The sequence below is a fragment of the Podarcis gaigeae genome (assembly GCF_964106915.1).
Source record: "Podarcis gaigeae genome assembly, chromosome: 3".
In the NCBI taxonomy this organism is placed as follows: Eukaryota; Metazoa; Chordata; class Lepidosauria; order Squamata; family Lacertidae; genus Podarcis; species Podarcis gaigeae.
Genome location: NC_139680.1, coordinates 105,177,758 through 105,321,936, shown reverse-complemented (window position 1 = coordinate 105,321,936; position 144,179 = coordinate 105,177,758). Strand labels below are relative to the sequence as shown.

The window sequence follows — 144,179 nt, the reverse complement described above, 5'->3', positions numbered from 1 at the left end:
TATTGCAGGAATCTAGATGACCCTTGTGGTCCCTTCCAGCTCTATAATGCTATGATTATGTATATACGTATGCCCAAATGAATGTATCACCAAGCCTAGGGCCTAGGGGATGCTGCTGGGCATTTCAACTATGTTGTAGTCAGTGAATTGAGCAGAACAGAAGGCAAGAGGCTGGGGGCGCTGACACAGGTGCCGCTGAAACTCAACAGACCAAAGTCCACCTCTGGTAGCAACTTCATGCAGCTTTAAAAAAAATGCAAACAGCACAGGCTACTTCAGAAATGGAATTGAATGCACATGCAAAACGTACACAGGCTGGGAAGGTAAAAAGGTAAAGGACCCCTGGACGGTTAAGTCCAGTCAAAGGTGACTATGGGGTTGCTGCGCTCATCTCGCTTTCAGGCCAAGGGAGCCACCGTTTGTCCACAGACAGATTTCCAGGTCATGTGGCCAGCAGGACTAAACCGCTTCTGGCACAACGGAACACCATGACAGAAACTAGTGTGCATGGAAAATGCCTTTTACCTTCCCACTGCAGTGGTACCTATTTATCTACTTGCACTGGTGTGCTTTCAAACTGCTAGGTTGGCAGGAGCTAGGTCAGAGCAACAGGAGCTCACCCTGTCATGGGGATTCGAACCACCGACCTTCCAATCTGCAAGCCCAAGAGGCTCAGTGGTTTAGACCACAGCGCCACCATACTAATAAGTCCATCTCTAATTCAGATGGACCATGCACAACTCTCATTCATGGCAACCTTGTAACTTGTTGTAGGCCAGCCTTGCATTACTAACCAGCTAGGATTTGAGTGGAACTAATGCATCTGAGTGGAGCCAATGATATGGCTTTTAGTCAATTTTTTTTTTTTTTTTTTGGTGCTGCTCATCCTTCTGTGGGTGTGGAGGTTGTTTTATGCTGCGGGGTGGGGTTTTTTTAATGGATGGACACTTCTAGTGCAGCTGCTTTGTTTTCCTGGGGCTTTATTGCATATTTTGAGACACCCCTTGTTAAGCACCGCAGGTCTCCTTTTGTGTGAAGCAACTCGTAAACTGAATAAATCTAATCTAATCTCAGAAACAAGCAGGACATTGCTAAAGGAACCATCATCAACAACAACAACAAAGGTAGCATTGTCGTGTAGCATTATCACTACCTTCAACATCATATTTAAATCCCATTTTTCCTGAAGGTGGCATACATGATTCTCCCCCACCTTTTTAAAAATGCAATGCAATGATCCGGTGAGGTAGGTTAGGCTGAGAGGCTGGCCCCAGAGATTATCCAATGAGCTTCATGGCTGGGGATATGAGCCCTGGTGCTCATAGTCATTCTCCCTCCCTTATAAGGATTAAAGTAGAATTGGGCCCAGAATATATAGCTTATTGTTAAAGGAACGAGTTAATGGAATGAAGCCGGTTATAAGGGAGCCGAAGCTTGAAGTTAAATTGGGACCCAGCACTATGGTGGCAGAGATAAGATAAGCAACCACGAGTCGTTCTTCAAAGGAAACTCCCGTCTTTGCTATCTGCCAGCATTCTCCAACCAGGTGCTAAACGGATAAAGGACAACTTGGCTGACAGAAGTTATTCCAGAGTCTTTGATAAATACCTTCAAAATAGAGTCCTGTGGCTGGCAGAAGAGACACCTCTTCTAAATGTAGTGTGACATGTTGTCACTGATGAGCCCTGAGTGAAATGCGAGCCAGGGCAGGGGAAAACGAGCTAACCTTTTCATCACGGTAATAGTCAAGGGGTTTTTTCCTCAGCCAGAACTCTCTGGAACCACGGCCATCTTAAGTATATCCAGCGCTGTGGTGCAACCCCCCCCCCCCATTTCCCAGAGTTACCAACCTTTTTATGGCACTACCAGCAGCTTTGCGGGGCTGGAGGAGGCGGGCAGTGGCTGGAGGGCGGCCCCTCCAGCGGGGAAGAGGCAGAGGCTCTGGCTGCGCCGCTGTTTCAGTGAGGCAGGTGAGGGCAGTCCCGGCGGGGAAGGGCTTCCAGGGGCCGAGGCTGGTGAGAGGAGGCTGGAGGGGGGCAGGCCTGGCAGCCAAGCAACACAGTTGGAGCCTCCCTCCTCCCTGGTCAGCATGGAGGGAGGGAGAGGAGCTGGTTCCTTTGAAACCTGGGAAATTTAAGGGACATCATCAATAAGGGACATCAGCGGGACACGGCGCTGGGATAAGGGAGTTTCCCACCAAATAAGGGACGGTTGACAGCTACGGTTCATGGTGAGTTCTGGTACCTCTTTTTCTAGAAAAATAGCACTGGTAAGAGCCATGCCCTATGCATTTCTTTCCTTCATCCCACCTGCACTATGCATATCATAGCTTACCACCCAAAGAGTCCCGGGAACTGCAGTTTGCCCAGGGTGCTGGAGAACAGGGGTCTCCTAACAACTCTCAGCACCCTTAACAATCTGCAGTTCTCCAGGTTCTTTGGGACGAGACGTGGCTGTTGGAAGTGGTATGATGCTGCTTTGAAATGCATAGCACAGACAGGGCCTTATTAAAGCTAAACCAGAGTTATTTTGCACAGCTCCCCACATGGAACTAATCGGGACAAAACCACATAGTCCATTAAACAAACCCCCAAAGGCAATTAGCAATAATCGCTACTGAGGCTTCCTTGGCTATCAAAGTGATGCTGCTGCGATTTCTTGTTTACTTGACCTTGTTATTACCATTCCCCCATCCGAGCAGAAGGCTTGTAAATTTACCTGACCAGCCTTTTCATTATAGGAGACTTTTCCTCCTTGGGGAAATATTTTCAGCTGCCTATAGCTGCCTGCTAACTAGTGGTCTTGTCGCATGGCATAAAAAGGCATCGGGGGAAGGTGATGATAAGAGGAGGGATAAGGTAATAAGAAGAGCCCAGCTGGATCAGAAAACTTATCTAGTCCAGCGTCCTGTTTGTCACAGGGCCAACCAGATGCCCCAGAGATGCCCACAAGTAGGGCATGAGGGCAATAGCCCCCTCTTCCTACCTGCAATTCCCAGCAGCCAGTATAGGTAATGCCACAGAAGACAGAATTGGGATTCAATATGACCTTAACAGATCAAAACTAACCTTAACTAGGTTAAAATGAATTTTGACAGGGACAAATGTAAGCTTCAGCACTTAGACAGGAAGAACCAGCTGCTCAAATATAAGATGGGGGGACATCTGGCTTGCCAGTAGTACATGCAAAAAGGTTCTAGGGGTCTTGGTGGACCACAACCTTAGCATGATTCAACAGTGTGATGGAACAGGGGGAGGAAAGCTAATGCTATTCTAGGCTGCACCAACAGAAGTATAGTGTTCAGATCATGGGAAGTCATAGTCCCACTCTGTTCTGCCTTGGTCAAACCACACCTGGAATACTGTGTCCAATTCTGGGCACCACAATTTAAGAAGGATGTTGACAAGCTGGAATGTGTGCAGAGGAGGGCAACCAAGATGATCAAGGGTCTGGAATCCAAGCCTTATGAGGAACAGTTGAGGGAGCTGGGTATGTTTAGCCTGGAAAAGAGGAGACTGAGAGGGAGGGAGGATAGCCATCTTCAAAGATCTCAAGGGCTCTCAAATGGAAGGGGGGAACAGGCTTGTTTTCTCCTGCTCTGGAGGGTTGGACCCGAACCAATGGCTTCAAGTTACACTCCAGTGATAGAAGATATACACAATCCCAGTGGTGGCCATGAGGTTTGGGGGGCCCTGGGCAAGAGAGTTGTTTTGGGCTGCTTGAAAGCATCAAAGAAAACCAAGTAGAAAATTTCACTGGCTTTTAAACATGAAGCTGCCGTGGAAGTGTGGACAAATGCATCATGATACATTCGTTGTGGTCAATTTTTATTGCAACTAGAGTGGAGAATATTACTTAATGATTACTACATTGTAAATACATGATGAATACAAGTCATAAAGGAAAAGGAACAATCTGCTACCTCCATATGTGATGCTCTTATGTAAACAGAAACAGCAAAAAAAGCCAAAATAGCACAACTCCCCTGCCCATCTAAAAAACAACAACCAAGAACCGTATTGTATACTGTCAGGGTAGGAGGGACATATGGTGAACTGGTGAGAGCTAGTTTGCTGATACATAATGGTATAGTGATTAATCATTTAAGAGTCAATTCTCAATTAGCCTATTTAATGACACCAACTTTTTCAAGTCTCCTCGGAAGCAAAGCCCTCTGTTGACTCATGGTAATGTGAACACTCCCAACCTTACATTCAACTGAAATCAGTGCTGATCCGACTGTGTGTTCTTGCGACACAGAAGAGCGCAGATCATTTTTGATCAGTTTGGACTTTGAAAATGACCTTTCATCAGATACAAACCTTTCAATTACAGGTTAAATAATATAAAGTGCTACACCTAAATTGGGTTAAACATATCAAATATTAAAGGTAAGGTAAAGGGGCCCCTGACCATTAGGTCCAGTTGTGACCGACTCTGGGGTTCCGGCGCTCATCTCGCTTTATTGACTGAGGGAGCCAGTATACAGCTTCCGGGTCATGTGGCCAGCATGACTAAGCCGCTGCTGACGGACCAGAGCAGCGCACGGAAACACCGTTTAACTTCCCACCGGAGCGGTACCTATTTATCTACTTACACTTTGACGTGCTTTTGAATTGCTAGGTTGGCATGAGCAGGGACCGAGCAACAGGAGCTCACCCCATCGCGGGGATTCGAACCGCTGACCTTCTGATCGGCAAACCCAAGAGGCTCAGCGCCACCCGCGCCCCTATCAAATATTGCACATGGATAAATTGGGGGGGGGGGGGGGAGTGCCAAAGCCATGTGTTTTTCTTGAGGCTGATTATATTACCTAAAACAAAACACACAAAAAACAAAACCCTTTTGATCTCTGCTGAATCATTGGCTGGGTACACATTACCAGCTAAAAACATAGCTGGGTCATTCTTTTATCTATGTGGATTGAAACTGGTTTGGGGGGTGCATCAAAATGCAGTGTTTCATATGAAATGATGGGATGGAGACAGGAAAGGTATGGATTGTGGCTAACCCTGCAGATACCCACTTCCGAAAACAGCATGCTTTGTATAAAGAGTAAATGGGAGTGTGTACACAGCCAACATCTGCATACAAACCTGCCCAGGTGTTAAGATCCTTGAGTGAGCACCTCTTCTCAGTCTCATCAACATGGATGCTTGAGTTGAGATTTCTCCACTGCTGGGGGTTGGACTAGAGAGCCCTCAGGGTCCCTTCCAAGTCTACCATTCTATGCTTCTATGATCAGAGGCACCATTGGCAATGACACAAGAGCAAGCCCTTTCTGTGGCTGTTCCCACATTGTGGAATTCCCTCCTAAGAGAGGTTAGATTGACTCCCTCTTAGGTATCCTTTCGCCAGCAGGCTAAGACCTTCCTATTCAGACAGGCTAAGGTGTAGATGCTGATCAGCAGGTGGCACTGTGGTCTAAACCACTGAGCCTCTTGGGCTTGCCGATCAGAAGGTTGGCAGTTCAAATCCCCACAATGGAGTGAGCTCCCATTGCTCTGTCCGAGCTCCTGCCAACCTAACAGTTCGAAAGCATGCCAGTGCAAGTAGATAAATAGGTACCACTTTGGTGGGAAGGTAAATGGTGTTTCCATGCGCTCTGGTTTCTGTCATGGTGTCCTCTTACACCAGAAGAGATTTAGTCATGCTGGCCACATGACCCAGAAAGCTGTCTGTGGACAAATGCAGGCTCCATTGTCCTGAAAGCGACATGAGCACCAAAACTCCATAGTCGCCTTTGACTGGACTTAACCATCCAGGGGTCCTTTACCTTTTAACCTTTTATTCAGACAAGCTAAGGCGCTGACCACTGGGCTGCTGCCAGAGCAAACTATACATTAATGCTGGTTTAAAATGTTTTGAATGTATTTTAGCTATTGTTTTAAACGCACTTCATTTTTATTGCTTTGCATTTTGTAACAGCACATTTTAATGTTGTTAAGCTGCCTTGAGTGCCAATATCAATACGTTAAATAAATAATAATTTAAAAAATGGCTCCCTCTAAATCTCCTTGCTCTTTGCCTAACTCCGATTCTCATGCTGCCTTAGTTTTTCTACTGTGATGCTCCAGAATGGTAATGATGTGATGCCATTTTGATTAGCTGGAAAAATAATGGGGTTAATGGTATGCAGGCATTCCTTTCACTACCTGAGTTTGCAACAACAGCAAATAACCAAGGCAGGATAGAAATCCTACCATATGCCCTTTCCCTAAAACCCACTGCTTTTGAAAAAAAATAATATTATTATTTGTTTTCAAAAAAATGAAATCAAAAACACCCCCACCTTTCTTGGCAATGCAACCATAAAGGCCACGAAGAACAAACAGAATGAAATGAAAGTCCATCACAAGAAGAAAAGAAATATTGCAATATAATAAAAGAGCAGATAATTAAAACAATGCAGAGAAGCAATAAAAATATCAAAGCCTGAATAGGTCTTTGTAACTTATAAAAAGGACATTACCTACTTTGAAATGAAGACAGTTCTGAGACAATGTTCCCTAGTTGCTGGGGAAACACCAGCGTGATTTTGATTTGTTTTGCTTTTCCAGCAACAAATTTTGTGCTCAAAGCGGCTCCCTGTACTCACAGGAGCATTAGGAAAGGCAGCATCGTAAGCACTATATAGTCATACCTTAGTTCTCGAACATAATCCATTCCAAAAGTCCGTTCGACTTCTGAAAATGTTCAAAAACCAAGGCGTGACTTCCGATTGGCTGCAGGAGCTTCCTGCACTCAGTCAGAAACTGCAGAAGCCACGTCAGATGTTTGGGTTCCAAAGAATGTTTGAAAACCAGAACCCATACTTCCAGGTTTTCAGCATTCAGGAGCCAATACGTACAAGTACCAAGGCATTCAAGAACCAAAGTACGACTGTAATACAAAGTACGACTGTAATACCAAATGCAGTAAACATATAACTTAAGCAAACAACAAACAATAAATTCATTAATACAATTCAGAAAGTACTGTGTCATTAAATCTCAAAAGGAAGGTTTGGATAATAGTCTGGATTGGAAGGATTAACGACTCAGGAGTTGCTGTGTCATTAAACTTCAGACAACAGACTTGGACAACAGCCCGGACTGGAATGGAGTCAGGGGAAGCAGCACTGGCAAAGAGACAGTTGGAAATATATATACACGCACGCACGCACACACACACACACAAATAAAGCTGTATTTGACCGACGAAAGGATAAATGATTTCTTACATGATTGAGAATCGTAGAGCCAGGGACGGAGAACTTTAAAGCGTTAAAATCAGTATGTGGAAAATATGAAAACAATGAGGAAAGGCAGGACTGAGATTTGGAGATATGCTTCAGGGGTCCAGACTATGGGGAGCCCTGAAAAATCAATAATTACAATTTGGATTATAAATTGGTCTTTTTTATTTTTGTTTTTTGTTTTAATTGGATTATGATTGGATATGTTGATTGGATGTTTCTTATTGGAAAATTAATAAAAATGATTTTTAAAAAATACAATTCAGAAAAACCATAGCAATTCAAAATATTGGAAAGAGCTGCTGAGCACATCCTCTCTCAAGGAAGGGGCTTCTTCTTGGCTCAGTGCAGGACTGAGATTTGGAGATATGCTTCAGGGGTCCAGACTATGGGGAGCCCTGAAAAATCAATAATTACAATTTGGATTATAAATTGGTCTTTTTTATTTTTGTTTTTTGTTTTAATTGGATTATGATTGGATATGTTGATTGGATGTTTCTTATTGGAAAATTAATAAAAATGATTTTTAAAAAATACAATTCAGAAAAACCATAGCAATTCAAAATATTGGAAAGAGCTGCTGAGCACATCCTCTCTCAAGGAAGGGGCTTCTTCTTGGCTCAGTGCAGCAGCCCGCCCACTCCCAGGCAATATTATATATTTAAGCTTGAATTCTTTCCACCCTGCTCCCCCCTCACCTCATGATCTGGGCCCAGCCAGTCTCTAGCTTCAGGCTCTCCATGAAAGGCAGCCCAGCAGAGGCCAAGAATACCAAGATGCAGCTCTGGGTCATAAGCTGAGTCATAAGCTGACCCTCCAAGTGTCCCGATTTTCCAGGCAATATTATATTGGTGATTGTGAGCAATATTATATTGGTGATTGTGAGCAGCGTCCCTTGCACAGCGGAAGGATGAGGAGTACGTGCCACATACTCTATATTGCTTTATTTACACTTCAAAGCTGGTATGTTACAGAAAAACATCTTGCCTCTGCCGGAGCAGAGAAAAGCATCCTCTCTCCTCTAAAGCATGGAGAGAACAACACACTGAACTGCAAAGAACAGTGAAAAACAGGAAACCAGTGTACGTCACATCCAGTCTCCTTTCCCGTGAGAAAACCCAACAGCATTTGACTGTGGAATGTAAACATTGTCTTGTGACAAGCACTTCGCTGCTCAGTGAAGGAAGCAGAAACCAACATCCTCCCCCTTTCTGTGAACATCACTGGGCAGCGTGTTCGTACAATATCAGTACAAACCCAACTTCTGCACATAGGTACAGTGTTGATCCCTTGATACAATCTTGGACAATACATCAGCAGGAATTTCATTACCTGGCATATAGGACACCGTTACGAGTCCCTTTTGAATACGTTCCCTAGCATGTTGCAACTTTAATTGCAAGTGCTTCGTGCTTTGCTTACAACCTTCAGAATTCAGCAAAGCCAAACATGCTTTGTTGTCCTGGTAAACCTGGATTGGACATTTGACAGGAATTTTCATGTCTTTGCACAATTGTAACAACCATTCACAATCCTTAAGTGAATAAGACAGTGCATTCAGTTCTGCTTCACAAGTACTTAAGCTAACTGTTGTTTGTTTCTTGCATGACCAATCAAATAGACCCTGATTGTACTTATAGCAAACTCCAGACGTACTTTTCCTGTCTGTAGTGTCACTTCCAAAACTTGCATCTGCAAATATCTCAAGACCACCAGACTTCTGATTGTTAAATCTCAGTCTGTAATGCATAGTGCCTTTCAAATACCGTGCTATGCGTTTCAGAGCTTTCCAATCCTTAACAGTAGGATTGTTGACTTGTCTGCTTAGCAAATTACAGCTAACAGCAATGTCAGGTCTTGAACATCTGGCAATGAAGTTTAGCTTGCCTAGCACACTTCTGTACAGTGTAGTATCAGAAAATGCTTCTTCAGTGTCATCTACCTGATAACCTGTTATCATCGGTGTGTCCACAGGGTTAGCATCCATCAGGTTTAGTTTGCTTAACACATCAGCAATTTTCCGTGACTGGTGTACTAGAATGTTACCATCTTGATCTCTCTCTATTTCCAGAGATAGGTAGTTGTTTACCTCACCAAGATCTTTCATGTCAAAGTGCTCTTTCAGTTGAGCTAGGGCGTTATTGTACATTGTGACATCCTTCCAAAAGAATAAAAGATCATCAACATAAAACAAACAATACAGTTTCTTTTGCCCCTCCTCTTTGACAAATACACATGGATCAGCTTTCCCTTGCTTAAAACCTAGAGAAAACAATACTTCAGTGAGTTTTGTGTGCCAACACCGTGCACTTTGTTTGAGACCATAAAGGGACTTCTTCAGAGCACAAACAAATCCCTGTTTTACCTGTACGCCATCAGGTGGAAGCATATAAAGTGATTCATCTAGAGATCCGTACAGAAAAGCTGTATTCACATCATGGTGACTAATGTGTAGATTCTCTTCTGCAGCTAGCTTGAGCATAAGCCTAATGCTCTCATACCTCACTGTGGGTGAGTAGGTCTCGTGATAGTCTTCACCTGGTACCTGTGCAAAACCTCTGGCTACCAATCTGGCTTTGTGTCTGACTATCTTGCCATTTTGATCAGTCTTCGCTTTGAAGACCCATTTGCTTCCAAGCAGTTTCATTCCTGGAACTACTGGAACAAGGTCCCATGTTTTGTTCCTTTCCAAGGAATCAAGCTCAGCCTTCATGGCATTTAACCATGGCTCAGCTTCCTTTGAATCCAAATCCTGGATTTCTTGGAAACTTGAAGGTTCAAACACCTTCTTGGAGCTTTTAACAGCTGTTACTGCTATCTTAGCAAACTCATCAGCAAATCTCTTTGGAGGTCTGCCTTTTGTGGCTCTCTGTGACCTACGAATTAGCCTTAAGTCTTCAATACTCTCCTCTTCCTTCTTAGGAGAAAAGTGACCTATTGTGAACAATGGTTCCTCTAATTCTTGATCAGAGCTTTCAGAGGGTCGCATAGAGGCTTTCGCACTCTTGAAATCCTCTGAATCACCCGATTCAGTTTCAGACTCAGAATCAGAACCTTCATCAGTGGGTGTGGGTTGTTGCGGTTGCTTTTGACTATCCTCAGTCTCATCACTGTCATCAGGATAACATTGGAAAATTCCCACATTCTCCCCCCACTTGGCATTGTACTCAACACTTCTTGTGAGCTTAATTGTCTTAGAGGCAGTCATCATTATTCTGTAAGACCCTTTCTGATAACCTAGAAAGATACCATGCAATCCACGCTTGTCTAACTTGGAGCTTTGTGGTGAGTGAACCCACATGTCAGAACCAAAAATTTTCATGTGTTTGATGTATGGCTTCTTGCCAAACATCTTCTCATAGGGGGTACAACCAATCGCTGAAGATAACCTGCGATTATAACTGTAAACAAAACACGAGAGAGATTCGGCCCAATAACTCTCTGGAAGATTGGCATCATGCAGCAAGGTTTTTAACCCTTGAAGCAATGTCTGATTTGCTCGTTCCGCAAGTCCATTCTGCCATGGCAAACGAGGACTAGACAAATCGTGTTGAATTCCTTTCTCAGTCAGAAAAGCTTCAAACTGCTGAGAAGTGAATTCTCCCCCGCGATCAGTGAAAAGAATTTTTATCTTCTTACCATGCACATTTTCCAACCAAGCACAGAATTCCTTGAACCTAGGAAAAGCCTCTGATTTCTGCTTGAGATTGTACACATAAATATACCTGGAAAATGCATCAATGAGAACCATGAAGTACCTGTTTCCACCCAAAGAGGGCGCTAGTGGTCCAACCAAATCAGCATGAACAACCTGGTATGGTTCTGTAGCTTGCCTACTAGACACCTTACCTTTCGCAGCCATTTTCACTTTGTTTGCTGCGCATGCCTTGCACTTCATGTGGTACCTGCAGGGTTTAATAGTCATACCTTCAACCAAGGCAGGCATTTTAGATACTGCCTCAAAATGCAAATGACCAAATTTTCGATGAAAATCGTGAATACATTCTGCATGCAAACTTTTGTTAGAACCTGCAATGCAACAAGTGTCATCCTGCACAACATCATCAAAATACAAAACATACAAACGATCAACATATTCAGCATGCAATACATAATCATTTTTCTTTGTGATGATGCACCTTTTGTTCTTAAAGGAAACGTCAATTTTCCGCTCATTCAGCTGTCCAACGCTGAGCAGATTATGCTTGGCATCTGGCACATAAAGCACATCCTGTATCGATAAGTCCAAACTGTGAAGAACAACAGTTCCGTAGCCTTTACTGGGGATTGTGTGGTCATCCGCCTGGTGAATCGCACCTTCCTGCGGTGTAAAAGACACGAACAGTCGCTTATCGTTGCACATGTGATGCGTTGCAGCCGAATCAACAACGAAGAAAGATCTAGACGTCTTCTGGACCTCTGCAACCTTTGGAGTGAAGCGTGAGACCATTGCCTTGTGCTGCGTTGTCCTGGACACCGGACCTTTGCCTTTGCCTCGGCCTTTTCCACGCGATGAGCTTTCGCTGCGCTGCTCTGTCTTGGCCCTGGGATATCTGCATTCCCTCTTCATATGGCCTAGACGTCCACACGAGTAGCATTTCACTGCCTTCAAAGCTTTGGCGCCATCTGGTGGTTCCACTGCACTATGGGATGACGACTGTGAAGTCTCCCCCTTGCCCATGCAGCTAGCACCCCGGCGATCTGCTTCATTCAGAATCATGGCAGTATCACTGGCTACTGTGAGTTGAGCATTTGGCTGATTGGCATCAAATTCCCCACTTGCCTCATCCAGCCTTCTGCAGCTAGCCATCATGACTTTGGCATTAGCCTTCTGCGTCATCTCTGCTGCTTTAAATCAGGCTGCTTTATACTAGCTGTGTCTGTGTACAGCTGCTTCATTCCAAAAGCAAGTCCAAAACAGCCTCTGCCTGTGAGCCTGTGCCACTCTGCTTAATTGCAGCTGCTTCAAACCTCATTCCAAAGGCAAGTTCAAAAGTGCTTTCTCTCTGCTGCCTTAAATTCATGCTGCGTCACTGCGGCAGCTGCTTTATACCAAAAGCACTTTTAAAAGTTACTTTCGATTTCCCCAGCATAGGAGCTTGTTCCTTTGAGCCCGGCAAAACGGCCTTAAAAGTTCAAAGTCCAGCCATAAAGCCATTAATTAGAAGCTGGCAGGCTGCCCGGAGCAGTAGCACATACCTCATCAATCATCTTGACGCGCAGAGCAGATTCCGTTCCGATCTGTCCCTCTGCATTCCGATCCTTTGCCGGCACCCCGATTCGACTTCTGGGCCCATAACCAAGTATTGGTGATTGTGAGCAGCGTCCCTTGCACAGCGGAAGGATGAGGAGTACGTGCCACATACTCTATATTGCTTTATTTACACTTCAAAGCTGGTATGTTACAGAAAAACATCTTGCCTCTGCCGGAGCAGAGAAAAGCATCCTCTCTCCTCTAAAGCATGGAGAGAACAACACACTGAACTGCAAAGAACAGTGAAAAACAGGAAACCAGTGTACGTCACATCCAGTCTCCTTTCCCGTGAGAAAACCCAACAGCATTTGACTGTGGAATGTAAACATTGTCTTGTGACAAGCACTTCGCTGCTCAGTGAAGGAAGCAGAAACCAACAGATTGGATGTTTCTTATTGGAAAATTAATAAAAATGATTTTTAAAAAATACAATTCAGAAAAACCATAGCAATTCAAAATATTGGAAAGAGCTGCTGAGCACATCCTCTCTCAAGGAAGGGGCTTCTTCTTGGCTCAGTGCAGCAGCCCGCCCACTCCCAGGCAATATTATATATTTAAGCTTGAATTCTTTCCACCCTGCTCCCCCCTCACCTCATGATCTGGGCCCAGCCAGTCTCTAGCTTCAGGCTCTCCATGAAAGACAGCCCAGCAGAGGCCAAGAATACCAAGATGCAGCTCTGGGTCATAAGCTGAGTCATAAGCTGACCCTCCAAGTGTCCCGATTTTCCAGGGACGGTCCCAGAATTACGAAAGCCATCCTGGCTTCTGATTTGATCCGGGAATGTTCCTATTTCCCTCACTGGCACCACTGCCGTGCTCAGGAAGGAGGATGTACACAGGTTGTACATTGACAATAAAGGTAGTAGTAGTAGTAGTAGTAGTAGTAGTAGTAGTAGTAGCTGGCGCTTGTTGTGAGTGATGACGACGGCAGCTGTGGTGACAGCAAGGGAGCACCCTGTTGCCTCTCCATGGCTGCCATTGCTGGCCTCCTCCCTTGGGAAGCTCATAGCAGCTGCCAGAGAGCAGGCAAGAAGGAGGGAAGGCTGCTGCCACTGTGGCCCAGCCTCGTGTGACGCACCAGCTCTGAGGTGCAGGCGGAGGGCAGGGTGCCAGGCGTCAGAGGATCCAACCCCCCACAATAGGTTGCCAGGAATGGATAAGACAAGGAAAGTTCTTACCAATGCTTTTTATTCCATATTCACAGAGAGATGCTTAGAAATGCAGCCTCTTGGAGTAATGGTGTTGGTCTGAGTTAAACCCCACCCCCTCCGTCTCTCCCACTTCCTCATGAGAGAGCCAGTGTGGTGTAGTGGTTAAGAGCGGGAGTCTCGTAATCTGGTGAACCGGGTTCGCGTCTCCGCTCCTCCACATGCAGCTGCTGGGTGACCTTGGGCCAGTCACACTTCTTTGAAGTCTCTCAGCCTCACTCACCTCACAGAGTGTTTATTGTGGGGGAGGAAGGGAAAGGAGAAAGGAGAATGTTAGCTGCTTTGAGACTCCTTCTGGTAGTGATAAAGCGGGGTATCAAATCCAAACTCCTCTTCTTCTTCTCATGAGTCATCGCAACGGGTGCTGGAAAGTGCTTTCTGCCTCTGAGCTCTCTGCTCTCCTACTTTCAACGCCTGCCGGGTTCTGGGAGAGGGGGGTCTGCATTGCTTTCTAAAGACACTGAGTCTGTCAGCTGTCTCTCCTCTGGTGCTTCTTCCTCCTCCTTTCCCATTATTTCCCAGCTTTCCCCCTCTTCTCCCTTTGAGCTGCGACCTCCCTTAAACCCCTGTTGTAATTCTGAACTGCATCCTTCCTTCTCTGGAAGGGTCAGGCTGGGGAGGTGATCTCCACCATTCCTCCTCTGCCCAGAGAGGAATGAAAGGAGTACTGATTTTTTTTTAATTAAAAAAAAAGATGCTTTGTGCATCTTCGTCTGATCTTGCCCCTTCCTAAAATTTATTTATTGATCTGTGTTTTTCTTTTTGTAAATCTACCCAAAAATAAAATGAAATCGGGATTTTCTGAAGGCGGCAGAAGACATGTGTGCCGTGTCCCATTGGTGCAATGGCACTTGCCTTTCTTCTGATAGGAAATGCTTTTCAGGGTGGGGACAACGGAGGGTTGAGGAGCATCAATTTGGGGGAGTGAGAAATGTCCCTGTTTTTATCTGAGGAATGTTGGAGGGTACGGAAGTTGGGTCACTGAGTTCGATTCTCCTCCCCCTTCCCTTCTTGCCTGTAGCGGCTGCTTGTCTTATTAGATCAGCCTGTCAGATCCCACTGTCTTCCAGAACTCATCCAGGTGCTGCTTGCTCCTTCCCTCTCCCTCAGGGAAAGCCCAGCCGCCACAGCAGAGAAGCTGGTTCAGCATGAGGTGTGTGTGTGGGGTGTGTGGTTGGATGCTCCTCCACTCTCTCTGGGGAACTCGGTGTTAGAATTCCTGCTCCATGATTGCAGTCATGGGATTGTTGTCTTTCACATGACGGTATATGTTTTGATTCCACAGAGTGGGAAGTGATGAAGACAAGATGTTTGTGTTACTGTGTTCCGTGAAGTGGGACTGTTGTCCTTTGTTCTTTCTCTCTTTTTGCTGTCTGAGGGGGAGAGGGGGAGAGCCATGTTGCAGTGCTCTGTGTGTGTTTATATGTAAATAAAGTAGATTAGCCAAAATGCTGAGTTCTGTCACACGAGATGTGCAAACTCTGCAGATCCCTAAGTGTGCTGGTGTCGGTTGGCATCAGTCGCTGTGATGTTCAGGCTGAAGAAAGCTTTTGAAGCTCCTGAACGAAAGACCAGGAGGGAGAGAACATGCCAATTGGGCATGTGTCTCTGCCAGGGTCCTACTCGAGTGTAGGCTGAACCCATGACACTCTGTGGGGGGGATTAGCACTTAAAGGCATCTCTCCAATCTCTCCTAAAACAGGTGAAAATATTTACTAGGGAGAAGTACCAGAAAAGAGGAACTATCTCAAGCCATGATGCTGTCCCAGTGCTGCAACTCAGGAAAGTGCAGCTGCTGTAGTGCTGTTGCACTGGGCAAAGTCTTACACAAGCCCAATTAGTTTTAAATAAGGCCAAAGAGGACAATAAAAGAGGCCCTGTTAGATATGTGGGAGCTTCATCTGAGTACACAAGGCCAGGATTAAGCTTGGTCTCTTTTTTTCTTTCCTGCACTCTTCAGCTTGTAATCAGGATCAAAGTTCCAACTCTTGTTTTGTGTCAACGTGCCTCTTCCCAGTGTAATTGCTTTTTAACCTGCTGTTTCCATAACTGGCTGGCTCGTTACAATTTCCTTTTTAATCCTTCTATATGCAGATCCCAGAGAGAGGGGTGGTTGCTTTTTTAAAAAAGTGTGAGATAGATTAATTAAGAAGCAAAATGAGAGCTCCTGGGTAGCGGATGCGTCAACCCACTCACGTTCTCTCATTCTCAGAGTTTTGTGGTTTGAAGTAGCAGCTGAATTCTCAGCGTCCCAGTTTGGATTAGACCCCAGACCTTTGGGAGCCTGAATCTAGTTCAAAACACTCCCACTCTGAGTTGCCTTCCCATTTATGTTTCTAACCAGAAATGGAGAAGAGAGACTTGAGCACTGCACAGATAACCTCTTGAATGTCTCCGGCATATTGGTGTGGGCAGAGAGACTGCAGGGACCATTTCAATGAATTTCTCTATGTGAGGGATGGATTCTCCAACAATTTCGCAGGGATGGGTCTTGCCATTAGCAGTGGCAAAGCTTCTTCCTCCCCTCCCCAAATGGTCCTCACCATTCCTCACCAAGTCTGCAGCATGCAACCTCATGTTGGATGCCATGATAAACAAGCCGCTTCCAGAATCCGCCTTCAGGGAAGATCATCACACACCTGTTATGTATTCAGTGGTCCATGTTTGCCTGAGCTTGAGTCCGGACTAAGGATTCTGAGCCCGTTTTCTGATTCGATACATGATATCCAATCACAGAGCATTTCAGGATTTGGGCCTCTGCCATTGGCCCTTAAACTCTGAGTCATGATTCACAGCTTGGAAGTTTAGATAGCCAATCACGTTGGGAGTGGGAGTGGCCCAGGCCTTCAGAAATGTATATAACCACTTGCTTTGTCACTACTGTTCAGTTCTGTAATTCAATACAGGTTCTTGCTGTTATCACTGTGTCTTGCCTTGTGGGTACCCACCTACACTTCAACATCAATTTTGCATCTACTGCAATGCAGACCTTGGAAGACAGCCAATGATGCCAAGACCTGCTACCAGTCCTGAGTTCGCATTTCTTTTTATTTTAAAAACTTCATCTACTGTTTGGAGTGTGTGGGGTTTTAGGGAATGGGCAATATCTCTGGTGGGATGCCGGTGGCACTGTGGGTTAAACCACAGAGCCTAGGACTTGCCGATCAGAAGGTCGGCAGTTCGAATCCCCGCAAAGGGGTGAGCTCCCGTTGCTCGGTCCCTGCTCCTGCCAAGCTAGCAGTTCAAAAGCACATCAAAGTGCAAGTAGATAAATAGGTATTGCTCTGGCAGGAAGGTAAACGGCGTTTCCGTGCGCTGCTCTGGTTCGCCAGAAGCGGCTTAATCATGCTGGCCACATGACCTGGAAGCTGTACGCCGGCTCCCTCGGCCAATAAAGTGAGATGAGCACCACAACCCCAAAGTCGGCCACGACTGGACCTAATGGTCAGGGGTCCCTTTACCTTTATCTCCAGGTAGGGCTGGGAGAGATTCCTTGACTGAAATCCCAGAGACCTGCTGCCAGTAAGTGAACTAGATGGACCAAGGCCCTACCTGGAGATAGGTAAAGGTAAAAAAAAGGAAAGGACCCCTGGATGTTTAAGTCCAGTTAAAGGTGACTATGGCGTTGCGGCGCTCATCTCGCTTTCAGGACGAGGGAGCTGGCGTTTGTCCACTGACAGCTTTCCGGCTCATGTGGACAGCATGACTAAACCACTTCTGACACAACAGATCACCGTGACAGAAGCCAGAGTGCATGGAAATGCCATTTACCTTCCCGTCACAGTGGTACCTATTTATCTACTTGCACTGGTGTGCTTTCAAACTGCTAGGTTGGCAGGAGCTGGAACAGAGCAATGGGAGCTCACCCCATCGTGGAGATTCGAACCACTGACCTTCTGATTGGCAAGCCCATGAGGCTCAGTGGTTTAGACCACAGCGCCACCCACACCTGGATAGAACCTGGGACCTTCCGCATGCAAAACAGATGTTCTACTACTGAGGTAGAACTCTATGACTTTATGATTCCAGCAGGTAGCATTCAGGTGCCTCTGAAGGTTAAAGATCTGGCAGGATCACACCAGAACTCTACAAGTTAGTAGGTGGGTTAAACAAACAGATCCAATTTCCATATTGGGTTTCCATACTCAGCTGGAGGCTGGGTCACACAGCCTACCAAGACAATGAAAAGTAACCTCTTGTGAATGAATATTTAATAGCAATGAAAGGAGGGTGGGAAGAGAAATAGAAATGATAATTATGGAATAAAAATACTGTGCTGGCATGAATGTGCCCATGCAGAGGAAATTCATTTGAATAATAAAGAGCATCTCCTGCCCACGTTCCTAGGTTGCAAACCAGCTTAGCAAACTAGGTTGCAAACCGGCTTAGCCGTTTGCCCATTCAAAATGCAAACACAGTTATCTTTCACAACACCTTCAAAGGCGGAAGTGGGAAGATGATCTCTAACCCGTAAATTAAACTGTTCATTAATGTGCTTGTTTATTGGCCAATTATATTTGAAATTATGAGCTGCTTTCAAGGAGGAGCTGGATATGCTTTCTATGAATCAGGAACTCGTTTGCTGCAAAGAAGAAACTGCAGATACGAAGAGAGCAGTCCTCTGTCAGCACATTCCTGCTCAACCCCATATTTAATTAGACATCAGCTCCGGCAACCAAAGAACTAGATATGCCTGATGTACATGGTGCATGTTCATAGTTACTTCTTTTGAAATCCGCTGGGTTGCATAAAATGGTGTGCAATGAGACTGGACTGGGGTCCATTACCTTTACCTTTTACCTTTAATCATTTGCAACATGGACTTGAGCTAGGGACCCACCCTTTTGATTGTTTTTAATATTGAATTTTAAATCGTTATAATTCATCTTGGTGAACGTCAAGTAAAATAATAATAATAATAATAATAATAATAATAATAATAATAATAATTACACCTTAATCAAACAACACTTTCCATAATTACAGCCAAACTGGGAAACTCTGGTTTAATGGCTGTGTGCTAACCAGGATGAAACTAGGAGTTTCCCTGTTTGGATGTAACAGTGAACTGTGGTTTAAGCAAGCCATGCTGCCCCATGTGGCAATCCATCAGACTGCAGCCTGGAATATCCTCCTGACAGTGAAGTCTTCTCAGGCACTGGGCTGGCCCCACACAGGATGACTTTAGTGGGCAACTTGGGTTTGAAGAGACCTGGGTTCACATTCCCTCTCAGCCTTGAAGCTCACTGGGTGGCCACGGGCCAGCCATGCTCTCAGCCTGACCTACCTCACAGGGTTGATGTGAGGATAAAGGGAGAGGGAAATGTCCTGAACCCTTTGGAGGAAAGGCAGATTGTAAATGTAGTAAATGATTAGTGAGCAAATTACTCAGGTGGCATATTTCAGAAATCCTACTTTGCAGGAGAGGCAGGAGCGAGACTGTCCATTATAGTCCGGGGGTCCCCAATGTGAGCTGGGGAGAATTGCATTTTTCACTAAAGGGTATATAACGTTTTCATGTTTCTGGCAAGTTATTATGTTAATGTTATGCAATATGAGCTCTTGTCAAGGAGCTGGAAAGACAAACACTGACAAGCCTAAATCAATTGCATAACACCCTTTCTGATGCTTATGAGGGTTTTTTCTGCTCCTGGACATTCTCTTAATGTTGAATGAGCATTTGCAATGTCAGTGGGCCCAGAGTGGCTGCTTTTATGGTGACAGCAGAGAGAGCTGCCTAATTATAAAGGAGAGGATTTGGAGATTAGCATTTTCAATAAGGGATTCAGCACAAGAATAAATAAATAAAAAGATAAAAAAGATGGACAGAAATGCTGCCTTTGCAGAATTTCATCCTTGTCTCTGCACATGCAATTAAAAATGTCCACTGCAGAACTGCAAGGATGGCTGGGGAGAGAAATCCATCTTTCTTTGATGGCATAAGCAAAACAACTTGCTTTAGTTGTTATCAGCATATATTTCAGACAAAAGGAAGCTAAGAACCGAAACGTGGAATGGCAGCAACAGCTTTGCAACTGGTATTATGATGCAGCACAGCCAGAGTCTGGAAAAATCCTGGCCTGTATGGGTAGATATGGAAGTGCTGAAGCATCAGTGTTCTGACAAAAAGAAGGTGGCATCTGAGCCCCGCAGGATCAGACCAAGACTCCACCTAATCCTGTATCCTGTTTCTACCAAGGCCCAGACAGATGTTGTTGTTGTTTAGTCGTTTAGTTGTGTCCGACTCTTCATGACCCCATGGACCAGAGCACACCAGGCACTCCTGTCTTCCACTGCCTCCCACAGTTTGGTCAAACTCATGCTGATAGCTTCGAGAACACTGTCCAACCATCTCGTCCTCTGTCATCCCCTTCTCCTAGTGCCCTCCATCTTTCCCAACATCAGGGTCTTTTCCAGGGAGTCTTCTCTTCTCATGAGGTGGCCAAAGTATTGGAGCCTCAGGTTCAGGATATCTCCTTCCAGTGAGCACTCAGGGCTGATTTCCTTAAGAATGGAGAGGTTTGATCTTCTTGCAGTCCATGGGACTCTCAAGAATCTCCTCCAGCACCATAATTCAAAAGCATCAATTCTTCAGCGATCAGCCTTCTTTATGGTCCAGCTCTCACTTCCATACATCACTACTGGGAAAACCATAGCTTTAACTATACGGACCTTTGCCGGCAAGGTGATGTCTCTGCTTTTTAAGATGCTGTCTAGGTTTGTCATTGCTTTTCTCCCAAGGAGCAGGCGTCTTTTAATTTCGTGGCTGCTGTCACCATCTGCAGTGATCATGGAGCCCAAGAAAGTAGACCAGACAGATACTTCCTGGAAACCTACCAGCAGCAGATGAAGGCCTGCTACATGCTGCCCCTACCCACCCACCCAGCTAGCATTCACAGCTCCATTAACTCTCAGTGAGCTAAATACCTGGGATGGGAGACCTCTGGCCTATGGGGCAAATGCAACCCAATGTCTTGAGCCCCACAGCCTTGGGTTTGGGTTGGCAGGCTCTGAGGCAGGTGGAAGGGAGAGAGGAGAGCTCTGAATTGTGGGAACTTGGGTTGGAGGAGCAGAGGCGGATTTAGAACAGTGTGACCGGCTTCATCACACAGGCCACCAAGCCGAGGGGGTCCACAGGGCGTTGCAATTATGATGTGATGAACTGAGCAGAACAGAAGGCGAGAGGCAGGGGCGCCAAACTTTGGCCTCACACAGGGGACCGCTGAAATTTGAAAGACCAAAGTCTGCCCTTTGATTTTAGCAAGTTATTTGCAACCTAAGTTGCTTTGCCTTAGGCTGGGAGCAATATTAAAAAAAATTATACAGCTAACTGAATCCGTATTTTTTTATTGTTTTAAGTTGTTTGGAAGTTAAGTTCTTTTTGAACCGTATTTTTGGACTGGAGATTTTTTATTTTGATACAAGAGTCGGTTTTTGTTCATCCTGCGGCTTCCACATGTGCAATACAGTATTAACAATCTCAGTAAGAAGAACCCAAAGTGGAAGGGCCATCGCTCAGTGGCAGAGTACCTGCAGAAGGTCCCAAATCTCCAGATAGGGCTGGGAGTAGCTCCTACCTGGAATCCCGGAGAGCCACAGCCACTCAGTGTAGAGTAGACAATGCTGAGCTAGGAGGACCAATGGTGTGACTCAGCCCAAGGCAGCTTTCTAGGTTCCCATCTAGTCCAGCATCCTGTTCTCACAGTGGCCAACCAGATGCTTATGAGAAGTCCACTAGCAGGACCTGAGTAAAAGGTAAAGGTAAAGGACCCCTGGATGGTTAAGTCCAGTTCAAGGCGACTATGAGGTTGCAGCACTCATCTTGCTTTCAGGGAGCTGGCATTTGTCCACAGACATCTTTCTGGGGTCATGTGGCCAGCAGGACTAAACCGCTTCTGGCATAACGGGACACCGTGACAGACGTCAGAGCACATGGAAATGCTTTTACCTTCCCGCCGCAGTGCTACCTGTTTATCTACTTGTACTGGTGTGCTTTCAAACTGCTAGGTTAGCAGGAACAACGGGAGCTCACCCCGTCATGGGGATTCGAACCACCGACTTTCCGATCGGCAAGCCCGAGAGGCTCAGTGGTTTAGACCACAGCACCACCTGCTTCCCCAACAGAACCTGAGTGCAACAGCCCTCTCCCTACTTGTGATCCCCAGCAACTGGTATTCAGAGGCATCCTGCCTCCTACAGTGAAGGTAGAACATAGCCCTTGGGTTCCTTGCTGTATGCCCAAGAGTCCTTAGGAAAGTTGATAAGTGAAAACCAGGCAGAGGGCCTTCTTGGTAGTGGCACCCACCCTGAGGAATGCCTTCCCATCAGATGTCAAGTAAATAAACAACTATCCGACTTTTAGAAGACATCTGAAGGCAGTTTTGGGAAGTTTTTGATGTTTGAAGTTTTATTCTGTTTCAAATGTTCTGTTGAAAGCCGCCCAGAGTGGCTGGGGGAAACCCAGCCAGATGGGCGGGGTAGAAAATAATGATGATGATGATGATGATGATGATGATGATGATGACATTAGCCAAACCAAAATGTGCAGCTTCTCACTGAAGCTGGACTGCTTAATGGAGGACTGAAACATAGCCAGTCTAAGATAGATAGAGGATAGATAGAGATAGATGATAGATGATAGATTAGATAGATGATAGATGATAGATGATAGATAGATAGATAGATAGATAGATAGATAGATATAGATAGATAGATAGAGATAGATAGATAGATAGATAGATAGATAGATAGATAGATAGATATAGATAGATGATAGATATAGATGATAGATATAGATAGATGATAGATATAGATAGATAGATGATAGATAGATGATAGATAGATAGATGATAGATGATAGATGATAGATAGATAGATAGATAGATAGATGATAGATAGATAGATGATACTGTAGATAGATATAGATAGATAGATGATAGATAGATAGATAGATAGATAGATAGATAGATAGATAGATAGATAGATGATAGATAGATAGATATAGATAGATGATAGATGATAGATAGATAGATAGATAGATAGATAGATAGATAGATGATAGATAGATAGATAGATAGATAGATATAGATAGATATAGATAGATAGATAGATAGATAGATAGATAGATGATAGATAGATAGATAGATAGATAGATAGATAGATAGATGATAGATAGATAGATAGATAGATAGATAGATAATGATGATGATGATAGATAGATAGATAGATAGATAGATGATAGATAGATTAGATGATAGATAGATAGATAGATAGATAGATAGATAGATAGAGATAGATATAGATGATAGAGAGATAGATAGATAGATAGATAGATAGATAGATAGATAGATGATAGATAAGATCCAGAGAGATCCATAAAACTATTGACTCAAACAGTCTCTTCCTGGTGACTTGGTCATTTGCCACTTGTTGCTTCTAGAACTGCATCCCTTGTTACTTCTTATACTCTGGGAAAAGTGATTCAGACAAAGGTATCTGACCAACAGGGAAGACCAGTGCAAAATGTTCATTTAGTGTCTCAGTAAGTACCGGTACCTCCACGAATCCTCCTTCAGCCATTCTCTGTCATCTAAAGGTCCAGCCGTATCCCTAGCTACTAGTCTACTAATGCTTTGCGAGTATTTAAAGAAATTTGTTTGTTTTAACGTTCTTAGCAATATGCTAAAATTAAATGTTTTTAGCACTTTGCTTCTTGTTTGCCTTAGCCTCCCCTTGTATTTGTTTTGCGAGAGTTTATTCCTGCTCCCTGTCCCCCTGCTGAGATGCCATCACTGCTTCTTCCCCCGTTAAATATCTGTGTGCCAGGCTGGTGGTAGGAAACAGAAGTCCGGGCAATAACCTCAGGTGGCAAAGGCAGAGGAAAGCATATTCTCTCCAGATGGACTCTTTCTGCCTCTGAATCGATTTTATGTCTTTGTTAAAGGGCAGCAGGACACATTTGGGGAACTTGTATTGAACATGTGGCTCAGAATCCATTAAGGCCAGGAGGTAATGGGGTTATGCTCTGTCTGTTGCTGCTATTCCCTTACTTTCCTCTGGTTACAGATAGGTAGCCGTGTTGGTCTGCCATAGTCAAAACAAAACAAAAAGCTGCTGAATTACAACTTATCACCAAACTTAAAACCATGGAGAAACCTGGCCTGAACAAAGACCTTGGATTCTTATCTCATTATACATGACAAAGCCATTTTTCACCTTTTCACCCCTTGCTTCTTCCTGTAAGACCTATTGCAGTCGTTAAGAGTCGTCAACAGGCTCATCACAGCTATCTGCCAATCACCCATTCCCACCACCCTTCTGAGTAATACCCCTCCCCACCTTCTCACTATATAGAAGGGTCTGGAAACTTCTGTTTCAGTGTATCTGAAGAAGTGTGCATACCAAGAACTGACTTAGTTGGTCTTTAAGGTGCTACTGGAAGGAATTTTTTTTGTTTTTTCCTCTGGTTATTATTATTATTATTGGTTTGCATCAATATTTGCCTTATCAGGTTGGACAGTAGCCCCAGCCCACAGAAATATTTCTGGAAATGCTGGCTCTTGCAATCTTAGGAGCAATTCCCGTTTGCTGCTAGTAACCAAACAAGCCAGTCTACCACAAGGAAGGATCAAACATGACCAGAGCTGAGAATGAACTGCTTCCCTTTCAACCTAGGAAGACAGGAAGCTGTCTTATACTGAATCAAGCCATTGCTCCATCTAGCTTGGCTGTGGCTTCAGACAAGGCTCTTTCTAGGCCCAGTATACCTGAAGGAATGTCTCCACCCCCATCGTTCTGCCCTGACGCTGAAGTCCAGCACCGAGGGCCTTCTGGCGGTTCCCTCACTGCGAGAAGCAAAGCTACAGGGAACCAGGCAGAGGGCCTGCTCGGTAGTGGCACCCGCCCTGTGGAATGCCTCCCAGCAGATGTCAAAGAGATAAACAACTACCTGATATTTAGAAGACATCTGAAGGCAGCCCTGTTCAGGGAAGTTTTTAATGTGTGACATTTGAATGTATTTTTAATCTTTGTTGGAAGCTGCCCAGAGTGGCTGGGGAAACCCAGTCAGATGTGCGGGGTACAAATAATAAATCATTATTTCTCCCAGTCTGACCTGGATATTGAACCAAGGACTTTCTGCGTGCAAAGCAGATGCTCTAACCACTGAGCTACAGCCCTTCCCTCAACGCTTCCCCTGCTGTAGAGACTTCCAGAAGTTCCACATGGTAGGGAATACTTGACACAATCCCCATTAAATGGCCGCCCGAGGAGAACTTGAACCGCATAAAAAAATAGTATTCCAGAAACGTACCTGTTAAGTGAGGGTGCAGAAGGCAAAAAGAGCCCAAAATGGAATGGACCAGAATGGCTATTTTATAAATAAAATTGTTGCAATAACAACAAAAACCAGTGGGATGTGTTAAGAGATTGCACTAAAATGTTATTTTAGAAACGAGACTCCTGCAAAATTGAATTTTCATTAACCCCTTCCAAGCCAAAACCCATTCGCAAAAGTGTGGGAAGGTAGGAAGTGACCTCATGTGGAGTCAGACCGCTGGTCCAGTGAGTGCAGTATTGTCAACACCAGGTGTGGGGAACATTTGGCCCTCTGGGCAGCTTCCAACAGAATACTAAAATACAAAATCTATTTTGTATTTGTATTTCTATCCAGCAAGTGGCATGGTGTCTTCGACTGCCTTCCAACATCTTCAGCTGGTGTGTCAGCTACAGCCACGCCTAGACAGGAATAGCCTGCCTGGCGACAATGAGCCTCACGCTCATAAACTCAAGGTTAGATTACTGTAATGTACTGTATGTGGATCTGCCCTTAATAATAATAATAAATTTGTTTATATCCCACCCTCCCCAGCCAAAGCCCGGCTCAGAGCGACTAACAACAATAAACTGATACAACATTCTAAAATCAGTTCATCATAAAATCAGTTCAAATCAGATTACAGTGGTACCTCGGGTTACATACACTTCAGGTTACATACGCTTCAGGTTACAGACTCCGCTAGCCCAGAAATAGTGCTTCAGGTTAAGAACTTTGCTTCAGGATGAGAACAGAAATCGTGCTCCAGCGGCACGGCAGCAGCAGGAGGCCCCATTAGCTAAAGTAGTGCTTCAGGTTAAGAGCAGTTTCAGGTTAAGTACAGATCTCCGGAATGGATTAAGTACTTAACCCAAGGTACCACTGTAATGGCAACTATTAGGCTAGAGTTCTGTGAGGATTGCCAAAGGAGGGGGTCAGGCTGTGCCTTGGCCAAAGGCCTGGTGGAACAGCTCTGTCTTGCAGGTCCTGTGGAAAGATGTCAAGTCCCGCAGGGCCCTTGTCTCTTGTGACAGAGCGTTCCACCAGATCGGGGCCGTAGCCGAAAAAGCCCTGGCTCTGGTTGAGGCCAGCCTAACTTCTCTGTGGCCTGGGACCTTCAAGATGTTTTTATTTGAAGACCATAAGTTTCTCCGTGGGACATACCAGGAGAGGTGGTCCCGTAGGTACGAGGGTCCTAGGCTGTATAGGGCTTTAAAGGTTAAAACTAGCAGCTTAAACCTGATCCTGTATTCTACCTGGTGGTCCGGGAGCTACAACTGGTGCGGAATGCAAACATTATGCTGTTGAGTGGAGCCATCTGCCATGAGCTTGTGACACCACTTCTGAAAGATCTGTGTCAGCTGTCAGCTTGCTGCCTGGTCAACTTTTAAAGTTTTTATGTGACCCATGTGCTGCAGAGGGAAGTGAGGGGCAGATGAGGCTCATCTACTTGGGAAGGTAGCCCATCTGGGAGAAGGAAAACTCTGTTCATAATCCTCCACTGCCTTGAGGAATATCTTTGGGAGAAGAAAAGCCCAAGGACTAAACCCTACACAAATCTGGAGTAGAGTCCCTTAGATGGTTGACTGGCACCTTGTACGCCTCCTTCCAGCAGCTCCTGCAACCAAGCTGGTGCCAAGTGTATTGCTTTCCTTTCCCCTGGACCACATCAGTGAGTGAGTCTTGTCATCTGGGCAGCCCAGGACCTACATCCACACTACCCAAGCCTTGCTTCCCAGAGAGTTCACTTCAGTGGTTTGACTTCATCCCCTGGAATTGCACTCCAGTTTCTCTCAAGACAGACACATGCCAGCAAAAATAACACCCTAAACAACTTGCTCTCCAATTATCTGAATGAATACTTTCCCCAAGAGAGATCTGCCCATTTATCGAGTAATTTGGATGATGCCCTTCAGGGCCTTCTTTGCGGTGGAGCCCAGTTTATGGAACCTTTTCCCCTTTTGAATGATAGCAAGCACCAACTCAGACGTGTTTTTGATGCCTGTGCAATGCTTCCTTTTTCCACTCGGGCGTTTGCTGTGCCACCTATGCCAACCTTTTGGTGGTGTTGTGACTTCGAAAGTGTGTGTGTGTGTAATTGGAAATGAGAGTTTCCATCTTGCTTTGAGCCACCCTGGATATGTCAATGTGTTTATTGTTGTTGTCGTTTTTCCTTCTTTCTTTTTTCCTTTCCCTCCCCTTTTTCTTCTTCCTTTTCTCTTTTCTTTCTTTTTTTTTGTGTGCCTTCCTTTCTTGGTCTTTCTCTTTTTGATTTGTTAAGAAGGAGATAAAGAGATAAAAGTGTAATATGAAAACTTCAGTAAGTCAAAAGTGATGCTGCGTAATTTTTCCATTACTATTTATATATTGTTAGAATCGGTGAGTTGTAATGAATTGATGTAACAATTACTGTGGTTTTTTCCTTTGCTATTGTTGAATTCTAAATAAAGTATTATTCTTTTCTTTAAAAAAAAGGATATGTCAATAAAGGGTGAATAGAAATGTTGTAAATAAAGGAAAGCAGACAGGAAGAAAGAAAGATAGAAGAGTCTTGGGCAGAGACATTTCTAAGTGCTTGCAGGGCTCCCTTACCTGGGCTGGAGTTATTATTCACTTTAATAGAAGAAGCCAATTCCCCAAGTCTCCATGGCAATTCAAGGAATGCTTGCTCAGGAAAAGGCTTCCCCTGTCCCTTTCTGCCTTTTATTCTGGGGCAGGTGCTGCGAAGACAGGCAGCCTGGGAGGGAAATGCTGATGCTGGGAAACGTTTCTGTTCCTCCAAGCTGTTTTCTATGCAGAGCAGGCAGTTTTGCAAGTCTCCGGAAAGTGGACTCGCCCCTAATAATGCCCTCTAATTTCCCCCCTAATCAGCCAATAAGTAGGCAGGCTAATGAATCAACCCTTCATTTGAAGGCAGCATAGCAGCTGGAGGGGAAAACACGAATGGCTGGACCTGCCCTAAAGCAAAGTGGAGCAGAGTTTGATAGCAGCTTTGACCTAGGGGGATGCAATCCGGGGAAGGGCAATAGTTCGGTGGTTGTAGCATCTGCAGAACGTCCTAGGTTCAATCCCCAGCATCTCCAGATAAAGTTGGGAGAGATGCTTTCCCGAAACCCTGGACAGCTGCAGGAGGTCAGTGCAGACAATACTGAGCTAAGCAGAGACATCACCTTGCCAACAAAGGTCCGTATAGTTAGAGCTATGGTTTTGCCAGTAGTGATGTATGGAAGTGAGAGCTGGACCATAAAGAAGGCTGATCGCCGAAGAATTTATGCTGTTGAATTATGGTGCTGGAGGAGACTCTTGAGAGTCCCATGGACTGCAAGAAGATCAAACATATCCATTCTTAAGGAAATCGGCCCTGAGTGCTCACTGGAAGGACAGATCCTGAAGCTGAGGCTCCAGTACTTTGGCCACCTCATGAGAAGAGAAGACTCCCTGGAAAAGAGCCCGATGTTGGGAAAGATGGAGGGCACAAGGAGAAGGGGACGACAAAGGGCGAGATGGTTGGATAGTGTTCTCGAAGCTACCTGCATGAGTTTGACCAAACTGCGGGAGGCAGTGGAAGACAGGAGTGCCTGGCGTGCTCTGGTCCATGGGGTCACGAAGAGTCGGACACGACTGAATGACTAAACAATAACAAGATACAACTCAGTGTGAGGCAGTTTCCCATGTTCTAAAAAGTTAGGAAATTCTTGCCCTATTAAAATGGAGGCCTTGCATGATTCCCCTTTGTTGCAATGAGGTATTGCACTTCCTGGTGGGCCATGTTAGTTAGTGGGTCAGGAGCGGTGCCATTTGGCTCTTCTGCCGCAGGCAAACTAGCATCTCGAGACAGCCCTGCCAAGCTGCATGTACGTCTCGCAGAGAACAGTTGCATAATCAGGTCTGCAGCCTCCCTTGACGTTTGACAACCATGACTTGCTGCATAATTTGCAAGGGGGAGAGGCTAAAGCAAAGGCTTTCGTTTGCTGAGCAGCTTCCAAACCCAGGCATTTTTCAGTAGTTTTCTGGAGCAGCATTCTTTGCCCAGTTTGTGATGCTTTAAGTTGCTTAAGTTGCCAGTCTTGTCATCAGGATCTTTTCCCATAATTTTTCTGGCAGTTGATGGACAACTACAACAGTGTGTGTGTGTGTGTGTGTGTGTGTGTGTGTGTGTGTGTGTCTATAGCAAAAAAACAAAACAAACCCCAATAGCCTGGAGAAGCTGGGATGGGTAGCCCTTCTTATCTCAGCAGTTGCTGCCTTTGAAATATATCTATGCATGCGGACAAATCCAAGCCTGCAATGAAAAGGCTAATTGTCAGACACACACACACACACACACGGCTTGTGGGAACTTGTTATGTACTGAGTTGAATAAGGATTCAGAATTCAGCAGTCTGATTGGTCCACAGGAGCCACCCAATCCAGCTCCAGGTGGAAGTGAATCCGCAACCTGATTGGCCTACAGGTGAATCCCAGAATTAGCCAATCACGTGGGGCACATTATGTAAATAATGTATATAAAGCAGACATTCTGGGGGAACTTCCATTCCTCCTCACCACTGTGAGCTGAATAAAGAGCATGAAATCCACTCTCAACTCCGAGTATATTTCAGAACTTATGAAAAGAAATGGAAGCAGAAGCTGCTAGCTTCCGTTCCTGGCTGCGGCCGGCGCTAGGTGCTTTTGATTCACAAGGCATCCAACAGATAAAGCCAGGGATGAGAAACAGGGGTGGGGGAGGGTTGAGTGGTACAATTCAATCTGCTACCTACACCTGCAGCGTCCGCTCTGCTGAGAATTGAGTTTCCCTCTTGTCTGATTCAATCTCGCCAGCAGAAATCTGTATACAGGGCTCTCTTTGTGCACATTTCAACAAAAAGGCAGCAGCTTTTCAAACGTCTCTTATGCAAGCCGAGACGTGCTGGTGTTTGGTCATAGTACGCTTCCCACTAAGAAACTTCTGGGAAACCGGGACACACAGGTTTGCTTTCTTTCGTACAAGAGAGTTCTGTAGATGTAAGAACGTAAGAGCCTGACTGCTTGATCAGGTCAAAGGCCTATCTAGTTCAGTGTCCTGTTTTCACAGTGGCCAACAAGTTGCTGATGGGAAGCCCCGTAAGCCGGACCCGAGCGCAACAATATTCTCCCCACTTGCGATTCTCAACAACTGGTTTCCAGAGGCATGCTTCCTCCATTGTAGAGCAGAACCATTGTGGCAAGTAGCCACTGATAGCTTTGTCCTCCATGAATTTTCCTAATCCACCTTTAAAGCTGTTGAAACTGTTAGGATATAGTTCCATTCCGCCTTTAGAACAGGCATGTGGAGTTGCTGTATGTCACATGTCTGTTTACTTCCAGCACAGTCAGCTGGGAACTTCCGTTGTGTATAGCTTTTGCCTATGCTGTTTGCTTGGACACGAAGGGAATCAGACATGTTTTTCTTTTGTCCTGATGCTGAATAAACGCTTGTAAATATGCCTACATATGACTCTGCCCGCTACGTCCGTTGCAAAGAGTTCTTATCTCTGCTGGCTTGTGTGCTCAGTCTCTAAAGATTTCTGAGGCCTGAGTAGCAGTTTTTGATGCTGTTCCGAGAACCAGGATGCATCCCAACAGAAACTGATAGCCATCCCTATATGTTGTGGCAACAAATTCTATAGGTTAACTGTGCACTGTGTAAACAGCTGGAGCCTGATTTTGTAATATTTGTTCTGCTCACCTTCTCTGCGTCTCATTGGATTTTGCATTCACAACCAGACAAAGTGATTTCCCCATGTATTAGGAAAGCATTTCCGAACATTTAGCTCCCATCAGCTGACGACCCCAGGCAATTAGCCTAATGAAGGGTTCCAGGCACAAACTCACACAAGCATGTGCTCAAGTAGCCTAGATAGGCCATGTTAGTGAGCCCAGCGAGAAGCGGTGGTGGCAGTTATGCAAAGGTATAGACCACTTCACAGCATAAAGTAATCAAAGTGGTGTTCACACACAAAAACAGAAAAAAGCATGCAGACACAATAAAACCAATTCAACAAATTCTGAACTCATTAAAGCCACCCATACAAACTCCATACAACAATTTCATCAGGTATAAAATCCATCTTCCATTTATGACTTGGGACTCATCCACACTTCTGTGATTGCTAGGCATGGGTCTGAGAATCATAGAATCATAGAACTGGAGAGTTGGAAGGGATCTAAGGGATCTAGTCCAACCCCCTGAAATGTAGGAAAATCAGCTAAAGCATCCATGACAGGTGGACACCCAACCTCTGCTTAAAAACCTCCAAGGAAGGAGAGGCTTTTCCTTTGTCCTGCTGCTTTCCCTGGGAAAGCCAGCTGTTTACTGATGAATCGGAACAAACAGCCGGGTTTTCTGTGGATTGATGCTTGTTCCAATTCATCGGTAAGCAGCAGGTTTTCCTGGGATAAGACGGTGGCACAAAAGAAAAACCTCTCAAAAACATGCCTTAAAATGCCAGGACAAAGTGTGGATGGAGCCCTTGGCTACACCTCAGGGAAAGCCTTCTCAAACAAAACTGTATTATTAAACCTAATCACGCTGGGCACCTGTCTGGCGATTGATTCTCAAGAGCTGGAGCTGCCACACTAAAAGCCTGGTTTCTAGTGCAGGCTTAAGTGCACCTCTGGGGCATATAGAGATTTCCATTCCCCAGCAAAAGGATGGTGCCCCAGAGACGCTCAAGAACTATGTAAGGGCTTGACCCAATAGGTCTTTGACTAAGTTGTCTCTTTCCTTAGATCTGTCCAAGGTGCTGAAGGACCTGTCTCTAACCTTCTGCTGTTCGTTCTTGACTTTTCAGTCTTCTCCCTGCTATGTGCTCCGAGTCCAGACCACCGTTTTCTCCTAACTCATCCTGGCCATGCATGAGACTCTTTGTTGCTGGATAGTATAGGAGAAGTGAGTGGACTCAGGACCAAGGGAAGAGCCTTCTTTCAGTTAAGGGGACGAAACCCTCGCAGCTTCCTTAATGTTGGCTTAGTGTTGTGGTCGTAAAATGAAGAGGAAGTGAAGAGGAAGTGTTCAGGTAGTGCCACCAGCAAGAGCGTCACTTTACAGAGTAACATAAGCAAGAGGGGGGGCAGGTCTTTGGATTCCCAGCAACCAGTATTGTATTCAGAAGCAAAGTGCCTTCAATAGTGGAGGTACAGTACAGCCATCATGTCTTGCAGGCTTCATGTCATCCTCCAGGAACTTATCTAATCCTCTTTCAAACATATCCAAGTTGGTGGCCATCACTAGATCTTGTGAGAGCAAATTCCACAGCATGGGGACAAATTCCACTTGTGCTGTGCGATGAAATGCTTTCATTTGTCCGTCCTGAAGCTTCTGTGCTGGGCCCGGGAGTTAACCTGAGCAACACGGTCCAGGTCTGGTCCCGAATCCAAGGATTCCACGAGGAGTCAGTCCAACAGGGCCAAGGCAGGAGACAAGGCTAGGTCAGGCACAGGATAACAGGCAGGTTCCAGCAAGCAGCAATGTTGCTCCGGCAGCCTTTTATCGCTGATGGGGTAATGGCCGGTCCTGATCCCCCAGCGACTCACCTCCCTGTTTCACCCAAAGGTGAGCACTCCTCCTGCGAGCACTCAGGTCTCTCCTTCTCTCAGACCTGAGTCTCTGCAACTCAGGAGACGTCAGTGGGTTACTAGACGCAGAGGCCGCCTCAGCCTCCCCTGACCAAACTGGTAGTGGAGCAACTGTAAGTGATGGCCCAGCTGAAGGCAACGAGGTAATCCCCGCATTTGGAGCCAGGGCAGGCTCAGGCCCCTGACTCGGCTCAGCTGGTGCTTGTTGCAGGGGAACCTGTGCAGACTGGATTTCTTCAGAATCAGGCCCCAGACTTGGTTCAGATACCGCCTGAGGCAGAGGATCCGGTGCGGACCGAGACTCCTCCGGTTCTGAGTCCGAGCCCAAGTTCCAGGCCATCACAGCTTCCATTGTTCACTTTCATTGAATTTCACTCCCACGCTCCAGTATTCTGAGAGAGGGAGGGCAACTTTTCTCATCCATTTTCTCTACCTCATTGCATGGTTATATACGCCTCTACCATGTCTCCCCTCGCTTGCTTTCCCTACGAACTTCTTTTTGTGATTAAGATTACAGAACTATATAACATATATGCAAATGGATGAACTCATTGTTTCCCTCAAATATCCATTGATTCATGGGTCACTGTGGTTTGGATGAATACGTTCCAAATAACTTTAAATTTGCCCGTGCATAATCTTCATCTGAGAGTGATCCGTTTGTAGGTTGCAAGGGTCGTCGTGCCATCTATCCATTGACCTTCTTTGTGAACGTTAAAATGCTCCAAATGTTTTAACCTTTCCCCATAGGAGAAAGGACACAGCTCAGCGGTAGAGCAGCTGTTTGGTATGTAAAAGGTATCGGGTTCAAGCCAGGATAGACTCCTTTCTGAAAGCCTGGAGAGCTGCCAGTCAGTGTAGACAAACTGGAGCTAGTTGAACTGGTGGTCTGATTCAGTATAAGGTAGCTTCGTGGGAGTTGGGTTGGCAAAGGTTGTATTATGATGATATTTTTCAGGGTCTGAGAGACAGCTCACTGACAAATGTGCCCCACCATCATCACTGCAGGGGGGTGCATTTCATTCCCGCCCTGTGGAACGCCCTCCCTTCAGATGTGAGGGAAATAAGCAGCTATCTTCTCTTTAAAAGACATCTGAAGGCAGCCCTGTTTAGGGAAGTTTTTAATATGTAACGCTGTACTGTTTTTAACACTTGATTGGGAGCCGCCCAGAGTGGCTGGGGAAACTCAGCCAGATGGGCGGGGTATAAATAAATTATTATTATTATTATTATTATTATTATTATTATTATTATTATTATTATTCCCAGCGGTGGAAGCAGCGGCTTCCTTTGACTGCTGCTAATTCTGAAGCGAGCCATCATTCAGCCACGACACATGGAATCAGCTCCGTTCTGTGTTAATCTAACCATCCGTTTTTAAAAAAATAAAAAATGCAGGCTCCCTATAGGAGCCAATAATGTTGCAGCAGCTACTTATGCCTTTTTAGTAGATATATTTTTGTGACATTGATGGCTCCAAGGCCAGGCTGGGTGGGCGGCAAGTCAGAAGGGAGGAGGAGTGGCTTGGAAATAACAAATTTCAGAACTGAAACAAATGGGAATGGCAGAAATGAATCTTTCAGACCACTGACTTGGCTAATTCAAATCAATCTGCAGTGAACTGGCCTTTTCGATTCCTTCTGTGTCTCTGCCCTTCCGTGGGAGCAAACTCCAGACAGACAGCATGAAAAAACAAGCGGGGTTATGCAGCAAAGATTCCGCATTGGTGATCTGATACATCCTACCATGTCGTGCAAACAAGGGTGGTTTTCTTCCCCCTGAGGGGTACCGCAAAGCTATTTATTTGAGGGAGTCTGCAATAATTTTGCAGTAGCTGAAAGACAGGCAGGAAGCGCAGAGCAGGATCCCTTCATTTCTTTTAGCCGTTGCTGCTTTCTGGCCACGTCAGAATCTGAAGTGATTGTGAAGGCATTAAGTACTTCAGTAGAGCCCTGCTTTCTTCTCCTCTTCTTCTCACCATAATCTTGGCTGTGTGTCCTGGAAGACCTACTCCCTGTCTGGCTGGCTTTTATTATTATTATTATTATTATTATTATTATTATTATTATTATTATTATTAGAATTTATATAACACCCTATACGCCTAGGCCTCAGGGTGGTTCTAGATGACCCTCAGGGTCCCTTCCAGCTCTGCAATTCCGCTCCACTTCCTCGTGGGGAGGAGTTGCGGTGGACCACGTGGCCACCCACTCTCCTCCAGGGGCGGGGGACAAAGTCCCGTGTTGCCCTGGAGATCCCGGCCTCATCAACACTCAGCCAGCCAATCAGCTGGCTGGTGGGGGCATGGCTGGGACCATTTAAGTGGAGGCATGAGCCAGAGGGCTTCCTCTTGGCTCGCTTCCTCAATCTCCTGCCCTCCCTCCTTTTCTGCAGGTTTTCATTGGCCTTACTATGGACCTCAGTTGGTCGCCGTTGAGGGGCCTGGTAGGAATTTTTCCACTTGGCAAAACCAGCAAGGGCCATTTGGTTTTTGCCTACCTCATAGCAATCATCACAACTTTGTAAGGTTATGAGTTAGGCATTGATTGACCTTTTGATGGCAGAGGGGAAGTGTGGCCATCACCTGCCCCTCCAAGCTTAAGGGTATTCCGTTAAAGGAATCCGGGGGTGTGGATCTTGTCCGAAGCCCGGGGTGGGGCTAGGGCCATGACACAATTCAGTCAGGAACACCTGGGGGAGCTCAAGTTGGTCTGCATCAATGGAGCTCCCCCTTCTGGTGGTTTACCCTTACCGGACTCCCTGCGCAATGGGCAGGAGTCAGATATAGCCGGGTCCATTCAATGCCTAAGCCAATTACCGCTCACATTCTGTAATCAATAAAGCTGTGGCCAAAATTTGCCCAATAACATTAACCTAATATCTGTGTCCTGGTGTCTTATTTCTCAACATGGGGATGGTTGCGGGGTCAAGACACACAATTCTATTATTCTATGTATAAATGCAAGGAAGCTACCACCTCTGAGCAGCAGCTAAGGAAGGAGAAGATGATCACTGTGCATACCACTGGGGGAATGGAAGAGGGTGATCTGGGGCTGTATGGTGTATAGGAGTGCCAATCAACGCACAGCACAAGCCAATGACTGCCTTACTCCCCAACCCTCATGAGAAATATACAACGACTGGGCTGAAATGAAGGGCAATTTTCACACAAATTGCTTTTCTTTCCCTGATGGAGTGTCATTAGAAGGAATGAAAGTGTTTGCCTATTCAGGGCCCAGCATCCGGAGTATGCTTCATTTGCCCTCAGTGATGTGATCAGGTTTACTGATCGACTAGGATTCACCAGTATGACTAAAAATTAGGTTCTTAATTTCCCTGATGGGTCAGTAGATGGTGACCAAATTTTTGATCTGACTCTGGTGCCTAGCTCACTGGAGCAAGCTCAATGGTGTGGAATTTCAAACCTATTTTCAATTCGCAGCCCAGGAATTGGGCAGTTTTTGTTTTTTTCTATGCTATGCATTTTATAAGTGAGTTTTTGTCTTTTTTTTTTTTAAAAAAAGGGACATGATCTTCTTCCTCCTCCTCCTCTTCTTCTTCTTTGGCGATCACTCGTAGCCAAGTAAGATTGTCTTCCATGAACACTGTCTTAACAGTGAGTCCGTAAGTGACTGTGGAGGCCAATTCTGGATCCACACGTTCTTCCACAGAGCGGACATAGGTTTCCAGGTGGGAGTTGATCATGGTGAGGGTTTGCCAAATGTACTTTCCTTTTAGCACCTTTCTCCTTTTCGCCCTGAGTTCCTGAGTCCATGACACCTTTGTCAGCCAGCGTGGTGTAGTGGTTAAGAGCAGTAATCTCATAATCTGGTGAACCGGGTTCACGTCCCCGCTCCTCCACATGCAGCTGCTGGGTGACCTTGGGCCAGTCACACTTCTCTGAAGTCTCTCAGCCTCACTCACCTCACAGAGTGTTTGTTGTGGGGGAGGAAGGGAAAGGAGAATGTTAGCCGCTTTGAGACTCCTTAGGGTAGTGATAAAGCGGGATATCAAATCCAAACTACTTCTTCTTCTTCTTCTTCTTCTTCTTCTTCTTCTTCTTCTTCTTCTTCTTCTTCTTCAGTAAAGGCTGTTCTCCAGTTGGAGTCCTTTGGGATAGATCTATCATGGGCTATGTGCAAAACTGACACAGAGGAGAAATAGTTGTCTCTATCTACCTCTCATCGGACCCCAGCCTTTGGGGGAATTGCCTATTCACAAAATATTCGCAACCATTAAGAGATGTGATGAACTTTTCTTTGTCAGCTAACCAGGACCTCAATCAGGTATCAAACAGTGATATTAATGTAAGGCAGAGCAATGTTGTTGTTGTTTTTGTTGTTATTGTTGTTTTCCTCCAACTCAGGATTTGTTCCTTGGAATTTCTCTTTCCTTCCAGGGAGTTTTCTGGCTTCCTAGAAAGACTGGTGATTAATGTTTGCCTTCTGTTGCCTCAGCCCAAGTCAACAAACATGTCACTGAGTTATCTGATTGAGGCCAAATGGAAGGCTGAATCCAGCAGACAGGAGGGAAGAACGGCAATCGAGAATGACAAATGAAACCTTTCCGTAACTGGTTGGCCTAGCCTGCCATAGCAGAAAAGGCTAGGCATGGGAAAAGGCTATGCCTGGCATAGGGGAAAAGAAAACAGGGGAAAGAGGGATGCATCTAATAACTGGTTCCTGTTAATTCCAACCTACTAGTTGCTGCTATATAAATATAAGCGAAGAGAAGGCGAAAATTCAGTAGCATTTTATTGTAGGTTTCTCCTAATATACAAACCCTTTAAGGTAATTTTGCCTAGTATACACATTTTTTGCAAAGGAGTTTTCTCTTAGACATGCTATTTTTATTTTTTGCACACTTTGCCTTCATTTATGCATTTTTTTTGTAGACATTGCTTGGCTGGACAACTGCACTACAAAATTCAGAGACTTTCAAAAGTTCCAAAAGCTGAAGTTTGAAATTCAAAGCTGGCCTGTGTCTCAGTTCACATATTGTTCTGGAATGTATGAACAAGGTGGGCTGGCCTAGAAATATGAACCAAGTCAAGTTGCTCCCCCATCCTTAACCACGGCTGATGAAATTGAGCTCGCCAAATCCTCAGTTTGGTAGCAATCTAACATAATTCTGTCTTTAAAATGGAGAGAACACACAATCTTGGGCTGTCTTCTGTGATGGATAGAGCTGCTCCCAGTTTTGACAGGCACTCTTAGCATAAACTTTAACAGAATAGCATAAAGGAAAAATAATTCTAAAACAGAAAGGAAGCATCCATCAGATGGTGTCTTCTAACTTCATTAGTCAGACAGTATCTCATTACCTTCATCCAGATGCGTTCTGCTTTCTGATATATGCATTCATGTCGGGCTGCTCTGGGCACCGCACCCAGGCACTTGGGGCGAAAGGTGAGATTTATTTCATTCCAGTTGTGACAGACAAAGACAGAAAAAAAAAATATCCTGCAGAACAATTAAGGGTTGATTTAAAGATTTCATTTTTTTCAAGCCGTCCATCTTGCTGCATGTTACGTGTGATACATTAGAAAGATTGGACAGATTGTGAAATTTCTCACAACAAGCAAAAATGGGAAAATGAGGTATTTGGCATATGGAGGCTTGGAAGGAACAGATTGTTATTGATAAATGTCAGTTCACTGCATACACATTGGCTGGTGGTTTTTTTAAAAAGAATTCTAGGAAAGCTCACTTAAATTTGCAGAGAGTGAAACGGGGGGAGAGAATTCTGAAACAGAGCTTTGGGTTTCAGTTGTTTATGATGTTAAACTAGCATTATTTTAAAATAACAATAAGGGTGGCACTCTATGTCAGGGGCAGGAAAGCTGTTGGACTAGAAATTCCATTACCCCTCATTGTTGTCCATGCTGTCTGGAACAGATGAGCATTGGAGTCCAGTAAAGGCCACAGATAGCTCTATCTGCATGGCATTTTACAAGGTACAAGAGGACAGCCCCTTACTGTCATGGACTGGTTGGAGGCAGCAGAAGGGTGGGAGGAACCAGCTGGGGGAGATAGTGGGACTCTGAAGGAGGGTGTAGCAATGAATTATTTTTGTATTCTAAAGGTTACTGTCAGAGTATAAACTTCCTCTGATGCAACCATCTTTAGTGCTGGGGAAACCCAACGATGGGAGAAAAGTATTTTATTCATCACCACTTACATCAATGGACACCTTTTGTTTTTAAAAAAGCTTACATTATAATACAGCCATACCTCGGGTGACAGACAGACGCTTCAGGCTTCGTTTTTTTTTGGGTTATGGATGCGCCAAAACCCGGAAGTACCGGAATGGGTTACTTCCGGGTTTCGGCAGTCGCGCATGTGCAGAAGCACTAAATCCTGCTTTCTACATGCGCAGAAGTGCCGAATTGCAACCCGCACGTGAGCAGACGCGCCGTTGCGGGTTGCGAACATGCATCCCGCACAGATCACATTCGCAACCCGAGCGTCCACGGTAATGGAATTGCATATATCCAGATAAATAAATATGCTCTCATATTTTCCTGTGGATTTTAAAAAAAGGTAAAACTAAAATAAACTCAATACAGTGGTACCTTGGGTTACAGATGCTTCAGGTTACGGACTCCGCTAACCCAGAAATAGTGCTTCAGGTTAAGAACTTTGCTTCAGGATGAGAACAGAAATAGTGCTCTGGTGGCACGGCGGCAGCGGGAGGCCCCATTAGCTAAAATGGTACCTAGGTTAAGAACAGTTTCAGGTTAAAAATGGACCTCCAGAACGAATTAAGTTCTTAACCCGAGGTACCACTGTAAAATGACCTGTGTGGCAGGTTGTGTGGAATCAAGTGTACTATCCATCACCAGAAATGGCAGAGATACTATCCCACAGGTGTCTTCACACAACTGTTCTATAGTTGTTTGGCGAATAATTTGGGCTTTCTCCAGGTATTGTTTGAAGTGCGGAATCTGAAAAAACAACAACCAGCTTTACAGTGATGGGATGGAAAAGGTGACCAAGTGGGATCATGACTGCCTCTTCAAATCTCAGGAACGTTTTTGTCTTGTAAATAGCATTCCTTTGACGGCACTCGGCTCTTTTACGTTTGTATGCAGACAGGCTATTTATATTTCCAAGGAGAGTGATAATCCCAGCATATGGTTATGAACTAACCTACATTGTTTTGGTCCTTACCTCCTGCCAGGATTTCAGACATCCTAAATTATGTTCTCAATTTGCAACAGAAGCACATAAGCCAATTAAAACTGCTCGTGCAAGAAGAAGAAGAAGAAGAAGAAGAAACAACAACAACAGAAAGTGAATGGAACAGATGCATATGAGCTCTCTGGCACAAATGAATTAAGGACATCAAGCTGCCATTGCTCTCTTACTCATCATTGCTATGCCTTGCGCTCATTTGATTTCCACCTCTGGTTCTTCAGAAGTCTACTCCAGTATAATGCAGACAACAACCAGGGATTTTTTTTAAGGCAAACCTCTGTTGCTGTTTTTTATCCCCTTTGTCTTGTAGCAGAGGCCTTTCCTTTCAGAAGGTGGTTGATATCACAGCCGTCTATTTTTTAAAAAATAATTTATTTATTTACGGATTTCCCATTTTATGTTTTACATACATTAATCATCTTATATAGACTTCCCAGGGACACGGGTGGCACTGTGGGTTAAACCACAGAATTAAGGACTTGCCGATCAGGACTTGCCAATCAGAAGGTCGGCGGTTCGAATCCTCGCAACGGGGTGAGATCCCATTGCTCAGTCCCTGTTCCTGCCAACCTAGCAGTTCAAAAGCATGTCAAAGTGCAAGTAGATAAATAGGCACAGCTCCGGCGGGAAGGTAAACGGCGTTTCCGTGTGCTGCTCTGATGTCGCCAGAAGCGGCTTAGTCATGCTGGCCACATGACCCAGAAGCTGTACGCCGGCTCCCTCGGCCAATAAAGTGAGATGAGCCAACCCCAGAGTCGGGCACGACTGGACCTAATGGTCAGGGGTCCCTTTACCTTTTTATAGACTTCCCAACCTATCTTCCCTTGACATCCTGTATTGCTTCCTTTAATCATGACCTGGAAAAGCTGTCTGTGGACAAACGCTGGCTCCCTTGGCCTGAAAGCGGAGATGAGTGCCACAGCCCACAGTTGAATTTGACTGGACTTAACCATCCAGTGGTCCTTTTCCTTTACATTACCATCATGGCCAACTGGATGTTGTGTCATTTCATTATTCCTTGAGAACCAGCTTTGTAGCTTCTGGGATGTGTTCACTCTACCTATGTCAAGTTTTGTTGTTGTTGTTGTGAAACAACACTAGTAAAATAGATGCATAGTGTTATGAGTTTGGGGCTGGGTAGGCTGTATGCCTGAGCCTCCCTTCTGCTTCCTGGATCCAGCCGTGGATTCAATTGCTGGAATAGCCAGGCAAATCTGGTAATGGCCTGCTAAGTATGGGTCAGTATGTTAAGGTAACAAAGAGAGTGGCTCTGTATCGAAGGATAGATGCGCGGGCCTCCCGCAACTGCCTGTTAGTTAGAAAGACAAAGAGCCAGAGCGGAGAGTTGAGTTATAGGAGCTAGAACAGGGGTCAGCAAACTTTTTCAGCAGGGGGCCGGTCCACTGTCCCTCAGACCTTGTGGGGGGCCGGACTATATTTTGGGGGGGAAACATGAATGAATTCCTATGCCCCACAAATAACCCAGAGATGCATTTTAAATAAAAGCACACATTCTACTCATGTAAAAACACCGGGCAGGCCCCGCAAATAACCCGGAGATGCATCTGAAATAAAAGGATACATTCTACTCATGTAAAAACAAGCTGATTCCTGGACCATCCATGGGCCGGATTTAGAAGACGATTGGGCCGGATCCGGCCCCCAGGCCTTAGTTTGCCTACGCATGAGCTAGAAGCTGGAGGAAAAAGCTGCAGGCTGGAAAGGCAGAGAGGGAGAGAGGGAGAGAGGGAGAGAGAGAGAGAGAGAGAGAGAGAGAGAGAGAAGGCTGTGGCTATGGGGAAAGCAAAACTCTTTTGGGGTGTTAAGACTGTCCACCCGTCCATTGCAGGCTCAGGTTGCCTCCAACATAAATAGGAATATCTTGTTCTTGTTCTTATTCTTGTTCTTGTTCTTGTTCTTGTTCTTATTCCCCGCTCATTTGACTGGGTTGTCTCAGCCACTCTGAGTGGCTTTCAATGTACAGTGGTACCTCGGGTTACATACGCTTCAGGTTACATACACTTCAGGTTACAGACTCCGCTAACCCAGAAATAGTGCTTCAGGTTAAGAACTTTGTTTCAGGATGAGAATAGAAATCATGCTCCGGCGGCATGGTGGCAGCAGGAGGCCCCATTAGCTAAAGTGGTGCTTCAGGTTAAGAACAGTTTCAGGTTAAGAACGAACCTCCGGAACGCATTAAGTACTTAACCCGAGGTACCACTGTATATAAAAGCATAATAAAACATTAAAAGCTTCCCTATACAGGGCTGCCTTCAGATGTCTTCTAAAGGCATGATTACTGATCTCCTTGGTTCAGGGGTTACATTCCCTCCCTCACCCGCTTTTCATCTTCTGTTGATATCCCCGAGGAATCTGATAAAAACAAAAACAATTTTGTTCATCTCTCTGTAGATTTCTAGTTACAGACATGGGATTTGAGCTCTCCCCCCCCCCCATATTAAAACTCTTCTGTTTTGTTCTTCTCCATCCTTTTATTCTATTTTATGTCTATTCCTTTGACTCTTGTGTTTTCCCTCTAGCCTTCAGATCTAAGTTCAGATCTCATTTGCAAGCCTGATTGATCCTTAAATATTTGAGCTGTTTAAAATTTACTTCTCTGGTTAAAGCTCCTTGGGATGTATTTAATGAAAGTCACTGTCGACATCAAGCGTGTGGTGGTGACAGATTAATTGAGTGATTAATTATGTACATTTGCTGCTTTGTGCAACAATGGTGTGTGTTTAATTAGATCTCTGCCATAGAAGCAGGCAAGAGCCCACACTCACAAGGAGGAAAGGGTTTGACCATCCATCCTTCCACTTAACAAAAACTTTAAAAACGTTATTCATCTGATGTCATGGTTGCTGTGGGCTTCCATCCCCCTTGTGTTATCTCTTTTGCCTAGGGGAATGGGAAGTAATGATGGCTTATATATTTATGCAAAGAATGTATACACAGCCTATAGCTGGCTCTTGACCAGCTCTGACCGGTGCTGCTTTTTCCTGAATCCCAAGAACATAATGCAGCCTACTGTGCAATGGTAAGTGTTATCTTCCTTTGGGGAGAGGCTTATTACACCGCTTCGTGTTTCTTTTATTTATTTATATTTATTGATTTTTACATAAAATTTCCACAAATCATATAACATATTTTCTTGTCTTATACAATGTTTTGGACGTCCATCAACCACATCTGAAGATTTTTCAGTCGTTATCACTTAATCTGCATTTCATTAATTTCACCATTACTTTAAATAGTTCTTCACTAATAATTCTCTTCATACTTTCCTCTGCAATATTTCCCATAGTCCTCCTTACAAAACTTCTTGCAATCCTACTAGCGTAATCTGTTGATTACAATAGGAAGAACTTCCTGACAGTAAGAGCTGTTCAACAGTGGAATTTGCTGCCAAGGAGTGTGGTGGAGTCTTCTTCTTTTGAGGTCTTTAAGCAGAGGCTTGACAGCCATATGTCAGGAGTGCTCTGATGGTGATTCCTGCTTGGCAGGGGGTTGGACTCGATGGCCCTTGTGGTCTCTTCCAACTCTATGATTCTATTCTATGAATTGCTTTTCAAATAATTCACATATTTACTCCAGCCCTCTTAGAATCTCTGATCCCGCAGGTTTCGAATCCTTCCTGTCATCTTATCTAATTCTGCATAGTCCATTAATTTTGTCTGCCATTCTTCTTTCGTTGGTAGTTCTTCTTGTTTCCATTTCTGTGCCAATAGTACTCTTGCTGCCATTGTTGCATATAAAAACAGTTTATTATCCTGTCTATTAATATCCTCCCCACAATGCAAAGTAAAAATGCTTCTGGTTTTTTTATACATATATATTTCAACATTTTTTTCATCTCATTATATATCATTTCCCAGAAGCTTTTCACTTTCTAACATTCCCACCACATGTGATAAAAAGATCCTTCTTTTTCTTTACATTTCCAACATTTATTACTTGTTTTATACATTCTAGCTAATTTCACTGGTGTAATATACCATCTGTACATCATTTTCATCACATTTTCTTTTAAAGCATTGCATTCTGTAAATTTTATTCCTTCTTTCCACAGTTTTCTCCAATCATTTAACTATTTTCTCCAATCATTTAAGTCCAATCATTTTAACTGTACCCAAAATCCTTGGCCCAGTGTATCATAACTGACTTTACTTCTTCATCTTTCAAATGCCATTCCAACAGCAATTTATACATTTTAGACAATATTTTTACAATTATCATTCAACACCTTAATTTCAAATTTTGATTTATTATGACCAAATCCATTTTCCTTTAAATCTTTAAATATTTCATTGATTTTGCAATAATGCAGCCAATCGTTTACATATTCTTTTACCTCTTCATAAGGTTTAATTTTCCATTTATTTCCTTCCTCTTGTACTAATTTTTCATGTGTAACCCAATTTTTACTTATATTTATCTTTTTCACACACATTGCTTCTAAAGGCGACAGCCACCGGGATGTTTTACGTAAGTGTTCTCTTCCTTGCTCCACCCAGTTTTGCCTCTGACCCCACCCAATACTGACATCTGGCCCCTACATGTTCACGGAGACTGGAATGTGGACCTTGGGCTGAGAAAGGTCCCTCGCAACAACAGCAACAGCAACGTGGTTTTTTTGTAGAATTTGCGACTCATGAATTGTGTCCAAAGCAAAATGGCCCTGGGAAGTAGCCGATAAGGTGTGCTTTGCCCTCTTGCAGCTATCAGGATCATGCCCACAAATTCACAAGCTCACAGGGAACCTCACACAAAACAGCTGGACTCCAGAGACCTTGGAAGCTATGAGATGCCATTGCTTTGTTTGTTGGTTAAATAATGCATTTGGTGGACTCTACATCATTGGAGGGTTTGGTCAGGGATTCCTGCATTGCAGTGGGGTTGGAGTAGATGATCCTTGTGCTCCCTTCCAACTTCGCTAGTTTTCTTGAGGTAAAATTTAACAGAATGTTGACTGATGACCATCATCCTGCTCTGGCAACCTGAAATGCCAGAAGTAATATAACTGAAGCTACAAACATGAGCCTGACCAAACTGCGGGAGGCAGTGGAAGACAGGAGGGCCTGGCATGCTCTGGTCCAGGGGGTCAAGAAGAGTCGGACACGACTAAACGACTAAACAACAATATAACCGTATACGACCCTAATGTATACCTTCGTTGCATGCTTTTGCCTGGCTGGAATGTGTCCTTGATCTTTGAGAATACTCTGGGTGGAAAAGAAGGAAATTAAGAAAAGAATTATATGAATTCTGCCTCTGGATCTGAACAAAAAAAATTCCTTCCAGTAGCACCTTAAAGACCAACTAAGTTAGTTCTTGGTATGAGCTTTCGTGTGCATGCACACGTCTTCAGATACACTGAAACAGAAGTTACCAGACCCTTCTATATAGTGAGAAGGTGGGGAGGGGTATTACTCAGAAGGGTGGTGGGAATGGGTGATTGGCAGATAGCTGTGATGAGCCTGTTGACGACTCTTAACAACTGCAATAGGTCTTACAGGAAAAAGCAAGGGGTGAGAAGGTGAAAAATGGCTTTGTCATGTATAATGATAAGAATCCAATGTCTTTGTTCAGACCAGGTCTCTCCATGGTTTTAAGTTTGGTGATAAGTTGCAATTCAGCAGCTTCTCTTTCCAGTCTATTTCTGAAATTCCTTTGTAGTAAAACAGCTACTTTGAGATCTTGTATAGAATGTCCTGGGAGATTGAAGTGTTCTCCTACTGGTTTCTCTGTCTTGTGATTCCTGATGTCAGATTTAGGAATCACAGGACAGGAATCAGCATACTGTGGGTTTGTTCTGCCAATGCGTTACCACTGCACCAACCTCCATCCTCTTTCTCCCGTCAGTCACTCACAAGCAAACATAGTCATGCACAAACACCCAATTGCTATTAGCCCATCATTCATGCACAGCTCTGTTCCAGTTCAGAACCCCCAATATTATTTTAAATAAAAATATCAGGAGATCTGGCTAAACATACCCCACATTACATATAGCTTGCCATCACTGCAAACCAAGTGTTGTGTGATGGCAAGGAAACATCCTGCTTAAGCTTATGGACTGGGCTGCTTTGCTTTTAAATAGAAATGTTAATTTAGTGATGCAATGCTAGTATTTTTAGTTACTGTTTTGTCATGGTTTTACTGTGCAAAAGGTAGGTGTAGCTATTGAAATGCCCTTTAAAATGTGTTGAGAGAGGGAGGATTCTGGGTTTGTTGTTGTTCTTATTTTTACTATGTATTTTGTGTTTTTTACATTGTAATTTTATGCTGCTAACCACCCTGAGTTCTGCGTATGAAGGATGGTACACAGATAATAATAAATAATAATAATAGGACCCCTGGACAGTTAAGTCTAGTCAAAATTGACTGTGGAGCGTGGTGCTTATCTCCACTTTCAGGCCGAGTGAGCCAGCATTTGTCCACAGACAGCTTTTCCAAGTCATGTGGCTAGCATGACCAAACCACTTCTGGCACAACGGGACACTGTGATTAATGCCAGAGTGCACAGAAACACCGCTTACCTTCCTGCCACAGCAATATCTATTTATTTACTTGTGCTGGTATGCTTTCAAATTGCTAGGTTGGCAGGAGCTGAGACAAAGCAACAGGAGCTCACTCCATGGTGCAGATTCGAACTGCTGATCTTATGATTGGCAAGCCCAAGAGGCTTGGTGGCTTAGACCACAGCGCCACCTGCGTCCCATTGGCCACAATGACCAAGATAGCAGCCAACCCGAGCCTCATCACTGTCTTCCTTCATCTTTTTCATGCAAGTATTTAAAGTAAAATCAAGTTGGCACTTTACATTGGTACAAATGTGGGATTAATTCGTATCTCAGGGACAACAAAGTGTGCTCGATAACATGTGCTAGCTTTTTAAAACGTCAGGCTGTGCCATCTGTTCCATCCCTGCTACATTTTTCCACCAGAAGGTCTTTCTTTCCTCCAAAGGAAGGAAAATAATATACATAAATCGCTGCATTCCTTCGAGCAGGAAGTGACATCTGCAATGGGAGGGAGAGAGCAGTAAGCCCCATTGGGAGCGGGGGCTACGGAATATTTACTTTCCTAAGGAACAAAGAAGGGGGATAGATTGACATGCTACACACACACACACACACACAGAGAGAGAGAGAGAGAGAGAGAGCGCGCTAGCTGTTTCTGCAGCTGCAAACCCTCTTATATCACATGGATAATGCTGAAATATGTCCTATTTGGAAAACCATTTGCTCGCCTGACAAAGTGAACGAAATTTGCTCAACTCCTGTTGTTGTTGTTGTTTAGTTGTTTAGTCGTGTCTGACTCTTCGTGACCCCATGGACCAGAGCATGCCAGGCCCTCCTGTCTTCCACTGCCTCCCGCAGTTTGGTCAAACTCATGCTGGGAGCTTCGAGAACACTGTCCAACCATCTTGTCTTCTGTCGTCCCCTTCTCCTTGTGCCCTCACTCTTTCCCAACATCAGGGTCTTTTCCAAGGAGTCTTCTCTTCTCATGAGGTGGCCAAAGTATTGGAGCCTCGGCTTCAGGGCTGATTTCCTTCAGAATGGAGAGGTTTGAGCTTCTTGCAGTCCATGGGACTCTCAAGAGTCTCCTCCAGCACCATAATTCAAAAGCATCAATTCTTTGGCGATCAGCCTTCTTTATGGTCCAGCTCTCATTTCCATACATCACAACTGGGAAAACCATGGCTTTAACTATAAGGACCTTTGTTGACAAGGTCTCTGCTTTGCAGGAACTGACAAGCGACTCCAGTATCCCTGCCAAGAAAACTCCATGGACAAAGACAACTCCTGTTACCAAGTCATATTTGCATAAACACAACTTCCTTTCTTTCTTTTTTAAAGAGAGGGCATCAACTCCTACCACTCCTCTGACTAGGGCATCAGCCTTCCGCTAGGCCACACCAGTCCCTGTAGGGTGGAGAGATGCTGCACAGGCCAGTCAACCTCATGCCAGGTGTGCCAGTCCCCAAGATGTCTCCCAACACTGTGCAGGCTGGTGTAAACTTCCACGATGTCACACTGGGCCGCTGCAACACTGGGTGGCTGGGCCCTCTTCCAACAAGTATTGAGGGAGCTGGAGACACCTCCACCATCTAGAGCTGGCATCCCTGTCCAACACTCTAAGCAGTACACCAGAGTGACTCTCGCCAGTGAGCCCCCTCAGACAAATTCAGAGCAGAACCACACTGCTCTGCCCATCTTTACTGCAGACTCTGGTCTCCTCCTTGCATGAGGCAAGGCTGGGACCTGAAACTGCCCTCCCCCCAAGCACGTTCAGTGTTGGCAAATAGGTTTCACAGCAGCCAGCTGAAGCGAGTTCATTGGCATGCTGCAAACCACTGATAAGTATAAATACTGTTCAACATTTCACATTAATGAAACTAAGTGTTGTGCAGGTCTGGATGATAATAGACATCAAGTTTTCATTCAGAATATTTTAGGAAAGAACCCCACTGGCAATTGCTGCCAATCCAGAAGTGGGGGCAGGGAGAGATTTGCCCAGAGAATATTTTAGCAGCTCATTAAGCGCAGCTGCATTTTTCTTTTGCCACATTAAAGGAATTCACTCAGCAATTAACCAAATTCACGACAAGGCATTTAAATCTAATATATGTGTTTTCTCTTAGCAGCGCTTTCCAGTGGCGTCGTGATAACGGTGAATACATAGGTGGTAATTCAGGTGTAATGCCGAAACACGATTCAGTGTTATATGTGAAACTGCACCGGCTGTCAAACCACAGTTTCTGGGGTACTGCAATTCACAAAGCAGTTACGGGTTCGCCTCAAGAGGGTGCTACACCATGAAAATGAGAGTAAACTTAGGAATGCTTGAAGAGATGGGAGAGAAAATGAGAGAAGCAGCTTGCCTGCTCTACATTTGGAAGCTCAATTCATGGTGTGTGCTCTTCACCATGGTTACTACAAACTATGGTTTGGCGTGATGTCTGCTGTGAACCATGGGTTGCAATGTGTGGGAAGTGTTGGCATGCAATTCAGCTTGTACTGGAGGCTGATACATCTGCATGAGAAAGCGGAGGTAGAGATAGGAACTCATAAGCTTCCTAGACTGTCTTCCTTCAGAGTTAAAACTCTTAGGGCTGCTGATTTCTCCTTCCTTCCTTCCTGCCTGCCTGCCTGCCTGCCTGCCTGCCTTCTTTCCTCCTTCCTTCCTTCCTTCCTTCCTTCCTTGCCATGCCTCCCACTTGAGAGCCGACATATTTGGAGCTCTCTCACATTACATGCAAGAGCAAACTTTCTTCTTCTTCTTCTTCTTCTTCTTCTTCTTCTTCTTCTTCTTCATTTCATTTCTATACCGCTTAACATTTTTAAGAGAGGGATTTCAAAGTGGTTAACAACACATTAAAACATCAAATAAAACAATCCAGAATAAAACATTGCTGAAGAAAATAAAAAATAAAGCATACATTCAAAGCAACATAATTAGCATGATTAAAATGCTGGTGGATTTTCAGGAGAACTTGGGGCGGGGGGCAGGGAATGAATTGCAAATTGGCACCAAAATGTGGAGAACTGAAGATGGGAGAAACTGAAATTAGCAGGAGCCAATGTGGTGCCCTCCAAAGGACTCCAACTCCCACCAGCATGCCCAATGGTCAGGGAAGTTGGGAGTTGTAGCACAACAACAGATGTCCCTCTTGGTCCCTTCCAACTCTACAATTCTTTGATCTGTGAAGAATCTGGAGGGCTGCAGGTTCCCACCTCTGCCGTATCATACGGAATTGATTTCGTATGGGATCTGCTGTAAATGTTTGGAATTGATTTTAATTTAACCGGCTTTAGTCTGATGATTTTACTGTTTCACTACTACTGCACACCGCTTTGGGACCTCTGGTGAAAAGCAGCTTGTGAATTCTATTAAATAAAATGACTATCTCCCTAATGTGGCATTATTGCCACAGTGATAAATTTACTATGATGTGAGTGAAGCCTTTTCTTTTCTTTTCTTTTCCGAAAAAGAAAATATTTTGCTCCCCCATTACCATGGTGACAGATGCACTGCCTTCTGGGAACACAATTCTTGTTAAATGTCACTTTACTCCTTGCCAACATCCAAGTTGCAAGCAAATGGGGAAGTGAGTGACAGATATAGTTAAAATGTCACTCGCAAGGTGTTTGGCCAGCACACTCATGACTGCGGTTACTTTATATATCTGGTGAATCTGTAATGCAGATATGATGACGCATTTACAAACACGCCACAATAAATTACAGAATTATAGACTCAGAAGGGACCCCAAGGGTCATCTAGTCCAACCCCCTGCAATGTAGGAATATCAACTAAAGCATCCATGACAGATGGCCATCCAACCTTTGCTTAAAAACCTCCAAGGAAGGAGAGTCCACCACCTCCCAAGAGACTCTTTTCCACCATCGAACAGCTCTTACCGCCAGAAAATTCTTCCTAATGTTTAGTTGAAATCTCCTTCCTTGTAACTTGAAGCCGTTGGTGCAGGTTCTATTCTCCGAAGCAGGAATAAACCAAGTTTGCTCCATCCTCCATGTGACAGTCCTTTAGATATTTAAGAATATCGTATATCCTCTCAATCTCCTCTTTTCTGGACTAAACATGTCCAACCGGTCCTCAGAAGGCTTGGTTTCCAGACCCTTGGTCATCTTGGTTGCCCTCCTCTGCACACGTTCCAGCTTGTTCACATCCTTCTTAAATTGTGGTGCCCAGAACTGGACACAGTATTTCAAGTGTGGTCTGACCAAGGCCGGATGGAGAAGTACTATTCCTACCCTTGACCTGGACCCCATACTTCTTTTGATGCAGCCTAGAAGAACATCAACCACAGTAGAACACGTCTCCCTGATCCCAGAGAGGAGATGTTATTCCACCACTGGAATTAACTTCAGCACTTTTACAGCTGCTATGACCATCTACAGGTTAGAGCTATGTGCTGGTGATGTGTTCCAAAGAGTTTGGAGTAAAGCAAGATTTTCACTATTTAATGATATCATTAAATACCTACCTACCTACCTACCTACCTACCTACCCTACTGCTTGATGGATTGAACAGTGTTCTGCATGATATGGGGGGGTTGTAACATGGTCTCAGAAGAATCACTCAAGAAGACTTAAGCCACCTCTTTGTGTACGTTTAATGTCCTAGTAGGCAATCTGTAAAGTAGGTGTACAATTAACTTTCCTGTCTTTTTCCACATTGCCGTTGAAATCTTGTCTCTTTTGTATTAATATCCTCAGAGCACAAATCAAATATCCAAATATGAATACAGGAATTAACATTAGCGGCTGAAGCTAGCTAAACAGTCAATTATATTTCAATATATTTGATTGCAAGTAGGCAGGCTTTATTATATGAATATTAATAAACACCATTTGTTCCGGTCTTCATTCCCCCCCCCCCCGCCCTTGTTAAATGTAATGCGTAACTATGGAAACCTGCAAACCCAGGCAGTTCAAGTTACACACATGCAGATGCACGCACGGCACTAAGTAGAGGAAGAGAAGAAATTGTGTTTCTTGGCAAAGTTTTGACAGCCTACAAAAACTGTAGAAATCTTCTGAGCACAGGTTGTTGAACTAGGTCTGGGTTTTAAAGGAAGTGGAACCCACACTAGAATGTTGCAGCATGGTGTGCTCCTGTTCAGGGTTCCAGACGCCAACCCAGCCTTTGTTGCTTTTGAAAATATAATGTTTTATATTTTATGTATTTTCATGTTTGCATTGATTATAATATATTTAGGATTGTAGTGGGATTAAAATGGTTATAAGCCTCCCTGACCGGTGTACAAGTCCTGGAAAGCAGGGGGATAGATTTTTATACGACTAAATCAAAACTTCCTGGGGAAGCAGGTTCCTATTATCCCCATTTTGCAGCTGCAGAACTGAGGCTGAAACACTATGACATGCTCATTTACTGATTGAAGTTCACAGCGGAGGAGTACGTGGAGCATCTGTCTCCAGGGACCACGCCCACCACTATCTGTGATACCCTCATTGGTACAGTAAAACTACATACATATAAAATTGCATGGTGTTATATGATGGTGTCTTCTTCTTCTTCTTCTTCTTCTTCTTCTTCTTCTTCTTCTTTTTCTTCTTCGGCGATCACTCGTAGCCGAGTAAGATGTCTTCCATAAACACGGTTTTAACAATGAGTCCGTAAGTGACTGTGGAGGCCAATTCTGGATCCGCACATCCTTCCACAGTGGAGACATTGGTTTCCGGGCGGGAGTTGATCACGGTGTGGATTTGCCAAGTGTTCCTTCCTCTTAGCACATTTCTCCCTTGCGTCCTGAGTTCGAGCGTCTTCAAAGCCCATGACACCTTTGGTAAAGGCTGTTCTCCAACTGGAGCTCTCGCAGGCCAGTGTTTCCCAGTTGTCAGTGATTATACTACATTTTTTAAGATTTGCCTTGTCTTTAAACCAGCATTACGCTTCCCGTTTTTAAGTTCGGAATAGAGTAGTTGCTTTGGAAGACGATCATCAGGCATCCGCACAACATGACCAGTCCAACGAAGTTGTTGTTGAAGAATCATTGCTTCAACACTGGTGATCTTTGCTTCTTCCAGTACACTGATATTAGTTCGCCTGTCTTCCCAAGTGATGTGTACAATTTTTCGGAGACACTGTTGATGGAATCTTTCGAGGAGTACCTATTTATCTACTTGCACTTTTGACGTGCTTTTGAACTGCTAGGTTGGCAGGAGCAGGGACCGAGCAACGGGAGCTCACCCCGTCGCGGGGATTCAAACCGCCAACCTTCTGATCGGCAAGTCCTAGGCTCTGTGGTTTAACCCACAGCGCCATTCGCGTCCCTGGACCTGGGTAGACCAGGGTTCAAATCCCTACTTGGCCATGAATCTAGGCCAGTTACTGCCTTTCCACCTAATCTGCCTCACAGGGCTGTTCTGGAAATTAAAGCAGAGGAACCATGTACGTCAACTCGAGCTCCTTGGAGGAAAAGATGAGGTATTAATGCAGTAATTTTGAAGCTGCTAATGTGAACAAACCTTGAAATCCTGGCTTGGCTGCTGCCGATGAGCTAGATGAACCATTGGTCTGGCTCAAGAGAAGGCAGTTCTGTGTTCCAGTGTTCCAGCTCGAGGAACTGGGTCTGGGAGGCACCACACCCCTTCTCTTATCCAGCCCATGTTCTCCTAATTTCCATGGAAACAAGCTAACTAGCAGGCTTCCCTCCATAAAGAAATTGCCTGTGCTGGGAAGCAGCAGCAGCAGCAGCAGCAGGAGATAACCTTGAATGCTGTTTGTACCTCTGACCATGAATGTAAATAAAACCCAGCCAGCTGCCTAAGAGATACAGCAGGTCTCAGAGGACAGCACTACAGAGAATAATAAGTCACATAAATGCATTGAATTTTTTTTTATTAAAAAACAACAACCCACAAACAAATGCTAGTAAATGATGTTTGAGGTCACGGAAGACACTCAATGTTTAAAAAAAATAAAAATAAAAAGCCTCTGGGATACTACTCATTCCTGCCTCAACAAGGCTCTCTGCTACAAAATTGGTTCCATAAATTGAAATTGATTAATAAAAAAGAAATTGATGAATAATTCAGGCTCCCAGTACAAAGCACAATTACTTTGAAGTCAGCCCCATTAAATTCAGTGGGACTTACCTTTCGGCAAATATCCGTAAGATTTCACTGTAAAAATGTATTATCCGTAACCCGAGCAGCCTCTTTTCCATAACAGGGAGAGTACAAACCATAACAGGGATTTAACCATAACAGGGAGAGTACAAACTAATCAGCCTTCATGGTGTCACTCAAACTCTGGTTTTATTGCCCTCGTTCCTACAAACAGGTCTTCCATGGAACTGATGTGGAATTTATGGACTGCTCTTAGTGTGAATATAACCCTATGTTTTATTCTCATTTCCTTATACAGTGGTACCTCGGAAGTCAAATGGAATCTGTTCCAGAAGTCTGTTCGACTTCCAAAACTTTCAGAAACCAAAGCGCAGCTTCTGATTGGCTGCAGGAAGCCCCATCAAACGGCCAGGTTCCAAAGAACATTCGGAACACTCACTTCCGGGTTTGCGGCTTTCGGGAGCCAAAAAATCTGAGTACCAAGGCGTTTGGGGGCTTAGAAAAAAATCATGGTGGATGGAGCTATTGATGGCTGTTAATCACAATGACTATAACCCAGGGCTGTGGTTCTATTTGTCAAGATGTCAGAATTCAGAGTGGGAGGTGACTCTCAGGGTCAAACTTTGATATCTCTGCTAACCTTGGAGACCTGGCTCTAGATAAATCCATTATGCCAATACTTTGTCCAGACTGAGACTACATCCACACCAAACATTTAAAGTGCTAGGATAAAATTTTAAACAGACATGACTTCCCCCAAAGAATTCTGGGAGCTGGAGTTTGTTCAGAGCATTGATAAGACACCCCCTTCACAGAACTACAATTCCCAGAGTGGTTTTACAATCCCTTTTCAAAGGGAACTTTGGGGAATGTAGCTTTGTGAGTGTTAAATTGTGGGCGAACATATCAGACGATACAGCGATTCTTCCAAGCAGCTCTTTATTTGTAATCTGGAACAGAATTGAACTGAGGAGCTCAGTCAGCCTGCTTATATAGAGCTCCAGAACAATGTAACTGTTGCCATTTTCTAAAACTATCCAATCACTGAACGTCACTTTCGATCCTTCATTAGCATTCAAACTATCCAATCACTGAACGTCACTTTCGATCCTTCATTTGCATAACTATCTACAGTATCCCCCTGCTGGCCCAGGGTGAGAACTTCAGTACATAACAGTGAGAGAAATAGAGGTCTCCCAATAGCTGGATTTTCCCAACTCTAAACTGTTATGCAATACTGAGAAATGGCTTTTATACAAGCAGATAGCGCAGGAACCAAACCCTGCAAGCTTATGCGAACTTAGGCTAGGATTCCCTAAAGCAAGGCTCAAAATTGTGTTCTTAACCAAGAGGAAAAGCATAAGAGCATATATAAATTTTACATCCAAGATGGAGTTAGGTTAGCCGATACCCTACAATCAAGCAGGTTTCTCTGTATTTGCCAACTCTTTGGCAATCAGTAGAATCAATGAACTCAATTCTCTCATATGAATTTGCACCCGCAGAGGAGCTGAATGAGCGGGATAATTGCCGTGAATTTCTATCACTCTCTAATGAAGGATTTCAAACACAGTGTTAAAGAGAGCATAATTTTCAATTATTTGCAAAGGCTGAAGCAATTGACTGTGTAACACTATTAAAATGATTCCACCGTGTTCCCGATTTGAATAACTTCACAGTTCACATAGCGACACCTGGGCAGAAGTGGTCCAACTCACAGAGCATAGGAGACAATTAGAGAGTTTACATGAGCCATCATGTTGCTTTTTAAATAAAAGATGATTAAGTTACAGACTAACCCAAAGCTTTTCTTTAAGCATGCCCGCGCACATAAGGACCATACAAAAAGAAAGATGAGCTGAAAAGTTCTTGTAATAACTTCTTTCACTCCTGGGGGTCATCAGTAAAGCATTTTGTAAGATCACGTTGTTCTTCACCACTTATCTTTTTTTGATGCCGCAGTGATTGTTCTCGGAAACATTGCAATTTCTTCCCTGTAACATTTCTCCTGTTTCTGCCCAGATAGGAGGCATAGTTTTCTTTGGCACTTCTGAATTTGCCACTACATTACATATGTGGGATGTATCTTCACTGAAGCAGTCAAATACAACATTTCCTATTTCGTAGAGTGGACTGGTCCCATCACCTCCTGGCAAATGGAAGGGGAAGAAATGGAGGCAGTGAGAGATTTTACCGTCTTGGGCTCCATGATCACTGCAGATGGTGACAGCAGTCACAAAATTAAAAGACGCCTGCTTCTTGGAAGAAAAGCAATGACAAACCTAGACAGCATCTAAAAAAGCAGAGACATCACCTTGCCAACAAAGGTCCATATAGTTAAAGCTATGGTTTTCCCATTAGTGATATATGGAAGTGAAAGCTGGACCATAAAGAAGGCTGATCACCGAAGAATTGATACTTTTGAATTATGGTGCTGGAGGAGACTCTTGAGAGTCCCATGGACTGCAAGAAGATCAAACCTTTCCATTCTTAAGGAAATCAGCCCCGAGTGCTCACTGGAAGGACAGATCCTGAAGCTGAGGCTCCAATACTTTGGCCACCGCATGAGAAGAGAAGACTCCCTGGAAAAGACCCTGATGCTGGGAAAGATTGAGGGCACAAGGAGAAGGAGACGACAGAGGACGAGATGGTTGGACAGTGTTCTCGAAGCTACGAACATGAGTTTGACCAAACTCTAGGAGGCAGTGGAAGACAGGAGTACCTGGCATGCTCTGGTCCATGGGGTCACGAAGAGTTGGACACGACTAAATGACTAAACAACAACAACAAAGAGTGGAATCACAGGGGAATGTTGCTCCAGACATGGAGGACTTCCTGTCATACCTGCTCTGGAGCATCCTTCCCCTGTGTGTGAACAGGTAGATGGGCGTAACCCTAGCAGACCCTATAAAAGAGCTAGTCATGCAACCATCTTCCTCTTTTTCGCCTTTTCCATTTTCACCTTTTGGACACCTCTGCTGGCTCTTAGCCAACAGCACATGGCTCATCCTTACAGAGGATGGACGCCACAAGGTAGAAAGTCTAAGGCCTGTAACTGTAACTACAAGATAAAGCCTGCCTTCCAGACAATACTGTGAAGTGAATGTAAGTAAACTTTATCATTACTTTTAAAAGAAGACTTTGGTGTCGTTCTTGTTTTTAAGAGAGAACTAAAGGGAAACTTACCAGGAACAAATCCAGTCTGGACAAGCCAGACTTGCTTGACTCAACTCAATGATTGCTCAACTCAAATGATTCTCATGAATCCATCAACTTGCTTCCAGCAATGTGCAAGGGAATGTGCTGTGCTACTAGCTCACTAGCGTGAGTGAGGAAGGATAATATTTAATCAATATATCCTCTCCTACTATCCACACCATTCTCACAGCATAGTCAATGGTCAGGGATGATGGGAACTGTAGTCTGACATTTGGAGGGTCAACAAGTTCCCCATCCCTGCCTTCAGCAAAAATGCAGTAAGAAGTTTGCAAATGGGGTGGTGATGTTGGGCAAGGGATGGGCATTTTGGCTCAGCTCTAATGCAAATAAATAATAATAATAATAATTAATAATAATAATAATGCAAAGGGAACCAACAATCATCTCATTTTCATTGTAGCACAAATCACAGGACAGGCTTTGCACCCAGTCCAACAAATGCTTCACTTGCTCAAGTCTCTTCTGCAACTTGGCCCAGGCTGAGATGTTCAGAGATCACAGGCTCTGTTGGCAATGTTCTGATATCCCTGTGAAATTGTTGTCATACATGGAATTTGAAGAGCTTTTCATCTTAGGAAAGTGGGTCAGGTCCCCTGCATGTAATAAAAGTTAGAACGCATTGTGGAAATCTGTTTGGTCCTTTAAAGCAAAGGCCTATATTTATTGATGCACTGATGGCTAAGCCCAGTGTCCTAATTTTGAAAGGACAGCTCATCAAAATCACACACACACACCATACCCTAAAGTAAGGATGCCTTCCAAAGCCAAATAATATACTGAATTTATGAAGCATTCTCCAAAGTGCAGGGGAGTGGGGGAGTACCTTTTCGAAGACCGGTTTCCACGCCAGATGTTGCCCTCTTCAGAAGAGTTGGTGGAAGAAGATTGGAAAAAATTTAAAGTTTATTTACAGAAACATTGAAAAATTAAGGAATGTTAGAAGGATGTTGGAATGAAGTAATGTGGTTCTAGCAGAAATGATATAAAGGATTAGGTAAAAAATTGATTTTTTAATTGGTGAAAGACGAGAATGTAAAATTACAGTATATTAAGATAAATTATTAGGATAAAAACAAAGCTGGAAAGGATTTGCTGAAATATCTAATTGAACTAGAATACAAAAAAGGGAGGTGTGAGGAGGTCAAGGAAACAAGCAAAGGAAAGAAAGTTATGTAAAGGTTTGAGCTGTTTTTTTCTAATTGTTTGTATTTTTTCTGTTTTTTATTTTTATTTTTTTTGTTTTTTCTAATTTTCTCTTTGTAATCTTTAAAATTTGAATAAATATTATTTTTTTTAAAAAAAAGATGTTGCCCTCTTCAGATGTTTGACCAGCTAGTAGGACCAATGAGATTAGGGGTGGATGGAGCCCATCCATGGTTTCCTCACTGAAAATGTTTGACAGATCCTTGAATGAAATAAATCTGGTCTCCCCCAAATGGGATGGATTTTGGAATGTGGTGAAAGTTCTCCAAGCTGCCCAAAGCACTGAAATGGCACCAGAAGCCCCTGAGAACGACCGGTTAGTTTTTCAGTGGCCTGCAAATGTGACCAGGCTGTCCCCTTGGCTCCGGATCACACCTTATTTTTGAACCACACTAAGTCTCCCCCAGGGAGGTGGGGGACTCGCCTTCGATGGAGGTTTTAAAGCAGAGTTTGGATGGCTATCTTTCAAGGATGCTTTAGTTGAGATTCCTTCATGGCAGGGAATTGGACATGGTGACCCTCAAGGTCCCTTCCAACCATAGCTGTCAACTTTTCCCTTTTCTTGCGAGGAATCCTATTTGGAATAAAGGAATTTAAAAAAGAGAGAGAAACATTGACAGTTCTGCTTCCAACTTAAGGTTGCCATATTTCAAACAGTGAAAATCCAGACAGACAAGTTGTTGAGCTTTTTTAAAGCAAAATCACACAAAATAGGTTTTTGAGCTATTTTTATGAAAAATCGGCACTACCGACATGGGGATTTTCCTGGACATTTCCCCCAATTTCTGCCCGGGCACTGCTGCCAACTGCAGTGTTTTGGATATGTCCAGGAAATCCCAGACAAATAGCAACCCTCTTCCAACTATACAGTTCTATGATTTCATTATTCTAATCCACCAGAAATCAGCAGGTTCCAAACCAATCAAGAAATCAGTCAACTAGAATTTAGCTAGAGAAGGTAAGCCTCAGTAAGTATGGACAATGGTCAGGAATAGTTAAATTATGTGACAGATAACAGACTTGGAGAACATTCCGGATCGGAACGGAGTCAGAGGAAGCTGCGCTGATAAAAAGACAGTTGGGAAAATATATATTAACAAAGCTGTATTCGACAGATGAAAGTATATGATGTTTGACATGATTGAGAATTGTGGACTCAGGGGCGGGAATTATAAAGCGTCAAAATCGAGATGTGGGAAATATGGAAACAACGAGAAGAGGCAGGACTGGGATGTGGAGATATGTGGAGATATGCCGTGAAAAATTAATAATTATAATTTGGACTATAATTTGGTCTTTTTTATTTTTAGTTTTTTATTTTAATTGGAGTATTATGATTGGATATATTAATTGGATGTTTTTTATTGGAAAATCAATAAAAATGATTTTTTTTAAAAAAAAGGAATAGTTAAATTATGGAGTCATTTTCCCCAGGAGGCACCAAATCAATGGAGGATAAAGCTCTCCACAGCTGCTAGCCTGATGACTATGTTCTACCTCCACTGTCAGAAGGCAGTATTGCTTCTGAATACCCGTTGCCGGCAATTGCAGGTGGGGCAGAGTGCTGTTGCACTAACGTATGTCCCACTGGTGGTCTTCCTACAGGGACATCTGGTTGGCTACTGTGCAAACAGGATGCCGGACTAGATGAGCCATTGAGCTGATCCAGCAGCCTCCTCTTCTTATGTTCTCATGGATGGATCCAACTACAGCTGAAGGAAAAACACGCTGGCTACCTCTAAGCTTGAGTAAAATTCAGACCACCTTTCCTTGTGATTCGGAGTGTTGTCTGTGTTGTGTATTGAGTCAAAGGATTTTATATCTGCATTATTATTGTCTGTATTTGCATTAGGGTAAAGTAACTGCCTTTTGATTCCAGAGGGTACAGCTACTATTGGTTCATTTAAACTGCTGTATTTGGATCCTCTGTCTTATTGGTTTCCTCCAAAAGGCAGGACTGTGATTGCCTGATATTGTTCCCTCCAAAATGTATCCTTTCTAGTTTGTTCCCTGTCCCTATAAATGTAGCTCTCCCCTCCTCAGTCTTCAGTCTTGTTGCTTTAATAAAGAAGTGTTACTAGAGAACTGTCTCCAGCATATTATGTCAAGAGAGCTGAAATCACAAACCCCACGTCACAACAGTCTGTGTCATGGAATTCTACTCAATATTGATCCAGAGCAGATCTCAACATAGAGTTAGCAGAGTAAAAGCTTGAACATGTTGCAGCCTTCCCCCAAAAGATAGACCAGAGGCAATCATATTTCATCCAGCAGAGCTTTACTGCTACTGAAGGCTGTGGGTCCTCAGATGTTGTTGAACTACAACTCCCATCACCCCTAGCTAGCAAGGCCAGAGCTCAGGGATGATGGGAGTTGTAGTCCAACAGTATCTGGGGACCCACAGCTTGAGAACCACTGGAAACCTTAACACTAAGAATGCTATGTACAGAACACAAGTATCAGAGGTATCTATTGGAAAGGGCTTGTGACACTGGCAATGACAAGCAGCTACAACCCAATTCCAAATTGTTACAGGAAAACAAGCCCGCAGGCCAACCTGTAACATATCACATAGGTATCACAGATCCCAACACATGCCACGTTCGAGAGAAAGATGTGTTGCGTTCATTTTTATTTTTATTTCTTTAGTAATTCAGGCTATCAACCCAAATCTGTCACATCAAGGCATATACATTTTCAGCTTCTTGACAGGGACTCTGAATTGCAGTGCAAGGAACTGCCAATTACACAGAACCCAAACCCCCACATTGTACAAAATATGTCTTTGTATCTTCTGGTCCTCGTCCCATTATTTATTAGCTCGAGATCCAAGTGTTTACAAGAGGGCCTGGATTTAAAGTACAAATCATCACATCTCACAGAAACAGATACTAAAAATTATGTGTGTTTTTCTTTTGTAACATCTAATTTTACAGCGTCATCTGCGCAGGCTGGGGGGGGGGATAAAGGTTTCCTTGTAGGTCCCATTCCACAAGATAGCATACTGGAGCAAGTGTAAGTGCCTCAGGACCTCATAAAGGCCCAGGACTGGTCTGCCTCAGATGTGGTTCTCCATCCCTATCATCAGAAAAATCAGCCGTGAGTGTACATGTGCACGCACACAACACCACAATAAATGGTAGCCACACATCACTCTTAAGGACCTACCACTAACCTGATCATTACCAGTTACAGATAGGTAGCCGTGTTGGTCTGCCATAGTCAAAACAAAAAATCCCTTCCAGTAGCACCTTAAAGACCAACTAAGTTAGTTCTAGGTATGAGCTTTCGTGTGCATGCACACGTCTTCAGTTACACTGAAACAGAAGTCACCAGACCCTTCTATTATACATGACAAAGCCATTTTTCACCTTCTCACCCCTTGCTTTTCCCTGTAAGACCTATTGCAGTCGTCAACAGGCTCATCACAGCTATCTGCCAATTACCCATTCCCACCACCCTTCTGAGTAATACCCCTCCCCACCTTCTCACTATATAGAAGGGTCTGGTGACTTCTGTTTCAGTGTATCTGAAGAAGTGTGCATGCACACGAAAGCTCATACCTAGAACTAACTTAGTTGGTCTTTAAGGTGCTACTGGAAGGGATTTTTTGTTTTGACTGATCATTACCATGCACCAGAGCCATTCTGGATTCCTTTATAGGGCCTTCCTCATCTTTTTACTTGCTAGGGTTCATTTGTGGCACCTCTGGTGAGTTCAATGAGCTGAATGTATTACTCCACATCAGGGTGAAGGCAAACGTAACATTTAAAGAGAGGTTTGATGGTGCAGTTGCTGCCTTCCAAACATTTTTCTGTCCCAAGGCGAGTTTCCCCCCAAAAAAGTATGGCTTCCTACTTCAATTTGCCCCAGAAGGAATCTGCTGTGATGGGCACCAATTAGCTAGAATCTTTGAGACTACCAGAACATTTCTTCCTCTCCCCACACCATCCCTGGATCAATTCTGTAAGGTTTTGTTTTTTTAATGATCTGGAAGGATAAGGTGGTTATGCACTCCCTAATTCCAAGAAGAGTCCCATGGCAGCACTACATGGTTTACAGAGCACTTTTCTCCTGCACTGGTGGGGAACTTGAGATGATGTCCACTTACCTGAGACCAAGCCCCTTCAGTGGGACATAATTCTCTGCAGACCTGCATACGATTGCACTGAAGATTGCTTTGGAGACTTGCACACCCATGCATAAGATTGCGTCGAAGGCTTACAGATTTGCCTTATTTGCAAATTATTGGCTTCAGTGAAGGCAAGCAGGAGATCCACTACATCATCTCAGGTCTCCTAAGAGACTGTTTTCAGCCATCTCACAGCTCTCTCCTTCCTTCCTTCCTTCCATCCCTCTCTCTGGGACCCACTGTAGATTATTATAGTTTAGATAGACAGACTGGCCACCTTTTCTTTTTCTGAAGAAGAAGTAACCACAAGAGCTCAGTCTGGACTGTTAACAGAATATTGGTGCTAATCTGGATCACCAGTACTTTCTAAATGGGGGCCTGCAGCTGCTTTTTTCTTCACCATAAAAGTGGGCAATTTAACCGTATTTGTTTTTGTTTTTCAAAGTATGAATAGCACAGAATGTAGTTTAACTCTCTGTCTCCAGATTCAAAAACTGGCAAGCTGCTCTGGCACTCGCCATGCTGTCCCGTTGCGCCAGAAACGGTTTAGTCATTCTGGCCACATGACCCAGAAAGCTGTCTGTGGACAAAGGCCAGCTCCCTTGGCCTGAAGCGAGATGAGCGCCGCAACCCCAGAGTCGCCTTTGACTGGATTTAACCATCCAGGGGTCTTTTTCCTTTACCTTGTCTATTATTTTATCAAAAGTATTTCAGTGGAATCAAATAAAGGAAAAATAAAAAGTGCATTAAAAAGAAAAGGAAAAAATGTTTAATATATCACTATATATGCAAGCAACTCTTTGACATCTGGTAGGAGGGCATTCCACATTGCAGGTGCCACTACCAAGAAGGCCCTCTGCCTGCTTCCCTGTAACCTCATTTCTCACAGTGAGGGAACCGCTGGAAGCCCCTCGGAGCTGGACCTCAGTGTCCACAATAAACAATGCAGGTGGAGATATTCCTTCAGGTATACAGGGCCAAGGCCATTTAGGGCTTTATTCCTTCACGTGTTAAGAGAATTGATCCTAAACACTAAATAACAGGATCTGGGGCTACGATCCAGTCATGTAGATTTAAATTAAACCTCCTGGTTGGTCTGCTGCCTCCGAGACCACTACCTGCTACCCGGACCAAGGGTACTGCCTGTTCTGCAGTCAGCAGGCCCTGCAGGGCAAATGATGACTTCTTAATAACTGAAACTTCAGGAGGTTTCTTTTCATTAGCATCAAAGCAGCAGTTCGTTCTAACACAGTTTGCACTATCGAGCCGCTAAAGGGTGCTTTAGCATTCCAAATCTGCACTGGCAAAATTTATGGGAAAGGGAAGGAAAACAAGGCCCCATAAACTCAAAGCACATTATTCATGGCTTCCTGTACCATACGTTTAAAGCACACTTTATACCAAAGCGTCCTGGGAACTGCAGCTTCTTAAGGGTGCTAAGAGTTGTTAATAGACCCCTTATTCCCCTCGCACAGCTGCAATTCCCAGAGTTCCCGGAGAAGAGGAGGTCAATCGTTAAACCGCTCTGAGTGTTGTAGCTCTATGAAGCGAAGGGGGGGGGTTCCTCCTAAGAACTCTCAGGACCCTTAACAAGGTAGAGTTCATAGCATTCTTTGGGGGAAGCCATGACTGTTTAAAGTGGCATCGTAGTCTTTTTAACAAACACACATTGCTCCCTCAAAGAAACCTGGGGTTTCATTTGTAGCTGCTCTTCCCAAAGCAACATGTGAAGCTGAACAGCTATCCTTTGAAACCCCCCGTTATGAAATTCAAACTAAAAAATACATACAGTAATGCATGCATATGTGTGTGTCTGTGTGTGTATGATAAAAATGCATATATTCAATGAACATGACATGCAAAAATGTGTTATAGTAGGATAAACTGCATACAAAAATGTGTATACCGGTATTTGGCAAAATTGCACTCAGAAATGTATATGTGCGTGCACACTGTTGATTAGGAGATTGTGCGTATTAAAATGCTGGTGATTTTTTAAAAAGAACAAACTGAGAAACAGTTGAGTTGAAATTGGCATGTCCCTCCATCCCTCCAAGGTGGAGCTAATGGGAGACGGCAGTCCAACGAAATCTGGAGAGCAACAGGTTTCTCCTCCCTGTATGTTTTAGAAACCTTCCTCTAGCTCTCTCACTATGGACCGATCCACATGCTGAAGTTGGCTGAGGTGAAAAAGAGATGAGAAAGTGCTATTGTGCGGCAGTCCTGCTAGCGGGCTCCCCATAGGCATTTGGGTGGGCCTCTGTAGGAATGGGATGCTGGACTCAAGGGGCCCTCAACCTCACCTGGCAGGGCTCCTCCCGTGTTCTGAGCCTGCACATTGAAAATCAGTCGATGCACCTCCTGTTGTGTATGGAGGGAAAGTGTATATCTAAATAGAACCCCTTTCGCCTCCCTAAAAGTGTAGCCTGTGAGGGCAAAGCATCCAATAACGGGATAGCAGCAGAAATGCTATAATCCGGATTGTAATTTTCCATTTCTGCAGCCAAGTCTTTTCAGCCTCTCGATAACAATGCACGTTGGTAACGGTTGCTACCATGCTTTCCGCATCATCTTTACTTTTCATTCTGTGCAATTTCTCAGCATGTTTCAAGAACAAAACAGTTCTTTGTGATCGTATTGTAGAGTCTTAATAAGCAGATGCTGCACCCCGGGGGTGGGGGGCAGCGGCGCTGTGGTTTTTCTTTAAATTATGAAGAAGAGCGTAACTTTTTAGAAACCTTTGTGCCTTTTTCTGAAAATTAGAAAACTGTTGCCTCTGGTGAACTGCTCCCAAAGCTGGCTAATCCCTTTGAAAGTAGTGAACGGGCATCTGCTATTTTCTCTTCTTGTTAAAGGCATTGTGTGTTGAAGGAACAGCAGCGCACCTGAGATACTTCTGTGATGAACTGAGAGCGATGAATGTGCAAACAAAGCTCTATGAAAAGATCCCTGGTGAGGTAACAGCCATGCAGGAGCATCTGTTTTGCATGCTGAAGGCCCTAAATTCAATCCCCTACATCAGTCCAGGGAGAACCTCCTGCCTGTAAAACCTGCCAGCCAGTGTCAAGCAATACTGAACTAGATCCAGTGGTGTCCAAAAGGACTGAGGTGGTTGACCTTTTTTAATGATTTTACCCCAAAGTTGTTGAGCTTTTCTTAGGGTTGAAGATGTTCACGGTTTTTTTAGGATTTACCCCAGGAAATAAACTGTCACAGGGGCCAGATTAAACCAACTAGTGGGCCATATTAGGCCCCCAAAATGGACTTTGGAGACCAATGACTCAGTATATAGAATCATAGAGTTGGAAGAGACCACAAGGGCCATCGAGTCCAACCCCCTGCCAAGCAGGAAACACCATCAGAGCACTCCTGACATATGGTTGTCAAGCCTCTGCTTAAAGACCTCCAAAGAAGGAGACTCCACCACACCCCTTGGCAGCAAATTCCACTGTCGAACAGCTCTTACTGTATGGTCTTTTAAGAAGTCCCTGCACAGGGTAAAGGGTAACTACAGTAACTATCATGCATGTTCCCTCAAGTCAGGAAGGCAAAAACTTTGATGAGAACTCTTCCTTCTACAAATAAGCCTTAGGACATCAACTCCCATCATCCCTAGCTACCAGTCGTCAGGAATGATGGGAATTGTAGTCCAAAAACAGCTGGAGACCCAAGTCTGGGAGACCCTGTCTTAAAGTTATGGTCTGGGAAAGGCTCCTGGGGCTGGAGGGTGGGGCAAGGCAGGATGGAAAAGCCATTGCCTGATGGCCAGCACAAAATCTCTCTTCCCCATTGTTATGATTTAAATAGAAATACAATACATCTCGGTGCTCATCTCGCTTTAGTGGCCAAGGGTCATGTGGCCAGCATGATTAAGCCACTTCTGGCGAACCAGAGCAGCGCACGGAAACACCGTTTACCTTCCCGCCTATTTATCTGCTTGCACTTTGATGTGCTTTCGAACTGCTAGGTTGGCGGGAGCAGGGACCGAGCAACAGGAGCTCACCCCGTTGCAGGGATTCAAACCGCCGACCTTCCGATTGGCAAGCCCTAGGCTCTGTGATTTAACCCACAGCGCCACCCATGTCCCTTTACATCTCACTATAGTGGGGACTATATGCTGCTCAGTCAGTTATCAGGTGCTGAGAGCTGGTGGGCAACATCAAGGCCTCTCCAGCTCTCCCTTTGTGAGTTCTTTTTGTTCCGTCTCAATAGGCAATTGAAATATACTCAGAGTCGCAAAGTGATTTCATGCTCTTTATTCAGCTCATAGTGGTGAGGAGGAATGAAAATGTCCCCTCAAAGTATCTGCTTTATATACATTATTTACACAATGGGCTGCACATGATTGGCTAATTCCGGAATTCTACTGTAAGCCAATCAGGTTGTGGATTCACTTCTATCTGGAGCATGATTGGGTGGTTCCTGCTAACCAATCATACTGCTGCATTGTTCTAGGACCAATCAGACTGCTGCATTCTGAATCCTATTGTTCTAGGACCAATCAGACTGCTGCCTTTTGGAGCCTATTGTTCTAGGACCAATCAGACTGCTGCAGTTTGGATCCTATTCAACTCAGTACATAACACCCCTCCCCTCTAAGTTCCAGTCCGGCCCGGGAGGTCGCATTCATAGTCCTCAAGGTACGCCGGCGGCCTACGTGTGCGTTGCGGCCTGGGGTGTTCCCTGGTCCGGGGTTCAGGTTCTGGCTCGTGTTCCAAGGATGCTGGCTGTGATGGGGCTGTTTGGTCTGGCGCAACCGGCTCACTCAGTCGTGGTTCTGGTTCCGGTGTCCTTTCGGCCTCACGGGTCCTCTCTGTATTTACTGATTCTGCCTCTCCTGCTTGCCCCTGCTGCTCTATGGGCCTCACTGCCCCACTGTTCCCTTGGGACTCCTCTGACCTGTCCTCCTCTTCCTGGTTTTCTCCCGGGAATCGTCGCCGTATCTGGTCGCAGTGGTGGCGCCAGCATTGCCCCCCATCTGTTAGCACCTTGTACGACACGGGGCCAGTGACCCTGGTGACTGTGGCGGGTACCCATGCAGGGCCTGCCCCAAAATTCTTTGCGTACACTGGGTCCTGGGCCTCGAAGGTCCGGGGGTTCCTGCCTTCCCCCACCACTACCTCATCCTGAGCTCTATCGGGGTGAAGGCGGTCCAATCTGATTGCAAGGCGCCGACCCATTAGTAGTTCAGCGGGGCTCCGGCCAGTCGTTGAGCTGGGGGTGCTGTGCTGTGCTAGAAGGAATGTGGCAAGGCGGTACTCCCAATCCCCTTGTGTCATGCGGCGAAGGGTGTCCTTGGTGGTCCGCACCATGCGTTCTGCTTGGCCATTGGTGGCCGGGTGGAATGGCGCCGAACGGATGTGGCGGATGGCGTTCTGCACTGTGAAGGTTTGAAATTCTCCTGACATAAATGCAGACCCGTTGTCTGAGACGAGAGTGTCAGGGAGCCCGTGGGTTGCAAACAGCCTGCGTAGTACCCGGATGGCTGCGGACGTAGAAGTGGACGGTACCAGTGCGACTTCCAGCCATTTGGTGTAGGAGTCCACCACTATGAAGAATGTTTTCCCCTGAAAGGGGCCAGCGAAGTCCACATGCAGGCGTGACCATGGTGCTCGGGCGGACTCCCATGACTGGACTGGGGCCCTTGGGGGATCTGGGCGGGATTCTTGGCAGGCCTGGCAGTGTTTGATCCAGGCCTCTATCTCTCCGTCGATCCCCGGCCACCACACGTAACTCCTGGCAAGGGCCTTCATTCTTACTACCCCTGGGTGTGTCTCGTGTAGGGCTGTGAGGACCCTTTTGCGGAGGGGCTGGGGAACAACGACCCTGCTTCCCCATAACAGGCACCCCTTGTGGGCTGACAGTTCATGTTTGCAGGTTGTGTAGCCGGCGAATTCTGGCCCGGGGCTGCTGCTGGGCCATTCCCTCCACACCCAGTCCAGGACCCGGGAGATGACCCTATCTTTCTTCGAATGGTGTGCAACTTCTTGTGCCTGAATGGGGCGGTCAGGAAGCAGCTCCAGGCTCATAACCTCTTGTGCAGGTGCTGGGTCGGGGCCTGTTTCCGGTAGTGGTAGCCTGCTGAGGGCGTCTGCATGGCCCATCGCCTTTCCAGGGCGGTGAATCAGTGCATACTGGTAGCTGGCAAGGAAAATTGACCACCTGAGGACGCGAGGAGACAGCACTTGGGGGGTCTGCTTCTCGGGGGCAAACAAGCCAAGCAACGGCTTGTGGTCAGTCACCACGGTGAAGGGCCGCCCGTACAAGAAATCATGGAATTTTTTTACTCCCTTCACGATTGCCAGACCCTCCTTGTCGATTTGCGAGTAGTTCCGCTCGGTTTCGTTGAGTGTCTGGGAAACGCATGCTACCGGTACCTCTCTTCCATCCGGGAGTTGGTGTCCCAGGACAGCGCCGATGCCATAGGGCGAGGCGTCGCATGCTAGCACCACCGGCAGCCTCTCGTCGAAGTGTGCCAGGACCAAGTTTGAGACAAGCAAGTCCTTGACTGCCTGGAATGCGGCTTCCTGGCGCTGGCCCCACACCCAAGGGGCCCACTTGTCCAGGAGTCTGTGTAGGGGCTCCACTACCGCCACCTTGTGGGGAAGGAAGGAATGGTAAAAGTTCAATAGTCACAAGAAGGCCTGAAGTTCAGTCTTGTTCTTGGGCGCTGGGGCATCACAAATGGCCCGTACCTTGTCCCCAGTCGGGTGGACCCCTTCTGCGTCCACCATAAATCCCAGAAAGTCCACTTGAGGCACTCCTAGTAGACATTTTTCCCGCTTCACCTTGAGACCCGCCATCTGGAAACGGTGCAGAACGGTGCGGAGACGGTCCTCAAACTGTTATTCTAAAGCAGCAATGCTGCAGCAAGCAAAGGCTCTAGCAGCTCAGTCTGCTGCTTGTGGCTGGAAAGCCAAACAGGAAGTATGTGACTGTTGCCATGAAAACGAAGGGGCAGTCCATTCTCCTTATTGAGCACAGGATGTGAGCTCAGGATGTGTCATATGACCTGTACAGGATGTACATGGGTGGAGTTTGAAGTTTCTCTCTGTTTGTTGAAGAGAGCAGACATCTTTTACTGTATGACTGCTAAAGACAGGAATAAAAGCATGTAGTTACATTTCTGTCTGAGTCTGATTCCCCTCCCTGGGGATATGCAGGGAGCAGGGAGGAGGAGAAGCAGTTGGTGTGTTTTTCTCACAGCCTGAGGAAAATCGCCGGAACGGACCTCGTATGTTTTTCCTGCCGGGAGTCGCCGGAGGGAGGTCAAAGGAATTCAGCCGGTGCCTGAACAGATAGGCACATACCTCTGACCGGGCTAGAATTCCAACACAAACTCCTCTGGTGTGGGCCCGGCAATCAACACATCATCGAAGAAGGGGGTGACACCAGGAATCCCTTTAAGGAGAGAGTCCATTAGATTCTGGAATATGCCTGGTGCCACGCTGACACCGAATTGCAGCCACTTTACCCTGAACGCTCCTCTGTGCGTCACAATCGTCTGTGCCTCTGCTGTGGCCTCATCTACTGGCAGCTGTTGATATGCTTGGGCCAAGTCCAGCTTGCCAAAAATTTTCGACCCAGCCAGGGTGGCAAGGACATGGCTGACCACTGGCACTGGGTATGCATGGGCCGTGAGGGCCTTGTTTATGGTACATTTGTAGTCTGCGCAAATGCGGACTGAACCATTAGGCTTGACGGGTGTGACGATTGGGGTTTCCCAGGGGGCATTAGGCACCAGCTCCAGCACTCCTTGCTCCACGAGTCGGTCCAATTCCTCGTCTATACGGGGTTTCAGGGCGAACGGGACCCAGCGGGCCTTGAGCCTGACCGGTCGTACTGCGGGGTCAAGCTGTAGAACAATGGGGGGGCCGTATACTGTCCCAATTTCCCATCGAAAACCCCCGGAAACTCCTTGCATATGGCGTCCATGTCCACTTGTAAGCTCATGTGGTTCACCCCGGTGACGGCTAGCCCCAGTGGTCCAAACCATGTCAATCCCAGTAAGCTAATGTAGGGGCCCTTGACCACAAGCAAGTCCAGTTGCCGCGTACGCCCTCGGTATTGCACCCTGAAGGTCCCCACCCCCATTGTGGGGACCTTGCGTTTCTGGAAGTCCCGGAGGGTGAATGGGGCCGGCCTGAGTTTGGGACCCCCAGTAGGACACAGTTTCCTTAAGGTCCTTGCCGAGATTATGGATAGAGTTGAACCCGTGTCAAGCTCCATGCGGCATGGGGCCCCCTCTATCTGTACCTCTACATAAATTTTCTCTACGTTGGGGTGGGGCAACTGGTATACCTGGAAGTCCGTGAGATCCGTCAAGTTGCCTTGGTGCGTTGGGCCCCGGGACCTGGAGCTCTTGGATTGGTCATCTGATGCCTGGTGTCGGGTGGGCCGAGCCCGACACACCCGGGCGATGTGTCCCAATTTTCTGCACTGCCTGCACTCTGCGTTGCGGAAACGGCACGTCCTCCTCTCGTGACTTTCTCCACAGCTTGCGCAGTTCCCTCCTTCTCGTCGAGGCAGCTGTGGTATGTGGGCTGCTTGAGTGTGCTGCTGTACTCGGTGCACCTCCTCCCTGTTGGATCCTGAGTCGTCGGTGAGGTCTTCGTGGTGGACCCTCGGTTGGGACGGCTGGCTCGGCCGTGCCTCTTGTGTCGACCTCTCGGCAGCTTCCGTTGCCAGGGCCTCCTCCAGAGCAACCTGGAACGTTAGGTTCTTCTTATCGTAGAGGCGTCGTTGCAGCTTCTCATCCTTCAGGCCACCGACGAGGCGGTCACGAAGCATGTTCTCCAGCTCTGAGAAGTTGCAGAACCGGGCGGCTTGGTGGAGAGAGGTCACAAACCCAGTTATGGTTTCCCCAGGGGCTTGCCGCTTTGCATAGAAGGCATTTCGACGAGCCACCACTGAGGGCTGTGGCAAAAAGTGCCCCTTCAGCTGTTCCATTATTGTTTTGTATGGAACAGTAGCGACGTCTTCAGGTGCAAGGAGAGCCCGGGCAATTTCAAACGTCTCCTCTCCGCAGACGCTGAAGAATATTGCCCTCTTCTTGGCGTCTTCTTCATCGGTGATCCCTTTGGCTTCTAGGAGGAAGGTGAAACGGGAGGCGTACGCTTCCCAGTCTCCAGATGCTGGGTTGAACGGCGAGAAGCTGCTGTCGGTTGCCATTCTGAGTTCCTTGGGTCCCGGAGCTGAAGCCTGGATACACGGTGCGCGGCAGCGGTGCGGCAGGTGGCGGTGCTGTGTGTGGCAGTCAGCTCAGTGGGATCCCACCTTCGTCGCCAGTGAAATATACTCAGAGTCGCAAAGTGATTTCATGCTCTTTATTCAGCTCATAGTGGTGAGGAGGAATGAAAATGTCCCCTCAAAGTATCTGCTTTATATACATTATTTACACAATGGGCTGCACATGATTGGCTAATTCCGGAATTCTACTGTAAGCCAATCAGGTTGTGGATTCACTTCTATCTGGAGCATGATTGGGTGGTTCCTGCTAACCAATCATACTGCTGCATTGTTCTAGGACCAATCAGACTGCTGCATTCTGAATCCTATTGTTCTAGGACCAATCAGACTGCTGCCTTTTGGAGCCTATTGTTCTAGGACCAATCAGACTGCTGCAGTTTGGATCCTATTCAACTCAGTACATAACAGCAATGCTGTCAAATGCTGGTATTTCTGTAGAACAGGACATATAGCTGCTCTACTTCCGCTTCTGCATCTGTCCTTAACTTTACATTCTCCAAAGGCTTATTGAAGAAGGGGAGCTTGCTAGTATTAGAATTTTCTCCAGCTGCTGGGGGGGGGGGGAGGAATCCCACAAAGTACTTGAGATACAAACATTATGTACTCTCACGGTTTGCTGCTCCTTAATAGGATAGGCTGGTCCACGTCCTTTCATTACTGATCTAGCTCAGGTAATAAACCTCGGGGCTCCATTAAGTTGCTCCATCGCACATTACATCTCCCTCGCCAGCATGAGTTTTCTAGCTTTCTGCAAAATCTCTCTTAAGCATGCTAGACGCCACTCCGAACTCAACTTCTCCTTTTCTCTCCTTTAATCTGAAGTTAATTTACGACACCACACACAAATCGTGGAAATTATTACTTTTGCTAGAGCCTCATTACCGTCTCTTGATACTTTTACTGGTTAAACTTCACACCATTATGTAAAATACCGGGAGCAAAGCGAGGGCTGATTTCCTTAATCCCTTTCAGGCAAAGCCTCAGCTGCATCAACGAGAAATGCGGTTCCACAGGAGAGAACAAAACGAGGCAGCTAAATTAAGATTTGCCTCTTTCGCCATTCAGATGACAAAGTGAGGATTATCTTTCTCGCTTTGTGAGCCTCACCTTTTTATTTTATTTTTCAAACCACAGAAAGAAAAAGAAAATGTTCTGGCTGGTTTATTGAGGCCTCCTACAACGACCGTGATTGCAATTACTGAATTAGGCGACCATTTGCTTTCTTTCCTGGTGGCAGTATTCCTGCAAGAAATGTAGGGGAGTAAGGGGAGAAATTCAGCTTCATTCGTATTTAAATGTAAAGTTACCAAATTCAAATTTCTCAAAACAGTATGTGAAACATAACACAGGTATCCTTCAAAACTTGCACTTTTCCATATTTTGCAACGTGGTTCTCCTGCCAAGCAATGTGAAATGCATATACTGTGGCAAATTGTGTGTACAAAGGAATATTTTAGTGAAAATAAGATGTACCAAAATGCATCATATAAGGGGAAATTTCTTTGCAAAAGGTGCATTTTAGGGAAAATTATACTGTTACAGGCCACCCCAACATTGGCAGCAAAATTCCATAGGTCTTGGCACTTAACCAGGAGGGCTTGTGTTCCTTGCTTTATTCATCAGCCTTAATCTTTATTCATGCTAATTGAGCTGATCACGAGACTTGGGGGGGGGGGGGGGACTGAATGATTTTGAGTTTCTTTGCTTTCTTTCTGGTTTCATATCACCTGGATATTTTTTAGCTCATTGTTGCATCCATGAGGGCTAGCAACATATATATTTATATAAAAATAATAATAAAATGTGAGGTTATCTGTGTCTAGCAGGTGCCTATTTTCTTTCCAAAACGGTTTCTGAGTTACTAGATCCCAAAGCGTCCCTTCTCTTGTTTAGAAGAAAAAGGTGACTTGCCAATCTCGTCACTAAAGCCTTAGAGCCAACTATGCAGAATATCTTCATGGTTACGGTTTGAAATTGGATGGATCAGCCAGTGTGGTGTAGTGGTTAAGAGCAGTGGACTCGTAATCTGGTGAACCAGGTTCGCGTCTCCGCTCCTCCACATGCAGCTGCTGGGTGACCTTGGGCTATCACACGTCTTTGAAGTCTCTCAGCCCCACTCACCTCACAGTGTGTTTGTTGTGGAGGAGGAAGGGAAAGGAGAATGTTAGCCGTTTTGAGACTCCTTTGGGTAGTGATAAAGCGGGATAGCAAATCCAAACTCTTCTACTTCTTCACTTCTCTTACAGGTTCAGCAAGCTTGGGTCCCAAGCATCAATCAATCAGCCAGCCAGCCAGCCAGCCAGCCTCCCAGGTCTCTGCGTGCAGCCTCCTCCAGCCACATGGAGTCCTGCCCCTGCCGTCCTATTCCCAGAAACCCTTGCTCCAAAACCTCTGTTTTAAAAGGACACCTCTTTTAATGTGCTGACATCAAACCCCCTATTATACTGGCAACCTCCCTCTTTCAGTTCTTCTGTTTCTGTCCACTTCTCAGCTGGGGGAAGGACAAGATCTGCCTGGTCAGTTGTTCTTAATGGCTGTCTTTGTGTTCTTAAAGGCACTGCTATCTGCAAATGGGGTAAATTACATGGCATAAACAATTCTGGCTTCTTCTGGTTTTTGGATTGCTCTGCCAGCCACTGGTGCTACACTGACTCTCTTTAAAATGCAACCGTAAGCAAGTTTGCCCTATGTCCTGGACATGTACAGGAGTCAAATGGCGAAACTATTGGGGGAGGGTGATTCAAAAAATCAGCAAAATGTCTGGGTTTTTGCCAACAGAACCAGGAAGCATGTGTTCCCCCCCCAAAAAAAAGTTCAACAGTTTTGAAGCTGACTTCCCTACCTGAAGACAGCAAAGCATTACACAGCTATTCATCTTGATATAGAAAAGATTGCTCTGCCAGCCAGTCACCTCAAGCATCTGCCATAACAAGATAAAGAAGTTAAGCAGACTGTTACGATATGGATGCAATGCAGCTGCAAAGTGCTAGCTTGAGAAGTAAACATAATGGGAATGTTGGGACTGCCCGTGGGAATCAGAGGGACAGTCTATTCACAGTGAGAAGCACCAGAATTAGCTCAGAGTGTAATATGAGCTCTTCCGTTTGTTCCTATCCAGGAAGTGTTTGTCACTAGACTGCTGGAGCTTGAAGAGAGCAGTCACGTTTTTTGTAATGCTGCAAAGACAGAAATAAAGGCATGTAAATACGTTTCTGCCTATCTCTTTCCCCTGCCCAGGGGGGCAGGAAAGAGGGGTGTGTTCTTCACACGTTTGAGAAGAATCGCCGATCGAGACCTTGCCTGCGCCTGCTGGGGAATGCAGCCAGGGAGGTCAACAGGGAATCAAGCCGGGGGCCTAGGAGTGTTGCCAGTTCCTCCTGATAAAGGGCTTGATATCCCAACACAGACATCCATTCAGGCTGGGGAAGGGATTGTATGAAACAACCAGTTTGCAACCGGCACTTTTTGTTGTCCAGTTACTGGACTTTGTTCTCCCCACAGCTTTTGCCAGTTGTGTCCATTAGAGCAGAAACTTAATTAGATACACATAATCTAAGACTAGTTATAAAAACTAAATAACCAGGGGGTTGGGGAGGAGTGGAAGGAAATTATCTGTTATAATTTGTGATGGACCAGCATATATATATATATATATATATATATATATGCTTTCGTAGATTTTCACGGGTACAGGAATGCAGGTTTTGGTGTCCTCGGGTGTCTTAACACCCGAGGACACCAAAACCTGCATATATATATATATATATATATATATATATATATGCTTTCGTAGATTTTCACGGGTACAGGAATGCAGGTTTTGGTGTCCTCGGGTGTCTTCCCGTGTAAAAGTTGGGGTGTCTAGGCGACGTTTCGACGAGGTCTCACTCGTCATCTTCAGGCTGGTGCTTTCGGCTTCTTGTTACTGGAACAGAGCGGGATCTCAATGTTTGAGTTCCTATAAATACTGTAGAGGGGGTGTGGTGTCTAGCCTCCAATGTTCTGGGCAGAGAGGAAGTTCCCAGGCTAGTGTGCCTTTTCTTCTTTTGTTCCTTAATTACTTGAGAGATACCTTGAGTGATTTCTTGAGTGATATCCTGAGTACCACTTAGGTGGGTCATTAGGTGTGGATTAGTTGCTAAAGTCTTTGTGTCTTGACCTCTTGAACTTTGTGAAGAGTTTTCCTGAGAAGATGGCTGTATTGCACTTAGTTGTGCTTTGGCTTGGCTTCGTGTATAGGGGCGAGCTGTGGTTTTGTGGCTTGTGTCAGCCAGATCTGTGTAGGGATTGCAGGGGGGTGCAGCATCCGGAGGTGCCACCATGGATTGGCTACTGGATGGTGTCAGTAATTCATCTGTGGAGAGGGTCTGGGTTTGGGTCTGGTGTGGTTGATTGGTGTTGGCGTTCTGTGTGCCTCTGGATCTGGTGTCAGTTTTTGTGGGGAGGGCTAATTTCCAGATGTCTGGCAAGCGGGATGTGTCGTCACGCTTGTTCATGTTGTGAGGGTGTTTCTCTATCTCGATGGCTTCCATGATTATTCTCTTGTGGTGATGTTCCGTGTTAAAGAGCAATTTGGAATCTGCAAAATTAATTTCGTGTCCTGTTTCTTTCATGTGTTGGAAAAGAGAGGAAGTTTTTTCTTCTTTTTTGACGGCATTCTTGTGTTCTGCGATACGTGCATTTATTCGTCTGTTTGTTTGTCCAATGTACGTGGCTGGGCAGACTTTGCAGGGTATTTCATAGATCCCTTGGTTTTCCAACTGGATTTTATCCTTGGGGTTTCTGAGGATATTGGCTATTTTTTGGTTGGTGCAAAAGGCTGTTTTGATATTGTGTTTATGGAGGATTTTGCTAATTTTATCTGTAGTGCCCTTGATATAAGGAAGGAGGGCCATGCCATTGTTTTCTTCTGTGTCTTGGTTTTTGGGGGGTGTTTCCTTTTGGATTAGCTTCGTAATCCTGTTTTGCTGGTATCCATTGGCAATTAACACATTTGAGAGATTCTGTAACTCAGTTGTCAAGTGGTCTTTGTCAGCCAGGCGTTTGGTTCTGGAGATGAGAGTCTTGGCTACGGAGTTTATTTGTGCAGGGTGGTGGTGTGATTGTGCATGTAAGTAGCGGTTGGTGTGTGTTTTTTTCTGGTAGATAGTGTGTCCTAGGGAGCCATCAGGTTTTTTGTAGATTAGGACGTCAAGGAAGGGAAGTTGGTTGTTGGCTTCTATTTCCATAGTGAATTGTATTTTGGGGTGTAAGTTGTTGAGATGTGTGAGGAAGCTATCCAGTTTTTCCTTCCCGTGTGGCCAAATTACAAAGGTGTCGTCAACATATCTGAGCCAAAGTTTGGGTTTGTGTTCTGACTTGTCTAAAGCATTGGTTTCAAAGTGTTCCATGTACAGGTTTGCGATGACCGGTGAGAGGGGTGATCCCATAGGTGCTCCTTCTATCTGTTTGTATCTTTGTCCATTGTGGATGAAGTACGTGTTGGTTAGGCAGTGGTTGGTCAGGTCCAAGATGTATTCGGGGGGATTGTATTTGTTTTGAATAGCTGTCAAGGCTTCATTAATGGGCACTTGTGTGAAGAGAGATACAACATCGAAGCTCACAAGTAGGTCATTAGGATGTAGGTTTTGCTTCTTTATTGTTTCTATGAACTGGAAGGAGTTTGGTACGTGTGAAGAGATGGATTCTGCATAGGGCTGAAGTTGCTTGGCGAGAAATTTAGCGAGATTTTGTAGAGGTGAGCCTATGGAGCTGACTATTGGTCTGAGTGGTGTTCCTTCTTTGTGTATCTTGGGGAGGCCGTAGAGTTTGGGGCATCTGGATGATTTTTCTCTGGGGATGATTCTTAGCTGGATTTCTTCACTGATAGGAGAGGCTTTTATTTTGGATTTGGTGGTTTTTTCCAGATAGGTGGTGGGATCTGTTTTTATAGGTTTGTAGGCAGGATCTTGGAGTAGCTTTGATAGTTTTGCTTGGTACACAAGCACAACTAAGTGCAATACAGCCATCTTCTCAGGAAAACTCTTCACAAAGTTCAAGAGGTCAAGACACAAAGACTTTAGCAACTAATCCACACCTAATGACCCACCTAAGTGGTACTCAGGATATCACTCAAGAAATCACTCAAGGTATCTCTCAAGTAATTAAGGAACAAAAGAAGAAAAGGCACACTAGCCTGGGAACTTCCTCTCTGCCCAGAACATTGGAGGCTAGACACCACACCCCCTCTACAGTATTTATAGGAACTCAAACATTGAGATCCCGCTCTGTTCCAGTAACAAGAAGCCGAAAGCACCAGCCTGAAGATGACGAGTGAGACCTCGTCGAAACGTCGCCTAGACACCCCAACTTTTACACGGGAAGACACCCGAGGACACCAAAACCTGCATATATATATATATATATATCACCTAGCACTGCAAGCATTAAACATATTTTTAGCACAAGCACTGAGTTTATTACCACAGATTGATGCAAAAGATCCAGAGTGAGGAAGATAACCTCACATTATCCATCTGTTTTCCAACAAAATGTATTGTTATGGGTTTGTGGGGGTGCCAGATCCTCATACAGTGGTACCTTGGGTTACATACGCTTCAGGTTACATACGCTTCAGGTTACAGACTCCGCTAACCCAGAAATAGTACCTTGGGTTAAGAAATTTGCTTCAAGGTGAGAACAGAAATAGTGCTCCTGCGGCGTGGCAGCAGCAGGATGTCCCATTAACTAAAGTGGTGCTTCAGGTTAAGAACAATTTCAGGTTAAGAAAAGACCTCCGGAACGAATTAAGTACTTAACCTGAGGTACCACTGTAATGCCTGGATTTAGTAAAAGTTGGAATTGATCAAGGTTTGATTAAACTTTGCCAAACACGGAAACCCACTGGATCGGCCATTAGCAGGGAACAAAGGTATGGGTGAGTGGGGCCCTTCCTTGCCAGGATTTAGGGCAGGGGTCACAACCTTTTTCAGCTGTCCACCGTCCCTCAGACCATGTGGTGGGCCGGACTATACAGGTATTTTGGAAAAAAAAGAACAAATTCCTATGCCCCATAAATAACCCAGCGAGGCATTTTAAATATAAGGACACATTCTACTCATGTAAAAACATGCTGATTCCCAGACCATCCGTGGGCCGGATTGAGAAGGCGATTGCTCCGGACCTGGCCCCCGGGCCTTAGGTTGCCTACCCCTGGTTTAAGGTTTCAACTTTGAATGACAGGCTAGGGGGAATCCTTGGAGTCAGTTAGCAGGGAGTAGGAGCAGAACTCCAGGTGAGCTGCAGAAGACAGGTTGTAACTGACACACAGGATAGTTTTTTGCAGTCCTTGATTTGTTTTTATATGATTTTATGAGCTGTGTTACTGGGTTTATGTTGTATTTTTGTTTTAATTATGCTGTTCACTTTTTTTTTGTTCAAAACACAAAGTTTTAAAAATAAGTATGGGTTTTATGAATGTTTTAATTAAATAAAAAGCCAGATAAACAGTCCAGGCTCCCTTGCATCCCTTTTGATCCTGCTTTCAAAACACTCCAATTGAAAAAGAGCCTCTTAACGACACTGCTTCATCTACCTCTTTGGCATTTTCCACGTTACCTTGCGCGGGCAGCTGCCCCTCGTAGCCCCGCACATGGGAGATTCCAGGAGCGGCTTTCCGAACCACCCCCGGAAATGTATTGAAAACCACAAGCGGCTTGTTGACCCCCTTTGGGCTGTCTTTACCTAACGCGCGGAGAGGAGTCTTCGGGTCCTAACGGGAAGGCCCCCTCCACTGGGAAGGAGGGGCTGCCCTCAGTACTGCCTGCAGCGCACTCTGAAAATATGGGCAGGCGAGTCGAGGTTCGCCCCCTCCCTCATACCTCCCTGACCGCCGTGCTGAGCGCCGCGAAACGGAGCCTGTGATGGGCGCCGCGTCCTGGAGATTTTAAGATCTCGGGCAAACGCGCGGGCACCAAGTACGGTGGCCGAGGAGGATCTCCGCCAAGATGGCGGCCGCCATAGCTGTGGTAGCTCAAAGAGCCTGCAGCGCCGGAGCCCTCAGAGCCGCGTGGAGAGGTGAAGCCCCCTTTTTACTTATTCTTGCTTCTTCGGCGGGGTCGGGATGCTATTGGCCTCCGGCTGCTCTCGCCCTTCAAGGCGGCGGCTTGTGTCCCTCGTACGTTTCCCTCGTCTGACTTTGCCCAGATCCTGCCGCCTCCCATCGCCGCCGCCTTGGGCTTCTTGGTCCTCGGTGTAGCGAGGCTGCCAGGCAGCGAAACCCCAGACTGGGCCCCGTCACGAGGGTTCCTCACTCGCAAGCGACCGTGCAGATAGGATCGCACGTGTACCTGGGAGTAAAGCCCCATTGAGTACAACGGGGCTGACCGTTGAGAAAATATGCAATATATTTATCAGTTTTTAATGCTGGATTCCCCCTCCCCCTGTTTTAGTAGCGGTTCTTATTTTTATCTGTAAACCGCCTCCAGCCCCTGCTGGGGTGGGGGGATGTGGTGTTGCTTAGTCGTGTCCGACTCTCCGTGACCCCATGGACCAGAGGACACCAGGAATGAAGGGCATAAATGAAGGAGCCATTTGGCGCCTAGATTATATACAGTGGTACCTCGAGTTACATGAGCTTCAGGTTACATATGCTTCAGGTTACAGCCTCCGCTAACCCAGAAGTATTACCTCGGGTTAAGAACTTTGCTCCAGGATGAGAACAGAAATCGTGTTCCGGCGGCAGCAGGAGGCCCCATTAGCTAAAGTGGTGCTTCATGTTAAGAACAGTTTCAGGTTAAGAACGGACCTCCGGAACAAATTAAGTACTTAACCTGAGGTACCACTGTATCTGAGTTTCTAACACTGCTCTGTTGAACGTAGCCCCCCCCCCCCGCCCACCTGTAAACGTACATAGTTTTTCTCTGCAGGAGGCTGACGTATTATACCAATGGTCCATCTAGTTCAGTAGATGTGGGGCCCTCCAGGTATTTAAGACTTATAACTTCCACCATTCCCAAGCAACAACCACACTGAGTTGCAGCCAAACAACCCCTGGAGGTCATCACATAGGTAACCAATTGGCTATGCTGGCTGGCAGTGGATTTTCATAGTTTTAAACCTAGGTCTTTTCCAGCCTTCCTTGGAGATGCCAGGGACGTTTAAACTGGAATGTTTTGCATGCAAAGCATGTGTTCCCTTCCTGTCTCCTGTTCAGATCTCCCCCAGCTGTGAACTTAAAGCTGTGACCCACAGCTGCTATTGAGCTGAAACTCCCAATAGCCCCAGCAATCTTATATATGCTGACTTGGGAGTAAACGGCTCTTGCGTGACTGCCTTCTGGGTAGACGTTTACACCGTTAAATCATTTGAGAGTCTTTCTCCAGTTCCGTTAATGCACAGCACCAACATTCACAAGATATGTTATCTCTGCTTTAAATGTCGCCACACCCATTCTAGCTATTTTTGGAGAATGATACACCCCAACCTGCCTGCTTCCAGATCTATAAAATTGCCGCTTTTCAAGAAATGAACTTTGAAACTGGCAAGGTTTTCCTAGTCCATACGCTACATGGAAAAAGTTCTGTTCTATAGTCGTGTCTCTCTCTTTTAAGGTTGCAATCCTAACCCCACTCAGAGTAACCTCTGCTGAACTCAGTGGGATTTACTTCTGAGTTCACATTATGAAGATTGAACTGTTGCAAACAAGTGACAGAAAAAGAACTTTGTTGCATTTGAATCAGACCTAGTGTGTGATCTGATATTGCCTAGCTGCCATTGTAACTTGAACTGGAATAAAAACTATTTGAATGCATCAGTTCACAGGAGACATAAATAATGTAGGATTTAGAACCCTTTCCACATAGTCATTGATTAATTAAAGAAAAACTTGATGCAAGTACATTTAATACTGCGTTTTTGCCATTCAACAGCTGCTGCAAAAGTGGGAGAGGAGCTCAGAAGCACTTAAAGTAGCCAATGAAATCTGTGCTAGAAAGCCACTTGAGTAAATGGTAGAAGTGAAGGACTATTCTTAAGTCTGAAGGTGAAGCTGGCATATGGGTTTGCCCTAAGGCACCTGCTTGCCTATTCCTTCAGTAGGAGAACCTCTGTTGCTTTTATGAGCAACATTTGCTTAAAATTGTAGGCTTATATTTCTATATAAAAATATTACTACACTGCCCACTCCCTTAAAATATTGATGCGGTTTGCAACAGTGACCCTACTCCTTCACATACCCTTCTTAAGAGTTAGAAGAAATTACAGTTGGAGAGGCTTGGACCTTTTCTTTAAGCAGAGGCTGGATGGCCATCTGTCATGGATGCTTTAGCATTGCAGGAGGTTGGACTAGATGACCCTTGGGGTCCATTCCAACTCATACAGTTCTATAATTCTATGGCATAAGATATGATGCAATAAAGATACAATTAAAAACCAATCTGAATGTCTAATGTGATGGGTATGCCATCTCCTGATTTCGACCACAAATCCACAGATCACCAGAATGAAGCTTACAGTTTGGGAACCTCTGGACTGGTCAGTAAGCACAGGGGACAGCTGAAGAATGTATAGATCAGCTATTTCCAGTGCCAATTAGCTGGGACAGAGTCCTTTATAATAATAATTAATAATAATAAATTTTTATTTATACCCCGCTCTTCCTGGTTCAAAAACCAGGCTCAGGGCGGCTAACAACAAATTTTAAACACTTTAAAACACTTAATTATAAAAGCAGCATAAAATGCAGTATAAAAACATGAATTTGTGAAAACAGTAAAATTCAAAAATAAAAAATCAGTTAGATAATCCCCAGGGCTAGCTGGCTGAAATGAGCCAGCGAGGAGGCCAGGGGAGAATTTGCTGTGGGGTCTCAGATCAGGTGATCTTCATAAAAGGGGAGGGGGAAGGAAGAGAAGGGAAGGGAAATAAAAGATCAGGCTGAATTCAAATTAAAGGCCAGGCGGAATAGTTCTCTCTTACATGCCCGATGGAAGAAGGTTAAATCCTGAAGGGCCCTAGTCTCATGCGACAAAGCATTCCTCCAGATTGGAGCCATCACTGAAAAGGCCCTGGCGCTGGTGGAGGATAGTCTGACTTCCTTAGGGCTCGGGAGCTCTAAACTATGGTTATTCATAGACCTTAAGGTCCTCTGCAGGGCATACCAGGAGAGGCGGTCCCATAGATACAAGGGCCCTATGAGTCCCATGGGTTGTCCATATGCCACTTGAGGAGATCTGTTATTGAGAGCCTGAGGCACCCCTGAGCTAGGATTCTCTGAAATAAAGGGCACCCATTAATTTGAGGCGTTGCCATATTTTGAAGTAAAAGGCATTTGAGCAATTGTGTCCCTGAAAGGAGGTGAAACATGCACTATGCAGGGTTGTGATTAACCGGGTTGTACATTCCCTTGGGGCTTCTTGTTCAGTGTAATTCTGTTTGTAATGCGATTTAGCATTTTGCCTTTTGGGATTCTGATCAGATAAAAGATACAGAAAACTTGAGGTGAAGGAGTTCGTTGCCCGCTAGAAGATTAAAATTAATAGGACTGGATGTTTCTAGAGCTGCAATCTTGCAGCTTAATCAGGTTTCTTTGTACATTAACTTTCCCAGAACATTGCAGCTGTTTCAGCCCAGGTGTTTCCTGTTCACAGTCCTGGTGAAAGGGAGCAATTTATAGACAGGCAGGAGCTGCGGGAGTTCTTCCACCTTCCTGTGTGGTTATTCATCAGCCATAACTATTTCTGTTGCTCCCATATTAGTTCTGCATGTTGGGCAACTCACTATAAACCAGTAGTTCCCAGTTGTGTTTCAGAGAATCCCAAAGCTCATTGGGATTCCAGGATTCTTCCAGTGAGAAGATCACTTTCTTCAGTGCCAGCTTTGCCAATCCATTCAGTCTTCCTGCTTTAATGTGAAGCCACAAAGAGCAGTCCTCTTCTTTGAAATTTAATCCAAAATAGGTCTTTGAAACTTGCTGTGAATGTTGCCCTCATTTCCCGCACCCAAAACCCAGTCATGCCTTGTCCTGGTGTTCTAGCTCAGCGTTTCCCAACCTTGGGCCTCCAGCTGTTTTTGGACTACAACTCCCATCATCCTTAGCTAGCAAGACCAGTGGTCAGGGATGATGGGAATTGTAGTCTGAAAACAGCTGGAAGCCCAAGGTTGGGAAACACTGTTCTAGCTAACTAACTTTAATGCAAGTCTATTTTTAAAGTAAGAGCGGAGCATATCAGCATTTCTGTATTGCAGGAAGTTGGACCACATGACCCTGAGGGTCCCTTCCAACTCTATGATTCTGTGATTCTTGTAACTTATTGAAGGGTTTTGTTAACATGGATCTTGACATTTGAACTTGTTCTGTGAAGTGTTTTAATTAGTGTTGCTGTTTTCATTTATTAGTTGCTCTTTTCAGAAAGGTGAAACTCAAAGTGACTTACAGAATCAAACAGTAAATAAAAGCATGAAAGCCAAGAGTAAAAACAATCTGAAATGCTCACCAATGAGATATATATATATAAAAGAACAGTTCCAGCTCAACCCTATTCCACTAAGTCAAAAAATTGTGGAGCAATGACCTGAATGAATAAGAATGTGTTGTTGTTTTTTCGCCTGGCACCTAAACATGGATAGTGATGGCACCAGGTTTGTTTGTTTTTTCATCATTCTTTTTATTGATTGTTTCCATAAAAGAGAACAGAAACTGACACACAAGTAAAAAGAAAAATACACAAGAAAGAAGAGGGGGGAAAAATGGAATACACACAAAAGAAAAAGTAAATAATAAACAAAGTTGTTACTTTCATATCAACCATATAACATAGCCATCTCTATCGGGACTTCCTTCAGCTTGTCCATAAATCATTCGAAGCAATAAATAAGATTACACGTTTCATTGCTTATATTGTCATTGTACCTGTTCCTGTTTCCTATTTGCTTTACACAATAACTCTTAGTCTTTCACAGTGCATCTCTAAATCCCTTTAGCGTTATTTGTCCTTCACTAATACATTCCAGATAATCTGCATACTTTCCCCAATCCTTGATGAACACTTGGTCTCTTATGTATCTAACTTTTCCTGTTAATTTATCCAACTCTGCGTAGTCCGACAGCTTAGATCTCCACTCCTCCACCGTTGGGATTTCCTGCTGTTTCCACTTCTGGGCTAGTACTACCCTTGCTGCTGTAACCGCATAGTATACTAGTCTACAATCTTCCTTTTTTATCTCTTGTCCTAATATCCCTAGTAGGAAAATTTCTGGTTTCTTTATGAACGTGTACTTTAATATCTTCTTTAATTCAATGTATATTTTCTCCCAAAACTGTTTCACCCTTCCTCTATGTCTTTACATCTCCAGCACTTGTTATCCACCTTATACATTTTCGATAATTTCATGGGTGTCAAGTACCACCTATAAAACATCTTCATGACGTTTTCCTTTATCGTAATACACGCCGTAAAGTTTAACCCGTCCTTCCAAAGTTTTTCCCAATCCTCAAATTGTATACTATGGCCTATATCCCTTGCCCAGCGGATCATCACTGATTTGACTTCCTCATCACCTAAATTCCAGTCTAACAACATCCTATACATTTTAGATATGATTTTCACTTTATTATTTATTATCTCCATCTGAAATTTAGAATCTTTATCTGCGTAGCCTCTTTCTTTAATATCTTTGCTAAACATCTGATTCACCTGATAATGATGTAGCCAGTCATAAACATGTTCCTTTATTTGCTCATACGGTTTTAGCTTCCATTTCCCATCAACCTTGGTTAGTAGCTGGTTATATATTGCCCAATTACTTCTCATATTAATAGTCTTTGTACTCATTACTTCGAGAGGTGATAGCCAATGTGGTGTTTTCGGCTCCAACAAATCTCTATATCTCTCCCACACTTCAATTAGCGGCCCTCTAAAAATGTGATTTTCAAACCCCTTATGTGCTTTCCTTTTGTTCTTCCATAAATAAGCGTGCCAGCCGAATCTACCATCGAAGCCCTCCAAATCGAGTAGCTCCGTATTCACCAACTTTACCCAGTCTTTTATCCAACATAGGCATGATGCCTCATAATATAGTTTCAGATCTGGCAGGGCAAAGCCCCCCCTTTCCTTTACATCTGTCAGTAGTTTAAACTGGATTCTGGGTTTTTTGCCCTGCCATATAAATCTTGAGACTATCCTTTGCCATTCTTTAAAGATTCGGCTCCCCTTAATTATAGGAATGGTCTGGAATAGAAACATCAACCTTGATAGGACATTCATCTTAATTATATTAATCCTTCCCCAAAATGACAGTTTTAGCCCTCCCCATTTTTCTAGATCTTTCCTTATTTCCCTCCACATCGGCTCATAGTTGTTTTTAAATAGGTCTATGTTTTTGGGTGTTAACCAGATGCCGAGATATTTGACTTTTTTGACCATCTCTATCTGCGATTGTTGTTGGATTGTTTCTATTGTCTTTGGGTCCACATTTTTACCTATCATTTTCGTTTTTGTCTTATTTAATTTAAAGCCTGCCACTTCTCCGAACTGTTCTATTTCCTTTAGTATTTCTCCTATTGCAGTTACTGGTTCTTCTGTCATTATTACTAAGTCATCGGCGAAGGCTTTGGTCTTATATACATTCTGTCCTAATGACACTACTTTTATATTCCCGTTTTGTCTTATTGAATTCAAAAGGAATTCTAGCACAGTTATGAATAGTAACGGAGAGAGCGGACAACCCTGCCTTGTTCCCTTCTGTATCTTTATCTCTTCCGTCACCGTACTATTTATAATCAGTTTGGCCTTCTGCTCTGTATATATTGCTTTTACCCCATTGAAGAAATCGTTACCCACATCCATGTGTTCTAAGTTTTTCAACATAAAATTCCATATCACATTGTCGAATGCCTTCTCGGCATCTACAAACATCATTATAGCTTGTTTGTCAGTCCTAACAGATAGGTATTCTAGCATATTAATTATATTTCTTGTGTTATCTCTCATCTGCCGACCTGGCAGAAATCCCGCCTGGTCCTTGTGAATAATTTCTGATAACAGATTCTTCAACCTTCTTGCCAGAATTCCTGCAAATATCTTATAATCTGTATTTAGCAGTGAGATTGGTCTATAATTTTTAACTTGAGTTGGATCTGCGTCCTGTTTGGGGATAAACGTAATATATGCCTCTTTCCAAGTCTCTGGGATTTCTCCTCTCTTTAAAATGTTATTCATAGTCTCTTTCAAGGGTCTCACCAAAATAGATTTCATCTCTTTATAATAACCAGCAGTGAATCCATCAGGGCCTGGTGCTTTACCCCTCTTTAGATCTTTAATTGCCTCCTCTATTTCCTCATTTCCGATTGGTATATTCAATCGTTGCTTTTCCTCTATTGAGATTTTTTGCACCCTTTTATCCTTCAAGAATCTCTCTATCCTCCTTAGACCAACTCTCTCTTGATCCTTATACAGACTCCTATAATAATTGAGGAACTCGCTCCTGATTCCTTTGGGGTCAGTTCTTTCTCCCCCCCCCCACTGTTATTTTATTGATTGTACCTTGCTCCTTCCTTTTTTTAGTTTGCCAGGCAAGCCATTTGCCTGATTTGTTCGCAAATTCAAAGTTTTTTTGTCTTAATTTTTTGATGTTCCACTCCACCTCTCTGTTTATTATTGTAGCAAACTGGGCTTGTAAAATTTTTATTCTTTCCTTCGCTTTTTGGCAATTAGGTTTTTGAGATAGTTTTTGTTCGTTTGCCATTATCTGTTTTAAAATTTCCTCTTTATTTTTCTCTCTATTCCTGTTTTTAATTACATTCTGTTGGATAAAAAACCCTCTTATTACCGCCTTGCCTGCATTCCAGACTACACTATCCTTTGTTCCTTTATCACAATTATCCGCAAAGTAATCTATCAGTTTTTTCCGTACATTTTCCACAACTTTCTGGTCGTCTAGGAGATAGTCTTTTAATCTCCATCTGAAGGTTCTTATCTCTAAGCTTTCCAGTTCCAACTCTATTGGACTATGATCTGAAATTACTTTCGGTCTTATTTCTATTAATTTGGCTCTTGGGCATAGTTCACTTGAGACCCATATCTGATCTATGCGTGACAGCGATTGGTTGGGCTCGGAATGAAAGGTGAATTGTTTATCAAGTGGGTGTCTAAGACGCCAAATGTCCACCAAATTACAGTTTTCTATCATGGAGAAGAAGGATTTTGGTAACTTTCCTTCTTTGTTTACTCCTTCTCTAAATCTGTCCACTTCTAACGAAACGACCCCGTTCATATCACCCATTAGGATTATTTTTTGGTCCACGTATTCCGTTAGCTTCTCTTCTAATTTTTTAAAGAATTCAGTTTTACTACCATTTGGGGCATAGACCCCCACTACCATCAACTTTTCACCTTGCCAGTTAATGCTGACCCCTATCATCCTCCCCTCTTCGTCTTTAAATATTGTTTTAGCTTCTATTTTGTTTTTAATATACAATACCACTCCTCTTTTCTTTACCTTATCTGAGGATTCAAATTCATTTCCCAACCTTTTGTTAATTAACACTTTTCTATGCCTTCTAGCTACGTGCGTTTCCTGAAGACAGATGATGTCCAAATTTTTCTTTTTCAGATATTGCTCAATTTTATTTCTCTTTTTTTTCCGTTCATCCCATTAATATTCCAGTTCCAAATTTTTAATCCCATAGTACTTTCACTTAAGTATTCACTTAAGAATACTTTCACTTAAGTATTCTTTACGTTCTCCCTTTCTTTATATGTTTTCTGAGTCTTCCGCTTCTTCCTCTACCTCTTCTCCCAATCTGCTTCCTCCTTCCTCCTCCTCCTCCACTACTCTTGGTTCTCCTGGTGGGACCCCCTCTGCACCTCCCATTCCATATGTCTCTGCTTTTAGCTCCTTATATTTCCTCAGAAATTTCCCGGTTTCTTCTTGATTTGACAGCTTGTGTCTCTTACCTCTATACATAAATGATATCCCTTCCGGGAATTCCCATCTAAACTCGATCTTATTTTTCTTCAATGTCTGCGCCAAAGATTTATAAGAATCTCTTCGCTTGAGTAATCTGATTGGGATATCTTTAAAAATGATTATATAGTTCCCATCTATATTCAATCTCTTTTCTCTATTCCTTTGGAGAATCCTGTCTCTCATTTCTTTATCTTTAAATGTAATCAGACAATCGCCTGTGAGTCTCCTTACTCTTGTTGTGTTAACGCGCATTCTAAATGCGTTCTGTATATTATTGGCCATTTCCTCCGCTGGTAAACCCAGCCATTCCGCTAGCTCCATCGTCAATCTCTCTTTAATATTTTCATTTTGTATCTCTGGTACAGCTCTAAGCCTCAGATTCACCTCCCTCTGCCTCAGTTCATTCATCGCTATAATGTCTTTCATCTCTTCCTGTGCCTTATTTAAATCCATCACTTCTGCTTTGATCTTTTCCTTATCCCTCTTAATATCCTTTAACTCCACCCTTGTCTTCTTTAATCCTTCCTCTGTGAGCTGCGTTCTCCTAAATATTTCTTTTATTTGGCCCTTAAGTTCGTTAACAGTTTCCTCCATTTTTTTGTCCATTTTCCCAATCCTATTATCCACCTGCTCTAACTTATGTTCTACGTTGACTTGGCTTTGTTTGATCTCCGCAAACATCTTCAAAATGTCTGACTTAAAATCTACCTCTTGTTTGGAGCCCCTCCTATCCCCAGGGGTCCCTCCATTCGTTCCTTTCTTCCCTGTATGTGACATCTTATACACTTATGTCTCCCCCTATCCCCAATAGTTTCTTTCCCCCCGAAATTGTCTTTCCTTTGTATCTCCCGCTATTTCCTTATGTCCACTTTCTTTCGTTAGTATTACTGGTCAAAATTATAAATTCCTTGTGTATATATACTTTCCAAAAGTCAGTGTAAAAAAGTCAATATCAATATAATAGGTCGATATCCAGTTCTTACTGCAAAGTCAGTATCAGGTTCTTACTACAAAGTCCTCTTTCTTCAAAGCGGAGTGCTCCAATATCAGGGGTTCTTCCCGCCTCTAAACAGGCTAATCCATGTTGCTAAGTAGGCATACGGGGGGCTTAATAAAGGAGAGGTGAAACAAAATAATGAGTGGAATAAGTGGAAGAGGGATGGGAAGGAGAGAAAACAGAGGGAGCGAGGACCAGTCACAGATCACACGGGCTCCATCTTGTCGTCAGAGGTCGCCAAATCTGTATACACTAACGCTAATTCTTAAGGTGTTCCTAAGAGTTTAAAGGACCCCGCATTTTCAGGTCCCAATCTCCAACCAAAGAAGAGAAGATAAAGATCATGTACATATAAGTCCCAATATAAATGTAAATCACTGTCCTCTTTTTACTTTTCACAAACCCAACCACAAGTTCTCAAATGGCGGCGGGGCTTTCTCTTCCGGGTTTATTACTCTCGAGTTCTAACGCCCCTTCTCCTCTTCGCAGGCTCCGGTTCACCGAGGACGCCAAGTCCCGATACTTTGTCTCTAGCCCCTTCCTCTTCCCTCTTCCCTCCTCCTCCCAACGTCGCGTTCCTTCTTTTAGATTTGTTTTTTCTGGGGGGGAAGATACTTGAAAGGGAACCGCGTAACCGCTAAGGCGACTCACTCTCTCTCTCCCGCACTGGCTTCTCGCCGCGTCTGAGCTGATTTCGGCTATCGGCTGAACTCCGTTTACCTCTCTCTGTTACTCCGAGACTCCCTTGTTCTTTTTGTTCTTTAGCCGCAAAGTTGCCAGTATCGGAGTCCTTTACTCTGAAAGCGTACCGCTTTCCCTGCAAGCGCAGGGCTTCGCTATCTGAAGGCAAGTAATGGTTCCCCTCGACCCGCTAGACCTCTCCGCCACTCTCTTCGCCTCCCCCGAGGCTACCTGGCAGCCGGGTTGGTCTTTTCTTTGGTCGTGCCGGGGGCTGGACTCCCTGAACACCCTTCAGAAGAGTTTTGGGGGGTCTCCGCGGCCTGGAGTTGCCCCTATCCTTCAAAATAGCTCGAGTCCTCCCCTCCCGGGGAGAACTCTGCTTGCACTGAGATCGCGGCACACCGGAAGTCCCTGATGGCACCAGGTTTAACGCCCTAGGGCAGGGGTCGGCAACCTGCGGCTCCGGAGCCGCATGCGGCTCTTTAACGCCTTTGCCGCGGCTCCGGGGTGGAGGCGAGGGGAGGAGGCGCATTTTCCTTTGTTCCCGCCCCAAGCCTCGCGCGCCCGACGGGAGCTCCTGCCGGGCGCGCAAGGCTTGCAGACACTCGCCCGAAGCACGGGGAGCCCTCCGGAGGGCTCCCTGTGCTTCGGGCGGCAGGCTGCCGCCCCAAGCCTCGCGCGCCCGACGGGAGCTCCTGCCAGGCGCGCAAGGCTTGCAGACACTCGCCCGAAGCACGGGGAGCCCTCCGGAGGGCTCCGCGTGCTTCGGGCGGCAGGCTGCCGCCCCAAGCCTTGCGCGCCCGACGGGAGCTCCTGCCGGGCGCGCAAGGCTTGCAGACACTCGCCCGAAGCACGGGGAGCCCTCCGGAGGGCTCCCTGTGCTTCGGGCGGCAGGCTGCCGCCCCAAGCCTCGCGCGCCCGACGGGAGCTCCTGCCGGGCGCGCAAGGCTTGCAGACACTCGCCCGAAGCACGGGGAGCCCTCCGGAGGGCTCCCTGTGCTTTGGGCAGCAGGCTGCCGCCCCAAGCCTCGCGCGCCCGACGGGAGCTCCTGCCGGGCGCGCAAGGCTTGCAGACACTCGCCCGAAGCACGGGGAGCCCTCCGGAGGGCTCCCTGTGCTTTGGGCAACAGGCTGCCGCCCCAAGCCTTGCGCGCCCGACGGGAGCTCCTGCCGGGCGCGCAAGGCTTGCAGACACTCGCCCGAAGCACGGGGAGCCCTCCGGAGGGCTCCCTGTGCTTCGGGCAACAGGCTGCCGCCCCAACAGGCTGCCGCTGGCTGATTTGCTGCTATTGCTTTGCAATTTGCAGCTACTGTTTTGAAGGGGAGTGAAGAACACACACTCAAAAAAAGGTAACTTGTTAATATAACGTTTATTTCTATGAGGAGGAGTAATTCTGAGGGGTCAAACAAAAAATAATTAAAAAGTGTCAAAAAAGTTATTTTTATAATGACGAGGATAACATTGGGCTAAGAAACAATGTATGCAGTGTTATATTTGTTTTAAATGTCGCAATGGTTTTGCGGCTCCCAGTTGTTGTTTTTTCTTCGGAAACGGGTCCAAGTGGCTCTTTTTGTCTTAAAGGTTGCAGACCCCTGCCCTAGGGAGAGCACTCAACAAGTGGGGAGCCACTACCGAGAAGGCCCTTTCTTGTGTTGCCACCCTCAAATTGTTCTAAGAATAGAGTTCATAGGGTTATTGTATTACACACAAGCCTCATGGGTTAATTTATTTTTTGCTTGCTATTTGTTTTTTAATTAATGATTTAACAAAGAAAGTATAATGGTGGGAAAGCGGGGGGGGGGAATAAGAGGGAAGAGGAGAATGGAAAAAACCTGAAACAATAAGCTGATATTAAGATACAATAACCATTCATACAGCCATCTTAATTTAAACATATACATTAATAAAAATCATCCAAATATCTAGGTATGTAGCCACATAAAATCGATGTTGATTAAAAAAAAATGTCCTCAAGTGTAGCAAGAATTGTGAGGCCCTCAGAACATTGTGTAACAGGCAGTATGTGTTTATCCCATTATTATTATTATTAATAATAATAATAATTATAAATTGTATACCGCCCTTCATCTGTAGATCTCAGGGTGGTTCACAACATAAAAATACAATATAAGAAACAAAATACATGATAAAAACAAGGAGAAACAAACAAAAGCTAATAATGCTCCCTCCCCCCACCTCACGGTGGCCATAAGGGCTTGCAAAATCTGCTTTTGCTGTTCTTCTGCTAATCACCCATGAGAGCAATCCTGATAAGGATCTGGCCCATGAAGCCAAAGAGGTTCCCCACTCCTGGTCTTAAGGTTGCCTAACTATTCATAGCATCGACTTCTTAGCAGGAACCTATACAAAACAGAGGCTATGGGGATCCGAAAACGCTGTTTGTTAAGAGGCAAGTGCTTGATTAACAAAAAGTCTTTAATTGGTTGACAACCCTAGTTAAGACTAATGATGATGTTTACTGTGGTGCCTGGTGATGTAGCACTGAAATGAGTGACCTGCCGGTGTTTATAACTCTTGTGTTTATTATCCAGTAGCTCCTTTACCTTCTAATCGGCTTTCTGTGCATTTTCCCATCCTCATCCAGCTAAAATCAATTTCTTTATTGGGCATCTGTTGTAAACTGTTGTCTTCGCCTCATTTCTCCGATTCTGCTATCAGACTTCTCATTGGAATTGGCTCCCTCTCCCTCCATCATGATAATTCTGTTGAAATTGTTTTCACCGAACGCTGTTCGCCTTCCTTCATGTCTTAATAAGGGTTAAGCACCAGGCAGTTGGGTTTCAGTGCCCATTGAGAGCTGGCTGTTAGGCCAGGTGAGCCAGAAACTCAGGCGTAAACCACAAACAAGGATCATGGGAAGGTCCACCACCAAGGGCAAGCAGTGGGCATTCATTCATTTACCACATTTTCCCCATTTTATCATTACAACAACCCTGTGAAGTAGCATAGGCTGAGAGACAGTGACTGGTGCAAGCTCACCCATTGAGCACTGTGGTTGAGTACGGATTCAAACCCTCGTCTTCCAGGTCCTAAGCCAACACTCTAACCCAGTGTTTCTCAAACGTGGGGTCCCCAGCTGGACTACAACTCCCATCATCCCTGACCACTGGTCCTGCTAGCTAGGGATGATGGGAGTTGTAGTCCAATAACAGCTGGGGACCCAAGGAAAGTGTTTGGATTGACATAGGCTCCAGAAGCATTGGTTTAATACACCTGGCTCTGCTAAATGCCTTATGGCAGAGGTTTTCAACCTTTTTGAGTCCATGGCTCCCTTGACCAACTACATTCTTTCTGCGGCACTCCTGTGGGGCTCAGGAGCCCAGCTATGCCACCCCTTGCCTGCAGAGCTGGCAGCCCCTCACCCTTTTTCAAACACCCTCCCTTGTGGAGTGTTCTCTCAGCCTCCTCTCCCTACTGCTTGGGATTCCTCCAGGCAGCCACTGCTGCCACCCCTAGTCTCTGAGCTGCCTGCCTGCAACCTCTGGCCAGCCCCAAGAGTCCCAGAGGCACCATTCGCCTGCAGAGCTTATAGCCAGGGCTGCTGCCATAAACAGTTGTGCAACACTTTGGGAGGCAGAGGTGTGAGAGGGCATCGGAGGAGGGATGGAAGGAAAGAGGGACAGAGGCCAGTGTTGCTCAAGGCACCCTGGGTACCTTATGGGGATGATTTGACACTGGGGATGCAGCATAAATCAATCAGTTAGATTAATAGATCTAAAGCCTATTAAGATTTCTGTTAACAAATCTAAAAATAGTGTCCCCAATGAATTAGGCAGCTGGGGTTTCAAAAATCCATTCATCAATTTTAATACAAAAATGGCAAGCGGCAGGATTGTCTTAAAAGAGACATTCCCCCTTTCCTAAGAAGGCATGTGCATGCACTTGTCCAAAAAAACAAGCAAAATGTGCTTCCTTTTCTTCTTCAGAAGTATTATCTTATTTACGTTAATTTAATTTGTCAGCTAACATTTCTTTAACTGGGTGACAGCCCTGTTGGTTAGGCTAACCTCTCTTTGCGTCTCTCCCCAGGCTGCGCCTTGATTCCAGGGTCTGGAGTCAATTGTCAGTATGCTACCTTGGCATGTGCTTTCCAGACGCATTGCTACATTTCTGGCCCCCGCGACGTGACAGTGCAGCCGTGCAGGCGCAGCAGCTTCTTCAATAAATGTAAGTCTTGTAAACAACAGGTGCTGCGGCTTATAACCAGAAACAACATTTGCGTAGCTTTTCTCCCCTCTCAGGCCACCATCCTGTATCCATTTAACCTGCCCATTGAAGCCCTTGAAACTGAGCCTACCTAACTGGGTACCAACTTGATTTCAGTAGGAGGGAGTTGAACACATACTTAGGCTGCACATGTCCTGATGTGCTCACTCGGGACATCATGTCCTCCATGGAAACCATGAATCATAGAATCATAGAATCATAGAGTTGGAAGAGACCACAAGGGCCATCGAGTCCAACCCCCTGCCAAGCAGGAAACACCATCAGAGCACTCCTGACATATGGTTGTCAAGCCTCTGCTTAAAGACCTCCAAAGAAGGAGACTCCACCACACTCCTTGGCAGCAAATTCCACTGTCAAACAGCTCTTACTGTCAGGAAGTTCTTCCTAATGTTTAGGTGGAATCTTCTTTCTTGTAGTTTTGAACCATGAGACTGTCTTAGTGCATCAGGGGCCTAACGTGTGGCCAGAGATGAAATTGCTCAGATTCACACAGAATTGGATGCCAGAGTGAGTCTTGAGGAAGCATCCAAAGCACCATCTGGTCAGGTTATTGTGGATCAGTTTGATTTGTGGCAGTCTGAGAATGTGAAGGTGCTAGCAGCAAGAATATTATTGGCACAAAAATGGAAGCAAGAAGAATTACCGATGAAAGAAGAATGGCAGATGAAATTGATGGACTATGCAGAATTAGATAAATTAACAGGAAGGATTTGAAACCTATGAGACCAGAGATTCTTAGAAGACTGGAGTAAATATATGAACGATTTGAAAAGTAACTGTAATGAACAGATTATGCTTATAGGACTGCAAGACGTTTTGTAAGGAGGACTATCTGAAATATTGCAAGAAAGACTATGAGGAGAATTATTAGTTAATGATAATTAAGAGTAATAGAGAAAGTAAGAAATGCAGAATAAGTGATAAAGAACAAAAAATCATTAGAGGCGTTGACGGAAGTCTAAAATATACGAAGTTATGTTATATGATTGTTGGAAATGATATGTTAAAAAAACCAATAAAAATGTATAAAAAATTAAATAAAGAGAATGTGGAGGTGCTATAAGCCCCTAAGAAGACTTGTGTGGGCCCACAAGGGCTGAGCAACTATCACCCAGTCACCAATATCCCCCTTTTAGGCAAGGTGTTGAAGTGGATAGTGGTGATCCAACTGCAGGCACGTTTAAATAATTTACCTGGGCCCTTTTCAGTCTTGCTTCATGCCTGGATAGGGTACCAAAGCTGCCTCAGTTGCACTTGTTAAAGCCCTTAGGAGACGGACGGAGAAGTGGTTGTCTTCGACCTTTTGTCAGCTTTTGATACCATCAAGAAAAGTACTGTTGGATCAGGCCAAAAGCCCAGCTAGTCCAGCATCCTGTTCTCACAGTGGCCAACCCAGAGGATTATGGGAAGTCCAGAAGCAGGACCTGTGCCACAACACCCTTTTTTTTATTTATTCCCAGCAACTGGTACGAATGCGTCGCAAGACGAATGCCTCGCAAGACGAAAGGGGTTTTCGTTTTTTGTGTTGCTTCGCAAGACGATTTTCCCTATGGGCTTGCTTCGCAAGACGAAAACATATTGCGAGTTTGCTTCCTTTTTCTTAAAGCCGTTAATACCCAGGGAATCCGCGCTCCGCAAGACGAAAAAAACGCAAGATGACACAACTCGCGGAACGAATTAATTTCGTCTTGCGAGGCACCATTGTATTCAGAGAATGCTTCCTCCAACAGTGGTGAGAGAACATAGTCATTAATAAATATAAATGCAGTAAGTTGATCCCAACTCTTTATTTATTTGCTTATTCTTTATATTCAGCGTGGTTCGCACTTCAAGACAAGGGTTGGGAATCATGGGCCCTCCAGATGTTGCTGAACTACACAGTGGTGTAGCATTGGGGGGGGGCAGAGGGGCAGTGTCCCCAGGAGCAAAATTCTGGAGGGGCGCAATGCCCATGCCCCCTGTCTCCTGGGCTTCCCAAGCCAGAAGGATGAGAAAGGCACGCAGCCACTGCCACCAGCAGCCATGTGCCTTGCAGGTTCCACACACCCCATCCTCTGGCCGGCGCCTCCACCCCAGCTGCCCAGTCCACTAAGGGGGCACAATACTTTCCCCGCTCCAGGCATCAGCAGCCCACGCTACACCACTGGGACTTCAGCTCCCATCGTCCCCAGCAAGCAGAGCCAATAGCCAGGGGTGATAGGGGTTCTCCTGCAGCAACCTATAGTGGGGCAAAGTTCCCCCACACCTGGTTTAAGGTAACATTTATTACACCCAGTACACAAGTGTGAAGGGAAGAGGGAAAGAAGTGCACGGAGGCACCTTTGCATGTGATTGAACTTGGAGAGGAGGAGCAAAATAACAGATGGTCCCAGCTGAGCTGGCAGAGAAGAAGAAGAAGAAAATTTTATTTATATTCCGCCCTCCCCAGCCAAAGCTGGGCTCAGAGCGGCTAACAACAATAAAAGTACAGTGGTACCTCGGGTTAAGTACTTAATTCGTTCCGGAGGTCTGTTCTTAACCTGAAGCACCACTTTAGCTAATGGGGCCTCCCGCTGCTGCCGCACCACCGCAGCGCGATTTCTGTTCACATCCTGATGCAAAGTTCTTAAGCTAAAGCACTATTTCTGGGTTAGCGGAGTCTGTAACCTGAAGCGTATGTAACCTGAAGCGTATGTAACCCGAGGTACCACTGTAACACAGCATTCTAAAGATATTATTATTATTAAAAAATTAGTGGCAACCATTGGGTTGGAATTCTATGAGAATTACCAAAGGAGGTGGTTAGACTGTGCTTTGTCCAAAGGCCTGGTGGAACAGCTCTGTCTTGCAGGCCCTGCAGAAAGATGTCAAGTCCCGCAGGGCCCTAGTCTCTTGTGACAGAGGGTTCCACCAGATTGGGGCCGCGTCCGAAAAAGCCCTGGCTCTGGTTGAGGCCAGCCTAACCAAGGCCATGCTTTGGATCGATTGGATAAGCCCTCCTGGATCTGACCAGAGCCTTATCTAGAAGCGGCACCCTGTTTTGGGAGTGGCCAACCAGATGCCTATGGGAAGCCCTCAGGCAGGACTTGAGTGCCACAGCTCTCTCCCCCTATAATGCCCCAGCGCCTGTCATTCAGAGGCATGCTGCCTCAGATCTTGGGAGGTAGCATCCAGCCTGGAGGTACTATCCAGCCATCACAACGTGTTATCAGTCTCTTGTCACAATCTGTGCCCTTTTGCTTTGTGATATTTAACCGTAAGGAGCCGAATGCCTCGTGCATGTTTTGCTTTCCATGGCAAACATTTGAAGGCCCTCTTCTGTGTCCCTGTGGCTAGTTAAGAGCTCAAGAGCTGGGAATTTGGGGAAAATCACACGAAGTGATCAATGTCTTTTGACGCCGGCTGGGCACTGTCACGGTATGAGGTGTTGCAGGAGACTGGAAGGAGCACTTAGCGGCATTGTCACCACAAGCTGTGAATTGATTCCTTTCTGTTTCCATTCCTTTCTACCTTGACTGTGGAAGATGGAGAGGCAGCAGGGTTGGGGAGGGAGCAAGGCTGCTCCCTTTTAAGAAGTGATGGTTCATGTGGCTGATGGGAGGGGAGGAAAACAAGTTAGATACAGGATGCCAGGGGAGGTGAGAAGAAAATAAGAGTCCCTGTCTGGGTTGGGGTCTGAGAAGAAACTGTTACTGAAAAGGAAGCTGAGCAAAGAATAGATGGAGGAAATCTGTGAACCAATTTGCAAGTAATTTTTGACACAGGCTACCCTCATTGTGGCGCTGTGGGTTAAACCGCAGAGCCTAGGACTTGCTGATCAGAAGGTCGGCGGTTCAAATCCCCATGACGGGGTGAGCGCCTGTTGCTCGGTCCCAGCTCCTGACAACCTAGCCGTTCGAAAGCACCTCAAAGTGCAAGTAGATAAATAGGTACCGCTCCGGCGGGAAGGTAAACGGCGTTTCTGTGCGCTGCTCTGGTTCGCCAGAAGCGGCTTTGTCATGCTGGCCACATGACCCAGAAGCTGTACACCGGCTCCCTCGGCCAATAAAGCGAGATGAGCTCTGCAACCCCAGAGTCAGTCATGACTGGACCTAATGGTCAGGGGTCCCTTTACCTTTACCTTTACCCTCACTGCAGTCATTCTCGGTCTGCATACGTCTCTGCAATCACATGGAGAAAGACCTGTCTGGGCCTGGCCTGAGCTTTCTGGACTTGCCCCCTCATTATAGTAATCTTAATAATCTTAACCTTGAGGAGGGGGGACAGAGGGCAAAGCCAGTTAGGAGGGAAATTCACCAGAGCATCTGCTCTGCATTCAGAAGCTCATCAGCATCTCCAGGTGGGGCTGTGAATGCCCTACTTCTGAAATCCTGGAGAGACACCTCCGGTCAGGGTAGACAGCATTGAGGTATATGGACCAATGGTCTCCGTATGAGGCAGGTTCCTATGTTCCCATGAGCGGGTATTGAATTTGGTAGCCACTCGTCTGCTCAACTTCAGCCCATCTTCATAGCCGTGTTTCCAGACACACACTCATGATTTGGTAGGCATTCATATTCAGCAAGCCATGATGATGATGATTCAAGATTGTTGTGAAGAAGATGTGAGCTTTATCCATCCAGAGCATTAATAGGTCATGCTACAGACCCAAGATGCCCGTGACCTCGTTTTTGATCCCTGCAAACGGTCTCTCAGCGACACTTCAACACTTTCTCAAGGCACAGTCGGCTTGGCATACCTTAGTTTAAATGACACCTGAGCATCTTTTCCCCACCCCACCCCCTTGAATTGCTGCTGTTAAGAATTTGGATGAGTTGTGTGCAATATGTGTTTCAGTGACAGCTGATCAGCTCTGGAAAGGCGTTTTGGCAGAGAGCGGTGCCAGTGGAAGGAAGGGAAGAGGGAAGAGGACCAAGAAGAAGCTGAAGAAGGATCTCAATAGAGGCCAGATCATTGGCGAAGGTAAATCCACAACATAAGCAAGAGGCCAGAAACCTCTTTATTCATATTGGGTCCCTCTAAGAGTGAACTCTAGTTCCACTCCCATCAGCACTCAACACCAGGCTGCTTAGATGTGAAAGGGAGGTATCTTCATGCTTGGGGGGACCCCAGAGTTTGCAGAAGTAATACATATAAATAATTTGAAACCCTATTGAGGGCACACAGACAACCAGCCAGCTCTAGGAGGACATAGTTAGCCACAGAATGCTAACTCTAGGAGGTGTGTAAACAAGAAAGTAAAAAATTCTCTGTGCGAATATCTGATTCTGCAGTGTGCACAGTGAGGTTCAGGTACAACAGTGGTACCTTGAGTTACAAACACCTCGGGTTATAAACACTTCGGGTTACAGACTCCGCTAACCCGGAAGTAGTACCTTGGGTTAAGAACTTTATCTCAGGATGAGAACAGAAATAGCACAGCAGCAGCGGGAGGCCCCATTAGCTAACGTGGTAACTCAGGTTAAGAACGGTTTCAGGTTAAGAGCGGACCTCCGGAATGAATTAAGTTTGTAACCAGAGGTACCACTGTAATTCCGCATGTTTGTATAAGTGATTTTTTTTCACATAGCGAATGTTTGTAAAGCGAGACCTGTGCGTACTGTATTTTTATTTGTTTTGAAATACATCCGGTCCCCCAGTCCCAAAATGGGACACCCCCACCCCCAAGTTGGCTAAATAAATGTTGCTTATTGCTTTTGGTTTACTGAGTTCATCCTCTTCTGTGTTCTATCTCAGTGCACACTGCTTTGTCAGCTGAAGCAGGTCTGCAAACAGAGAAATAAAATGTATTTATTATCAATGTACAGTGGTGCCTCGCAAGACGAAATTAATTCGTTTCGCAAGTTTTTTCGTCTAGCGGGTTTTTCGTCTTGCGAAGCACGGTTTCCCATAGGAATGCATTAAAAATCAATTAATGCGTTCCTATGGAAACCGCCTTCAGACCAGGTCCGGGACAGTCTGTCCCCCGACCTCTTCTGAAGGCTGGGGGGTGGGGGGGACAAGGGCTTTTCTTCCCACCCCCAGCATTTTAAAAAACCCCGGGACAGCATTTTAAAATGCTGGCGGGCGGCAGCGAAGGGTTCGCTGCCGCCCGCGAGCATTTTAGAAAACCCCGGGACAGCGGAGGTTCAAAAGCCGTCTGGGACAGCGGAGAAACACGCTGTGTTTCTCCGCTCTCCCGGGAAGGCAGGCAGGGGGGAGCAAAGACTTTCGCCCCCCGCCCGCCTTCAGAAGAGGTCCTGGACCTCTTCTGAAGGCCAGCGGGGGGGGGGGGCAAAAGTCTTTGCTCCCCCTGCCTGCCTTCAAAAGCCGTCCAGGATAGAGGGAAGCGCTTCCCTGCTATCCCGGACTGCTTTTAAAATGCTGGCGGTGGGGAGCAAAGCCTTTTGGCCCCCGCCGGCCTTCCTGGACCTCTTCTGAAGGCCGGAGGGGGGGAAAGGCTTTGCTCCCCACCGCCAGCATTTAAAAGAGGTCCCCGGAGATTTCCCTATGGGCTTTCTTCTTGCAAAGCAAGCCCATAGGGAAATTCGTCTAGCGAAGCGATGCAAAAACTGAAAAACCCTTTCGTCTTGCGGGTTTTTCGTCTTGCGAGGCATTCGTCTTGCGGGGCACCACTGTACTTAGTGCACACTGTTTTCCTTAATTGTAGTTTAGCTCCCCACCCCATTCATCCTAAAAAGCAGTTGAATCTTAACACTGGACGGTGCTTGTTGTACAGCTTCAGCTCATTTCACGGTTTACGGCTGTGATCTGGGAAGTACCCTAAGTCGTTCTTGTGCTCTCCATCTGCCCTAGGACGCTCAGGTTTCCTCTGGCCTGGCCTCAACGCTCCGGTACTGAAACAAGGAGCGGTCCAGACCATTGATCAGCGGGATAAAGAGGAGCAGGAGAAGGTGCAAGCAGAAAAGCTCCGTCTGCGGGAAGAGTTTGACAGGAAAAGAAAGATAAAGGTGAAGAGGGAGAGAGGATGGACTGGAAGATCTTGGGGAGGTATCAGCCTAGGACCCCCGGATCCAAGTCCTACTGGAGGTAAGATAACTAGGTGCATTCTAGTTGTTTTATTTGTGCATTTCATAAAATTTATTCCGTGCATGTCTGTGTAGCTCAGTGGTAGAACATCTGCTTTTCTTAAGGCACTATTGGGGTTGCTAATAACTCCCTTAAGAAAAGGTTTCTATAAGCTACAGTTTGATCAGGGATGGGGAACCTCGGGTTCAGGAGGTTATGTATGGCCCTCCACCAGCCCTCAAGACTCTCTTCTGTTAAATAAATCACGATACAGTGTAATGTGTCATGTGTTGTTGTTCGTCCGAGGTTGCATTTACCTAATTTTAATGCCTTCTAAGGAACAGGTGGTTGTTATTATGTCCCAATATGTAAAATCACAGAATTCAAAGAGGGTGTACTTTCTTTTTCGCATGACTATCAATTGTCATCTTAATTTATGAGTACAGTGGTACCTCGGGTTACATACACTTCAGGTTACATATGCTTCAGGTTACAGACTCCACTAATCCAGAAATAGTACCTCAGGTTAAGAACTTTGCTTCAGGATGAGATCAGAAATCGTGCTCTGGCGGTGGCAGCAGGAGGCTCCATTAGCTAAAGTGGTGCTTCAGGTTAAGAACAGTTTCAGGTTAAGAATGGACCTCTGGAACGAATTAAGTATTTAACCTGAGGTACCACTGTATCTTAAAAAAAATATGTGGGCAACCTGCCTGACTACTTAACGCAGTTTGCAATGGACAATTGAAAAATATACAGATGAAACAACACCAAGAAAATATAATAACAGGAACCTAGGAAGCTGCCTTATACTTGGCCCATCTAGCTCCATACTGAATACACTAACCGGCAGCTTTCCAGGGTTTCAGGCAGGAGCTATCCCCAGTCCTGCCTGGAGATGCCAAGGTTTGAACCCGAGACCTTGTGCGTGCAAAGCTCTTCCACGGAGCCGTGGTCCTTCCTTCATCAGCCTAAAGAGCCATAGAAGGCTGTACAGTGACTTGGGCAGTCGATCTGTTTAACGCAGAAGTACTTCTCTGGCTGGCGGTGATTTTCTAGGGTCTCCGGTAGACAATTTATCTTCTTGAGCTGGAGCTGCCGGGGATGGAACTCAGGAGCGACTACATGCAAATCATGCGCTCTGCCGCTGAGCTATGGCGCTTTGGGTTCAGAGAGATTTCTGGCGTTTTAGAGCGATGTGTTTGATGTGACATGCCGCTTGCCATGCTCTGCCTGCCTGCCAGTGGGAGTTGGCAGCCTTGCAGAATGCTGCCCTCATTTCCAGCACATCCACTGCAGCCCCATCCGTTTCCTGGAGCAAGTCCCTAACACCTGCAGTGGGCAGAACTGGGTGGGAATGGGTGCTGTGCGGCCAGCATTTAGAAGCCCGGTCTGTGCAAAGTACTTTGGCTCAGTGCTGTTCCCTTAACTCTTCAGAGATGTTGCAGTGATTGCATCTGACTGATTACAGGCTCCCCACCCCTGGCAGCCTTTTCAATTGAAATGCAGAGCAAGATGGCTGTTAACTCTGAGACATGACTTGATTTGAAGTGCCTGGGGTGGTCGTGCGTCTCCCCCCCCCCAAAAAAAAACCACACAACTTCCCTCTGTTGCTGTGCGAGCAACATGTGTTGGATAAGACCTGAGCCCGTTTATTTGTTTGATTTGAATCCTTGCAAACCGTTTGATAGTTGGTCACTCAGCATGCTCGTTTCTAAAACAATACCCTGCTGTGGTGTCGGCACGGTACATGTGAGCCGTTTATAGCCTGGCTGCTCCTCTTAGACCTTAAAACACTCGGCGATCTACGCCTGACTGCTCAGCCAGCTTATGGTATCCCTTTGGCCGATAGCGTGTGCAAGGAGGCAGCTCTAAATTTAGCCAAAAATGTCATTGTCTGTATGCAATCTGTTCGCTTCCTAACATGGCATGCTAGTTTTAACACTTTGCAGAGCTTCTAGCAGTGGAAAATCAGCAGGAGAAGCACAATAACATTGGGACTCACCACGTTCATAAAACTGCCTTCCTTGTCTCTCCCATTCTTCTTCCCTTTGCCACAAATGCAAACGCACAAGCGGAGTTGAAATTTGGGCCCCATCTCCTCTATACCTTTTTAAGCACCATTATGCCACTTCAGAGGGACACAGGTGGCGCTGTGGGTTAAACCACAGAGCCTAGGACTTGCCGATCAGAAGGTTGGTGGTTTGAATCCCCACGATGGGGTGAGCTCCTGTTGCTCGGTCCCAGCTCCTGCCAACCTAGCAGTTCGAAAGCACGTCAAAGTGCAAGTAGATAAATAGGTACCGCTCCGGCGGGAAGGTAAATGGCATTTCCGTTTGCTGCTCTGGTTCGCCAGAAGCGGCTTAGTCATGCTGGCCACATGACCTGGAAGCTGTACGCCGGCTCCCTCGGCCAATAAAGCGAGATGAGCACCGCAACCCCAGAGTCGGTCACGACTGGACCTAATGGTCAGCGGTCCCTTTACCTTTACCTATGCCACTTCAACAGTCATGGCTTCCCCCCAAAGATTCCTGGGAACTGTAGATTGTTATAGGTGCTGAGAGTTGATAGGAGACCCCTGGTTCCTTCACAGAGCTATACTTCCCGTAGTGGTTTAATAATCACTCCCTCTTCCCTGGGAACTCTGCATGGCCTGATCATGCTTGAATCAGACCTAGGCGAGGTAACATCTTTATACAGCTATATTATATGGAGATGATGCATTTATGTGTATGAGAGCTGTACATCTCTGACTCGCATTTTCTTTACCGACAGAAACATACGAAGATTTCGACTCCAGAGTGATTGAGGTAAGCGCTGCAAAACATCTGCAGGGATTCGCACCTTAAACACAAAATGCTTCTGGTCTTACCGTCCTTTGACTATAACTCACTAATAATGGGAGCTGGGGAATTCTGAAGTAGCGTTATTACAGCTGTGGAGAAAAGGGTGCTATTCCTTTGGCTCTGCCACAGCGCCCAGTTCAAAGGACTCTTGGATAGAGTTCAAAGGCTGCAAAGCTGCAAAGTCAACCATTAGGTTAGCCACTAGAATTATAGAATTGTGGGGTTGGAAGGGACCCAATAACCATCTGGTCCAAGCTTGAGAGAAAAAGAGGGTTTTCTGCAAATGTTTTTTCTAATTTACGTTCTTTTACCCTGGTAACGAAGCCATGAACAAAACAACTTTTGACTCTCTGCTCTTGGAAAAGCAATAAGTAGCTTGGAATCCATCCCACCTTTCCTTTGCCTTGTTTGCATAGGTGTATTAGCTAGGGATTTCTTCTACCTGGTGCATTCATGTCATCCAGGGACAAGGAATTCAGACCCAATAACCAAATACAGCCATGCAAGCCTATTTGCCTGGCTCTGTGGACTCTCTTCAAACCACATCTCTTTGCCAGGCATGCCCCTCTCTTACGCCTTCACACCCTCCTTTGAAAAATTATGTGATTGTTTATATATAGACTTTTTACAAACTATGCATTCGGAGGATTTTATTTTCATTTCCCATGCCTGGTGTGTCATATGTCCCTGACAGACCCTCCTTTCACTTTCAGAAATGCTTTTTTTCAACTTTCAGTGAGTGACCACTTGCCCCTGTTCAAATGCCGAAACATTGCTTTTGTGTGGCATCTAATCGTTCTTTTGCCCAGAGCCAGGATTCGATTTGCATGTGTAATCTATGGGAATTTGCAGTTAGTCACAGCTCCTATATGATGTAAGGGTAAAGGGACCCCTGACCATTAGGTCCAGTCGTGGCCGACTCTGGGGTTGCGGCACTCATCTTGCTGTATTGGCCGAGGGAGCCGGCGTACAGCTTCTGGGTCATGTGGCCAGCATGACTAAGCCGCTTCTGGCGAACCAGAGCAGCACACGGAAACGCCGTTTACCTTCCCGCCGGAGCGGTACCTATTTATCTACTTGCACTTTGACGTGCTTTCAAACTGCTAGGTTGGCAGGAGCTGGGACTGAGCAACGGGAGCTCACGCCATCGCAGGGATTCGAACCGCCGACCTTCTGATCGGGAAGTCCTAGGTTCTGTGGTTTAACCCACAGCGCCACCTGTGTCCCCCTGTATGAGGTACTTGTTAGCAAACGTGTACATCATAGGTGTACTCCTAAAAAAGTACACTGTGTGAGGGTGTTCCTATTGCCACTAGCTCATAGCTTAGTATTAGTGAAGATACTCATAGGCTACATTTCAGATTTCGTAAAACATTTTGCAGCCTTTCTGAACCTGCTTTCTTTTCTGTCGCCTCTTCAGAATGTGTGTTGCGATTTCTCTTTTGAGAGCAGCTTGAAATTGCATCCCATACACAATTAACTTTTGTATTGAGGTCAGCAGATTGTTGAACCCAGGGTTAGAGCGTTTTCAATAGCGTGCCAGTTTTCGCTTATCGTTAGGAAAGCCGAGGTGCTCGCCGAAGGCACCTAGCAACAACTCGGATCACAATTCCACGTGGGCTGAAATTTGAATTTCAAAGCAGTATGAGTATCCTCTGGCAGCGTTTCAATTATTTCTGGGGTGGGCAGATGGAGGAATTGCAATAAGTGAAATGCAGGGTGCTAAAGGAGGCCTGGCACCTTAATTGCACTTTCAGTTCTGTAACTACAGCGTAATGTGCTGCACTTGGTTCTTGTTAGACCTGGTGGAGTGAGTAGAACTGATTGCCACCAGTAGGCTGGCATGGGGTGGAGACTCACATAAGAAGAGCTTACTGGATCAGGCCAGGGCCCTGTCTAGCTCAGCATCTTAGTGGCCAACCTGTAGGAAGCATGAAGGCAGGACCAGAGTGCAACAGCACTTACCCCTCCTGCAGTTTTCAGCAGCTGGTAAAGGTAAAGGGACCTCTGACGATTAGGTCCAGTTGTGGCCAACTCTGGGGTTGCAGCGCTCATCTCGCTTTATTGGCCGAGGGAGCCAGCATACAGTTTCTGGGTCATGTGGCCAGCATGACTAAGCCGCTTCTGGAGAACCAGAACGGCGCACGGAAATGCTGTTTACCTTCTTGCCAGAGCGGTACCTATTTATTTACTTAACTAAATGAAACTTAACTAAAGAAACATTGCCACATAAAAAGCAGCTGCTAAAAAATTCAAGGAAAATCCATAGTAAAGGACTAAATCTAAGCATCCACGAAAGATCAGGAAGCAAAATAATTAAAAATGAAAATGAGATAAAAAGTATAAATTTCATCTTTTTTAAAAAAACAAACCTGATTCACAATGAAGCAAAAGAAAATCAACTCATTCTTCCCCACCACCATCAATCAATCAATCAATCAATCAATCAATCATCCCATTATCGTGTGGCTATCAGGAATGTAGAAAGAGACAACAGTTAATGTTGCCTTGTCCTCTGTGTGAACTTCCTGTCCGGGGTACAATTCAACACATCCTTAACCTTCTTTCTCGCAATGCGTTGACTTTAATGTTACACAGGTGTAACATTACTGAGGCCCAATTTGTGGGGTGGTATTGCAACTAAGTTTTACTGAGCGTAGACCTGTTGGCAAGTACAGTCTCAAAAAGTAACATTTCTAAGACCCTCAGTACTGTCTTTCTCACAAAAGTGTTTTGTCAGTCACACTAAGCAATTTTCCTTTCTTTTTTTCTGTGTAAAAACATTTTAACTTGCATGTTTCCTTAGGGACAACTCAAAACATCAGTTCTGAAAAGACTGTGGGTGAAACGACCCAGGCGTCAATCAAAAAGGAATTGAGGAACAATCATTAAATTCCCATCTTTGGGGGGTTAGTTGAGGGTGTATCTCAGAAGAACAAATCCATTCACAAAAATTAATCCTGTTATGAATTTCTGGTGAAATCTGAATTCATTTATTTGCCCACTTATCCCTTCCTGACCAGGCAAATAGGTGAAACAGACTGGAAGTTGTGGACTCCCCTTCCTCAAAGGTTTTTAATGCAGAGGTTGGATGGGCATCTCTCATGGATGCTTTAACTGAGATTCCTGCATTGCAGGGGGTTGAGCTGGATGACCTTGGGGGGCCCTTCCAACTCTGCGATTCTATGAAACCGCTGTGACGTTAACATGTGAGAGTGCTGGAGGTGAAATAGTTAAACAGGTTACCCAATCAGAACCCAGGGGGGTGGAGCTAGAGGCACTATAAAACCAGCTCTGGGAGGGGCAAAGAGGGGAGTTCGTTGGGAGGTTGGTTGGAGTGGGAGTGAATTGGGACAGAGTCTGTGGGTAGGTTGAGTTAGTGTAGCAAAATAAGCTGAGTCAGGAACAGTTAGGGGCTAGGAAGACAAGTAAATATCTGAGAGGTGGTTTAGTGAGGTAGGGGAAGTTATAGGTCTGGATAGGCACTCCATGATTGTAATTGTCCGATACTGTTTATGAAACCACACACTTGTTAAACTGCAATAAATAAACAGAAGTTTATGTTCCAATTTAACCCTGACTGGACTCAGTATTGTACCAGGTAGGGCCTGGGTGGTGGCAGCGAGAAATAAAGTGGTGGCACAGGGATCAATAGACGGCGAGATGTCCGGGGACCCTGTGTGATCGCCACAACCGCTGAAATTGGCATGCCTCCTTCAGCCTAAGGGTGGGAGCAGCTTATAAAGAAACTTATTTTGACGTGGAGGGAGCTTTAGCGGAAAGATGAGAGGAAGCCGGGGGGGGGGGGGAGAGTTCATGTTCAGTCCTTAATCCCTCAGGCAACTAAGCAAGCTCCTACATTTTCCTCCCCAGAGGTTTTAGAATAGCAAGTCGCTTCCAAAAGAGAGGGGCTGTGTTGTGCAAGATGCTCAGGGCCACAGATCTTTTATTGCAGATCTGCTCTAACTTAGTCGTTATGAGAGCTTAGTCGTTTGAGACCTAATTGCCCCTGATGGGCAGTGAAACCTCCCCCCCCCCTTTTTTTGGTTTTATATACCTGTAGAGAATCATATTTTTATTGCAACTGTAAAGCTGGGTTTTATTTTCCACCCTAAAAAAAATAATACAAGACATCTCGGGCTGAGATGCTTCGGTTTTAAGATTACTGCGTGCTTCTCTCCAAGTAATAAAGAAGGGTGAGTAATGGAAAGTGACAGGGTCCCAAATACAAAGGGAGTGAGCAGCAGGCGTACGGTAATACAGGATTCTAGTCAATTCTATGTGCCATTCTTTTTATGTTTTAACCGCACAAAGAAATCCAGTGCTGTATCTAGAGAGGTGTCAGATCCATTGCCGCCAGCAGATGATAAATAAGTATCTGAGCATCCATTTCTGATTAGAGCGGAGCAGCACAGGAAGTTTAGCGAGTTTAGGCAATCGGTCCATCTAAATCAGTATTGTCTACACTGCCTGGCAGGGATAGAGCATCTGCTTTGCATGCAGAAGATCCCAGGAATGTCCAGGGTGAGGAATTAACTCTTTATTGTCAAAAGCCAGGTCCCATCACCTCCTGGCAAATAGAAGGGGAAGAAATGGAGGCAGTGAGAGATTTTACTTTCTTGGGCTCCATGATCACTGCAGATGGTGACAGCAGCCACGAAATTAAAAGATGCCTGCTTCTTGGGAGAAAAGCAATGACAAACCTAGACAGTATCTTAACAAGTAGAGACATCACCTTGCCAACAAAGGTCCGTATAGTTAAAGCTATGGTTTTCCCAGTAGTGATGTATGGAAGTGAGAGCTGGACCATAAAGAAGGCTGATCACCGAAGAATTGGTGCTTTTGAATTATGGTGCTGGAGGAGACTCTTGAGAGTCCCATGGACTGCAAGAAGAACAAACCTATCAATTCTTAAGGAAATCAGCCCTGAGTGCTCACTAGAAGGACAGATCCTGAAGCTGAGGCTCCAATATTTTGACCACCTCATGAGAAGAGAAGACTCTCTGGAAAAGACCCTGATGCTGGGAAAGATGGAGGGCACAAGGTGAAGGCGACAACAGAGGGCGAGATGGTTGGATAGTGTTCTCGAAGCTACCAGCATGAGTTTGACCAAACTGCAGGAGGCAGTGGAAGACAGAAGTGCCTGGCGTGCTCTGGTCCATGGGGTCACGAAGACACGACTAAACGACTAAACATTGTCAAAAGCGCACTTACAAGTTAGGAAAAGGCATGTCCATCAGTCCTACGATGTCTCTCAGCTACTCCTAGGTGTGCACCTGATGAGGCAGTTGCAGCAACAGAGAGGTTCGGTCACTGAACTCGCCATTGTCAAAGCAAAGTTCAACAGTGTCAAAGCAATGATTCTTCAACATCAACTTCGTTGAACGGGTCACGTTGTGCAGGTGCCGATTATCGTCTTCTAAAGCAACTACAATGGTACCTCGGGTTACATATGCTTCAGATTACAGACTCCGCTAACCCAGAAATAATACCTCGGGTTAAGAACTTTGCTTCAGGATGAGAACAGAAATCACGCAGCAGCAGCGGGAGGCCCCATTAGCTAAAGTGGTGCTTCAGGTTAAGAACAGTTTCAGGTTAAGAACGGACCCCCGGAACAAATTAAGTACGTAACCAGAAGTATTCCGAACTTAAAAATGGAAAGCAAAATACTGGTGGTCAACAGAAGACGTTTAAATACTAATCTAATTTTTTTTAAATGTCGTATCAACACAGACAACTGGGAAACACTGGCCTGCGAGCGTTCCAATTGGAGAACAGCCTTTACCAAAGGTGTCATGGACTTTGAAGAGGCAGGAACTTGGGGCGAAAAGGAGAAACGAGCTAAGAGAAAGACACGTTTGGCAAACTCTCACCGTGATCTACTTCTTCCTGAAAACCTATGTCCCCACTGTGGAAGGACATGTGGATCCAGAATTTGCCTCCATAGTCGCTTACGGACTCGCTGTTAAAACCGTGTTGATGAAAGACAATCTTACAAGCTATGAGTAATCGCCAAAGGAGAGGAAGAAGAAGGTCCTGTGAGGCAGTGGAACAGGAGGGGTGGCAGCAGCAGCAGCAGCAGGAGGAGGTGTGGAAGCCCTGGATTCCACACCAGCCTAACCTCCCCCTCCTCCTTCACCTGCTCTCCAGGCCTGCAGCTTCTCCTTCCTCTGACTTCTCCCATGTCAGTCTCAAACCCTGTTTCTCCCAGTGCCCACTCCTCAGCGTCCAGCCATTCCCTGACAGCAGGGATAGGAGAGACCCTGGTCTGAAATTCTGCAGAGTTGCTGCCCATCAGTTTAGACACTACTGACCTAGGTTGACCACTGTATAAGGCAGTTTCCTATGAATTGCAGGGTGAAGAGGAGGACGGCCCCTTCGTGGAGCTACAGGGCACATTGGTGAGGAGCCATGGCAGTTCAACAGCTCTGAAACTAGTTGGCGCATATATTATTATTTTCATCATGATTGTTTATTTCGTTTATGAATCGCTTCCCGTGAAGCACCTCAAAGCGATTTCATGGTGCAATAAAATCCTATAGAAAGCCATTTCTTATATAAAAAAAACATTGCCTGTGTAAAAAAAAAAAAAGCAGTTAAAGCATATTGCATATATGAAAACAGCTTCAAATCCAATGCAGATAGAGAGTGAGATTTTAAAAATCTCCACTTAAGAGGCTTGCTGGAAAAAGAAGGACTTCAGGGGGCCTCTCTGATGTGTAAACGGGAAGGAGGGCTTAAGAATAGGTGCTGTCACGCTAAAGACCCAATTCCTACATCATAAAGGAAGGGTGAGGTGGTATCTGCAGGAGGTCGTCTCCTGCAGAGCACAGCTGTTGGTTGGGAATATAATAAATGAGACATTTCTTTCGGTATTTTTGTCCCAAGCTGTAGCAGCACCATTAGCCTAGCTTGGTAGCTAAATGACACATGTGGACATGTTCTCAGCAGAAGTTTGGAGGATGAGATGGAGCAACATGCACACATTTCTTTCCAGCAAGCATCCTGTCCTTGGAAGATGGATGTGATCAGGAAACCTTGTGGCAAATTATGCAAGCCTCTTGTTCTGTTTAGACTCCTTCCCAGTTGCGAAGTGGCAGTTCCAGTGCACCTACGAGACTCCTTCCTCCACCTTACAGGCAGCTCGGCTTCGAGATTTAAGTTTAAAATTTCACACCAAGCAGACTAGATTATATTAAGTTAATAAAGAGAGCTGTAACGCACTGCACTGTCTTGCCACCCTGCCCCAATGGCAATTTTGTTAGATTTAAATAGGTGCGGCAGGGCTTTTAAGAACGGCAGGGGGCATGTGATTTTCCTCGGGTTCCTACATTATTGGCAGGCAAAGCATTATGTTTCAAATGCCTTGGGAACAAGACATTCGCCATAGGCTGCAGCGGGTAATTAAGAATCCTCTACAGTAACCCAAACTTCTGCAGTAAATGTGTGCTCTGTGCTCTAGGCTTTGGATAATGCATACGAAAAGGTGGTAGGAGTTTGCACACAATTATCTGGGGTGGGGAGGAGGTTTCCCTCTCAACTTGCTTGCCTCCATTTCTGTTAGCAAGGGAAGGGGAGCACACCAGAGTGCTTGAAATTTGGCCTACGCTAATCAGTGTTTCCCTGAAAATTAATTATACCGTAGAAGAAACCCCTTTGTGAACAAAGATGCCAAAGCAGCATTACTAGTGTTTTATGAACAAAGAATCCTAATGCTATCCTTCTGTAAACACTGATTAGCACGTCTAGCTCGTGCAAGAAGATATTAATATTTGCATGCAGGGTTGGTTGTCGTCGCTGGCGTCTTGTTCCGTTTTAAACAGCGGCACAAGCTCTTCTCTAATTTGTACTGTCAGGCTTTTCTCATTTGCGGCCCAGTGTGTGTGGCTTCGCCCTTGAGCCCCTAAAATACAACACGGCCAGAAACGTCCTCGCCCACCCTTGTGCCCATGACATAAAAGTAGCGCTTGTTGGTGGCTTGCGAAATTGCAGAGCTAGCGATTTTAAACAGCAGCTGAGTGAGAAAAGCAAACTTTAATGAATAGTAAGTGAGCCAGTGTGTGGAATGAAAGCATAAACAAGTCCCTTGGGATTTTGCTCAAAGGCAAATGAAAGGAGAGTATCCTAAGGACCCGGAGGTCTGCTGAGCAATTAAGCAACTGTCCTCTTAGCAATGGCAAATTTTGAAGCTGGCATTTCCTTGGCAGCTGGGCAGCTGCTGTTCTGCAAAAGCATTTGGTGACCGCTAGCCACGATGGTTATTTTACCTCCCCTGTTGAAGGCAATTGAGGTGGGCTCTGGGGAGGGTCTCCTCACCCGCCAGAGTTGCCACAGAGCTTGGTTGAGACTCTTCAGGTCTCTCCCCCCACCGCCAATTTCCTGCACATATGCACAGTTTTGTTCGTTTTTTACTTTTTTCATTGTATAGCATTTATTTGAATAGTCAACCACTTCTTCTTTGGAGATCACTTGTAGCTGAGTAAGATTGTCTTCCATAAACGCGGTTTTAACAATGAGTCCATAAGTGACTGTGGAGGCCAATTCTGGACCCACACGTCCTTCCACCGTGGGGACATTGGTTTCTGGGCGGGAGTTGATCACTGTGTGGATTTGCCAAGCGTGCCTTCCTCTTAGCATTTTTCTCCCTTGCGTCCTGAGTTTGAGTGTTTTCAAAGCCCATGACACCTTTGGTAAAGGCTGTTCTCCAACTGGAGCACTCGCAGGACAGTGTTTCCGAGTTGTCAGTGTTTCTGCTACATTTTTTAAGATTTGCCTTGAGACAGTCTTTAAACCTCTTTTGTTGACCACCAGCATTACGCTTTCCATTTTAAAGTTCGGAATAGAGTAGTTGCTTTGGAAGACGATCATCAGGCATCCGAACAACATGACCAGTCCAACAAAGTTGATGTTGATGAATCATTGCTTCAACAATGGTGATCTTTGCTTCTTCCAGTACACTGGCATTAGTTTGCCTCTCTTCCCAAGTGATATATAGTGCCTGCCCTACTCCCCAACAGGAGGAGGAAGAGAAGGAGTATTTTAGGGGTCCTTGTCAGCATTCACATCGCCATTATCTGATTCTGCCCCAGTCAGAATGATATTTGTAGATGCCACCACAATTTCATCTCAGTGCTGTAATTTAATAATAAGATACTGTTAGGACTAAAAAACAAAAACTTTCAAACATCATAGCCAACCAGGCCACATTTGCCTATGATTTCACCAATGTAAAACGACATTAGCACTTCAGTAGCCACCAAGGGACGTGGGTGGCGCTGTGGGTTAAACCTCAGAAGGTTGGTGGTTCGAATCCCCGCCACGGGGTGAGCTCCCGTTGCTCGGTCCCTGCTCCTGCCAACCTAGCAGTTCGAAAGCATGTCAAAGTGCAAGTAGATAAATAGGTGGGAAGGTAAACAGCGTTTCCATGTGCTGCTCTGGTTTGCCAGAAGCTGGCCACAAGACACGGAAGCTGTATGCCGGCTCCCTCGGCCAATAAAGCAAGATGAGCGCCGCAACCCCAGAGTCTGTCACGACTGGACCTAATTGTCAGGGGTCCCTTTACCTTTACCTAGGTACCAAGCCGTTCCTTAGGGCTTCCTTGACAGCGAGCTGTTTGATGTGGCTAGACTGCATGCTCTTCAGCAATCCTTTCATGCCATCAGTAGCCTTAGGAATTTCAGCAGGAGTTGAGGGAGCCAGTACCAAAAAGTGGCCAGGTGAGGCTTTGAATAAGTGATAGCAGCAGAGACAAGCTTGGGCCCTTGGGTGATGATGGCCATCAGCAGCTTCTGCGCGGCCTGCGCCAAGCTGAGAACAAGTCCTGTGCATGTGCGCAGTTGTGTGTGAATTGAACACGGTGTAATTGGGTGGATGCCTGTATGTCCCTGAACTCCACTTGCTGGGAATCATAAATGGAGAGAATGCTGTTTCACTCAGGTCCTGTTTTGGGCCTTTGGCCTAATCCTGCAGGGCTCTTTTTATATTCTTATGCTGTACTTGCTGCTACTATTACACTTATAGCCCACTTTCGCCTCCAGGTCCCAGGGCAGGTCACAACATTTCAGACGAATTACAGTCATGGGAATAGGATGGGTCCTGAAAACCCCTATCTGAGGAGCTAAGCGTTCACTCCCTCGGCCATGTTTTGAGCTTTTGGGTCTTCTCTCTAATGAAACTTCCATTTGTGCAGAGGGTCTGGTGTGTGGGTGTGTGTGTGTGTGTGTGTGTGTGTGTTTTCTTTGATTTTGCCAAATCTTGAAAGTTTAATGCTGGTGGGAACATCTGAAGGGCAGAACAGCATGTTACAGGAGAAATGGGAATAATGCTAAAAATGAATTCAAGCTGAACCCGCAAATGGATATTTTTCCTCGACAGGCTGTCTGCATGGGGGGTGGGAGGTGGGAATCAATTTTGGGGTATGCTTTGATTCCAAACTGTGCCTGAAGATGGACAACTTCAAAGGGGTGCACTGTCAGCTCCAAATAGGTGTGTGTGTGTGTGTGTCAGAGAGAGAGAGAGAGAGAGAGAGAGAGAGAGAGAGAGAGAGAGAGAGAGAGTTCTAGTGCTTTTGCTAGAGCTATATCTGTGAGCCACAGCGAAATCAAGAATTTGGACTGAGCCTGAAATGCAGAAGGTGCTGATTTGTCAGCTAAATGCTTAGTAGTTGTACCAGGCATGCCCAATCCAAAGAAAGCATTCTGCTGACCAATCAGAGAGCCAGTGTGGTGTAGTGGTTAAGAGCGGTAGTTTCGTAATCTGGGGAACCGGGTTCGCATCTCCACTCCTCCACATGCAGCTGCTGGGTGACCTTGGGCCAGTCACACTTCTCTGAAGTCTCTCAGCCCCACTCACCTCACAGAGTGTTTGTTGTGGGGGAGGAAGGGAAAGGAGAATGTTAGCCGCTTTGAGACTCCTTAAAGGGAGTGAAAGGCGGGATATCAAATCCAAACTCTTCTTCTTCAATCACAGGTGCTGACCAATCACAGGTGCTGATGTTGCAACCCTGTTTGGTTCCTCTGTGGCTCCTAAACATTCCTGGTTGAAACTCCAGAGACTCTGATTAGTTGATAATAAACCCTTCTGCTCAGATCCCTCCATTTCTCTTTTTCATTGTTTGAAATGGGAGACTGAACATGTCAAAGTTTATTGAAGGTGATAACACGAAGCAGCACTTAACCTGCTGATTAGTGTCAGCGAAAGCTATAACCTGCATTTTCATAATCATTCCTGCCTGCTTCCCCTAATTAAATATAGATTTCTCCCCATGTTCTCCAGAAGGTGGAATAAAACAGTTTGAGCAGTAACCTTAAAGTAACCTTTTGCTGTCCAGAGATGTCCCTTTTATAAACCTTGTTTCTCCCTTCACATTTCTGCAGTGCTGGTAAATTAAACCTTTTGCCAGTGTTTTTCAACTTGGGTCTCCAGCTCTTTTTGTCATAACAGGACAGCCATGCCAGAGCTGCTCTCATAGCATCGTAGACTTGGAAGGAGCCCCAAGGGTCATTTATTCCAACCCCCTGCAGTGCAGGAATCTTTCACCCAACATGGGGCTCAGACCCATAGCCCTGGGATTAAGAGTCTCATGCTTTACTGACTGAGCTATCCATCCTTCTGCCTCTGATCTTCACACCACACCGTGAGACATTAAAGAACCCTTAGGCTATATTTGCTGAGTTTAAAGCATGGAGCCTGTTAAGAGGAAGAGTCACCAACCAACACCATTTACTGTTGACTCTGGGAGCCCTTCTGTCAGGATCTGTGAACCACAGTGCCAGATAGCATATGGCCTGCAGCGCCTTCCTGGTGTGTGGCTCTCCTGTCAAAGGATAATAATAATAATAATAATAATAATAATAATAATAATAATAATAATAATTTATACCCCGCCCATCTGGCTGGGCTTCCCCAGCTACTCTGGGTGGCTTCCAACAAAATATTAACATACCATAATGCATCAAACATTAAAAACTTCCCTAAACAGGGCTGCCTTCAGATGTCTTCTAAAAGTCTGGTGGTAGTTGTTCTCTTTGACATCTGGTGGGACGTCGTTCCACGGGGTGGGTGCCACTACTGAGAAGGCCCTCTGCCTGGTTCCCTGTAACTTGGCTTCTCGCAATGAGGGAACCACCAGAAGGCCCTCGGCACTGGACCTCAGTGTCCGGGCAGAACGATGGAGGTGGAGACACTCCTTCAGGTATACTGGACCAAGGCCGTTTAGGGCTTTAAAGGTCAGCACCAACACTTTGAATTGTGCTCGGAAACGTACTGGGAGACAATGTAGGTCTTTCAAGACCGATGTTACATGGTCTCAGCAGCTGCTCCCAGTCACCAGTCTAGCTGCTGCATTCTGGATTAGTTGTAGTTTCTGGGTCACCTTCAAAGGCAGCCCCACATAGAGTGCATTGCAGTAGTCCAAGCGGGAGATAACCAGAGCATGCACCACTCTGGCAAGACAGTCCATGGGCAGATAGGGTCTCAGCCTGCGTACCAGATGGAGCTAGGAGACAGATGCCCTGGATACAGAATTGACCTGTGTCTCCATGGACAGCTGTGAGTCCAAATGACTCCCAGGCTTTTTTTGGTCAGCAAGCTGAGCAGTTATGGCATGGTTAAATGTGTGTGTGTGTCTTCTCACCCACCCCCCTTTTGATAGCTCGACTAAGGTTGTTACATCACATAGCACCATACTTAGAATTAATTTTTTATGGAAGCCGCCCAGAGTGGCTGGGGAGGCCCAGCCAGATGGGCGGGGTATAAATAATAAATTATTATTATTATTATTGAATTGTAGAGTTGGAAGGGATCGCGAGGGTCACCTAGTCCAACCCCCTGCAATGCAGGAATCTGTGGCCCAACATGGGTCTCGAACCCACAGCCCTGAGATTAAGAGTCTCGTGATAACAGCTGAGCTAGGTACCAAATGAAAGCCACATAGAAAGGAGACATTTTGATTTTCCTTCAGCTGACAGACCATAGCAGTGCGCATGTTATCCTCACCCCCCTTTTTTTAAAAAAGAAAAACCATAGCTTATACTTACCTAGGCAGCTGTCATATGAATCCAGCTTCCTTTTCTCACACAGCCCTTGGGAAGCTCACACGCAGGACCCGAGTGCGAGAGCACACTCCCCACTTTTCACAACCAGCAACTGGCATTCAGATGCAAACTGCCTCCCACAGCAGATATGTTCCTGTACTCCAACTTTGTATTCTTAATATGACAATATATGTGAATGAGAATATATATCTGTACAAGTTGCAAAATCGATATTGCTTTGCAGTGGGGCATTTTAGCTGCTTTTGTCAACTCCAGAATGAGAGAGGGGGAGGAAATTCTGCCAGAGCTCAGTAGGTAAAAAAAAAATTGCATTGTTTGATGTCAGGACAGTTGATGTAGTAACAGTCCATGGCTGCCTGTGCACATTATCAAGCTTGAAAGGCCTTTACAGAGTTTTAAGAGAGATGTGATGGGTCTGATTGTGATGGGTGACTGGACACATTTCCCTTCAGAGCTGCACAGAAACAGCTGACAGGAGTAATTTTGTGTGTATGTGGTTTTCCCCCTCCAGTAGCCTGACCCGCTTCCATGTGCTGCTGTTGCCACCTTCTGGAAAAAAGGAGGAAGTCTCGTTTTCCTGGATTTAGAAGTAAGGAAATCCTAGTTAAGAGGAAATCTGGCCAGTGGTTAAGAGGTCAAGAGCAAGCCTTGGAATCTGATCCTCACAGCTGGCATAAATTCTTCCTCATCTGCCACAACTGTGGTTAATAGCAGGCAGCTGGACCTCTTAACTAGGGTTTCCTAACCTTCAAACTCTGGTTAACATGAAAAACTTGCTTCGCGTTAACCATGATTGACACTGTCGCTTCCAAAATCTGTATTAGGGCAAACCCTTTCATTAGCATAACCAAAACATTCCAGAATAATGTGCAAGTCCTACAGAGTTCTTCTTTTGGCTGGATGGTAAGCAAAGCAAGGGGAAGTGGCCGATGTTGAACTTGTGGAGTTTGCATCCCAAGGGCTGTGAGTGACTAAATGCAATGTTGGAAAGAGATAGACTGTGTTCCTATGAGGTTCTGCTAGGTGCTATGCAGGCTTCTGGTAGAACCTGCGGAAGATGAGCAGGAGGAGCAAACAGCTGTTGTTTCCAAGTGTCAGTCAAAGGTTGATTCCCCCACCCCTATATTTGAAAATATAAAAATCTAGCTGTTAGCCTGGTCTGCTTCAATCCTTAGGTCGTACACATAGGTTTTTTGGTAGGTGGAGAAGAGGAGTAAAGAGAAACCAGGCTGCTTGTGTTATTGTAGAAACTAGGTAGTTTTTATCTTGTTGCAGTTGCTATTGTGGAGTTATTGATGTAACCCTTGACTGTGCCTTGAGTTGGGGGGGGCGGGTTTCATGCTGGAGAGCCTGTGATCCTTCTGTTCTGCTCCCAGGGGTTTTTCAAAAAGCTCCTTTTTCTTGCCTTGGGGGTTGTTTTCCTCCCATAAATCAGCCTGTGCACTTCAGATATCCACCAGTAAACGCTTAAGAAATAAAGGAGAAAAGCTTTCATAGTAATAAAACCCAGACTTCCCATGGATCTGGGTTTGTCCAGATAGCTTATCGGGAGAGCCAAATGCAGACTCTCCAGTAGCAGAGTACTTGTTGATTCAGCTGTGCTCCTGTTGAAACAGCACGGTGATGCATGGATCTCATTGCCAAAGTTCAGCAGATAATATCTGCTGAAATCCTCCCTTGGGTTGATCTTTTCCTTTACTTTTTCCTCTCTCCTGCAGCTACAAAGAATGCACGTGCAGCCTGCTTCATATCAGTGCATACATTTAGGCGTGGTGCCCTATTACGGCATCCCTAGGCAGTGCAGAATCCTAGAAACATGTCATCATCGAGAACGCTTCCGATGTGCCGTGTTTTGAGGGGGAGGTGTTAACTTTATGGATACGGTTGCTGGGTGCTGGATGAAGCCTGGAGTTTGGTTAGTTTAATTCAGCTAGGAAACGTGTCTATTTAATCTGAATGATTCAGCAAGTGCTCCTTCCAGTTCTGTTGCACAAAGGCTGGTATTGGAAAATGGTGCATTGCTGGTGAGTATTCATTTCTGAAGCAGAGAAGATCCTAGCACCCAATCTGCAGGAAGCAGAGCATGTCTTACACTTGAAAATAGAAGGGTAGTAACAGTGAGGTTCTTCATTTCCTTCCGTTGGTGAGAGGGTAGTGACCATTTTGGTTTATGAAAGATACTAGCAGCCTCATATCTACCATTGCTTGGGAATTCAAAGAAACACAAAAATCGGTTCTGAAATCGGTGATTAAAATCTGTGCAGTTTTGAAAGGTTCGGCCTGCCATCTTGGTTTAGAGTGGGGCCCACTTGTATCTAAATGTAGAGGGGAAACATACTGCTTTATCTCAGGAACAAAAATTCTCAAGAAATGTCCAAATACTTAGCCAACAAGCAGCCAACTTTCCAAAATATATAGCAGATGTACTGTGCTACCGATTTCTCTTCGTTATTTTTAGGCTCATACATGAATGAATCTTGGGGAAGGGGAAAAGTAAGTGGGTGGTATTCAGCTAGGCTTGACAAAGTTTGGCCCATTGACATTAATAAACATTATTAACAGGTCCATTAATTTCAGTGGACCTACTCTGAGTAAGACTTTGCTGAATGCCACCCAGTATATACTGATTATATGGGGAAGCAAAATATGCAGCTAAAGTATTAACACTGCTCAGAAAAGCAATATGCAACTTAATTTTTACAAACAATAATTATGGCGTGCAAAACTTTTAACTATTATGTAAGTCTGCTTTTATAGTCCAACCTAGTTAAAGGCTTTGCTGTGTTCCAGCTATATAATAACTTATCCTAAATATTAAGGAAAGAGAAAACAAATAACATGATCACTACTTGCCCAAGCAAAAATTCAAATGAACCCGTTTCTGTGGGTTTGGAGAAGAGCTAAGAGATGAATGCAAGATGCTACAAGTAATCCAGGTGGAATCCTGTGCGCAATCCAGATTAAGGGGGAAAGGTTGGAAAACTGAAATTGTGAGTGTAAACCTCACCTGGGAACAAGCAAAAGCCAGAAGCCAAAATCTCTTCCAAGTTGTTTACAGGCCAAAGCCCCAAAGGACTGGTTTGTAGGAGAATGACCACAAACAGCTTCAGAACTTGAAGGGACAGGTTCAAAGTAAGACATTGTTTCATCTAGCAAAAAGGCCTCAGAACAAGCCAACATTGATCAGAAAAGCTTGGAGCTAAGCAAAACGACAGACAGACAGACATACGCTCTGGGATCAGTGATGAAGGCTGGCCTATAAAATCTAAATAAATACGTTGTCTTTGTTGTTCTGGAAATCTGGTGGCAGTTCTCTAACTCCCATCAGTTGCACACAAGACTCAGCCGCTGCCGATTCAAGCAGAATCTGTTCTGCCAACTGAAAAATAAATACCGTAAATTGAGAACTCCTCCCTCAAATGACACAGCACGTTAACCTGTCACTGGTAGAGCACTCTAGGAACATGTCAGCTTAGAAAGCAAAATAGAGCAGGGTTTGATGTCTCGCTGCATTATTGTTTTTATCCTGCGCAGTGATATTTCTTTAGCACACTGATTAGAAACGAAGTGTGAAGCTTGAGTGAAGTACTGCAGGGAAGAGAACTTCAAATATCTCACGCCTGGTTTCTTAACCAAGCAGATGCCTTAGCAAAGAGAAGTTATGGCTAACCATTGAACCGGCCTCACAGAAATCAAACGAAAGGCATCCACCAACCCGCTCTCCTGCCCGTACATCCATGCAGGGTCCTGGATGACTTTTTAAAAGACTAAGTAGAATTCTGTGTTGCATTTAGTCTCAGTTCTGCAAGTGGAATCCTGCAGCCCTTATAAGTTGTACAGCTGAACAGATCTGATTGTTTTCGCTTGCTTTGTTTCATTCTGAACTGATATGTTGGCGACCATGAAAAGAGGTGTGTTGATGCAGAGATACGTTAAAGGGGGGGGTGGATGTGCACAGAAACACTCTGTGGATGGTAAAAGAGACAGACACGTCCATTCATATAATTTATTCTTATGCCTCCATTCCACAAGATGGTATCCGGAGGGGTTTACAGCATCAAATGGACAACCGTTCCCAGGTAACACTATAAACAGGTAGCACTATGCAAATAAAAGTTTTAAACCTGGGATGGGGAACTTGTGGCCTTCCTGGTGTCGTTGGACTTCAAGTCCCATCATCCCTTGGCTGGGGCGGATGGGGACTGGAGGGCCCCAGATTCCTGCATCCCTGGTTTGAACTAACCTAATCATTTAATCTTAAACAGCAGAGACATCACCTTGCCAACAAAGGTCCGTATAGTAAAAGCCATGGTTTTCCCAGTAATGATGTATGGAAGTGAGAGCTGGACCATAAAGAAGACTGATCGCCAAAGAATTGATGCTTTTGAATTCTGGTGCTGGAGGAGACTCTTGAGAGTCCCGTGGACTGCAAGAAGATCAAACCTCTCCATTCTGAAGGAAATTAGCCCTGAGTGCTCACTGGAAGGACAGATCCTGAAGCTGAGGCTCCAATACTTTGGCCACCTCATGAGAAGAGAAGACTCCCTGGAAAAGACCCTGATGTTGGGAAAGATGGAGGGCACAAGGAGAAGGGGACGACGGAGGACGAGATGGTTGAACAGTGTTCTCGAAGCTACCAGCATGAGTTTGACCAAACTGTGGGAGGCAGTGGAAGACAGGAGTGCCTGGCGTGCTCTGGTCCATGGGGTCACGAAGAGTCGGAAACGACTAAACAACAATCATTTAACACCAATAAGGAGAGAGAAACAAGGAAATAAAATGCAATGCACACAAGGCCAAATAAATCTCCTTACCATTTTAGGAAGGCAGCATAGGAGTCTCCCATCTGCTTGTCCTCCCCCCCCCCACACCCCTTCAGAAAATGACAGTGCTCCCAACAACCCACCCATATCAAGAGAACTGTCAAAATGATGAATCTTGATTTGCAAAGAGGCAGCATCCAGCAGAACAGTCTTGCTGCAAACATCCTCTTTTTATTTTAACTTATCAACAATCTTCAACTTTGCCTGCATTTTCTCTCTCTCTTTCTCTTTTTCAGTTGAAAAATGTATTTAATATGACAGCCAAGGAAGGAAGGAGAAAATCTGTCAGTGCCCTGGTGGTGGTTGGAAATGGAAATGGAATTGCTGGTAAGTGAGCACTTCATTCTCAGGGGGCAGCTTCTGTTCATTTCATAACCGTAGCAACCCACTATTTTTCTATAACTTCTTTTCAGTTGCGTTTCTGTTTCTTTGGTGTGTGCGTCTCCATCCAGGGTTTGTGCTCTGTGTTGGCCGCAGCCCTTGAATGTGTGCTTTTGTCTATCATCTTCTGTATCTCATGCCCAAGTTATTTTCGATCTTCATCACCCAAGGGATGGAAGGGGGAGAATTTCTACAAGGGTGGAAGGAGATAGAACACAGTATTGCCTGAAGCGTGGAAAGGCCAAGGAACTGGCCAGGAGAGGAGGGTTTTGCCCCCTAGTGGAAGGCTCTTTCCTGTCCTCTGACTCGAAAGGACACTTTGGCCTTTGCAACGCACAAAGTTTGGCTGCCCCTGTTTAAAAAGACTGCTGGTAAGCGGGCTTTTTCCTAACTGTCAGCAATTTTCTTTGGAACATTGTTAAATACGAACTTAGCAAGAAAATAACACTTCTCTTGCAGCAGCTTCTAAAATACACCATCAGACACCAATTTATTTTTCCTCGGAGAGTAAGAATCTAAGGCTGTTGCCAAGATTACAGGCTAGCAGCAAAGCCACCCTCATTGGCTCTGTTCTCAAGATGTAGATTAATACAGGGTCCTTTGCTTTTAATTTGCAGAGGCCATGTGTCAAGGATGCTTTAGTTGGGATTCCTGCATCGCAGGAGGTCCCTTCCAACACCACGATTCTATAATTACGCTCTGTGGTTCCCAGTGGCACTCTGTTCCATGAAAGCCAAGACTTGTGCCGTTTAATTGCACGGAAAGTAGATTGATCAAGGAGCCAAGGGCACATTTAGAAGGGTTTTTCCTCCCTTTTGCTGAAAGCTGGCAAGCCATTCCACAGACAGAAGGGAGAGGTGAAGACTTTCGCAACTGCCATCGGATTCCTTGAGCACATTTCTGGACAGTTTTAGCGTCCTTTGGGGGGGGGGGAGCCAAGCTGAAAATGAAAAAGCACTTCAGGACCGCCACTTGCTTCGGTGGGGCGAAGTGCGGAGATATGAGGAGGTCTCCTTGTTTGCAAGTGCTTTGCAGATTTCCACGTGCGGCATTTGTCTACTAACCAATCTGTTTGCATCCCTCAGGTTTTGCACTGGGAAAAGCAACAGACAGGATGATTGCATTGAGGAAAGTATGTCCTTTGAAAAGTAATTATAATGGTGATGATGATGATGGTGTTGTGATGCGGGTGGCGCTGTGGGTTAAACCACAGAGTCTAGGACTTGCTGATCAGAAGGTCAAAGGTTCGAATCCTTGCGACGGGGTGAGCTCCCGTTGCTCAGTCCCTGCTGCTGCCAACCTAGCAGTTCAAAAGCATGTCAAATAGGTAAATGGCATTTCTGTGCACTGCTCTGGTTCACCAGAAGCAGCTTAGTCATGCTGGCCACATGACCCAGAAGCTGTACGCCGGCTCCCTCAGCAAATAAAGCGAGATGAGTCTGTCATGACTGGTCAGGGGTCCTTTACCTTTACCTTTAATGATAATAATAATAATTTCTTATTTATACCCCGCCCATCTGGCTGGGTTTCCCCAGCCACTCTGGGTGGCTTCCAACAGAATATTAAAATACAATAGTCTATTAAACATTAAAAGCTTCCCTAAACAGGGCTGCCTTCAGGTGTCTTCCTTCAAATCTGGTCTTCCTTTACTTGGTATTTATGCATGAAATGCACACAGTGCCGTGGTTCTATCCTGGCCTGAGAACATACTGGGGGGACGGAATGTAGCTCAGTGATGGGAGCACCTGCAGTGTTTGCAGGTTTCAATCCCTATCATCTTTAGGTAGGACTCGGAAAGGTTCCCTGCCTGAGGCCCCCTGCTAGTCAGCGTAGATGGTGCTGTAGCTAGATGGACTAATGATCTGAATCGGTAGAAGGCAGATTCCTTTGTTCCATGTGAAGGACACTGGAAACGTAGGCCAGCCTCAAACCAGCTGGGGATCTGTTGCTCTCTTTTGCCAAAGGAGGGCATAGCTGTGTTGTAGATTGCCTCCCTCCTCCAGTTCCTGTCCTCCCTCCATGTATACCAAAAAAAAATAATAAAATTGAGCTTGAGGATCATCTATCCTTCGGGAGCAGCTTTTCAGGGGCGTGCCAGCAGCTGTTGAGGGGAGCAAAAGAAGCGGAATCCCTTTTGGAACACCAGGACATCTTGCCCGTTGTTCCTTTTAGACCCCCAAATAGCTGACATTGCCAGTGTGGGCAGGTAGGCTGGCAAGTTTGGTTGGGCATAGTCTGTGGTACAGTGGTACCTCGCAAGACGAAATTAATTCGTTCTGCGAGTTTCTCCGTCTTGCGGATTTTTCGTCTTGCGAAGCACAGATGCACCCTGGTATTAACGGTTTTAAGAAAAAGGAAACTCGCAAGACGTTTCGTCTTGCGAAACAAGCCCATAGGGAAAATCATCTTGCGAAGCAACTCAAAATACGAAAAACTCTTTCCTCTTGCGAGTTTTTCGTCTTCCAAGGCATTCGTCTTGCGAGGTACCACTGTACTTTATAAAAGCATTTTGATCCCTTTTAATTTATCAAGCTAATTACATTTCAGGTCGGTACGTAACTGGCAGAAATAGCTCTTATTTTTGAGCCGCTTCCTTTTTATCTTAAATTCGATCTCGCTGTAAAATGGAAACAGTCATCTGACATAATCATTTCTTAATGAAAAGTGTCTTCTTGGATTTCCCCCCCCCCCCAGGCGAAGAACAGAGCTATCCACTATTTGCACTATATCGAAAGATACGAAGATCACACAAGTAAGTTGCAAGATTTTAGGCTCTACCTAAGGTTTTAAAAGCCAGCTAGTTGCATTAATTCTTCTTATAGAATTGTAGAGTTGGAAGGGACCCCACGGGTCATCTAGACCAACCCCTGCAATGCAGGAATCGCAGCTAAAGCATCCCTAACAGGCAACCATCAAAGCTCTGATTAAAAACCTCCAATGCAAAAGAGTCCATCGCTCTCCAAGGGAGTCCGTTCCACTGTCAAAAAGCTCTTACCAGAGAAAGTTTCCCCCCATGTTTGGTTGGAATCTCCTTTCTTGTAAAATAAATCCATTGTCTCATGTCCTACCCTCCAGAGCACCCACCTCCCTCAACTGTTCCTCATAAGGCTTGGTGCCCAGACCTTTGACCCTCTTGATTGCCCTCCTCTGCCCACGTTCCAGTTTGTCAATATCCCCCTTATTAAATCGTGGTGCCCAGAACTGGACACAGTATTCCAGGGGTGGTCTGACCAAGGCAGAATAGAACGGGACTGTGACTTCCCCTTGATCCGGACACTAGACTTCTGTTGACGCAGCCTACGTAGCTTGCCATTCCTTTGGTCTGCTTGTCTCTAAGGCTCAAGTCCAAATGTTTGAATGAACATGCGAATCACAGAAGCGTAGAGTTGGAAGAGGCACTGCAAGGGTCATCAAGTCCAAACCCCTGCCTTGCGGGAATACTGGTCCAGTTCAGATGCCGCTGTCTCATGTACCATACTCTGAACATTTGGCACTTGAAAGTGAATTGCAGTACTACTTCCAGTATCAGTGGTAGTTTACCTCTGAATGCCAGTTGCTGGGGAGTGGGCTGTTGCCCTTAGATCCTCTGTCCATGCTGAGCTAGATGAGCCTTTGGTCCAACCCAGCAGCACTCTCCTTACTGTAACATTTACCTTTTCTTCTAGTTTATCACGATATCGCAAGCACTGTTAAGAAAACAACCATCCGGATGAAGAAGCAGAACAAGGGTAAGTAAAAGCTGCAACTGATGATGATGATAATTTATTATTTGTACCCTGCCCATCTGGCTGGGTTTCCCCAGCCACTCTGGGCAGTTTCCAACAAAGATTAAAAATACATTAAAATGTCACACATTAAAAACTTCCCTGAACAGGGCTGCCTTCAGATGTCTTCTAAATGTTAGGTAGTTGTTTATCTCTTCGACATCTGGTGGGAGGGTGTTCCACAGGGCGGGTGCCACTACTAAGAAGGCCCTCTGTCTGGTTCCCTGTAACTTGGCTTTTCGCAATGAGGGAACCGCCAGAAGGCCCTCGGTGCTGGACTTCAGCGTCCAGGCAGAACAATGGGGGTGGAGTCGCTCCTTCAGGTAGATGCGGAATTTAGAAGTGTTCTCGTCCAAATCGGTGTGGTCAGTCTTCTTTTCTTAACATAACCTTTCCTGTAAAGTGAAACAGTCACTCTGTCCAGATTGAAGCCCTTCCAGCGCTTCTAATTCCCCCCCCCCCCATAAGTTCAGTGGGCAGGCAGCAGTGCTGAATGCGCAGAACTTAGGTCAGGAGTGCTGTCGCAAGCTGACAAATGGAAGCATTAAGAATTCCCATATGTGGAAGGTCGGGGTGGCAGTGGAAGTTTTATTGCTCATCCTTGCCGATGCCTCGGGCATCATTCTGTTGACTGTGAACTCCTTCACCTTTGCAATGAAACGATTTTTCTCTTGCTGTCTCTTGAACGTTAATTCTGCTGGAGCATCTTATGGAAGAAGGAAAGAGGGGAAGGCGCCAAATGCAAGAATATGGAGAAAGGGTTTATTGATCCAATGCATTTTTCCCCTTTTGGGCTCTTTCTTCTGGCACAACTGATTTAGGTATTTCAGAAATGACTGAAAAATATATCTCACGCCTTCCCTAAATGTGAAGGGTCATACAAATGGAAAGTCACACGAACCACACCAGTGTAGCTCTGATTGTAAAGCGAGTGCCCCCCCCTCCTCTTAACCTCACGAAAAAATACTCCAGAGCAAAGCACAGCCCTCTTTCCTTTTCTGGGTTGTGCGTCTGTTGTCGTTTTGCAAGGGAGCACAGGAAAATGCAGCATGTGACACTGGGGTGTGGGATTCAATTTCCCGAGAATCTCTTTCCCTCCTTGTTTTTTGCAGGGGAATAAAAAGCCAAATTCTAATCCTTACGATTGCAAAAAAACAGACTCGTAAGCATGTGAGCACTGCCTGCTGAAACCTCAGATACAAGAGAGGTTGCTAAATAAGATTTCTAGTAGTTGGCCCATGGGTAGAGGGGCAGTTCTTACGGCCTCCCCCAAGACTAGCAAAAGAACCAATTGTGTAAATTGTGTCATTGCCACCAGTTGCAGAATTCAGGTTTTCTTTTTCTTTTTTAAATTCATTTTTATTAAATTTTCCACTTTATCAATCCAATCAAATCACATTAAATATTCCAAATTATACATATCAAATAATCATCTTCCAAATTATAATTTTTTTAATAGGACTTCCCATGCTTCAATTTCGGAGGGCTCTGATCATCTCATATCTCTACTGCTTTTCATAGTCATTTCCAATGGTTCCTCTAATTCTTTCTGTTGTTAAACTGCAGAATTCAGGTTTTCATGGCACAGGTGTTGGCTTGCCTGGGTAGGAAAGTTGCACTGCGTAAGAACGCAAGGCGAGTCTGCTGAATCAGGCCAGATGCCTGTGGGAAACCTGTAAGCGGGACCTGAGCATAACAGCACTCGGCTCGCTCGTGTTTCTCAGCACCTGGTTTTCAGAGGCATATGACCTCTAACAGTGGAACCATTACAACACACCCACCATGACTAGAAGCCACTGATAACATGAATGTGTCTAATCGTCTCTTAAAGCCGTACAAGTTGGTGGCTGTCACTCCCTCCTGCAAGTTTCCTAGTTCAGCTGTACGTAATAATAATAATAAGTTTTATTTATACCCCGCCCTCCCCAGCCAAGACCGGGCTGATTAAAATACAATTGATTAAAATACAATTGATTAAAATACAATTGATTAAAATACAACTTAAAAGCAATTGATTAAAATACAACATTAAAATGCAGCCTCCTTTCAGTAGAAACTCAAATCAAAAACTTTTGGGGGATGAAAACGTCAAATCTTCACCAAGGCCAACTATCCAGACTGGTCCTACATGGGCCAGAAAAAAGCCAGGGAAGTGCCCAAATAGGAGTTCCATCACAGAAGGAGAAAGGAAAAAGGAAAGAGGAAAGGGAGGGAGGGGATCAAGTGAAGAAGTACTTTCTTTTATCAGTGTTTTTAGGTGGGTTTGGATGCAAGAGGGAACCTCAAGTCTCCTTCCTTTCTGGAGCATTACATTGATTGTTCCTGCAGATTTACAATCTGTTACCATTTTAAATGAGAATTTGGGGAGCTGGACTAGATGATCGCTTGAGTCCCTTCCAACTCAACAATTCCATGGTTCTGTGCTGGGGTTTTCGCTTAGAATGACCCAGCCCTCTTTAAGTTGTGCTAGTTCATGTGACTCAGGCCAATAAATCTTTAAAAAAAACCCAAGTGTGATTTAATGCATTTTATTAAAAAGCCATTAAGACAGCTCTTCGAGATTATTCCAGTCTGCAGGGCAAGCTCGGTGCTCAGTAAATGGAGGAAAGGAAGTCTATTAGCAGGCCACAGGCTTTGCTGTGCTAATATTTCCCTCTTTTCCCCCTTCTTTCCACACCCCCCACCCCACCCCTATAATTGAAAAACAAGCGATAGCCATCTAAAGCCATTTGCTCTGCTGTTTTGAGAAAGTATCAATTTCATGCTTGGAGATGGAATCAGGTTTTCGACATAATTACATCTGAGTGCTATCTGAAAAGCTATTTATCAAGAGTTTCATTTGGTAGCAGTCCCACATTTGCCATTTTGGAAGTGCCGCGTTTTCCATCCTTGGACTCAAAAACTGCATTTCTGCGGGTTACTTCTTAGTGGGTGTGAATTGGCCAGCTTGCATAGTAAACGGTCAGCTGCTGCCCCAGGTTACTTTGCGATAGGAGCTAAATATTTGCACCTAACCAGAGGCAGGGGTGGAGCTAGTGATTACGGAAAATTCTTTTCTTTCCTCAGCACCAGAGGTAAAAAGGTAAAGGGACCCCTGACCATTAGGTCCAGTCGTTACTGACTCTGGGGTTGCGGTGCTCATCTCGCTTTACTGGCCGAGGGAGCCGGCGTACAGCTTCCGGGTCATGTGGCCAGCATGACTAAGCCGCTTCTGGTGAACCAGAGCAATGCACGGAAACGCCATTTACCTTCCCACCGGAGCGGTACCTATTTATTTACTTGCACTTTGACATGCTTTTGAACTGCTAGGTTGGCAGGAGCAGGGACTGAGCAACGGGAGCTCACCCCATGGCAGGGATTCGAATCGCTGACCTTCTGATCGGCAAGTCCTAGGCTCTGTGGTTTAACCCACAACGCCACCCGCGTCCCATTCAGCACTAGAGACACGCACCCAAATTTGTGCATTTGCCGCTTTGTACAGATGTTGCAGGAATGGGGGGTGGCCCTCCAGATGTTCTCACATTCCCAGCCCCAACCAGTATGGTAGGAGATGGCAGAGTTCAAGAACATCTGCAAGGCCACAGATTCCCCCCTCTTGGAATGGGGGCTTCGGGGTCCCGTTTACACTGAGCGTGCTCTGTGTGGGCCACTAGGGGTGTCCTATTTTCCATTCATAACATTCTTCAAATGAAGAGAGCGGTGCAGCCTTCACTCGTGTAGAGATCAGTTGTGCACAGCAGTGAGCCTAGTTGAGATTTGTGCCCAGGATGCATCGTTTTAATGAGACCTTCAGGTGTCCTTTAAAGGACCGGACTCTTTTCACAGCATGGCAAAGAGTTACTTTTGAAATGAATCAGGATCCTAAGAAGAATTGAAGAAGAATTACGATCCTTAAGGAAGAATAGATAGGTTCTTATGCCAGGCCAGGCTGCTTGGTCCACCTCCCTAGTATTGTCCACCCTGGCTGGCAGCAGCTCTTGAGAGACTCCAGGCAAGGTTTTTCTGCTACCCAAGACCCTTTCAACAAGAGATTCTAAGTCCTGGGCTTGAGACTTCCTGTGTGTGCTCTGCCATTGATCTCTATCCATCTCTGTGTGCCTTGAACTGGGTTCTGCTTCCCTGCAATTTCCAAACTGGTTCTAGTCCTTCTTTCTGGAGCAACAGAGACCAGGTCCACCCCATCTTCTGCATTGACAGCCCTTCAGATATTTGAAGAGCACTGTCATGTTCTCCCCTCCCTTTTAATTTCTTATTTTCTTTAGGCTAAAGATACCCAGCTCGTATCTGCCTGCTTATCTCCCGCAGCTGTGTTGCATTCTTCTGTCTCATAACCAAATCATGCCTTGAAAAGCAATCTTCATATCACCGGCATTATGGTACCTAACGCACATCCCGCAGCGCTTCAGCGTGAAATAGTGGCAGCAGTGTACAAAACAGGGCCTATGTTATACCTATCTCTGTTGGCTTCAAAGTGATGGGGAGAGAGGCTTAGAGCTCCCATCCCCCCCAAAGGTGAAAATGAATTGCCAAAGGATCCGGGTCTGATGGCAATTCCCTCAGCCTCCTGTAGGACCAGTTTTGCAGAATAAAAAGCTTTGAGCAAGTGGCATTTTCAGATGACAAATGAAAGCAGTGCAGGGAGTTTGCTTAGCAACAGAGCAGTGACCAGCGCTTTCAATAATAAATCGTCTTGCTCCCGTTAACAAGCACGTTGCCTCCCACCCAAATGAAAGAATGAAATGATTGCCACTCAAAATCCTGTCGCTTTGGTAGCAAGCTTCCCATTTTAAGCTTCTTGAAAGCTCTGGCCGCTCCTCAGACCTATTCTCACAGAGATCAGCTCAATGGGAGTGTTTCCTCCGCCAAAGCACAGTTATTTCAGAAGGGCAGTCCTCCTTTTGCATCACTTGTGGCTGATGCCTTTAAGTAGTGCCCTTAATTGGAGGCTTATAAAAACCTCGCTATAAATCTCATGTTGGATATAAATGTCTTGGGATGAGGGGAAGAAGTGCACTTACTTAATCTCCATGCTGTGCAATATTTGCTCTCTCTTTCTCTCTTCCTTCTCTCCTACACCTCCAAAATGACACAGGTGATACAATGCACCGTGCCATGGCCTTCTGGCTTGAATTAAAACCTCTAACAGGCCTTAAGGAAGAATAAGTAGTTTCTCAGTTCCTGTGGTTCTTGTTCTTTCCCTGTCTTGGGTCTGCTCAACATCGCAGCCCAGGGCTGTGTGCATCTCTGATTAGGGTCTGATTCTCTGATATGTAAGAAGGTCTAGTCTCCGAAGCTCTGCAAACTATATTTGGGCAGGCGGTGGTTCAGTGTGCACTCAGGTCTAAATAAAGTATGATTCACTTAACTGATGTTCCGGCCCACACTTTAAACATTTGTGCGAAAGCATTTAGTGACAGCAGAGGAGGAGAGAAGGTAAATTAGGATTGACTGGGCGGTTTCATCAAGTTTTTGAACCCCTGTCCAATCTGTACCCATCTCAGGCTCAGTTGCAGATTGTGATGGTTCAAACTGGTGTGATTTGTAATGTAATTCCATGCCGAAAGCAATTGTTTAGTAATTATTTTACTGGACTGCTTTAATGCTCACTAACTGCTTCCCCCAGGATACGGTCTTCACTGCCACCGAGCTATCATTACCATGTGCAAACTTATTGGGATTCAAGACATGTACGCCAAGCTTTATGGATCCAGGAATTTACTCAATGTCACCCGAGCGCTCTTCAAGGGATTAGCAAAACAGGTAAGACATGCCCAGTCTTATCCAGGGTGGCTCATGTTTTGTTACAGTACAGTCCTATGCATGTCAGTTGGAGGGGCAAAACTGCCACTTTGCATTCTAACTTGCCCTCTGCCCAAAAGTTTGCTATCCATGGTTAAGAGATGATGCCCTGGGGGTTGGGATCATGCATTGCGTCATTCTATAATAAACTGTTAGTGCAACAGCCTGGCAAGAGTGGAGCAAAGCAGCTGCAGTCGCCTCTCTGGGTTTGCACTAAGCCATGGTTTAGCTTAGTGTTGTGTGCAAACCAGTCCAGGGTCTGAGGGATCGTGCACTCATTCCTTCCTGAGAACACAGACGCTCACAGTTAAGGCTTATTAGGACATCAGCCTTTTTTTCTTTTAAAAAAATAATTTTATTGAAAATTTAAACAAAACATATTATCCAAAAACATATCATCCTTAATTTCCCCCCATTTTTCCTCCCTCCCCCAACCCTCCCACATAAAACCCACTCACCCCCACCCCACCCCCGACTTCCCTTAGTTTCCAGTCTTTCTCTGTACTTTGTAAAGGGTTCCCATTCATCTTTAAAGTCACAGTTATCCTTGTCCCATAGCTTATGTGTCAGTTTTGCCAGTTCTGCATAGTCCATCAGTTTTTCTTGCCATGATTCTTTAGTTGGAATTTTTTCAGTATTAGGACATCAGCCTTAATCTTTATTCATGCTTTATTCATCAGCCTTAATCTTTATTCATGCTAATTGAGCTGATCACGAGACTTGGGGGGGACGGGGACTGAATGATTTTGAGTTTCTTTGCTTTCTTTCTGGTTTCATATCACCTGGATATTTTTTAGCTCATTGCTGCATCCATGAGGGCTAGCAACATATATATTTATATAAAAATAATAATAAAATGTGAGGTTATCTGTGTCTAGCAGGTGCCTATTTTCTTTCCAAAACGGTTTCTGAGTTACTAGATCCCAAAGCGTCCCTTCTCTTGTTTAGAAGAAAAAGGTGACTTGCCAATCTCGTCACTAAAGCCTTAGAGCCAACTATGCAGAATATCTTCATGGTTACGGTTTGAAATTAGATGGATCAGCCAGTGTGGTGTAGTGGTTAAGAGCAGTGGACTCGTAATCTGGTGAACCAGGTTCGCGTCTCCGCTCCTCCACATGCAGCTGCTCGGTGACCTTGGGCTAGTCACACGTCTTTGAAGTCTCTCAGCCTCACTCACCTCACAGAGTGTTTGTTGTGGGGGAGGAAGGAAAAGGAGAATGTTAGCCACTTTGAGACTCCTTCGGGTAGTGATAAAGCGGGATATCAAATCCAAACTCTTCTTCTACTTCTTCTTCTACTACTTGTGGCTTAAATGTTTGTCTTTCCTCTCCCCTCCCCAACTAGGAAACTCACCAAAACCTAGCCAATAAGAAAGGCCTCTACGTCGTAGAATTCTGTGAAGAACGCGGCCCGCTTCCTGTCGTCGTCGCAAAGCCCCAGGGGGCGATCAGTGAAGATCCGGAGCCCGAGGATGAAGCTCTCAATGTCAAATTGGAGTTCAGTGAAGTGAAGGCAGCGCAAGGAATGAAGAAGAACGTCTGGGCAAATGTGAGAAGAACAGCTTCGTAGACCAGGTCCATATTTAGATGCCCAAAAGCCGAGGAAGATGTACCATCAACACAGAGTCATAGAATTCATTTCCAAGATAAATGCTGTGTGAAGGTTTCGTTCTAACTTAGGGGCTCAAAACAGCTTGGCTGCCTCTCTCCAGTGGGCACTCTCTCTCTGTTGAGTGCAAGTGACGGGTACACTAAGGTTGCAATTTCATAACTGCATCTGCTTTATTGCAATTGAACCGGGCCGTGGAGGGGTGAGAGAGCCTGCAACCAACAGGTTGTTTTCCTGTGTAACTTGGGGCGGGGGTGAACTGTCAAACAACATGGCAAAAATAAAGTTGTGACAAAATCCTGTCCTGCCTACTTATTTGTTTCACAGCATTTATATACTGTCTGATTGTTACTAAAACCTCTAAGCGGGCCATGCACAAAATTTAAAACTGTCGCTAAAAAGATGCTTAAAGACAGGCATTGAAGACGTTTGCAAGATAATTAAAGTCAAAAGTTAGCATTAAAAGGTTAAAACACAAGTCGGCATTCTACATTAATTGACTGAACAAAAATGTTTTAAGACAGCACCAAAGAAAACACAGCCCCCCCCCATCTCCTGTCAATCAGCAGGGAGTTCCATAGTTTAGGCGCTGCCACACTAAAAAAACTATTTGTCTCCTTGCACAGTGTTGGAGGCAACCCAGATTATGCTTCAAGGCACCACTATTTTAAAAAAATAAAATCCACAAGCTTGCCAGAAACATGTCTTTTCTTTTAAATGTTTTGCTATTGGGATTGTAGTTCCATTTGTGTTTCTCAAGCTGGTCTCTGACCATAATAAATTTCATGCCTTGTACTCAAGAAAAGCGCTACCCAGTCCTGTTAGCGGTGTAAGAAAGGGGGAGATAGAAAACACCGGAAAGTCTGCTCTTGAAGGAATTAATTTCAAACAAACAAAAAACAAGACCTATTGTTAAGAGAGAGGTTGGGCTACAGTTGTGATAGTCGTTCCAAAATGCATCCACCACGATCCAGCAAACTCTTATAAATGCAGGTGATTTGAACCATGTATATTGGGAGCTTTCCCATCCGCGGTGGAAGCCTCATTAATTTCAATAGAGGCAGAAGGTCTTCACAGATGTTCCTGTAGGCATGCAGCCTGCGCTGCACTGTGCTTCTGGATTAAGATGAATGAGAATAATAGCTGTTTTTATGGCTTCCCCCATTAAAGCAGCAGCGGCAGGGGATCAAGGGTTGCCAACCTTTTCGGGGCCGGTGGAATTTCGATGATAAAGCGCCCGTAACAAAAAAATGTGTGCTGTGTGCTATATCCAACAGATACTGGGGCAGGGGGGAGAGAGAGAGAGAGAGGGGGGGGGACCACAAAATGGGATGCCCCATCAACGGGGGGGGGGGGAGTCACCTCCATTAGCTGTGGCTGCCCTCGCTCACAAATAAGCTCCTTGCACCTCTTCTCTGTTCAGAATGGCAGGGAAGGTGGGAGTCAAAACCCGGCATCCAATAGGGAGCGGGGCATTTTCGATATCGGAGTTGCTGAGACGCAAACGAGAACTGAGCAGGAGGAGCCATCAGTGGGTTTTTGAGGGGGATAGGTCATGGGTAGGCAAACTAAGGCCCGGGGCTGGATCCAGCCCACGGACAGTCCTGGAATCAGCATGTTTTTACATGAGTATAATGTGTGCTTTTATTTAAAATGCATCTCTGGGTTATTTGTGGGGCATAGGAATTCATTCATTTTCCCCAAAATAGATAGATAGATAGATAGATAGATAGATAGAGATAGATAGATAGATAGATAGATAGATAGATAGATAGATAGATAGACAGACAGACAGACAGACAGACAGACAGACAGACAGACAGACAGACAATCTGGCCCCCCACAAGGTCTGAGGGACAGTGGACCGGCCCACTGCTGAAAAAGTTTGCTGACCCCTGGGATAGGCACACGAACTTAATAGACAATTGGTCTCAAGAAGCCCGGACAACAGCATTGATAGAGAAACCCACACACTTGGTATGAGAACAGGAACACAGTCTGGCAATGCTTTTGTGGTTTGGAAACTCTTCATTGGCTATGCAGCTGGGGTGGCCACTTCCCAGCCCCCCATGCCCTCTGATGAAAAGGTATCCCCAACTAACAGACACTAGGAGTGTCTGCTATCACCGGAGCAGAACTCGTTCTCTGCGAACTCACTTGGTACCAGTGTGGTGTAGTGGTTAAGAGCGGTAGACTTGTAATCTGGGGAACTGGGTTCGCGTCTCCGCTCCTCCACATGCAGCTGCTGGGTGACTTTGGGCTAGTCACACTTCTCTGAAGTCTCTCAGCCCCACTCACCTCACAGAGTGTTTGTTGTGGGGGAGGAAGGGAAAGGAGAATGTGAGCCGCTTTGAGACTCCTTAAGGTAGTGATAAAGTGGGATATCAAATCCAAACTCTTCTTCTTCTCTGAGATCCAGCTTGCCATCCGCCACACTACCAACAATTTACCTGGACTCTTGACACTTCCAGGGTCACCCAGCTCCCAACTCCCTGAGCTCCTCTCCTTGGGATCCGACCACCACCGCCCCTCCATGATACCTCCATGGGACTTAGGACAAAAACAGATTTGGCAAAAGAGGCAGGTCCTGCAAAGCAAAAACCTTTTAACTGTCAAAGGCCAGGATAAAAAGGTACACCTTCAGAATGCTGCAAACAACAAAGGTGCTGCATGTACCCCTTTGGGGAGGGAGTTTCACAGTTTGGGGTCTGTGTGTGGCCATTGCAGAGCGTGTGCCTATGTGTGTGCTTTGAACTTCAGCTGTGCTTCAGCACAAAGCAACCTTTCAGGAGCACATCATCCGGGAGGGAAAAGCTAAAGAAGTTCTGAGCCTGGTAGGTAGGTCCCAGAGATCAAGTTGATGGATTATGCCGAAATGGCTAAAATGACCGGAAGAATCAGAAATCAGGAAGACCATAATTTTAATAAGGAATGGGGGAAATATTATAATTTATCTTAAAAACCATTGCAAACAGTTAAAATCGTTAGTAGGATTGTAGTTTAATGGTGAATTTTGGACACAGTGGAGAGGTAAAAGATTTGGATTACAGTGCTGCCTTGGGTTAAGAACTTAATTCATTCTGGAGGTCCGTTCTTAACCTGAAACTGTTCTTAACCTGAAGCACCACTTTAGCTAATGGGGCCTCTTCCTGCTGCCGCTGTGGTACAATTTCTGTTCTCATCCTGAAGCAAAGTTCTTAACCTGAGGTACTATTTCTGGGTTAGTGGAGTCTGTAACCTGAAGCATCTGTAACCCGAGGTACCACTGTATTATAAAATATGCGGGAGGAAATGATTGACAATAGGAGCCACAACGGGGAGGAGGGAAGTCCAGGAGATTCTTTGGAATCTTGTTTGTATGTTGGATGTATGACTAAAATTTTAATCTGAAAAACCAAGTAAATAAATTTATATAAAAAAGAAGTTCTGAGCCAACCACTAACCGCAGGTACTTTATTTTTCCTGTACAGAACTTAAAATAAAAATAAAAATGATACACTTGTTCTTTGTGTCTTGTGTTCTATCTAATCCTTCATTCTTCTGTGGCATCATGAACCAGCATCGATTTACTGCCCAGCCTTGAAGAGATTTTTTTTTTTGTGGGGGGGATGTTATTTCAAGATTCCACAGACATCTGCCCACAAGCCGTGTGTCATAATGACCCATCTTGGTAATATTTCCAAGAAGAAGCAGCTCCACTGGCAGCCTAATGAACAACAGCGAGAAAGAGACACTCCTCTGTGTTCTCCCAACAGATTTCTGGATCTTGATTTCAAAGGCTTGTGAAGTCAGGTTTTAGCGCTTACAGAGGAATGGACGGTTTGAAGCGATAAGCCAATTTTACTATTTCAGTTGTGAATCTTGATTTTTGTTTGTGTGCTGTATTTTATGTGGCATTTTGGAAATATATTTTGAAAGGCAGCTTAGAGGTCTTTTTCATCAGGCACGGGGAGCCTGTGCCCCTCCACATATTGCTGGATTACCACCCTGCCCAAACCATTGATTAGACTGATTTAATAAATGGATGACCAGAAGAGCTGCAGTTTCCTTTAGGACACACGACAGCCACCAGGTGGCGCTCTTCTCTGTACTGTACTCCATTGTCCCCTTGACAAAAGGCAGGGGAAAGATTTTGTTCCAGGGGTCATAGATAAAAAGCTACTGAACTGAGGAACATGGCTTATTCAGGGCTGGGAAGCCAACGCACTTCGAACATGGGGCCCAGATGTTGTTGGACTCCTCCTATCACCACAGTCAGGCAGCATGGGCAATGATCAGGGATGGTGTAGCTAAAGTTGAGCAACATCTGCAGAGCCAAAAATTCATCATCCTTGGCTTCTCTGAAACCTTTAAACTCTCTATTTCCCGCCCCCAATAATATTTATTAATTTTCGTACAGAAGCATAACATAACAAAAAAGAGAATAAACAATAATAAAAGAAAAAGAAAGAATAAAGAACATAAAATACTTCAAACATCCCATATACCACCACATACACTAAAACTTAATTAGTTAATTAAAATCCATCTTCATAAACATATTACTTGTCTTCCTCTAATCTCTTACATCTGAATTTCCTTGTAATTAAATGTAGCAGTTTCCAATATCATTATTTCATAAAACAATATTGCGGTCATAATCAAATTTCCTGACTTTTCTTATCGTACATTTATTTATTTATTTATTTATTTAATCCTAATGTAATCCTAGGCCTAATTAGTTCTTTCAAGTGGTTACATATCTTTAATACTGGAATATTTATTCAAATAGTCTTTAAATTTCTTCCAATCTTCTTGGTGTATTCCTCTTCTTTCTGGTAGCAGATTCTCCCGGTGAGATCAGCCAGCTCCATAAACTCCATCATCTTCATCTGCCATTCTTCTACCGTTGGTAGTTCTTGAGTTTTCCATTTTTTGGCTAGTAAAATCCGTGCAGCAGTTGTGGCATACAAAAATACTTTTACATCTTTTTTTGGCGATTCAGAACCTGTTATTCCAAGGAGAAAGGCCTCTGGTTTCTTCATAAATGTATATTTCATCATTTTTTTTTTTAGTTCATTATAATTTTTTCCCCAGAAGTCTTTTACCTTGGAACAAGTCCACCACATATGATAGAAGGTACCTTCCTTTTCTTTACATTTCCAGCATGAATTATCACAGTTATGGTAAACCTTCGCCAGTTTAACAGTACCATCTATACATCATTTTCATAATATTTTCCTTTAACATTGTACATGCAGTAAACTTAACCCCTCTCTTCCAAAGTCTCTCCCAGTCCTCCATCATTATATTATGTCCCACATCTTGTGCCCAATCAATCATAACCGACTTTACTTGCTCATCTTTTGTATGCCACCCCGGTAACAAACTATACATCTTAGACATATTCTTAACATTAGTATCTAACAACTCCGTTTCCAATGAAACCTTTAAACTCTCTAAGGCAGTGGGTTGAGACAGTGGCATAGTGTGGGTTGAAACCACCCAGGGCTGTACAGAGGAGCGTGGGAAACAGACTGAGTACGCATGAGCATTCAGCTGCCTATTGGTGTCTGCGTCACCCAAGATATTGCAAGAGAAAAAAGAGTTCTGTTGTCCAGAGAGGTCACTTCCTGGTTCATGGGGAGAAGCCATTTTCAATGGAGCCCAGCAATGGAAGCGTGCCGCTCTGTTGAGGCAGCGCTGGGTGTTGAAATTTTGTATCCCCTAACAATTTTGCACCCAGGGCAACCATCCCTGTGCCCCCCTCCTCTATGCCATGGGGTTGAGATGGTGGAGTTTGCTAGCTGCAGCGGTGTGAAGAACATTCAAACTTGAAATTTGCTCCAACTTGCAATTAAAAGTGATGCAGTTCAGAGGCTATTGAGCCTGGCATGCACTGGATAAAACTTTCTTCGCTATCCCTTGCATCCATGCGCAACCTTGGGGTTGCATTGTCCGTCAAGTAATTGGTTACTTCCTTGGGAATTCCTTAAAAATAATCGAGAAGATGAATTAATTCCATTTGTTTTTAATGGGTGTGCCACTGCCACATTCTCACATAAAATGTTTTGTTGATCCTGTTCCTGTTGCCGAGGCTCTTATCAGATTTTGCCACTGAGATCATGGCTCTAGCAGCATTGCATGGAATTTGTGGAAATGACTCTGAATAGGAGGAAAGGCGCAGTTCGGAATCAGTGATGTGCAAAAGGTCATGCTGAGTCATTGTACCTAGGATTTTTAATTTTTATTTTTAAACCCACTCCGTATTATGTTCAGCTAATTACTTTAAACAAATTAGTGGGGGAACTGCGTTTTGCATTTGTTTTAATTGCTGTTGCTGAAGGTTTCAAGCAGCAGCCCACACTCCAGGAAGAAATAATTAGATCTCAAGAAAGAATAAGAAACAATTGATGCAGACGGTGCTCCCTTTTGCCATTGGAGTTTCTCCATGCAGAGATCTGTAAAGCAGGTTGAGTTCTAGCCATCAACTCATATGAAATGATATAGCTTAGCTGGTTAGAGCGTGTCTACAATTTTGTGTCTACTATGATAAAATATTTGAGGTGACCGATCTGAAAGTTTAAAACAAACAGAAATGAAGCACCTCTTTATACAGCTCAGCTCCTGAAGAAATCATTCCGGCAGCATGTAATGACGGCTACTGTACTTGCCAAAGCAGATTTTAAAAATATATGAGTACAGGGAGGACAGAGGGGGGGTCATATGGGCCACTTGGCAGTTGTGGACCACTGGGGTTAAATTTACGGCATGTAATGCCCTAAGAGAGAATATTATGAAAATGATGTACAGGTGGTACATGACTCCAGTCAAGCTTGCAAAAATCTATCATTTGCCCGATAATAAATGTTGGAAATGTAAAGAAACTGAAGGTACATTCTTCCACCTTTGGTGGACGTGCCCAAGGATTAAGGCCTTCTGGGAAATGATCTATAATGAAATGAAAAAGGTATTTAAATACACTTTCCTGAAGAAACCAGAGGCCTTTCTCCTGGGCGTAGTTGGCCAATTGGTGCCAAAGAAGGATAGAACTTTCTTTATGTACGCTACAGCAGCAGCAAGAATACTCATCGCAAAGCATTGGAAGACACAAGATCTACCCACCCTGGAAGAATGGCAGGTGCAAGTAATGGATTACATGGAAATGGCGGAAATGACTGGCAGAATTCGAGACCAGGGAGAAGAGTTGGTGGAAGAAGACTGGAGGAAATTTAAAATTTACTTGCAGAAACATTGTAAAATTTTTGAATGTTGATGACATTGAAATGAAATGAAGGGGTTCTAGTAATAAGGTAAAAGACTATGCAAGAGTGGATTGATACTAGATGAAAGTTCGAAGTTAAAATATGTGAGGAAAAATAATTAAGGATAAACCAATAGGATAAGAATTTGCTGAACCAATTTTTAAGTGGAATACAAAAAAGGGAGGCGTGAGGAAGTCAGGAAAATAAGTTTATTAAAGAGGACAAAAGAAAAAAAGAGGGTTTTTTTCTTTTTTTCTTTTTTCTACGTTAATTGTTTGTATTTTTGTAACTTTCTGTTTTTGTGTTTTTCTTGTGTTTTTCTTATTGATTGTTTTATAATTTCTTTATTGTGAAAACTGAATAAACTATCATTTAAAAAAAACAACAACATATGGGCCACTTGGCTTTGGCCTCCAGTTCCAAAGGGGGCCTCAGTCAGCATACATTCTCTATGTATTTTTAAAAAGCACTATTGTATATCTATATTTCCATTTTGCCTTTATATGCACATACGGTTCAAGCCTAGAAATAAAATTATTTGTCAGCATAACTTTTGTGAAAATTATTTATATACTTACCGTATTTTTCGCTCCATAAGACACACTTTTTTCTTCCTAAAAAGTAAGGGGAAATGTCTGTGCGTCTTACGGAGCGAATGCGTGGTCCCTGGAGCCAAATTGCCCAGGGGCAAAAAGCAGATCATGCTTCTTCTTCTTTTTTGAAAGCGGGAAGTGGGTGTTGAAACAAAGCCACTGATTGTTTGCCAATCGGGGAGAGAGATAAGGGACACTAGAGATAAAGGAGGGAGGGAGGGAGGGGGGAGGTAAAAGCCCATGGATCCTCAGGACTTTTGCATTCAGTCACCCCAAATTCACCATCAGATCACACAGCATGTCCATGGCTACAGCCTGCCCCCCAAAAATCACGCACCCACTGTTGCCTGGGACCGCAATGGCGCAAAAACGTGATTACAAAGCATGGATCCACATGGATCCTCATGATTTTTGCATTGGGTTACCCCAAATTCAACATCAGGTCACATGTCTGTGGCCACAGCATGAACCACAAAAATCATACATCTACTGTTTCGTTGAGAATATTTTTTTTTCTTGTTTTCCTTTCCTCCTCCTAAAAACTAGGTGCGTCTTATCGTCAGGTGCATCTTATGGAGCGAAAAATACGGTACTTATTTATTCCGAGGGTAAACTTTTGACTATCAGCTGCTGGTGATAAATGGCATAGAATCATAGAATTGTAGAGATGGGAAGGACCACGAGCGTCATCTAGTCCAACCCCCTGCAATCTTTCGCCCAGTGTGGGATTTGAACCCATGACTCTGAGATTAAGGGTCTCACGCTCTTCTGACTGAGCTATCTCCATCTGCTCTGTGGCATTTGGGCTTCAACTGCCAGAAAACTAACCTAGATGGACTGTTTCTGTCTGCCACAGCACAGCAGTTCGACGCTGAATTATGATGTTCGGTTGCACTCTACAGAACGTTTTAAAGAACATAATGAAATCAACTGTCAGGATGAGCCAGGTTGATGGTGGTATTGGCTGGCAGGAAGGAGTGCTCCGAGCAGGTTGCATTTTGCAAGCGTGACACGAGTCTGGAAGCAGCTCCTGCTCCGAGCAGTTTGCAATGCAAATGTAAAACCTGCATTTGGGAGAATGCTCCTTGCCAGAAGAAGATAAATGCCTTTCTTGTGCTTTTCCTTTCTCATGCAGATGCAGATCAAATGGCTGAATAAATGTACGAGAGGCGATCAGAGGTGATTTAAGCCTCATGTGGCCAGGCAGCTTTGGAATTCCAAATCCCTAACTATGCTGGCATCTGTCCATGGCCAGAAGACAAATGGTTTGCCACATTTCTCTGGCTGAAAGCAAGTATCAAATGTTCTCTCCCTGTCTGCAAAAGCTCGGGCAGTGATAAGAAGGCTGAGTTCCCTCCTTTTAACCTCACAGGTGGAACCTAGGTGAAGGGCTAATCTCAATGTAGATGGAGCTAATTTGGTTGCAAGAATTTCAAACTATTCCTGATACGGTGGTTGGAGGATGGATGGCGGCTAACAGATTGAGGTAGAATCCTGACAAGACAGAAGCACTATTTTTGGGGGACAGGGGGCGGGCGGGTATGGGGAATTCCCTGCTCCTGAATGGGGTAACTGTGCCCCTGAAGGAGCAGGTATGCAGCCTGGGAGTCATTTTGGACTCAAAGTTGTCCATGGAGGTGCAGGTTAATTCTCTGTCCAGGGCGGCTGTCTACCACCTACCTACCTGCCTACCTGCCTGCGGACTGTCTTTCCAGAGTGGTGCATGCTCTAGTTATCTCCCGCTTGGACTACTGCAACACGCTCTACGTGGGGCTACCTTTGAAGGTGACCCGGAAACTGCAATTAATCCAGAATGTGGCAGCTAGACTGGTGACTGGGAGTGGCCGCTGGGACCACATAGCACCGGTTCTGAGAGATCTGCATTGGCTCCCAGTACGTTTCCGAGCATAATTCAAAATGTTGGTGTTGACCTTTAAAGCCCTAAACAGCCTCGGTCCTGTATACCTGAAGGAGCGTCTCCACCACCATCGTTCTGCCCGGACACTGAGATCCAGCTCCGAGGGCCTTCTGGCAGTTCCCTCATTGCAAGAAGTGAGGTTATAGGGAACCAGACAGAGGGCCTTCTCGGTAGTGGCGCCCACCCTGTGGAACACCCTCCCTTTAAAAGACATCTGAAGGCAGCCCTGTTCAGGGAAGTTTTTAATATTTAACGCTGTATTATTTTTAACACTTGATTGGGAGCTGCCCAGAGTGACTGGGGAAACTCAGCCAGATGGGCGGGGTATAAATAAATTATTATTATTATTATTATTATTATTATTATTATTATTATACGACCACACTCGAATTTTGCGTTCAATTAAACTCCCTTAAGGATCCCAGACAATTCAAGAGGATGCTAACAGTACTTTGGACAGGATGGACCTTAGCCAAAGACAGTTCAGCTTCTCATCAACCTGGGCTGGATCTATACTACTCTAAAAAACAACAACAAACGCTAACAAAAAAAAAGTTATATAACTCTTAATGTAAGCTTCCATTGACTGCTGTACACCGCCCCCTGGTGTCACAATTTTATAAAGCATTTATAACATTATAACTCACAAGTATAGATTAGTCCCTGGAGAAATGTGGTGTGGGATGCCATAGGGTACTGGACCATCCCATTTCTCCACCTGAGCTGAAACGGGAAGGTGCTGTCCTGCGTGAAATCCAGGGGCGATGAAAGGAAGTGTGCATAATTAGTTGGTATAATTCATTGCCACGTGGTGTGCTGATGGCCACATTTGCCCTTAAAAGGCAAATTAGGCAAATGACTGGTCCATAGTATTATTCATGGTGACTATAAGGAACTTCATATTCAGAAGCAGTTCCTGGGGATCATGAGCAGCAGAGGGCTCATTTCTTGCTTTGGGGGGGGGGCTTCCCAGAGGCACCTGGCTGGCTGCTGTGGAAAGCAGGGCGTTTGACTAGCAAATCTTTGGTCTGATCCACCAAGGAAGCTCTTTGG

The 144,179-nt window shown here is 45.1% G+C and overlaps 1 protein-coding gene and 1 long non-coding RNA gene across 2 annotated transcripts; one reads left to right on the top strand and one right to left on the bottom strand.

The window, feature by feature from the left end:
- Window positions 1-72,056: 72,056 nt before the first annotated feature.
- LOC310842212 lies at window positions 72,057-78,999 on the bottom strand. Its single transcript, XR_014563003.1, has 3 exons — window positions 78,811-78,999; window positions 74,080-74,157; window positions 72,057-72,479 (listed from the first exon to the last, which is right to left on the bottom strand). It is a non-coding gene; the product is annotated as an uncharacterized lncRNA (long non-coding RNA).
- A 136-nt stretch (window positions 79,000-79,135) lies between these two features.
- Window positions 79,136-133,671, top strand: MRPS5 (mitochondrial ribosomal protein S5). Its single transcript, XM_083733652.1, has 11 exons — window positions 79,136-79,292; window positions 93,914-94,051; window positions 98,927-99,052; window positions 100,886-101,119; window positions 103,871-103,905; window positions 122,056-122,146; window positions 123,286-123,332; window positions 124,895-124,952; window positions 125,866-125,928; window positions 131,588-131,724; window positions 133,108-133,671. Exons 1-11 carry the CDS (start codon window positions 79,223-79,225, stop codon window positions 133,330-133,332), a joined length of 1,224 nt encoding a protein of 407 aa, XP_083589778.1. The 5' UTR covers window positions 79,136-79,222; the 3' UTR covers window positions 133,333-133,671.
- The last annotated feature ends 10,508 nt before the right edge of the window (window positions 133,672-144,179 follow it).

What these genes read in the sequence shown, in the direction of transcription:
- MRPS5 (XM_083733652.1), top strand. Translation starts at nt 79,223, where the DNA reads ATGGCGGCCGCCATAGCTGTGGTAGCTCAAAGAGCCTGCAGCGCCGGA. An exon ending in GGATCCAAGTCCTACTGGAG is followed by an intron (nt 101,120 to 103,870) that starts GTAAGATAACTA and finishes CTTTACCGACAG; the next exon opens with AAACATACGAAGATTTCGAC. An exon ending in TCAAGGGATTAGCAAAACAG is followed by an intron (nt 131,725 to 133,107) that starts GTAAGACATGCC and finishes CTCCCCAACTAG; the next exon opens with GAAACTCACCAAAACCTAGC.